Source organism: Phacochoerus africanus, chromosome 8, assembly GCF_016906955.1.
Source record: "Phacochoerus africanus isolate WHEZ1 chromosome 8, ROS_Pafr_v1, whole genome shotgun sequence".
Lineage (NCBI taxonomy): Eukaryota > Metazoa > Chordata > Mammalia > Artiodactyla > Suidae > Phacochoerus > Phacochoerus africanus.
In genome coordinates, this window is record NC_062551.1 from 155315805 (window position 1) to 155459983 (window position 144179).

General features: G+C 45.4%; 1 protein-coding gene across 1 annotated transcript; it reads left to right on the forward strand.

The window, feature by feature from the left end:
* The first annotated feature begins 24718 nt into the window (after positions 1–24718).
* Positions 24719–119231, forward strand: PLPP3 (phospholipid phosphatase 3). The gene is made up of 6 exons (XM_047788910.1): positions 24719–25485; positions 71536–71693; positions 88373–88653; positions 89072–89129; positions 102014–102190; positions 117268–119231. The coding sequence occupies exons 1-6, from the start codon at positions 25347–25349 to the stop codon at positions 117391–117393; spliced, it is 939 nt and encodes a 312-aa protein (XP_047644866.1). The 5' UTR covers positions 24719–25346; the 3' UTR covers positions 117394–119231.
* Positions 119232–144179: the final 24948 nt, after the last annotated feature.

The following is a 144179-nucleotide window of genomic DNA, read 5'->3' on the forward strand; positions in this document are numbered from 1 at the left end:
TTTTTGTATGTATATAATAAGATACATATAACATTGACTTTTTTTTTTCTTTCTTTTTTTTGACTTTTTTTTCTTTCTTTCTTTTCTTTTTTTTTTTGGCTGTACACATGGGCCAGGGATCAAACCTAAGCCATGACAACTACCTGAGCCACTGCAGTGATGCCAGATCCTTAACTCGCTGAGCTACAAGCGAACTCCCTAACACTAACATTTTAAACTCCACACAATACCATAGAAATTATTAAAATGAGATAATATATGTGAGCGTGCTTGCTAAGTAAGCTTTCAAGCACTGTATGAACAATATCCCAGTACAATGACCATGAACCCATATTGTCTCAGACTATACAATGTCACATAAATATACCATTCTCTGTTGACAGCCCTTCCTATGCTAGAAGGCCATCATCAAATCCTCATTCTAATTTTTAGGCTGAATAGCCAACTTGGTTGAAAATTTCCTCCCACAAGTTCTTCCTCAAACTTTCAGTGATTTTTGAATTTTGTAACTTTTCTGTGCTCTCTCTCAGCTGTCCTATTTTTGGTACCCTGATGATCATACAATTGAACCTCACTTTATGAAATGCAGCCAAGTGAAAATAATTTTTTATGATTCGTGTCATTTTACAAATGCACTGAGATGCTAAGAGTTACTTAAAGACCCTCAGTAGAGGGAAAGGGGGAGTTGGGAAAGGGGGAGTTAGATAAAGGCTGGTGTTTACTGAGCACCAGCTCTACTGCTTTTCTGTAACATGACCTTGTCACTTAGCTTCTCCAATCCCTGGTTTCCTCATCTGTCAAGTGGGGACTTGCCGTCAAGCTCCCTACAATGGTTCTCAGTGGTTGGTGTGCTGCGACACATTTCAAAGTAAGTGTGTGGGAGTACTTTAAGTGCTCACAATAACTGGGGGTGGTTATTGCTATTTAGGGAGGGAGTAGGGTTGGGGCGGGGACACAAATATTCCCAAATGCCTGGTGCGTTGCCTTATAACTAGAAATTGTCCTGCCACAACATGCTGGTGGTGCTGTCATTGAGATACTGATGAAGCAACGCATTACAAATTTCCCTCGGATAAATTAGTGAACACTAGGTGGCAGGACAGGGTGCTTTATGATTAAGGGGGAAAAATCAGCCTTCAGAATCTCTAGAACACTTCAGCTCTGTTAAAATAATCCTTTTAAAGTCTTTCCCACATAAGTCCACCCAGAGCAAATCTGAAATCTTCCTACCATGTAGAAAGCATCTTAAAAATCTCTAATCAGCTTACCATGTGGATTAGAGGACTTAGCTATGACTTTAGAAACAGACTAGTTGATTTGCATTTTTGTCTGTGTTTCTAAAGTATTACATGACTTTAGTCAAATCAAGAAAACCATATTCCCAGAGTTCCTGTTGTGGCTCAGTGATTAATGAACCTGACTAGTATCCAAGAGGACAGAGGACATGGGTTCAATCCCTGGCCTTACTCAGTGGGTTAAGGATCTGGTGTTGCCCTGAGTTGTGGTGTAGCTCACAGACAAGGCTTGGATCCCGTGTTGCTGTGGCTGTGACTCCAATTAGACCTCTAGCCTGGGAACCTCCATATGCCTCAGGTGCAGCCCTAAAAAGACAAAGAAAAAAAAAAGCCATATTCCAGAGGGAACCTCCATATGCCTCAGGTACAGCCCTAAAAAGACAAAGAAAAAAAAAAAAAGCCATATTCCAGAGTTCCCAGTGTGGCACAGTGGTTAATGAACCTCAGAGACATCTGAGGTTGTATGGATTCAACCACCTGCCTGGTACAGTGGGTTAAATTATCTGGCATTGCCACAGCTGTGGCATAGGTTGCATCTGTGGCTTGGATTTGATCCCTAGCCTGAGAACTTCCATATGCTGCAGGTGCAATCATTAAAAAAGAAAGAAAGCCACATTCCCAATTGTAAGTTGTATCAGATACTTCTTTGGACATATTTGTCTCTTATTCTAGTTGCTGCACGGCCAGCCAATTCTGCATGGGCTCTGACAAAGTTCAAGTTTCAACAGGCCCCATTTGAAAGTATTTCACCTTCTGGCCCCCCTTGCATCTCTCTCCTCCCATCTCAAGGTTTCCTTTGTGTTATAACCCCTTATGGACCCTACTAGGGGCCGACACCCAGACATATGCAACCTGGAAGCACCGTGGGTGACCCAAGGATTTCAGGGATCAGAATTCCCATTGTGGCGCAGCAGAAATGAATCCGACTAGCATTCATGAGGACGTGAGTTCGATCCCTGGCCTCACTAAGTGGGTTAAAGGATCTGACATGGCCATGAACTGTGGTGTAGGTCATAGACACAGCTTGGATCCCGAGTTGCTGTGGTTGTGGTGTAGGCTGGCAGCCATAGCTCCTATTCAATCCCTAGCCTGGGAACTTCCATATGCCTCAGGTGCAGCCCTCAAAAAAAAAAGGCAAAAAAAGAGGACCCCAGAGATTCTAGCCAGTTGGTAAAAACTTCCTCTCTTCTACCCCATTCTCTTCTAAGTGGGCAGACCTGAGGTATAAGGTGTCCTGATACTTCAGAGGATCCAGTAATCAATCATACTTTGCAATAGTAACATAATATCCTTACTTTGGCTTTCCTGCCTTGCTTGCTCCACTCTCCCTGCCCTTCATACTTCTTTCCTGGGATTGCACTCCTTAATCAAATAAGAGCACATAAGCCCTCTGCTTCACGTTCTGCTTTTGGGAGATCCAGGCTAAGACATAAATAAAGTGGAAAATTGAAACCATCATCTGGCTAATTCAGACCAAACTCTTGCAAAAACAATTTGGATTAATTTTACAAGCCAGGAAGTTAAATACAGAAGAACAGTAATGTTGCCAATTGACAAGTAAAATGAGCTGTCAACACTGCCCAGCCATCAATGTTTGTCTCATAAGCTCATGCTCTTATTCTCTGAGAAAATTATTTCATAGAATCTTTACCTTCAAACTTCCCATCCCCATTGTTATCATCTTCAACTGATGATCTCTCTTCAACTTTAATTGAGAAGATAGAAACCATCAGATGGGCACTCTTTCACAATCTTATCACTAGGTCAACAAACCCATCTGTGCCTGCTCACATCTCCTCCTTCTCTCCTATTTCATCTGATGAAGTGTCCCTTCTCCTGTTGGCTGCCAGTACAGATCTGAATCCCTCTGGCCTTCTCCAGGGCTTGGTTCCTAGTAATTTCTCCCTCCTCCTTGCACTGATCATCTCTCTCACTCTACTGCATTCAGAATGCGCTCCTATCTCTAGAAAAAGGAACCCTCCTACACTGTTGGTGGGAATGTAAAGTGATACAGCCACTGGTGGAGAACAGTATGGAGGTTCCTCAAAAAACTAAAAGTAGAGTTAACATATGATTCTGTCCTCCTACTTCTGGGCGTATAGCGGGAGAAAAATTATAATTTGAAAAGATACATGCGTGACATTGTTCATTGCAGCACTATTTATGATAGTCAAGACATGAAGCAAAACAAGCGTCCATAGACTGATGAATGGATAAAGAAAATGTGGTATAAAAGCAATGGGATATTAGCCACACACACAAAAAAAATGAAATAGTGCCATTTGCAGCAACATGCATGGACCTAGAGATTATCATACTACGTGATATAAGACAGAGAAAGACAAATATCATATGATATCACATATGTGGAATCTTTAAAAATGATATAAATGAACTTTATTTACAAAACAGAAATAGACTACAGACATGGAAAACAAACCTATGTTTACCAAAGGGGAAAGGGCAGGGGAGGGATAAATTCAGTTTGAGATTAAAATACACACAGTACTATATATTAAATAGATAAACAACAAGGATCTCCTGAATAGTGTAGGGAACTACACTCAATATCTTGTAGTAACCTATAATGGAAAAGAATCAAAAAAGAATACACATATACAGCAGAAATTGACAGAACATTGTAAAGCAACTGTAATAGGAAAAATAAGAATATGCATATATAACGGAACCACTTTGCTGCACACCTGAAACTAATGCAACCTTGAAAATCAACAATTATTGCTATTTAAAATTTTTTAAATGCTCTCCCATCTCTAAAAGACCTCTCTTGACTGCACATTGTCCTCTAGCGAATGCCACACTTTTGAACCTCTCTCCCCAGTGTATAGAGAAAGCCGCCGCCTCTAATTTCTCACTTTCTATACACTCCTCAACTCACTTTAATTGGGCTTCCACCTCCACCACTTCACTGGAACTGCCCTTAGAGAAGTTAGTAAGGACTTTTACTTTTGTCTTTTTAGGGCTCCACCCATGGCTTATGGAATTTCCCGGGCTAGGGGTCAAATCTGAGCTGCAGCTGCCAGCCTACACCACAGGCACAGCAACACAGGATCCGAGCTGTGTCTGCAACCTACACTGAAGCTCACAGTGAGTGATAGAATCTGCATCCTCATGGCTTCTAGTTGGGTTCATAACCCAGTCAGCCACAACAGGAACTCCCTGTGAGGACTTCTCTGTTGCTCCTTCTAGTGATCATTTTTTATGGCTTCATTTTAAGCAGCAATCAACTCTAAGCCTTCTTTCCCTTAAGCACTCTCTTTCTCTGGCCTCCCTTTAACCCCACTTAACATGCTGCTATTTTTCTATTACACTCGTGTGCTCCTCCTCTCCTTTCTGGCTATTAATGCTGTTAGTTCTCAAGACTTGGAGTTGACCTCTTCCCTCCTCATTGCATCCTTAGGCATTCTCATATCCACCCATGATTTCAAAATTATGTCATTTGCAGATGACTCACAAGTGTATATCATTAACTGAGACCTTTCCTCTGACCTTTATTTCCATTTTGTGCTTGCTGTCTCTTAGAATCTCAAATGCACTGATGTCCCAGCATATCCAAAATCCAACCCACTATTTCCACCCACCTTCCTCTCTGCCTGACCTGGCTGCCTTTCAGTGTTCCCTTTTTCAGGGATTAGCATTATTGTCCATCAAGCCTTATGAGCAGAAACATGGTTAAGAGGGAAGTACCCTTTAACTAGTCCATCACTAAGCATGTCTATTTGTAGAATTTAAAATTTTTGGAGGGGTGCAACTATGGCATATGGAGGTTCCCAGGTTAGGGGTCGAATTGGAGCTGCAACTACCGGCCTATGCCACAACCACAGCAACGCCAGATCCGAGCCAAGTCTTTGACCTACACCACAGCTCACAGCAGTGCTGGTCCTTAGCCCACTGAGCAAGGCCAATGATCGAACTTGTATCCTCATGGATGCTATTTGAGTTCGTTTCTGCTGAGCCACAACAGGAACCCCTCATATCTTGTACTTGCTCTTCTATCGTAGCTTAATTACGCTTCATATTGAACTTTTCCTTTTCAAATGGTGGTGTGGTTTCTGCCTCTGTATTGGACTGACACTGATGTGAAATGGGAATAGTCCCGGAATTTCAGATTTGGGGATGGAGTCAATCATAGGCTTGAGTGCAGTGCTGAGGGGGTTGCTAATGGGAAAAGGGATACTAGTAACCCATGACACGCAATGGCATCACAATTAATCCAGCTGTGGTTGATTTTGATGAAACGCCAGGTGGAGCATGTGCCTTGGAAACTTGAGTGTCCACTGTGTTTGACCTTTGCGGTCATCGTGATGACTGTAAAGCCTGTGGCACAGGATGGATTCTTTTGAGAGCACTTCCGTACTTACAGAGAAAAAAAACATGACCAACTCTAGCTAACTCTCAACCTCCTTACTCAGAGAAGTAGCTTTCTCCCACACCCTGTGCATGCCAACTGCTTGTGGCTTGTCTAGGCCCCAGAGGGTTGCTTCCTGCTTTCCCAGTAAGTGTGGACCAGCTGTCTTCTGGGAAATCAGAGAATTCTTCATCGTCTAGGGGATCACAGCCACACATTCTCTAGTGAGGTCTGAACTCCTGTGCTTGTTTGTCCCTTCTTGTTTACTCTCCCTCAGCCCCAAGGTATATGTATATCTTATACTTACACTTTTATAATAGCTTGATAATTTTTTATGTTGAACTTCCCTTGTTTAAATGGCAGTGTGGTTTCTATCTTTTGTTTGGACCCAGACCGAAAAAATTGGACTCCAGTTTTGCTGTCTGCCATAGGTCCAGAAGCTGATGAAGAATTCGTCAACTTTTTTTGAGGCTACTCTTTGAGTTTCCTGTTAACCCATATTTGCTTTCTTTTGATTAGAGGCATAAAATGGTATCTTTTTTTTTTTTTTTGGTATTTTTAGAGCTGCACTTGTGGCATATGGAAGGCTAGGGGTTGAATCGGAACTGTAGCCACTGGCCTATGCCACAGCCACAGCAATGTGGAATATGAACCACATCTGTGACCTACACCACAGCTCATGGCAACGAGGGATCCTTAACCCACTGAGTGAGGCCAGAGATCTCACCCGAATCCTCGTGGAGACTAATCAGGTTCATTACTGCTGAGCCGCAACAGGAACTCTAAAATGGGCTCTTTTTTGAACTGCCTATCTATTTTGCCTCCAGGGACATTGTATTCTATTAACCATCTTTACAACTCTGTGGATCAGAATCTGGAATGCCACATCATTTTGCCCATCATTATGATTATAATTAAGCTCTTGGCTTCTCGTAGGTAAGCATGAGCTGTTGGTCTCATCCCCCTTCCTAACAATGAGTAAGTTCTCATACCTCTCCTACTGGCAGACTTGGCCTTTAGAGGAGATCTAAACTTAGTGATACAGGTGCCTTTCTCACTGGTGTATACTGGATGGCCTTGGTAAATTGCACAATCTTTGGAATTTCCATGGAACAAAGTCCTGTTGTTTGTCTTTTAGACTCCCATGATATGTCAACTCCATTGTTGCCATTGCTTGAACTTTGTATCCTCTCTGCCCACCATATGCCACAGAAATCCAAGTATTTCAACTTATCGTGCCATAAGCCATTGCTTTCCTCAGCTACCCTTGCAGTGAGTTTGCACTGTTGCTTGAGTTTCGTGAAAGGATGTTAAATCCAATATCTCAAGAGAGTTGCCGTGAAGTCAACAAACTCTCCCTAATTCGGGCTTATATTCCAGACCCTTCAATAAATTATTTTCAAAATATGGTCCCACAGGAACCCCCTGGCTTTACCTGGAACATGCTAATTCTCACAGAGCATTTGGAGTACCAATCTTAACCTTTCTTATCAGGCTCAACATGGACCCACTAATTATGCTGTTACATTGCCAAGCATGGACTTGGCACCTTGGTTCAGGTGCACTGTCTCTAGAGTGTCTTCCCTCCCGGAGAATGTGTTGGCTCTAAGTGAGGATGGGGAGGCCACTGCTGCAGGCTCTGAGTGTGTAGATCGGTCTGGGGAGTAATAATCATCAGAGGATATGCAGATATCTCTATTCCATGTGTCAGGATCCTAGGGTCTCATAGCCAGGGGGGTGACATTGGTATAATATACCTTCTCTGGTTATGTGTTCAACCACCTTTGAAGCTAGGAACCCTCTTTCATTTTGGGTTTGGGTTGTAATCTCCCCTCAGGTGATGTAGGTCTTTTTCTAAGATACCAAATAGGATCTCTGGACTTGACAATTAATTTTCCATTGTTAACCGCCCTCAACTTTTCATTATCCCTCTGTAGGACAAAGGATCTGTAACTTACAACTTAATGACAACTAGCCAATGCCATTGTCCTTGTATGCGTTGCCTCTCACTCCCATGCCTGAATAAATACACCAAGCAAGGGATCCCTCTTCACCAGAATGTTCTTTTTTTCTTTTTCTTTTTGGTCTTTTTTGCCTTTTCTAGGGCTGTTCCTGCGGCATATGGAGGTTCCCAGGGTAGGGGTCTAATCGGAGCTGTAGCTGCTGGCCTACACCAGAGCCACAGCAACGCGGGATCTGAGCCACATCTGCGACCTACACCACAGCTCACGGCAATGCCGGATCCTTAACCCACTGAGCCAGGCCAGGGATCGAACCCACAACCTCATGGTTCCTAGTCAGATTCGTTAACCACCATGCCATGACGGGAACTTCCAGAATGTTCTTTCAAGGTACCATTTTAGCAATTGTGCCACCACTTTGTATCAGCGATGATGCATGCCTTGATGTCCACTGGTTTGAGTTTCCTTTAGACCCAAGAACTTCCTTTGTTATTTCTTGTAGTGAAGATCTGTTGGCAATACATTTCCTCAGTTCTTGTCTGAATCTATATATTGCCTTCATTGTTAAAGGATTTTTTTTCTGGGTATATAATTCTAGATTGACATCCCTCCCAACCCAAACTTTCAGTATATTGTTAAAATTTCTCTGCCTAGAATTTTTCTGACAATGTCTCCTATGTGTAATGTGTCTGTTTTCCTTTGGCTACATTTAGATGTTTTTTTCACACTGGTGTTGAGTAATTTATTTATGATGTGCCTTGACTTTTTGTGTGTGTTTGTGTGTGTGTGTGTGTGTGTGTGTGTGTGTGTGCTTATTCTGCTTGATATTTGTTTAGCTTATTGGTCCTGTGGGTTTATAGTTTTCATCAAATTTTAAAATTTTTCAACCTTCATTTCTCTTCTCCTCTGGGATTCAAATTATATGTATATTATATGACAAAACAGGTATAATTTAGAGATAGTGTAAATTAAATTCCAGACCACTGCAATAAAGTGAATATCATAATAAAATGAGTCAACAAATTTTTTGGTTTCCCAGCACATATAAAAGTTGTGTTATACTATACTGTAGTCTACTAAGAGTGCAGTAGCCTTATGTCTAAAAACATAATGTATATACCTTAATTAAAAATATTTTATTGCTAAAATTGCCAAAACAATTACAATAGTCATATCAAAGACAACTAATAACAGATCACCATGACAAATTTAATAATGGAAAACTTGAAATATTGGGAGAATTAACAAAATGTGACATAGAGAGACACAAAGTGAAAAAATTCTACTGGGAAAATGGCACCAAAAGATGTGCTTGATGCAGGGTTGCAGCAAACCTTCACTTTGTAGAATATGCATAATCTGTGAAGCACAAAAAAGCTAAGTGCAATAAAGTGTGGTATACCCCTATCATCCCACAGGCCATTTTAACTGTTCATTCTTTTTCACTCTTTTTTTTTAAGATATATTTCAGTTTACGATGTCTTCAAATTCACTCATCTTTTCTTCTGTAGTGACTAAGCTATTAAATCCATTTGATGAATTTTAAAAATTTGAGATACTATTTATTCCAGCTATAGAATTTCCATTTTAGTCCTTTTAAAATCTTTTATTTTCTCTGCATTGTATTTATATTTTCTTTTAATTCTTGAACTCTTTTAAGGTTCCTGACTATATATGTCATTTCTAAGTTGTTTATATGAATTTATTTTTCTCCTGTTATGTGTCCCATGGTCCTGCTTCTTTGCATGTCTAGGTATTTTTCACTGGAAGCTAGACATTGTGATATTGCAGCGCCACGTATTAATTTTTACGTATTTTTGTAAAGAGTGCTAAGTTATTTTGAAATCAGATTGATGCTTTGGAAGGTTTTTATTTAAGTTTTATTAGGGCTGATCCAGAATAGCCTTTATCAGAGCTAATTTTGTTCTACCACTATGGCAAATTTCCTTCCTTAAAAATGATGATTATGAAGACTATATAGCAGTGAGGTGAAAAAAAAACCCAACAAAACAAAATAGAAACTTACATTTGGCCATTCCCACTATGGCACAGTGGGTTAAGAATCCAATTTCAGTAGCTCAGGTCACTGCAGGTTCAATCCCTGGCTTGGTATGGTGGGTTAAGGATCCACAGCAGCTCTGGTGTAGGTCCCAGCTGCAGCTCAGATTCAATCCCAGGCCTGGGAACTTCCATGTGCCAAGAAGCGGTCATCAAAAAAATCAAGTAAATAAGAAACCTACATTTGTATTCATACTATTATAATTGTTTAAACACTCAAATGCATCTGATATAATATTAAAGAAAATATTCTAAAATGTGAAAAGTGACTATACTAGTGTAGTGGGAAATGGGTAATATTTTCCCCCTATTCAATGTTCCAGATATTCTGTACTTTGATAATATAGAAATGCTAAAATGTATATACAATACATACACACAGGCAGGTCTTCCTCTCAGTGCCTTGATTTCCTACTCTGTAAAATGGAAATTTTGATAGTATCTATCATACTGATTTATTGTGTTAATTACATGGGATATAATGTATTTAAGCATTTAGCGGCCTAGGGTCTGGAACATGGTCAGTACATCTTTTTTTCTTTTTCTTTTCTCTTTCCCCCCCAACAAAACCACTGTTGATCTTGTGCAGGTCAATTTAATGTATTGTGCAACACTCCTAAGTCCCACATTTATATGTATGTATATACATAGGATAGATAGATAGATAGATAGATAGATAGATAGATAGATAGATATAGCAATCCCTATTCATAGAGACTACTGAAAAATGTCATCCCCTGTTTCTAAATATCTCTGGTTGAAAACTACATGTAAAAGAACTACAGATTAAGAGGCACAGGAATAGGCTCTTTGAATAAATGTAAAGCTCTTTTATTCCCCCTCTATTTCTTTAATGAAACAGAATCCTTTACATGAATAACAAAACAGGAACAAAAAAATGTGGCATAGGAGTTCCCATCTTGGCTCAGCGGGTTAAGAACACAGAATCTGTGAGAAGGCAGGTTCGATCCCAGCCCTCATTCAGTGGATTAAGGATCCAGCGTTGCCATGAGCTGTGGTGTAGGTCACAGATGTGGCTTGGACCCAGCGTTGTGTTGTAGCTGTGGTGTAGGCCGGCAGCTGCAGCTCTCATTCGACCCCAACCTGGGAACCTCTATATGCTGCGGGTGTGGCCCTAAAAGGACAAACAACAAAAACCAATGTGGTGCAGTGAAAAATGTACAGGACTGGGAATGAGAAGATCTGTGATTTTTTTTAAAAAAAATCAGTTTATTTAAAAAAAAAAAAGTAGGAGTTCCCATCGTGGCTCAGTGGTTAACAAATCCGACTAGGAACCATGAGGTTGTGGGTTCGATCCCTGGCCTGGCTCAGTGGGTTAAGGATCCGGCATTGCCATGGCCTGTGGTGTAGGTTGCAGACGTGGCTTGATCTGGCATTGCTGTGGCTGTGCTGTAGGCTAGTGGCTTCAGCTCTGATTAGACCCCTGGCCTGGGAACCTCTATATGCTGCGGGTGCGGGCCTAGAAAAAGACAAAAAACAAAACAAAACAAAAACACCCCAAAACGAAATGTAAAACAGAACAAAAACAGATCACGGAAAATCTGAGGTCTTGGTCTTTCTCTATTTTAAATAAGTTCCTCAGTCTCTCTAAAATAGCTTCCTTATAAAATGAAGTACAAACAATAAATAAGAGTTCTTCTGGCTCTAAGAGTTGAAGATTTTTATCTATTAAAGAAATAATTCTGCTGCAATACTTTCTTTTTGTGGCAAAGGTGGACACTCAGACCAGCGTTGCAACTTGTAAATTGCAGAGGGGTGGGGTGCAGATTCTAGCACCCTTCCTCCTAGTTAGATGCAATCAAATAAACTAGAGGTCAGATGTCAAAGCCTAGGAAAAATTACAACGGCTTCCCAAGCTTTTTCAAATGAAGATTTGTATTGGTCTACATGAATCCACAGTCTTGTGTTTTGCTCTTTTGCTCTCTTTCTGTCTGGATTAATCTGTTCACCTGGTTTAGAAGCTAAGCTAAGCTTCCCGTGTTTGATCACACATTCTTGAAATTTGAGAGTTTCAGTTAGTTACCAAAGGTGAAGCATTAAACCCTCCATGACAGAATGTAGTTTCCAGGGAGTATTCCCATATATTGTTGAAATATAAAATGCTGTGAATTGGGCATTTTATTTGGGACTTTAGGTACATTCTTCATTTAATCTGCCTAGGAACACGGCAAAGCAGAGCTAGCTCTGCCATTTCACAGAGTTGGAAACTCAGGGACAGGGAGCTGAAGTAACTTGCCCTGTGGTGACATGTGCCAGTAAATGGTTCCACTTGGCTGACTCTGTACTATCATAATATCAAGATTAATCAAATGAATCATTTAGGTAATTCAAGGAAGACATCCACTAGCCTCCAAATTAAAAGAAAGAAATTCAGAAACATGCCTGTTATGTATTTAAAAATCTCCCTCCAATGTTAGTTATAATATTTTCTCCTGTGTTTCCTGTCCTGTTTTAAGAGAGTATCTGTATCAAATCTTGAAAGCTGAGTAGCTACTGATTAGGAGAATGACCTAGAAAGATTACCCAACAAAAGACACAATCTTTTTTTTTTTAGGGCCCCAGTGGTGGCATATGGAGGTTCCCAGGCTAGGGATCAAATCGGAACTACATCTGCCAGCCTACGCCACAACCAGAGTAATGCCAGATCAGAGCCGCATCTGCGACCTACACCACAGCTCATGGCATCGCTGGATCCTTGACCCACTGAGCGAGGCCAGGGATTGAACCCTCAGCCTCATGGTTCCTAGTCAGATTCATTTCCTCTGTGCCATGACGGGAAGTCCAAGACACAAACTTTCATGTGTGATTACCTTGAGGTAGTGAACTTTACCTTTATTCCAATCCATTAGACACAATACTTTGTCCAGATGCAACTGTAAGATAAAATCTTCTATGACCATATTACAAATAGGGTTTAAAAATGGAAAACTTGAATTTAATAATGTTAAAAAAAGACCTTTATTTTTTTAAGGGTAAATAGGCTTATCATTCTTGTAAAAGATTGAGTGACAGTAATGTACCTTTGTGTAAACCCTTTAGTCAGGGTCTTAACCCTCTAAGCCACAACGGGAACTCTGGGCTGTCTGTTATTGACAAGACACTGAACTGAACATTATGAGAACTGTCAAAATATGTATGGCACAATCACTGACCGCAAGAAATGTACAATCTCCTAGAGCACAAATAACTAGAATAGCAGAATGCTACAGATGCTCCTAGAGATGCGAGTACAGTGTTATAAGAAATTAGTAGAGGAAAAGTGGAGGTAACAATTTTAATTTTTGTCCATATAGAATATGTATTACTCTTGGAATAATAATAAAAAGATTCCATGAGTTCCCATTATGGCTCAGTGGGTTAAGGAGTGGATGTTGTCTCTATGAGGATGTGCGTTGAATCCCTGGCCTCACTCAGTGGGTTAAGGCAGTTGCACTGCCGCAAACTGCAAGGCGGTCCTCGCCTGCAGCTCCGATTTAACCCCTAGCCTGGGAACTTCTATATATCACAGGTGTAGCCATAAAAAGATAAAAAGGAGAAAAGCTTCTTTTATTTGTTTTTTAAAGAAGGGATATTGGTAAATTCATGGTAGAGAAACAAAGGTACAGAAGTAGCCATGCAAAGTCAGGAATACATAAACCAACTTCTTTTTCTTTGCCCAGGGAATTAACAGGAGAAGCAAAAGCCACTGCCTTCCCCAGCAAAGTTTCAAAGCAGTGATGTAAACTGGGGAAAACTAGGTTTCAATTAAGATAAGCAAATTAAAGGAATTTTAGGGCTGGAGGACAGAGATATTGACTCTCATCTTGCACACCCATTTTAAAGCTGAGGAAATTGAAGCACAGATAACTGAAGATATTTGTCCAAAGTCATATAACCAGTTGGAACAGCGACAAAACTAATATCCATGTCTCTAGACCCCATGCTTTCCCTGATTCGCGGCGGGTGTGTAGGGTACTGTCAGAGGCATAAAGAGAGTTATATTATCATTATTGGATATCTACAGGTGTGCCTTATACACAATAGGCATTCACTACTTATCCACTAAGTGATGAAAAATTAAATTAGTAATGTGTTATTCAGTGTTGAAAGGACACATAAAATAATACAATTGTCTACTTGATGTCCTAAATATCTAATAGAGATTTCGAATTTTCCATGTCCGATAATGAACCCCTGATCTTCCCTCCCCAGCCCTGCTTCACTCTGTTCTTCTCTCTTCTGTTGATGGCAACTCCATTCTTCTAGTTACTCAGTTGAAAAACCTCCAAGTCATGTCTGACGTCTCTCTTTTTCTCCTCCCACATACCCATTTTATCGATAAATGCTGTTGCTTCTACCTTCAAAGCATCTCCAGAATCTGACCTCTCTCATCACTTTCCTTACCGTCACTGTCCTAAATCGACCCACATGTGTCTTTCTCTTGGATTGCTGCACTAGTCTCTACACCAGGCTCCCTGTTCCTACGTCTGCACACATCCAGTCTACTCTCGAAAGAGAACGATATTCTTTTAAAACTGAAGTCAGATCATCAGTCCTCTAACCCAAGCTCTAAGATAGACTTTCCTCTCACTCTGAGTAAAGGCCAAAGTCCTTCAGTGAAATAAATGCAGCTTTATTCATAATAACCAAGAGGTGGAAACAACCCAAATATCACCAAATGGATGTATAAGTAAAAAATGGGGTGTATCCATATAATGGAATAATACCTGATAGAAAAAAAAATATGCTACAACTTGGATGAAATTTGAAAACATTACCCAAGTAAAAGAAGCCAGTTAGGAGGTCCTGCTGTGGCTCAGCAAGTTAAGGACCCGATATAGTGTCCGTGAGGGTGCAAGTTCAATCCCTGGCATCACTCAGTGGGTTGAGGATCTGGGGTTGCCGTGAGCTGTGGTGTAGGTCACAGACGTGGCTCAGACCCCACATGCCTGTGGCTGTGGTGTATACTGGCAGCAGCAGCTCTGATCCGACCCCTAGCCTGGGAACTTCCATATGCTGCAGGGGCACCCTCTCCCCCCGCCCCCCGCCCCCGCAAAAAATACTATCCTGATGGAGTCTGAACTCTGGTGGGGTTTGATAGGAAAGAAACAAGTAAAATGCATACATTTTCTGAAGAAAAAGAAAGTAATGGCATCAGGAGAGACGTGGACTTGTTGAGTCAAGGGCTGAAGGAGGGGAACATCCAACAGAGGGACTATTCAGAGCAAAGGCCCCGCATCTTCCTGCCTCTACCGTTCTGTATTCCATTTCCCCCTCCTCTAACATTTAAAGAAGGAGAAGTTTCTGCTGGACGGAAGAAAATAATGTACTCAGTAACTCAACGTTTTAGTTTCTTAGGGCCGCTTTAGCAAATTACTACAAATGAGATGGCTTAAAACAACAATAATGGGGAGTTCCCGTCGTGGCGCAGCTGAAACAAATCCTACTAGGAACCTTGAGGTTGCGGCTTGGATTCCTGGCCTTCTTCAATGGGTTAGCGATCCTGAGTTGCCGTGAGCTGTGGTGTAGATCACAGACGCAGCTTGGATCCTGCCTGGCTGTGGTGTAGGCTGGCAGCTACAGCTCTGATTTGGCCCCTAGCCTGGGAACCTCCATATGCCGCAGGTGTGGCCCTCAAAAAAGTAAAAACAAAACAAAACAAAAAAACAATACTGTGTTCTCTAAGTTCTGGAGGCCAGAACGATCCTCTTGGGGCTTTAGGAGAGAAGCCGTTGCTTGCCTCTTCCAGCTTCTGGTGGCTGCCTGAGCATCTTTGGCTGCATCACTGCAACCTCTGCCTCCATCTTCACAGGGTCTTCTCTTTTGTGTGTCCACGTCTTCTCCTCTTCTGTCTTTTGTAAGGATGCTCGTCACTGGATTCAAGTCCCATCGGAGTAACCCAGGATGATTTCATCGAAAGATCAGTAATTTAATTACGTCTACAAAGACTGTTTTTTTTTTTTTTCTTCCCCAAATAAGTTCACATGCATATTTCTGGCAATTAGAATACAAACATAGCTTTTGAGCAGGGACCATTCAATTCACTACACTCAGTAAATGTATTAAAGGTCGACTTTGCCCTTATTATGGACTTCCTCACATTCCCCATCTTTTTTTCCAAGTTGAAAAGTTGTCTTTTAGGAGTATTTTTTTGGGGGGGAGGGGGAACAGAGGCAGCGTGTATGCAGAACTGAGGAAAATGTCCAAGAACTATCTGAAGAAGTACAGATGTCCATATGACCATAACCATTAATGTGGTCCAAGGGCCAGATGGGCTGGCCACTCTTTTAGAGTTGGGACGACTAAACGGGTTAAATTTCCAGAACAATTATTAATTCTCTGCTGGCCAAATATCAAAAAGATAAATTTAATCAGAGTTAACCATCTGGAAAATTGAAAAAGTTCTTCTTTTCTAGCTTTTTTTTTTTTTTTTGGTCTTTTTGTCTTTTTAGGGCCACACCTGCAGCATATGGAGGTTCGCAGGCTAGGGGTTGAATCAGAGCTGTAGCCACCAGACTTACACCAGAGCCACAGCAACACGGGATCTGAGCTGCATCTGTGACCTACACCACAGCTCACGGCAACGCTGGATCCTTAACCCTCTGAGCAAGGCCAGGGATCGAACCCGAATCCTCATGGATGCTAGTTGGATTTGTTAACTGCTGAGCCACGACGGGAGCTCCTCTACTTTTCTGTATCCATTACCTACATAGCTGCTTCCTTCCTTATTCATGTTTAATCCATACTTTTGTTAGCTTTTTATAGTCTGTCTTTATTGTGATATACCTGCAATAAAATATAAAACCTTTACAAGGTTTAAAATATAAAACCTTCACCTACTAATTTCACACTATTAAATTGTACATATGTATCCATGGGAGCACCACCCAAATTAAGTACCCAGAAGGCTTCTTCATGCCTCTGCTCAGTTAATAATCCCTTCCCCAAAGGTGACCACTATTAGAGTTCTATCACCATAAACTAGTTACCAATTTTTAAACTTCTTATAAAACAGTATAGTATGCATTCTTGAGTCAATTTCCTTTTTTTCAATGTTGTGTCTGAGAGGTTCATCCATGTTCTTCTGTGTAGATGCAGGCCATTCTTTTTCACTGCTGCATGGTATTCTACTGTGTAATGTATCCTAATTTACTTAGTCATTTTATTTTTGATAGCATTTGCACTGCTTCCATTTGTAGGGTATCATGAATAAAGCTGCTTTGAAATTTCTTGCACAAGTCTTTTTATGGACATATGCCCTCATCTTTGTTGGGGATAGCCATAGACGTGGAATTGCTGGGCCATAGGATAGACATATACTTAGTTTTAGTAGATACTGCCAAAGAGTTTTCAAAGAAGCTATACCAATTTTCATTCCAGTTGGTCCACATCCTCATCAACACTTGACATTGTCAGGATTTTTTAATTGTAGCCATTATGATAGATATTTAGTGGTTTTAATTTGCATTTCCCTAATGACTAATGATGCTGAGCATCTCGTCCTACACTTATTGGCCATTCGTATATCCTCTTTCGTGAAGTGCCTATTCAAAATTTCCTCCCCCTCCCGCCATCCTTTAAAAAAAAAGTTGGGGGTTGTCTGTGTTTTTGATTGATTTTTAGTTCTTTATACAGTCTGGATATAAGTCCTGTTTGTGAATATATATATTTTCCTAATCCGTCCTAATTGCCTTTTCACTTTCTTACTTGTGTATTTTAGCTGTCAGCAACCTTTTTCTGTAAAGGTCCAGATAGTAAATATTTTAGACTCTGCAGGAATGTGATCTCTGTTGTAATTATTCACCTCTGCTTTTGCAGCACAAAAGCAGCTGTAGAGAGCCATACATTAAATGTTTATACATTTAAGCATGGCTGTGTTCCAATAAAACTTTATTTATGGACACTGAAATTTTGAATTTCATATACATTTCACATATCATGAAATATTATTCTTCTTTAGAGTTTTTTCAACCGTGTGAAAATATAAAAAACATTTGAGCTCACTGGCTGTACAGAGACATATAGTGGGTTGAATTTAGCCTTTAGGCCATAGTTTAACTATCTTGGATCTATTTTATAAACATAAATTCTTATTTTTTAATGAATTCCAATTTGTCTCTCTTCTTTTGTCATTGTTCCTTTTTATTCCCATTTAGGAAATCTTTGTCTACCCCAAGGTCATAAATAGGTTCTCCTTTGTTTTATTCTAAAAGCTGCATCTTATTATCCATGTTTTCAAATTTTTTAAAATTTAACCATTTTTAAAAATTGAAGCAGGAGTTCCCGTCATGGCTCAGTGGTTAACGAATCTGACTAGGAACCATGAGGTTACAGGTTTGATCCCTGGCCTTGCTCAGAGGGTTGAGGATCTGGCATTGCCGTGAGCTGCAGTGTAGGTCACAGACGAGGCTCGGATCTGGCGTTGCTGTGGTTGTGGTGTAGGCTGGTGGCTACAGCTCTGATTAGGCCCCTAGCCTGGGAACTCCACATGCGCAGGTAGGGCCCTAGAAATGACAGAAAGACAAAAAATAAAAATAAAAAATAAAAATTTAAGTATACTTCATTTACGATGTCATGTTAGTTTCAGGTATACAGCAAAGTGATTCGAATATATATAATGATACACATATATATTATTCTTTTTTGATTCTTGTCCATTATAGATTATTACAAGGTATTGAAGACATTGAATATAGTTCCCTATGCTATACAATAAATTCTTGTTGTTTACATATGATAGTAATAGTATATATACAGTATGTCAATCCCATCCTCCTAATTTCTCTCTCTCCCGCTTCCACTTTGGTAACCATAAGTTTGTTTTCTATGTCTGTGGGTCTATTTCTGTTATGTAAATAAGTTCATTTGTATTTTTTTAATTCATATTTATGTCAATGATCCATCTGGGATTAAATTTTGTGAATGGTTTTACACTTTTGTTTCTACGTACTTGAGTTCGTATATACATTTTTCTAGCTTTTTACGCAGCTCTGCCTTATCTACTTTGTGAAACTTTCCCTGATGGCCCTATATGGAACTTACCCAGGGCTAGCTCTTTGGCCCTGCTAGCTTTTTATTCAACAACTACTTTTTGATGATTTATTATGTATCATGCTAGGAACAAAGTTTTGGCTTTTGTCTGACGATTATTGTCTTTTGAAGAAAATAAGTCCTTACAAAAAAATGTGATAAGTGCCAGGACAATATTGCAAGTATGTATGTTTTTCTTGGACTAAAAAGAGTTATTTGAGGAAAGGGGTCATAAGCTTTCATTTGATTATCCCTAGCATCTAGCATGAATTCTAGTAGAGAATAGGTGCTCATGAAAATGTGAGTGATTAAATGAATGAAGAAATACCCATACATATACAGTGAATAAGCACACACATATACGCATATAGTGAATATGGATATGGAATGTGTCTATGTATGAATTCAGTAAATAATTACATCACTGTATTTGTATGTGTACACACACACACACACACACACACACACACACATCTTTACTACTTTTCTTTCCAGACACACACAACTAAAGTATCACTTGTGAAAAACCACTGATCTTGCCCTTGCGTGCCTTAGATAGAGGACAAAGTTAGTCAGTACAGATTAATGATTAAAGTCTCGGTAGCTCCTATGTCTGACTGCCTAGGTTCAAATCCAGGCCCTACCACTTAGTAGCCTCATAATCTTAGAATTTCTTAACTTCTCTTTCCTCCAGTAACTTCATCTGTAAAAATGGGAAAACCTTCCTTAGAGAGCTGTTTAATGAGTTCATACATATAAAATAGAGAACTAAAGGCTCAGTGAGGACAGGAATTCTCATCTGCTTTGTTCATTGCTGTACCCCTAGCTCCTAGAATAGTATCTGGTACCTATCAGGTGCTCAATAAATACACATCATATAAATGACAGGAAAATATCAATAACCCTGGCCTATTATTACTTCGTATATGATATGATATAACAATTCTGAATTTCCATTGCAACCATTCCCCATCCCCCAACCCATCCCCCAAGCCTGACAATTTTCACTTTGGGAGTTATAGCATTTTTCCTCAGTGACACAAGGTGGCAGCATGGGTCTCTGTTTGAGTTATGGAGCACGCTCCAGTTTCACCCACTCGAGACAAATTCTGCCACCTCTTTATTTGTAAGTTCTTTCCCATTCTAGATTTTTTTTTTTAAGATTTAATGAACAACATTAACTGTTTGAATGTTCATAAAGTTAGCTCTTAACTGCTCTAATTTCTAGCTAAAGAAAAGATTATTGCTTGCAGAAAGGTAAAAATATTGACATGAATTGAGGCTGCTTTACAGTAACTCTTCTGTGTTGTGTTCTTCAAGCTCCCTTTTTGTAACAAATAACTGCTTGACAAATCATGAACCTAAATCTTTCTTTTCAGTGACACAAGATGCAACATGCTGGTCTTTTCCAAGTCTGTAAGAAAATACAAAACAGCATAAAACTTCTCCTCCATCTTTTTAATAAAGACGTGAGATTAATTCTGCAGTCCCTCTAAATTACTCTATGAAAACATGGTTGAGAAGTAGAAATTTCTAAGCACCTTTGAGGGTGTAAAGAAAAGAATCTTGGTTTCAAAATTAAGAGATCTGGAATTCTAGTGCTTCAGGAATCTCCTTACCTCCAACTTTAAGCAAATCCCTTATCTTTCAAAAATTCAATACCTTTATGGAGTTCCCGTTGTGGCTCAGTGGTTAGTGGATCTGACTAGCATCTATGAGGATGTAGGTTCAATCCCTGGCCTTGCTCAATGGGTTAAGAATCTGACGTTGCCGTGAGTTGTGGTGGTGTAGGTCGGATGAGGCCCGGATCCTGCGTTGCTGTGGCTGTGGTGTAGGCCAGCAGCTACACCTCCGATTCAACCCCTCGCCTGGGAACCTCCATATGCTGCAAGTGTGGCCCTAAAAAGAAAAAAAAAAAATTCAATGCCTTCATTTCTAAAACAAGATAATCTCTGCCTTACTCATCTGAAACGAGATCGGTGAATGTAAATGCCTTTATAAACTGTAAAGGGCTCTAATTTACACTGCGTGAGCTAATGTTAGAATATTTCCATTTTACCTTCAGGGAAAACCATTTATAGCCAGTTAAATGGGCTTGCCTCAGTTTTCTCATCCATAAATTGGGCTAATGATAGCAACCCCACCTACTTTGAGTTGTAAGAATAAAATGATAGATGTGAAAATGCCTTTAAAATGAAAGTACTCTTTCTTGCACAAGACTATTAGTTTAAGCAAATAGCTTTTTCTAGTTTCACAACCGATCCTGAAGAAAACAATGTATAACTAAATTGTCTAGAAGAAATAAGCATGTTTGATTTACCACCTTCAGAAATCTCAAGAAATTGCACATTCAAAAAGAGATAGAGACGCTGAAGGTGTTATTATATTTAGGGGAAAATGAACAAAATTAAATGGTACATTCAGAGTCAGTACTGGATAAATATTTTTTTTTTTGTCTCTCTGCCATATCTTTATTTTCAACCTAAGCAGTCTGATACAAGAGCTACCAAGACTTTTATCGTTAATCTATACTTATAGGGTAGATAACTAAAAAGGACCTACTGTAACCGGGAGATCTCAATGTTCTATAATAATCTATATAGAAAAAAATCTATATAGAAAGATATATTTTTTATCTATATATAAAACTGATTCACTTTGCTGTGGACCTAAAGCTAATATAACATTGTAAATCGACTATACGCCAATAAATTATAAAAAATTAATCTATACTGAATACATTTTAATGTCTATTTAAAATAGGTATGTTGTAGAAATATTCATTTAAAATATTAACATTCAATTAACATTTGTCAGCTACCTATTGTGTAATAGCTATTTTCAAATGTATTATTTCATTATTAGTTTTGAGTCCCCAGAACCAGAGAAAAATATCAGTCCCATTGCAAAGTGGAAGAACGAAGGTTCAGAGAGCTTGATTAGTGTATCTCAGGTCAAACAGCACAGCCAAGATATTCAGACCTCAAATCCTCAGCTCCTTCCTGCCTTGTCTTAGGAGTATTACGGGGGAGGTCTCTAGTCCTGTGGGAGTACCCATGATATTGAAACCAACACTTGCAGTGGTAAGCCAACAAGTTTTGTTTGGTAAAAACCAGAGGTGGAATGTAATGCTTTTAAAGAACCTGGATAAATGAATACTTGTTAGCCCAAACTTAGGTCTCCTTAAGTGAATTTCAACGGCTTGGGAAATTTGGGCCCTGACCTTTTAACTACACAATTTGAAGTAAAGAAACGCAGTTACTTTTCCTTTAAATATTTCCAGAGCCAATTCATGCGTTTTCAAAAAATTTAAAAAATGATTAATTATTAAATGCGAGGGGTTGAAGAGAGAGAGAAATAAAATTATGAGGTAACAAGAGGTCTTAGAAATGAAGGCCGTTTAAATCTCTTGGGAGGTATCAGTTATTTAAGAATGATGTGCTGTTGTTACCACACATAATAAGTTAATCTTTAAAAGGCATTTATCCCCACTGATGTTATAATAGTTTTTATACAGACTGGCTTAGTGAGTGGGATGTCATTTTCAGATGTGTATTTTGGTAAGCTATGTTTACCAGGAATTTTAACTACTTAATTATTTTGAAATAACACCATTTTAAATCAAGTTTGTTCCATTGCATTTTGCTTGCTAGTTAGACTGTTCAATTTTAGGATTTAAAGCAAAGAGGCCTTCAGATGTATGCATCCTGGGAGGCTGTTTTATTTCCTTTTGTCTAAAGAATGATAGTGACACTGTATTATGACTTGTTCAAGTCAATTTTAATGAATATCTGTAGTGTTCTCTTCCCTTGAAGAGTTATCCAAATGTAATAGTTGTTTGCATCCAACCACATGCATCAATTAACACCGTGATCTTTTTGTTATGAGAAAAATAGTCCACAGAGCCTTGTAAATGGGAATATAAAGCTCTTATTTAAACATCCATTTATTTTCCCTTTTACTGGCTCCTGGAATAACAGATTTTTATCCTTCTTAATAAGTAGCTGAGTTTAATCCAGGGAACCTCAGAGCCAAAAGGGTTCCTAGTATTCAAACTAGTGCCAGCCAAAGTTTACCATCCAGTAACTTTAAAGAGACCCAACAATGATTGCTGAGTTATAATACCATTTAACTACAGTAAAAGTCTGGCTTTTAAAAATGTCTATTCTTAAATTAATAAAAGTCATTTCACAGAGAAGAAAAAGCAGACAGGAAATGTAAAGAGAGGTAACTATAAAATTCAAATAATAGAACAGGGTACCATACAGTGGAATTTAAGTGGCTGTCTGAGGGGCCACCGATGCCCTAGGACTTTTGAAGCTCAAAGGAGGGGAAAGATCAGAGTGGGCTGCTGAAGTTACAGGAACTTGCTCTCAAAGCTGTGGCTTGGCGATTTAGACCTTCAAGGATGATTATCATAACAAAGAGAATTTGGTGGGCCAGGGAAGACCCTTGAATCCGGGAATTCCTTTTAGAATGTCAGTAATAGTGAAATCAGCTTCATATTGTTTCTGCTGTTTTAACATGTCAAGAGAAGGCATTTCTCACTGAAAAGCTGTCTAGGAAATCTGTTCTCTTAGTTTCCCTGGCTTTGACTTGCTGCTATTTGAAAGGAAAATGCTGTGTCTGATGGGCAGCTAGGTACCCTAGCTTCATCCAGAGCTGTCTTAGAGATTCAGTTACTCTTGCTTCCAGAAGACAGCAATTTTGCCTTCCTTTACCAGCCCACTTGTTGCTACGCAGTCTGACTTGAGCTTCATTCAGCAGGCACCAAACTCTGTGTGCGGTACTGGGGAGAGGCTTTGGAGCTGATAATCTATAGAGTGGACTCATCTTTACTAACTATAACACCAAATCAGACTGTAATAGGTGCTACAAGAGTGCTGCAAACCAAGTGCGGAAGGTGAAGTTAATTCTGTCCGGGGATCAAGAAAGGGCCCAGAGAGAAGGTGCTATTTCAGAGGATTCTAAAGCAAGAAAAGCATTTTGGTAGTTAGAGAAGGGATGTATGTGCAGAGGCAGAGGGAGGCAGAGGCCAGGGTGTGGAGTGGGAAAGGACTATTGGAGAAAGGCCAAGTGGCTGGATCTAGGGATACTGAACCCTATAACAAGTCAGTAAAAAAAAAGATCATGATCTAGAACATGATGGAAGATAGAAGGAAAGGTCCTTGCCTTGGAAATGTTTATGCTCTGTCTGGGGGAGAATTAATTCACATAGAAGACTGTGAAAGCATATGACAGCCTCTACTGCAAAGCGTTAGATTGCCCCCCCAAGCTAGAGATATGCTAGCTCTGGGAGAGCTCTCCTGCTTCCCTGGACAGCTGCCCCCCAACACTCAATACTGATACAAGCAGGCTGGGGGCCAGCCGAACTGGCAGGGATTTGGAGGGCTGGGAACTCCAAGGAAAAAGCAAAGGTTAACACCTACACAGCATTTCCTATGTACCTAGCAGGGTTCCAGGAGCGTCTATGGATTAGCTAACGACATCTTCATAATTACTCTATTTAGGAGAAAGTTATTATCTCCAGCTTACAGATGGGGAAACAGAGGCACCGAGCCACAGCCAGGATTCCAAGCCACAGGATCTAGTCCCAGAGCCGGTGCAGTCCTTTTCCTGTTCTGAGCCTCAGAATCTAGCCCAGTATCCAGTGCTGAGTGTTCAGATCTCAAAAAACAAACAAACAAACAAAACAAAACAAAAAAAGCAAAAAAACCCCAACAATTTATTTATTTTCAGGAGGAAACGATTCAAATCAAAACAAAGACTTGAAAGCCCCAAATATGTAAAGGAGGATAAAAGAGGAGAAACGCTTTTTTAGCTGTATAGCCTCAACGTTTGCCTGACCCAAGGCTGTTTCTTTTTATTTACATATTTTTTTTCTCGTTTTGTGACAATTTAGTGTTTTTGAACGCTAGGGGCTCCCGGATTCTCTGGTTTGAAAGTAACTTTTCCTTTTAGGATTTTTTTTTTTTTTTTTTGGAAGGGGGTGGGGGAAAATGTGGCCTTAATTATCCTACGTCTTAGGCTGCTTAAGGAAGGGGCTGTGCTTTCGGAATCCCTTCTGAGCCAAGTAAGGAGGTCCCTCTCTTTGCCTCTCTCTCTTTTTTAAAGGACCTCATGAAATAAAAGTGCCGAAAACAAACCCAGGCGATCACAGCGGCGGCGGCGGCGGCGGCGGCAGCAGCAGCAGCGGCAGCGGCAGCAGCAGCAGCAGCAGCAGCAACAGCAGGAGGAGGAGGAAAGTAGGAGTTGGGGCAGCGCTCCGAGGTGGCTGGGCTCCGCGCAGCTCCCATTCATTAAGCAACCAGCTGCGGAGGAAGGTGGCCGAGCGCCCGCGCTGCCCCCTCGCTGCTTTGCGCACGGACACGCCAGCTCCGCGCGTCCGGAGCAGCGCAGCGCTGCAGAAGTTTCTGCTCGGGAGTTGACTCTCTTCCCCTTGGACTTTCGAACGATTCGGGGTTGAGACAGGAAAAGCGGAGGAGCACCAGGGAGCAGAAAGCACCACCGCCTGCCCTTGGAAGCGGGGCAGCGGGGCCGCACTCTCCCGCCGCGCCCCGAGAAGCCTCGGTCGGGAGGCGACCCCGGCGTCTGGGTGTGTGGCTGCAGTCGTGGGGCGTCTTGGCCAGCGCCATGCAAAACTACAAGTACGACAAGGCTATCGTCGCGGAGAGCAAGAACGGCGGCAGCCCGGCGCTCAATAACAACCCGAGGAAGGGCGGCAGCAAGCGGGTGCTGCTCATCTGCCTGGACCTCTTCTGCCTCTTCATGGGTGAGCCCAGCCCCTCTGTCCCCCCGGCCCTCAGCGCCCGTCCCAGCCCGGCCCGGGGCTGCGCGCGAAGCTCGGCGCTCGCTCCTGGCGCGGGGCCCCGTCTCCCGGCCGCGCCGTGCTGCCCGCCCCAGGGGCCCCGCAGGCTTTTCCCCGCTCCCGGGTTCCCGCCCTCCCCGATCCTGCCGCCTCCCCGGCCTGTAAAGGAGTGTCGGGCGTGCTCTAGGCTTTCGCGGGCCACTTGGACACTCAATCTAAAAAGCTGCCTGCAGTTGGAAACGCAGGCAGAACCCCACGAAAGGTGAGGGCTTGTCCTCTTAGGAGAGGGAGGGGAAGTCGGTGGAAGCAGGAGCCAGAGCCGGCGTAAAGCTGGTTGCCTTCCATGGAGTAAAACGGATCTCCTGGAGCGCCGGGCTCTCCGGAGAGCGCTGCCTTCCTAGGGCCGAACGTAAACATCCAGCCTTTCCGCCGGGCTGCCTCGGCCCAGGACTTGCAAGCCGGCCTTTTCACTTGTTGCTCTCGTGAACGCCCTCCAGGGGTTGGGAGGGTGCTTGATGCAGAGTACCGATTCTGCAGACGCCTACTGTGTGCCAGGTGGTAGTTTTGACTAGCCGTCTCCCCGACTCGGTGCAGGAGGAGCGAGAAAGTTCATTTCACCGATGAGGAAACTGAGGCATTGGGAAAACTAGCCAGGGTCATGCTTCAGGACCACAATTCATTGTACTCCCGGAAAGCTGAGGCGGTAGCCCCGTTTCTGTTTTCCCAGCTAGTTGGAAGCCACTGCTGAAAGAGGTGGGAGTAAAGGGACTGGAGTGGGAGTTGGTAAAGAGGATTTATGAACTCGCCTCCAGGGCGGGGGGTGACTACTGACAGGAATGTACGGGAGCCCCGAGGTTGAAATCAGCGTAGTTTTTTTTTTGTTTTTTGGTTTTTTTTAAGCCAATCATAGTGTCAAGGAAAGCATGCTGGACTTGTCATCACAATACTGCCACTCTGCCACATGCGGGGTGTGCAACCTTACTGCCTCTTTGGCCTCAGTTTCCTCATCAGTTGAGTGAGTGGGCTGAACCAGATGCTCTCCAAGGCCCCTTCCTGCATTAAGAACTCGGATTTGGTCCAGGGGCTGTTCTGCCAACTCTGCTAACTGAAGAAACATCTGTGTTCCCAATTCAGTTCCCTTAAAATAGAACTAACTCCTGCACGGAGGCTCAAGTCCCCTTTGAAATGGATTTGTCCATGCAGCGTAGGCAAAGCCCAGACTTCTGGGGCTGGAGTTAAGCATCCCTGTGTTCAGGACCCTTTCTGCAGTCCTTCCTGAAGTCCATCTGTCCTTGGCTTGACTGTCCATCGTCAATTTTGTGAGTCTGAGAAAGAAGGGACTTAGAATTTAAAAATAAGAATGGCTCCCTTTGGATAAGCAGACAGCCGAAGGTCAAATTGTGCTTTAGGGAAGGGAAGAAAGGTAACCGTGGTTCAGGTGGCAAATCCCATTCCTATCTCTTCATATAAATTCATCATTAAGATGTTATGTAAAGGCATTGTCACTGGGGGGCCTACCATCCTGAAGGCAACTGAAGGCTCATTATGCACAGTGGGAAGATTAGTACTTAAAGTCTCCCTGCCAAGCTATTGAATTTTTAAAAGACCCTCCCTGGTCCTGGGGGAGTACCATGAACACATAAACACATTGAAGCTGTTTGCTGTAAACTTGCCTGGGGCTTCCCAGTATTTACTGGTGTGTTTTGTTGGGGGTAGGGTGAACTCTTTCTACACTGTCTGTTCCATGTACCTTCCTACCTCCTACTTGGTGATTAGGAAAGCAGAGCCAGAACATGCTTGACAGCCTTTGGACAGTTTTATTGTTCTCCCCTCCTCTTTCCCCCCTTGTGATTTCAGAAGGCAGTCCCAAGAGATGGTGTCTCTTATCAAAGGAAAGAGTGTGAAGGAATTCACAAAAAAGACACACCTATATTAGCTATAGTTTAGCCAGGCACACAGAAACCCCAAGACACTTGTTGTGCGTTGATGGTGTAAGTAAGATGTATGTTTGCACGTTTCATCTCCTCATCTGCCCCAGCTCTCCCTGTGTCTTCCCCGAAGCTAATATTCTATACCTAGCTGTTTAAGTTTACTCACTCACTGTTGGTCTGTTCCAGCAAATAATTTTGTTTACTGCAAAAAAGTTAATAAGGTAACAGAACCTTCTATTTTACTGTCAGAAGCATGTAGCTATCTGTGTTCAGGCTATGGGCCTTGCCATTAACATCATGTCAACAAGGTCATTTTCAAAGTGTCTCCCTTATGCATAGGCCAAATTATGGTATCACTCATTCAGTGCCTCTCTACCACCTTTAATGAGAAACACAGTGAGGTAAACATTTACTTGAGAAATTGATGCAGGAGAACTTGATTGGGCTCCCACAAGAAAATTATTAACACAACATGTGATTTTAATATTCCACACATCACAGTCCTAAAAAATTGTTTCTACGTGGTTCTCTTTTGCCTACAACTGTCAGTATGATTTGATTTTTATGTAGTTTATTGATCATATGGTCTGGATTACAAGGCCCTAATCTATGAAAAAGGGAGACACAGTTTTCTGTTTATTCTCTCACAGAGATATACAGCAAGCTTCCTCTCCTTGTGTCTGGAAAAAATAAAAGCTGATGTGCAATATACGTGTTACGTAAGTAGAAGAATGCAAGCAGTTTGACTCCTTTCACATACCTTTTCGGAACGTTAAATTCTTGGTGAATAAAACGGGAGTCCACTGTCCTTGTGAGGACCCAAGGAAGCTGGTGTCCAGAATCGCCAATGGGAGTTTACCTCTCAGTGAATCTTTGCTGATCATTGCTTTCGTAAATACAGTTAGGAATCTTTGCATTGCAGATTTTTCTGAAATGGATTTTGTTTTCCTTTCAATTGCATAATCTGTGTGGCCTCTGGGATTTTTCGGGCACAGTGCTTCTGCTGTACCGTGTTACAAGAGAGCAGCAGAGGATATTCTCAGGCAAGGGCGAAGGCACAGCTACTGTCTATAGCTTGGTTAGGCTCTGTTTCAAAAAAAAAATACATGAGTTCATGTACTTTTCACTACAACCCTTATGAAGAGATTATCTCCATTTTACAGATGAGAAAACTGAGATTCACCATGAGTTCAATCTGAGTTGATCCCTAATCCTCAGTGAGCATGACTGGATTCCATCCTCCTTTTCTCTCCTCCTCTGAAAAATCCTGAAACTCAGATTCTCATTAGAAAATTCTGAAGCTCCGTTTGCAGAAAGTCTTACCCTACTGCCTTTTCCACTTAGTCATTTGCACCAAAGCAAATGAATAAAGGTGGTTCAACTCTTTGATCAGTGATGTGGTCTCGTTGCCCCAAGGCATGGTTTTGACTGGGGGACCAGTTCTAGCACTCAGTAAGTCCCAGATTTCGAGGGTACCCTTTTATCCCATGAGTCAATTTCGAGGGTACCCTTTTATCCCGTGAGTCAGTGTGGTTCCAAGGAAAGCACAGATGACAGCCCATGGCTGGAGCACAAAAGGGTTTGGTAAATCCACGCAGAGCTTCTCTGCTCCCACCCCCCGTTTCTTCCCTGTATTTATTCCTCAGGTGTTTACTGATTCCTTCTCCCAACCCATGTACTTCGATGGGTGGGCAGTGTTAGACAGGTCCAGCTTTTCGGCTTGGGGACTTTGCTCAAGGCCCTTCATCCTGTGAGATCGGTTAGCCCATCTGTGAAATGGTGATCAAAATGGCCACTCCATTATGTTGCTGTTAGGGTCAAAGGAAAGATTGGATATGAAAGTTATTTGTCATCTCACAAGACTTGGGCAGATCCAAAGGATTTCGAATCCAGAGCCCTCGATGAAGGTTTTGTGGTTGTCTTCATTTTTTGTGTCTCAGAATCATAGGTAGACGAGACCATGAAATAAACTCAGTAATGTTGGTATAATGTGAAGACCATAAAGCATCCACTTCCGAGAGGTCACATTGGGCCAGGAAGTTGAAGACAAAGGATTTCCATTCATTATTGATCTAAACTTTAGCTGAGAAGGAGCCCCTAAAATTAAGCAGAATTCTGGAGCCTCTAACCATAACAGTGTACCCTGAGCCTTCTTTAGAGAAAGTTCTTTTGTTGAGAAAGACTGTCTTCATTGGCTTTTGATACTGGAAGGTAGGTGAGCTGAGCTTATGGTGGGGGTGGGAGACATTTGAAGGAGCAGATGCTTGGGCGGGTTTGGCATGAAAGACCTCGCTCCTATGTCATTCCCCACCAGGGAACAGTCAACAAGGCAAAGAGAAAGAAGCTCAAATGGGTGAAAATAGAGGAATGTGGATGGTCAGCAACTATGCTATAAAATTTGGTGGTTCTAGGAGTTCCCGTTCTGGCTCAGTGGCTTAAGAACTGATTAGGATCTATGAGGATGCGGTCTGATCCCTGGCCTTGCTCAGGGGGTTAAGGATCCAGCCAGCCGCTGCATATTGCAGATGCAGCTTGGATCTGGTGTTGCTGTGGCTTCTGTATAGGCCTGTAACCGCAGCTCCTGTTATTATTACTATTATTATTATTATTTGGTTGCCCCTGTGGCATGTGGAAGTTGCCAGGCTAGGGGTCAAATCCGACCTATAGCTGCCAACCTATACCACAATGACAGCAATGCAGGATACAAGCCAAGTATGTGACCTACACTGCAGCTTGCAGCAACACTGGATGCTTCACGCACTGAGCGAGGCCAGGAATCGAACCCGCACCCTCATGGATACTAGTCGGGTTCATAACCCGCCAAGCCACAATGGGAGCTCCATTGGATGCTTCCTGATTTACCGTTAAATGGCTGAGATAAAATTCTAGAACTAATTCCATCTATGGGATACATCAAATCATGATGTATTATTATTAAACTCTTCACTTTTAATAGTGAAAGGGAGGCCATGTGATGTAGTGAAGAGAACGGGAACCTTGGAGCCAGAAGTTCAGGTTCCATGCCAACCAATGCCCCAGCTTCTTGTGTAATTGTGGACAGGGTGGTTGTCTATGGGTCCATATCGGTGAAACGACTGGTGAGGCAGGATGATGTCTAATGTCCAAGGCTGCCACGTGACATTCTGGGACCGATTTCTAATAGAGGAATGACACTTGCATTTTTTTGTTGTTGTTGTTTTGTTTTGTCTTTTTGCCATTTTCTTGGGCCGCTCTGGCGGCATATGGAGGTTCCCAGGCTAGGGGTCGAATCGAAGCTGCAGCCACAGGCCCACGCCAGAGCCACAGCAACGCGGGATCTGAGCTGCGTCTGCAACCTACACCACAGCTCACGCCAACGTGGGATCCTTAACCCACTGAGCAAGGCCAGGGATCGAACCCGGAACCTCATGGTTCCTAGTCGGATTCCTTAACCACTGAGCCATGACGGGAACTCTGACACTCCCATTTGTTGAATGTCTATGTGGTCCTTCCTCTCTGCTTAGCTCTTGATTGTATATTCACTCAGGGAGTCATCCAAGGATGAGGAGTCTGGAAACAGGAGCTCCAAACTTGTACTGAGTGAGGTCAGGAACATTCTCTTGACTTTTGTGGGCCTCGGTTTCTTGATTATCATCACAAAAGAGAGGGACTGTGTCATCTCAGACTCCTTCTAGCGCTCTGATTGAGTTTATGACTCTGCTGGTGGATCCTGTGATGTAGAGCCCAGTCATTGCTTCTTACAGAGTACTTATCAACTGAATTATGTTTTTTATCAAAGAACTATTGCTGACCATTCGCTTAACTTGGTATTCACTCTGGAGGGATAATAAGCACCGCCTCTTCCTAGACTTACTTCACACATGCGGGGAAACTGGCTCCATGTTCCCTGGCCAGATGTGCCCTCTGACCTGCTTCCTCAAATTTCTAGGAATTAAAGCCAACAAGTAAGCAAGCACAACAGGTGACCAACCTTCTTTTGGTTACTCAGTTATTAGCATCACTAAGTATGTCTTTTTAATAACCCACTAGGTTTTGGTAACTTAATCTACCACATGAACCAGAGAATATAGAAACAGATTTTCCTTAAGTTAACTGGTGAACCTCCCTGGGTTGAAATAAAAAGGGAGCTTCTGTTTTGTAGGTAAGCCCTGTTGACGTTTCAGCATGGTCGAAAACCTATATTTCCTCATTGTCCGGATTGGCTAGTTTTTTTTTTGTTGTTTTTTTTTTTTTCCCCTTAGCTCTTTCTTCCCTTTTTCTTGTACGTACTTAAGAGATACATCTCCTTTGTGGAAGACTGCTGAAGCCAGAGTTGGTGGCCTCTTCCACTTTCAGCCCTTTTGATTTCCTGTTGAATTTGGATTCTCTCTTGACCCCTTCGTGTGCAGCTGTTTGGGCTGGCGAGACCAGCTGTTCACAGCATGATGCTAATGAGACCTGAGTTGAGGGCTTCTCTCCCCCGTGCAGGCAGTTATATTTATGGAGACTCCCTACCCTGGGTGTGTCAGTTCAACCTGGCGCGTATTATTTTTGGAATGATCATTTAGGAGACACCTACCATGTCCGTACTTCACAAGCTCAGCAGATAAGGAGACCCGTCAGGTGTCGAATCCAGATTCTCAGGCACCATCCGAGAGATGCCAGTTCAGTAGGCTCTGGACCAGGGCTTAGGATTCCGTGTTTTATAAAAGCTTCTGGTGACTCTTATCAGGGCAATTTGAGCATCACTGTGGTTGTTTAACAGCTGATGTCTTAAGGGCAGTTGAGGAAGGGCAGTTGGTTTATACAGAGGGACTGGATGTTCTGCCTCTTTTTGCATTGTTAGGTTGTCTGTATTTTTTTATTTCTGTGTGTGGCCAGTACACCTGTCTTTTTCAGTAAAGATACTCAAGATGGTTAGAATTCTTTCAAAAGGAAAAAATGACCTCTGGGTGCTGGCCGAAAGGTCTCCTGTGATTTATAGAGTAAGGACTTGGTGGTGTCTCCTCATTACTGAGAGCCTGGGATTTTTATTTATTTCTGGTTTTTAAACTGAGTTTTCTGTAGTGGAAGTTGTTAGCCAAGTGACCACTCACTTTGGATAAACGAGGTGTTAACCCTGTAGATATTTTCTTTTGAGATATTGCAGTTTGAGTTTGAATAAAAAGTGAAATGAATACATCAGATTTCTGAAGAGAGTCTTTAAAAGATCGAAGTTAGCTGGGCAAGATATTGTCGAAACAATACAAGCTTCGGGTTTACCCACATCTGGGTTTGAATCCTGACATAAAGTCATCCATAGGTGTGACTTGGCCAAAAATTGTTGAACCTTTTAGGCCTCGGTTTCCTCATCGGTAAAATAAGCAAGCAAACCTCGTGACACCCTTGTAGGGTGAAGCTCAGGTGAGATCACAAACCTTAAAGCACTTTGAAAAGGTAAAAAGCACTAAAACATCAGGTGTTGTGTTGTTATCATTATTCACAGTAATAGTAGATTTTTCCTTTCCCAGTGTTCTTACTCTGCAATAGTTGTATAAAATCCTTTCATTTTGTGGCAGCAAAGTTGCCTGAAGTATATTTGGGGGACCAATTTTGAGGAGAATCCTAAGGAAGAAAACAGGCAGAGGGAACACAAATGTTTTCCATTAGCCAAAGAGAAAGCAGTGACAGGTTTGGTATAAGTCATAGTGTGGAAACCTCACTAGCTTTTTGGTGGTTACACCCTTCCCTTCTGGAAGGGACCTAAAGGCCATATCATCCTCAGAGGTGTAGCTACACCTTAGGAAGGCTGGGAGGGAATTTGGACAAGTGGTCTGTTTTAGGATCAACTCTTTCTCTTGTTTTTTTAAAGGGGCCTCACTCAGGCATATAGAGGTTCCCAGGCTAGGGGTCGATTCGGAGCTACAGCTGCCAGCCTACCCCACAGGCACAGCAACCTGGGATCCGAGCCTCATCTGTGACTTAAGCCACAGCTCACAGCAATGCCAGATCCTTAACCCACTGAGTGAGGCCAGGGATCAAACCTGCGTCTTCATGAATGCATGCTAGTCGGACTTGTTACTGCTGAGCCACAGTGCAGGCGAACTCTAGGGTCAGCTCTCATGTGTGTCTTTTGACAGCCCGGGGGGGGGGGGGGAATCTAAAAAGAGCAGCTGTGATTGAAAATAATCAAAATACTTATCAAACAAAGCGTGCGGCCTATTTCTTGAGGAAGGGGAAACTGGGCTTCTTAGCATATTTATTATTCATGTGGCATAGATATTAGGTTCCTTTTATAGATGAGTAAACTGAGGTTTAGAGAAGTTAAATAACTTGCACAAGGGTGCCTAGCTAGTAAGTGGTCACTGAATTTTCCAGAGCTCTTGCCAGCTTACCTCGCTGCCCACTTTTCAGTGCAGTTAATGCAGTGAAGACTCTTTTCTATTTATTTCCTTTCATTCCATTTATTTCCATTTTACTGAGTGCGAATATGTACAATACGTTCTGCAGGGTCCTGTGTAGGATACAACATGAGTTTTAACTCAAGGATCTTATTGGGCAGTGGAGGGGACAGAATTTTATATAAATAATTGCAGAACAGCTTGGAGTGTGCTGACCCAGCCTCCCTGTGGACCTAGTAAGAAAATTCCATCTAGACAGTTCTCCAGTGCCTAGATTCATGGACTCTTTAGAATTTGAAAGTATCCTGGGGATTTCATTATCAACAATACCCAGGTCATTTTTTATCTCAGTCAGAAAAATAGGCCTCTTTGAACAGGGGATGGGTGGAGGTCCGAGGGGGAGGCACAGGCTTTATTTAAGAGACAGACAGGTGTACAAATTCCCCTTGCCGCTCAGCGGCAACTAGCCTTACTGGTACCCATGAGGATGCAGATTTGATCCCTGGCCTTGCTCAGTGGGTGAAGGATCTGGCATTGCCATGAGTTGTGATGTAGGACTCAGGCTGCTCGGAGCCGGTATGGCTGTGGTGTAGGCTGGCAGCTGCAGCTTGGATTCAACCCTTAGTCTGGGAACTTCCACATGTAGTGGGTGTGTCCCTAAAAAGTTTAAAAAAAAAGAGAGAGAGAGACATGTGGGCGTTTGCTTATGGTTATTAGGTGAATGTGCTTAGGCAAGGTATGACTGTTTTTGAGGCCTCAGTTTTCTCATTTGTAAAATGGGATCGCATGTTTTGTGAAGTTGTGAGGCCATGCCTGGTATAGCATCTGGCGTGGTATACTCACCAGCTGCTGTGGTCATTGTCACCTCATCCTATTTTGCGCCCTTGGTTCACATAGGAGGAACCGGAGGCTTGGACTGGTTAGTAATTGTCCGGTGATAGTGAAAAAGCAGGACCTAGAACCCAGGTCTTGCCTTTATACCGTTTAGCTTTTCTGGTGTGTACTTGTCCGTTTGAAATTTGATATCATTCATGGGGCAGTTCTCTAGAGAGCTCTCTGCTCTTTTTTCTCTTGCCTGTGTCATTGAAAAGAAAAACAAGGCAAACAGGTTTTGCTTTTATTAATCCAAATCAGGGGATGATACTTGAGTGAGGTCAGAGATCTGAGGGGCAAATTTGAAAGACTAGGCAGATTTGTTTTGTTTTTGGTTTTTTTTTTGCTTTTTAGGGCTGCACCCTTGGCATATGGCATATGGAAGTTCCCGGGCTATGGGTTGAATCAGAGCTGCAGCTGTTCCTACGCCACGGCCACGGCAACACAGGATCCAAGCCATGTCTGTGACCTACACTGCAGCTCAGCAACGCTGGATCCTTAGCCCTCTGATCGAGGCCGGGGATTGAACCCATGTCCTCATGGATACTAGTTGGATTGGTTTCTACTATGCCAAAACAGGAACTCCCAGGACTAGGTATGTCACTTTTCTTCAAACTGGCCTTTCTTCTGGAAAGTGCTTACGACCCAACGATCACAGCCAACTGATTTGAACGGGCACTATCTTGTTCACATGATGTGTCCCAGGAGAGAAGAAATTCAGCCCACGTTTTCCATTTTTTGCTTTTGACTGAGGGGGAAACTGAGTCTCAGACAAAATAATTTTCTCAAAGTCATGTATGAGGTGGTGATTCCAACACTTAAAAGAAGGCTTGGTCAGTTTCTCCAACATCCTTGTGAAACTATTCTTCCCTTAGGTCAGGGTTGAATTATAAATTATGATCTGCCTTAAAATTCCTCAATTTACAACAACGAAACCAAACAACACACATAAGATCCAGTTGGCGACTTATGAAAGGAACTTGCTGATGTCTGGATGCTTTGAAAGTATACATTGCAATCAGAGTATTGGTGGGAAGTGTGTTTTTGAGGTTTGTCACAATTTAACAAAATTATATGCCTAGAGAGTTTTGCAGAGAAATGCAAATCAGTGTAAGCGCCTTGTCATAATCAGCAGTATGCTTTGGTTCCTGTTTATGTGTCCCTAAAGCACATAATACACATGATTATATTGACACGATGGAAGTCATTCTCGTTGTTGTTTCTTTATATCTGGCTCCCACATTAGTTTGTGGCATCAATCAGTGTAATTCTAGAGAGCCTATTTAATTAAGTCTATGTTTGTACCCATCTTTCAAGTGTGTCTTCTGTGGTTGTTTCTTAAGCATCTACTTAGTGCAACTACCCCCACCCCCTTCTTCCCCAGGGTGGGGTTGGGGGTGGGGTTCCTTGCCCTTCAAGAATTCCCAGGCTGGCAAATGGGTAACAGACTTTTGCATAATTTTACATAGGTGCTGCTGATTTGGGAGTCTTAAGGGAGGGGCTATAGTTGCCTGGTGTAGTGCAAAGAGTTTGCCTGAGGGCATGGGGCTGGGTCTTGCTCGAGAAATAACAGCCCACCTTCGACTACATGGGAGCAGTTATTGCAGCTGAAGGAACAATGGAGCTGAGATGTGGCTGAACAGATTTGGGAAGGGTCCGTGTTTGGAGGCTGGAGTGTAAGTCCTGTGAGTTGGAGGGGAAAGAGGATGTCGAGGATGAGGCTGGAAAGATAGTTAGCAGCCAGATTATAAATGGAAAATTTCATGTAGAAACTGAACACAGTTCATACCTAGGAGTGGAATAGCTGGGTCATCTGGTACCTCTATGTTTAACTTCTTAAGGACCTGCCAACCTTTTTCCATAGCAGCTGCACCATTTTGGAAATATCGAAAAGTGTGTTAAAATGTGTAAGGAAAAAAAGTTTAAAAAGTTGAACAGACAGCATTTGGAATTAGCATATTTGTGAACAAGTTTTGAAGAGGGGATTGATTGAATCTGATTTGTGTTTGAGGGGAGGGAAACCGAAGGCCGAGGAGGGAGACCAATTGGGAAGCCGATGAGAGATGAACCTGAGGCAGTGGAGACCGAGAGAAGGATGGATGAGAAGGAGGTTAAAAGCGATTATGGGGTGGCCTGGGGGTTGGGAGCCTCTGAGCGGTGATGGTCCCTGATGCCCTCTTTTCCACAAACCCTTTAAAAGTGGTGTTTGTAGACTTATGAACTAATCTATTATAGGATTAGTAAATGCCTCTTCACAACCTTATTAGAGAGATGAGGCTGTAAGTTTTATAAACACACACACACTCATGATACATATACATGTATACACAACATACACATATATTTGTGTGTATTTTTTGCTCTGGAATTTTTAAATTTCTCAAATGCCTCTTAAAGTAAATGGGAAAGTCCTCTTGGTTTAGAGAAATGGTTTTCCTTAGGTTATAATGGTATTTTTGTTTTTTATTTGTTTAGTTTTTAAATGATTTTTATTTTTTTCCGTTGTAGCTGGTTTACATGTTCTGTCAACTTTCTACTGTACAGCAAGGTGACCCAGTCACACATACACATTCTTTATAATGGTATTTTTGTAATTGTTTTGTTGAGATCTAATCAATATACCATAACATGTATTCATTTCAAGTGTACAATTCACTGGTTTTTCGTATATTCTTGGAGTTGGGCAGCCATCGCCACAATCCCTTTTAGAACATTTTCATCACTGCAGCAACAAAAAAACTGTACCCGTGGCTGTCACTCCACATTTGTCCTTCTCTTCCCCCAATCCCGGGACAACTACTTATCAACTTTCTATTTCTTGGCCTTTCCCTCAGCATAATATTTTTAAGCTTCGTCCGTATTGTAGCATGTTTGTTGGGCATGTTTGTTTAGGATGCATCAGTATTTCATTTACTTTTATTGCCAAGTAATAGTCCATTACATGGACGTACCGCCTTTGGTTTATACATCTGTCAGTTGATGGAGCTCTGGGTTATTTACATTTGGGGATTATTATGAACAGTGCTGCTTTGAACTTTCACATGCAAATTTTTGCTTGGATGTACGTCTTCCATGCTCTGGATACATATACCTTGGAGTGGAAATGCAAGATCATATGGTACCTCTATGTTTAACTTTCTGAAAAACTGTCAAACTCTTTTTCATAGTGACTGCCCCATTTTAGAAGTTATCTCGGAGTTCCCATTGTGGCTCAGCAGTAAGGAACCCACTTAGAATCCACAAGGACTTGGGTTTGATCCCTGGCCTCGCTCAGTGAGTTAAGGATCTGGCGTTGCCATGAGCTGTGGTCTGGGTCGCAGACATGGCTTGGATCCCACGTGGCTGTGGCTGTGGCTGTGGCGTGGGCCAGAGGCTATAGTTCTGATTTGGGAGTCCCCCCCCCAATGGCCTGGGAACTTCCATATGGTACCTGCAACCCTAAAATGCCAAAAAAAAAAAAAAAATTAAGATTAATTAAATACGTGTGGGGGGGGAAATAGAAAAGTTAAAGCTTTGGTTTTACCTAAGACCTTTGGAAATTAACATATTCATGAAACCGCTAGTGTTGCTTTGTTCTTCAGAGAATTTTTCACAAAGAAACAAAGTTTTCTATCAGTTTAGCAGTGTCACTGCATTTAAAATGAGTGGGCAGAGAACAATAAAGCTGCCTGAGGAATCGAGCTGGGTGGTCAGCTAGACCTTCTCACCCGCTGAGTAACGTATTTCCATAAACCAGGGTGGGATAAGCAGATTCCTGCTTCAGCAAAATGAGAAACAGCTTTCAATTTTCAGAGTGCCGTGAAGAGTTAAAAGTACAAATATTAAAATCTTATATTCCTCGGATGTCAGGCAGAATATAAGATTTTAATATTTGTACTCTTGACAGTACTCTTGAGACTATGAAGTAGAACCATTGTACCTGGTACAGTTGATATTTTTTTCCCACCCTTTCCCCTCCTAGAGATATGACTGTATCTCATGATTATTTAAATCACTGTGCATCTTTAGATTCATGTGCTAGAGGCTAGGAGATATTAAAGAGTATCAGACACAAGCACAGATCTTTAGGATTTGGCTGGAGTGTCAAGTTGAAATTACAGTGCAGATTAAGCTATAAGTGCACGAGAAATTAAACCACATATAATACAAAAGGGTGAGTGAGGATAAGGCACTCAGCCTTTAGGACTAGAAGTTTTAGATGATGTCTTACTTAATCTTCCCAATAACAGCATACCATAGATGTCAGTATCCAGTTTTGCAGCTCAAGAGATGGTAAATGATTTGCCCACGTTCACACAGCTAATATGTATTAGGCCTGAAGTTTGGATTCAAGCCTGACTCACTAATGACAGTTGCTAACCTGTATTGAGGGCTAGCTGTGTACCTCCTCGCTGGGCCAAGTGGCATGCATGCATTCTCTTATTTAATCCTCCTACTGAGCCTGTGAAGTCTTTATTCCTATTATCTCCGTTTACAGAATTGAGATTCAGAGCTGTGAAAGATAACTTACCAAGAGCTAGGCAGCAAGTGAGTTTGAGGGTTTGGGGTCAGACCTGAAGAGTCTGTCTCATGAGGCCATTCTCTACCACTAGGCTCTCCTGCTTTTGTTTTGTGTCTGAAGCCCAAGTTTCCCCGCTGCTCTCTGTGGGCTCTCACATCAGTAACACCACGTGACGCATTGTCCAAAATGAGTTAGACTCGTGACGGTTACCCTGAATTCTCTGGACCCGTCAAGGTCCATTAGAGCCATTACAGGGCATCTCACACTCTGCTCTGTACTTCAAAAATATCTGACATGCTCTGTACATTCTTCAATGATTAACTTCCCTAGACTAACTCAGGGCATCCACCTCTCCTGGACGAGTCAGGCACTGGCCCTCTGTGCTTGTGATTTGAATGTGGAATGACACGTGGCCATTTACTCTGGTCTTAGTGGTTATTTCCACTCAATAAGAGATACGATTGGCACCCATGCTTTGATGAACAGAAGTGGAGAAGTGATTTAAGTGTAGTTTACCTGGTAAATAAAGACGTCTTCTGGATGTCACAGAGGGTCAGTAAGGAACTGTGAGGGGTCTTTGGCGGTGACAAGGTTGGACATTCTAGCATGGGCAAACAACTCTGGATTTAGAGGGAAGGCCGCTGGGTCCTGGCAAGACTTCTTAAAGGAAGGGGGGACTTGAACTAGGCCTTTGTCACTCCCATGAGGCAGCAGTAATGGGCCTCTCTGTTGGTGACCCTTTTCGTACCATGGGCTCTGTCTGCTGTCTTTGTGGTTTGGGGTAACCTTTGGGTCACCTTGAGAAATTGTGAGCTGCTCTGGTTAGTGGCTGTGGATGCGGCACCTTTATTAAATGCAGTAAATAGAACTTCCACAAGTAGCCTCTTCCCCACAAATGCCCCACATTGTTATAAAGTTAGCAACCACTGACAGGAATTGGCAGGAGTACTCCCAGCCACATTTCGTTAGACACTGGCCCAAAGTAGCTGTTTTGGTCAATTTGGCTTCGGTAGGGAGGAATGGCCTAATATAGTATTTCTTATCCTTGCATTTGTCCTGCTGTCATCTTGTTATTTTTTTTTTTTTAATTTTTTAGAATTAATTTTTACTTCATATTGGAGGATAGCTGATTTACAATGTTGTGTTAGTTTCAGGTGCTTCAGGTACACAAATGCACCTCTCTATTTTTCAGATTCTTTTCCCATATAGGTTATTGCAGAATGGTCGTTTTGGCCTTCATGGATGGTTTGATTAAACGCCTAGTGTCTTCTTTTGAAGCAGGGAGGAACATCTGGTAGGCTGAGATTTAAAAATATTTCCGAAGACGCCACCGACTTAGAGTAGTGCTCCCTTATCTGCGGGTTCCCTTTCCATGGTTTCAGCTGCCCTTGGTCTGAAAATATTAAATGGGAAATTCCAGAAATGAACACTTCGTAAGTTTTAACTTGCGTGCATTCTGAGCAGTGCGATGAACTCTCTCGCCAGGACCCCCAGCTGTCCACATGGTCTGCTACTGACCTCCGCACTGTCGCAGCCTGATGCTGACCACTCGATGCTGATGGTCCTCCTGGTATCATCAGAAGGTCAGTAGTGGCCTGTGTCGCAGTACCTACGTCATGGCTTCACTTTATCTCTATCTCATCTCTTAGGCCTTTTATCTTCTCACATCATTCCCAAGACAGGTGAGTACAGTACAATCAAATATTCTGAGAGAGAGACCACATTCACATAACTTGTATTACAGTATATTATCATAATTGTTCTATTTTATTATCCGTGACTATTGTTCATCTCTTCCTGCGCCTAATTTAGGAATTAAACTTTGTCATAACATTGTATGTACAGGCAAATTCATTGCACATGTAGGGTTTGTTATCTGCAGTTTCAGGAAGCCCCTGGAGGTCCTGGAAGTAGCCTCTGAATTTAAAAGGGGACTTATGCCCTTGACTCTTTTGTTAGCAGGCTTCTCATTTAAATCTGTTCGGAGAGAGAGATGGGCTCCACTTACCCTAGTAAACCATTGCTTTGGATGGTCAATACTGTAGGCATCGCATGAATGCAGAATTCTTGGGCTGGCTGGGAAATTAAAGTATACTTCTTGGGTCAAAGCATTTCAATACAGGGCTTTCAATCCCAGGGGGAAATAAGCTGTCTTGATTTTAGGTTTAATTTTCCAAAGGCTATTGATGGAGTTGATGAACCCTTAATGGTAATTTCCCTTAAGTTTCTTGCTGGCAGGTGGGGCAGCCTCGGCTGTGAAATCTGAACATTTATTATTAATTAATAATCCCTTTCACTGAATAATTCTGCCCAAGGATAATGTATGCATCTGAGAACTTGAACATAGATCTTCTTTCTTGCCTCAATTCATTTTTCTCATTCTAGCGCTTCAGCTCCCCTACCTGCTAAAGCCCACAAAACAAAACTCCAAAACCACCCTGTCCAGAATGTCATTCTCCAAATGTCAACAGGAAAAAGGCTGGGGAAAAGGACATTTTTGGACCCTTCCATTAGAGTCAGGCACATTCACGTATCTCATCCAGTCAATACAAGACAACTGTGAAGGGGAGGTACCGCCGTTAACGGATTTTACAGATGTGGCAGTCGCCCTTCGGAAAGGTCAGGGATCCTGCATCTGGAAAATGATGGAGCACCTGGGGTAAGAACCACCTACCACCAATGGATGCTCTTTCCCCCCACAGGGAAGCTGTTATTGGAATTTGCACTGGTTGCTATTTTCAATGATAAGCATATGAAACACACAGCCAGCCAGAACTTTTAAAATGATCAGGCCTTGGGAAATGTTCAAGTGTGATTTGGGGTTTTAAAGCCTTTTGCCCATTTTAGCATTACCTGTTTCTTTGTAAACTCCTGGGGAAAGAGATTAGACTCCAAACCTCGGGGCTGGGTGGGGGAAGGGTAGGAACTTTGCTGAACGTCTCTGGCAGGCTGGTCTGCTAGGGGCTTGTTAACCTGCTTGAATTTCACAACAGCCTGTGGTGGGAGGAGGGGGTGGGGTTCTTTTCAATTTTCTTAGAACCTAGTCAGCACTGCCTGTCTCAGCTCTTTTTGGTGGTTGGTGACACACTGTATTAATAATTCAACTAGTTCATCACCAGCAGAGATGGTTTACTAAGATTTCCAGGGGATCGCTTTGCTAGAATCTCCTCAGAGCTGGTCACTTGGGCCGGGCACCCACTTTGATTAAAAATATGTCCAAGAGCATCTGAACTCCAGTTTTGTAGAGCCAGAGAAGAAAAGGGCAGAAGCTGCTAGCGGGAGAAACTTTGCAACGGGAATGACCTTTCTGCGGAGGGATAGCAACTTCGGATTGTATTGTTAATTCTTATCAGTCTTCTCCGAAGGAGGTAGAAAGGCAGGGAGTGCCGCAGCCTACACTTTGGTTGGCGGGGCTGTGGATTTCCCAGGCTATTGTAGGGCTCCTATTCAGCTGGGATTTGAATGGCGGTGTGATTTGCATGAGAGCAAGTGTATAAAGTAGGGTTCTTTCTTCCCCCCTTTCCTCAAAGAAGTTTTGTGGTGTTTCTTTTTCTGACCGAGTTGGCATGAAGCTTTGACAAACACAGACCCATGGAAAAGTTAAACAGGACTTAGAGCAAGCCCATTTTGTACAGATCCCTCACTATTAGAATGCAGAGCAGCTGGCGAGAGGCCCCTCAGATCCTAGGCGTCCTAGGGCGGGCCCTTCCTCCACTGTGGACCTGGGATGAATGGGAAATGCTCACAGGACCAATGGGAACGGGGATCGCTGCCTCTTTACCATTGTCTGCAGTCAGAAAACCAAGGAGGAGAACATTCCTGGGGCTCTGATATCTTATCTATCCCTCAGTATTTATTGAGATAAAATACAAAGAGATAAGAAAGAAATCCTAGAGGCGGATCCAGCCCTCCAGGGGCAGGTGAGAAGATGAGAAGATAGACACACAATCCTTCTTGGAGAAAAGGAGGCCAGGTGTCTTGAGCTGGTCAATAAATGAAATTTTAAAAATAAGAAGTCAAAGAGGCTTTCCTGGGCTGTGTGCCCAACTTTGCTGTGTTCGTCCCTTTATTTAGGGACAATAAAGTGGAGATGATACTTCACTCCTAACCTACCTCCTGGAGCTCCTGAGAACAAGGGTATGGTATCATATATATCGATCAGAAAATGCTTTGAAATTGTAAAGTCGCATGTGTGCGATAAAGGCATACATTTTTTGCCATCTGAAGCTGCTCCCTCTTCTCCCTTCTCCCTACTTCTGTCCCTCTTTTAGGTGGATGCTATCACATACCTGGATCTGAAAACATTCCTTTACAGGTTTTATTTCTAGGGGGATAATCTCTCCTGAATATCATCTATGCCTTAACTATAAGGAATCGTTTCTCAACACTGCAGTTCTGATCACATAGGCCCTCCTTTTCAGGATTTTTTTTTTCTTTTTGTTTTTTAGGGCTGCACCCACAGCATATGGAAGTTCCCAGGCTGGGGGGTCGAATCGGAGCTATAGCTGCTGGCCTACATCACAGCAAGCAACTCCAGATCTGAGCCTCATCTGTGACCTAAACCACACGGCAACACTGGATCCTTAACCCACGGAGCAAAGCCAGGGGTTGAACCTGCATCCTCATGGATCCTAGTTGGGTTCCTTAACCGCTGAGCCATAAGGGAACCCCCTCTTTAGGATTTTTATGACCCCCTCATTGAGACTGCAGAATAAAACTTCTTGGGAGTTCTCTGTTGGCCCAGCAATTAAGGATCCAGTGTTGTCACTGCTATAGCATGGGTTTGGTCCCTGGCCCAGGAACTTCTGAATGCTGTGCACATGGCCAAAAAAAATAAATAAATAAACAAAAACTTCTGAGCATATCTGAGGCCTCTCAGAATCTGGCCCCAGCCAACCCTTTCTGCTTTCCATTCCCTTGCTTCCTGTCCCCCACCCTCCACTCCCCATTTATGCCCTGGTCCAGGCATCTCCCTCCATTCTGTGGCTATTCCCTCCTATAATCAACTCCAGTGCCACCCTCTCTGAGAAGCCCTCTCTGATTTCCTTTGGGTAGAATTAGTCCTTCCTGGGGCTGCCAGAGCACTTTGTATTGACCTTTCTTCTGTCAAAATTTTTGGCTTGGATTAGAGTTTTATCCAGTTCCATCTTAATAGAGTATGACCTCTGTGTCTATAACAGATGCTTGAAAATTTTTATTAAAGTCAAGACATTCAAGAAAATGTCCTGGAAAATTCGTTTTAGTAAATACAAATAGGAAGTAAAAAGAAAAATACAAATTCTGTTGCCTCGACTACCACAGTCCTAAGGCAGCCACTGGCACAAGTATCTCTTCTTGCTGTAAATAGCTGAATTATTATTAAGTATAATTATAAAGCTAAATACTGCATGCTTAATACAGACTTCCTGCAAATTAGTGTGATGAAATGGAAAAAACCTTTGCGTGCTAGAGTTTGTAAGAGCCTATTATAAAGTATTAACTAATCTGAGAGATTGAGAGTAGGTAATTACTTAAAGGCAGTTTGATATTTTACATTCTTTTTTTTTTTTTGTCTTTTCTAGGGCCACACCTGCGGCATATGGAGGTTCCTAGGCTAGGGGTTTAATCAGAGCTGTAGCTGCCAAGTCTACCCCAGAGCCACAGCAATGCCAGATCGGAGCCACGTCTGTGACCTACACCACAGCTCACGGCAACGTCGGATCCTTAACCCACTGAGCAAGGCCAGGGATCGAACCCGCAACCTCATGGTTCTTAGTCGGATTCGCTAACCACTGAGCCACCACGGGAACTCCTTACATTCAGTTTTGCATTCATATAGTGTTTTGAACTTGGTCAACAGACTGAATCTGTACTATGATAGCTTTTATTAAAAACAGACAAACAAAATTTTAACTTACTCTGAGAGCTAGGGCTGTGTTTTAGGATGAGCGATTTTTCTCATCCTAGCTTGCCTTAAGGAGGGGCTCTGAAACCTTCTGTTAGGGAAAGATGCCCAAGCAAGCAGGGGGTTAAGAAATCCGGGTTTCAAAGTTTCTGCTGTGTCAGTGGGTTAAGCATCCCACTGCAGCACCTTGGATTGCTACAGAGGCGCAGGTTCCATCCCTGGACGCGTTAAAGGATCCAGCATTGCTGCAGCTGTGGTGTAGGTCTCAGCTGCAGTTCAGATTCAGTTCCTGTCCTGGGAACTTACATATGCTGCAGGTGCGTCCATTAAAAAAAAAAGAAATGTGGGTTCTTGCTCTTTCTTATGCACTTATTGAGTCACTTTAGCCAAGAAACTTTCCCTCTTTGTGACTGTTGCCTCATCTGTGACATGGGACAGTTAAATCTTCCAGCATGCAGAATTCTCTAGTTGTGTCTTAAGTGCTTCCTCTGAAATCTGTCTTGGTTCCTTAAAAGCTTATGAAGTTCATACTGAAAGAGGAAGGGAAGGATTTTCTCCTTTCAGCTCTTTTCTGTTTGATCATATTATTGGTGTACTTGTTCTTACTTTTATCACTTCAAAAGTATTTGGTTCATTGCTTTTACTCATTGAAAAAACTTTCAAAAACAGTCTCCTAGTATACTGGACACTGCACAATGTATGTTTGTCTTTTTAGATATTTATCTGGCTTAATCTTGCTTCTCACAATTCTGATGGGGCTGAGACTGAAGTTCCAAAATGTCCAATTCACAAGAGAAAGGAACTAGCTCCTAATGTGTCTTCCTCAATCCCTGCCATATCCTTGTGGAATGGGTGCATTACTCCAGTTTTATAGGTGATAAAACTAAGGCATAGGGAGTTCTCATTGTGGCTCAGCAGAAACAATTCCAACTAGTATCTATGAGGATGCAGGTTCGATCCCTGGCCTTGTTCAGTGGGTTAAGGATCTGGTGTTGCTGTGAGCTGTGGTGTAGGTCGCAGAAGTGGCTCAGATCCCGCATTGCTATGGATGTGGTGTAGGCTTCAGCTGCAGCTCCAATTTGAACCCTAGCCTGGGTACTTCCATATGTTGCACGTGTGACCCTAAACAATAACAATAACAACAACAACAAAAATCTGAGGCATAAAGCGGTGGGGTGTTAGGAATTAACCCCTGATCTGTGTATCTTATTTCAAAACTCAGGCTTCAAGATCCTTTAATCAGTCTTCCTGCTTTCAGCTGGATCCAGGGCAATCCCTCTAAACCATTTTTCTTGGTTAGTATCAAGCCTCTGCTTAATAATTCCAGTGATGGTGAAGTTTATTCCTTGGAAGCAGTTCTAATTGTTTAAAAAGTTATGTTAACATAAAATGCAACTTCCTGTAATTTTATCCCAGCATCAGCTAAGTTTCGTACCATGTTGGCAAGTTGTTATTAACATTGATAACAAGGAGTTCCCTGGTGGTTTGGTGGGTTAAGGATCTGGTGTTGTCACTGCTGTGATTTTGGTTATGCTGTGGTGGTGTTTGATCCCTGGCCTGGGAACTTATACTTGCCATGGATACAGCCAAAAACAAACAAACAAACAAACAAACAAAAAAACCCCATATTAATAATAATATTAGTTTTATAATTTAAAGGTCCTGAATAAATGGAGGTGATGCATTATTTCAATAAGTATTCGTTACCTTTTGTGTACCAAGTACTGTGCGAGGTGTGGGGATCTAATGATGGGTCAGATGTGGTCTTTGCACATGAGTCTTCTAGAGCAAACACTGGGCAGCTCAGTTCTAGAAATACAACGTGGACACTACCAGAGGTAGTGTGAATGGAGCTGGGGGGTTAGGGGGCAGAAATGACACACTGTTTGGATGGGCAAATCAGGAAAATTCTTGTTAGGGACCATTGTCAAAGAAAGCATTGCATTGAAGAACCCCCCTGAGCAGAGTGATTCCTCTGCCTCAGCTTTAGCCAGTACTGATCACCATCCATTAGAATAATCTTAGAATGCAGAGAGTGGAGGGGCCTAAGCATCAAGAGTTTCCCCTGCCCACTCTCATTAGATGGGAAAAATGGGTCAGAGTTCCCCTGTGGCTCAGTGGGTTAAGGATCTGGTATTGTCACTGCTGTGGCTCTGGCCCTGGAACTCTGTATGCCTCAGGTACAGCCAAAAAAAAAAAAAGAATATGAGTAAAATCCAGAGGAAATAAAACCCTTACCTTGGGCAGGTTCACGTTTAAATCCAGTGAGTACCACATTTAACGCATCCGTTTACGCTGTGGATTTGGTTATTCTGCAAATCAGATAATGGTCCCAGGTGTCAGTAATCTACAAAGCCTTTTAAACCTTAACATCTCAAAGCACAGTAATATACTCTTAGAGTAAAAAATATTCCAAAAATAGTATGTTCAAAGGGGATAACCCTCTTACCACCTCTGCAGCTCCCCACCAGCCTTACTTGTATAGGTCTCATTGTTTCCTAGACACACCCCACAGATGTCTGCCTTCTGGCCTTGAATCCTGCCTTTGCTCTTCCATGCACTCTCCCCTTCTCTGCCTATGGGAAAGGGTATCCATTCCTTTTTTTTTTTTTTTTTTTTAAAGGCTGCACCTGTGGCATATCGAAGTTCCTCTTGCTAGGGGTCGAATTGGAGCTGCAGCTGCTGGCCTATGCCACAGCCACAGCAAGGCAGGATCTGAGCTGCATCTGCAACCTACACCACAGCTCACAGCAACGCCAGATCCTTTAGCCCACTGAGTGGGGCCAGGGATCGAACCTGCATCCTCATGGATGCTCATCGGATTCTTAACCTGCTGAGCCACAATGGGAACTCCCAGAGTATCCATTCTTCAGGCTGGTTTCTGCTCACCCCATACCCTCATCATACTCCAACGCTGGGGTATTTCCACCTCCTCATTTCCAGTCCTTCCAGCTGTGACACTAGGTAGTGACCCTCAATCACTTATATGCTATTGGTCTTTCTTTCCCTGAATACGGAGACAGTTGAATTAGATGATCTTTAAGCTCTGCTGAAGTCATCAAATATAAAAGACTCCACACTTAGGACAGTGCTACGTAGTTGACTGTGGTGGGTTGCTGAATCATGTCCCGGGGCTGTGACATAAGAAGAGAGATGGAGGGATTCACCCTAAGAAGTTCCCCCAGTTGAAACTGCAGAGCGGTAAAGTTTTAAACTTTAGGAGGCAGTGGAAAGAGGATGTGTCCTGGGGGGCAGTGCTGGTCTCAAATCTTGGCTCTACCATTTGCTCTCTTACAACCTGAGGCAAGGGTTGTAACCTCTCTAACATCAGTTTCCTCATCTGCAAAATGGGGACAACAACTCCTGTCTGACAGATTGTCCCGAGATTGTCCTTACTGCAGACAGCAGGCTCTTCCACATCAATCTCTACCCTCTTTCCTAAAAACTTGCTGTTTGGAAACTGTTATCTGTCATAGTTGGCAAGCTTCGCAGCAAATAAGCCTATGAGAGAGCGTGCTACCTGGATTTATAGCGTGTGTAATATACAAAGTATGGATTAGATGGAGTTTATCTGATCTGTGGAAAGTAACTCTGGAGTCCTTCCAGGGAATCATGGAGCAGCTGCACAGATGCCATTACCTTCCCATCTGCTCTTGCTAAAGGAAGGTGTTTTCCAATTTGAAGAGAACATTTTGGAAATTTGTCTTTCATGCATTCCAGTGTTCTGAGGCAAAGCTTGCCTGAGAGATTGAGCAGAGCGTATTAACCAATATCATTTAAAGCTGATTAAAACTATCATCTTAATTAAATACAAGAGAACAAGAAGTTCTCAGTCTTCTGGTAGCAATTAAAGACGAAAGAGTCAATTTGAAGTTGTTTTTCCAACTCTTAAAATAATACTCCCCCCCCCCCATGAAAAGAGTTCCTTCGCTATAGACATGCCCTCACATTGAGGTTTTTGAAAGCTGTGAGGACCACAAACCTGCTGGCAAAGCCTTCTGCTGCCAAGGCATCGGAGTTCTCAAAAGCAAGAGGGTTCAAGCTCAGGATACGCTGATTTGGAAAGAGAGCCCAGACAAAGGGCCTTTTGAGGCAGGAAGCTGGGTTTTGGCTGGAGCACAGAGCAATGTGGGATTGGAAAAGCGCCCTGGGACTTGCTGAGGAGCAGAAGGACTCAGAGATGGCTGGAGGATGTATAACGTTTCTCCATACGACGAGAGTTTCTTTCAAAACCCTCGAAAGTTGGTTTCAGGAGCTGTTATCTTTCCTCGGTCCGCCTCATCCGCACGCCTGTACAGTGTGGACCTGAAGACACTGTAGGTCTTTGAGCCGAATAGGAAATGATCCATGACGGTCCGCGTTCCCCTTCTCGCAAGGTGCCCGGCCTGAAGACCAGTGGTTTTCTTCCAACACCCAAAGCAACCACACTCGTGAATTCATTCATTCACTCACTCACTTAATTGCAGTATTTACGGATCACCTGCTGCATGCTCGGTTGGGGTAGCTATAAAGCTAAAGGGCGCAATGCTCCCACAAGGAGCTCAGCATCTCATTGACTGAAACTTGAAGTGCTTCCCCCTGTGTTCACACACACGGGACCCTCCTCCCCGCCATCACCCAAACTGTGGGTGACCTGCCCTGACGTGAAACGCCTAATACTCACCTTCACAGATGCTCTACATAGCAGCACCTGACCATCAGGGAGCCCAGCAGGGACCCTTCAGGAAGAGAAGGGCTGCAAGCGTGGGAGAAGGCTCAATGCTGTACCTTAAGGAGAAAATAAATGCTGCTGGATTCTATTCTTCACTCTCCCCCCGCTTTTCTTCATTTTTATATATTGTATAAGTTATATAATATGTAAAATTTATAGATATATATTAAATTTTACCTATCTCGCAAAACCTTCCATGACCAGATAAGACCCATTTCCTGGCAACTGCTTGCTAAGATAGATGGAGGGAGGAAGGTGGAGATAGAACAGTAGGAACCACAGAGGGGAAAAAAGGGGGGTTTTGGTGGAACCATTGGCAAGAGAACTTACAACTGGAGGGGCTGAGCCAACAGAGACCATTTACATTTGGGAAACTGATTTTCCGGAAGGGAGAGGGCTCACGGATGTGCGGAAAAAAGAGATAACCGTTCGTGTTACTGATCTTACGTGTTTGCTCTGGGCACAGTCTTTCGGGCACTAGCCTGCAGTGGACCCCTGTCCCTGGCAAAGCAGTAAAGCTATCTTTTTCTCCTTTACGCCCCCCTGCTTCCCTCCCAAAAAATTTACTCTGTGCCCTAAACACGCATCAGTAATATTGCCCATGCCTGTGTGTCTTACAAGAGTCAAGAATCCGAGCCTACTCAGTCTCTGCCTTGTAGCTTATGTGCCAGTTCACCGCGAATTGCGCCTACACAGTCTCCTGTCTTACAGACCTACGCTTGGTCCACAAACGCAGACATACTTGAACTCAGAGGTGCCGCGGCCTTGCATTGAGTCTGCGCCGGTTGCCCCAGTATCAGTTAGAAGTTATCATGAGAGGTAGGGATGGCTGTTCCCCCTTTTGATTCTCACTGCAGGTGGTGGTTTCCATGACTTAATCAGAAAAGCAACCATGGCTGATGATACCAGCTGTATAACATTCAGAAGAACAGTTCCTGATGTGTTTCTAGCTACCTGGGCCACACAGGTAGCTTTTCTCTTCCTCTTTGAATTAGAGTATTTTTAGGGTAGATAAAGATTTGGGGAAAATACTGTATTCCTATGTGTCTTCAGAGAAGTATAGAAAATAAGTGAGCCTTTATGTGGAATCCGAACAGGGAGATCTGAGGCAGGGACCTCTGTTTTCGACTTTTTTTAGTTCTAGTGTCTAACTCTGGCTAATACGTATGAGTCGTAAAGTAAAAATTGAACCAAATAGAAAAACCCAAGTCATTTTTGACAGTAGCGTACACTTTTAGTCTTTTTTTCTAAAAGGTAAATTAGTCTTTCATCATTGATATTTTAAAACTACCTTACTTAAAATTTGAGGAGAAGGGGGGGAAATCACCCATAATCCACCAGCTGACACAAATATTATTACTATTGGGCATATTCCCTTTTAGTCATTTTTGTTTGATTTTTCTTTCAGTTATTTAGGTACATAGATAGGATTTTCTGTGTTGCTAATCGTCGCCATAATCAAAGTTATTTTGCCTTTGCTTGACCATATGAGCATCTGTAGTCATTCAGGATGAAGCATCACCCTTTAATCACACACAGATTTCTCATTCACTCCCTTTCTCTTCCCTTCACCCCGCTCCCCCACGCAAACTCTCTGGGGTGGGTAATTGTTGCCCCCTTTGGCTTGGATGTCTGTAACAGTGCCACCCACTGGATGGCTTAAACAGCAGGCTCTTGTCTCACAGCTGTGGAGACAGAAGTCTGAGGTCAAGGTGGTGCGAGGGGATTCTTCCTGCAGGCTGTGAGGGAAGGATCTATTCTTGACCTCTCTCCTTGGCTTGAAGACGGCTGTCTTCACGTTCGCACTGCAGTCTCCCTCCACCCCTATATGCCTGTCTCCGTGTCCAGACCCCTTTTCAGCAGGTCACCGTCATTACTGGATCAGAACCCACCCTAGCATCATCTCTGTAACTTGATTACCTCCTTAGAGACCCCATTTCCAAATAAGGTCGGTCATACGTGGAGGTCCTGGGGGTTAGAACTCCAACATATCAATTTAGGGGGAGCACAATCCAGTCCTTAACACCCCCCCACACACCCATTTATATGTGAGGAAATCGAGGTCCAAGCCAAGTAGCTGGAGATTTGAATTTAGGCCCAAGTGACTCTGGAATGATGTGTTATCGTCACATCCTGTTCTCTCCCCATGAATTGAAAATACTCTGAACAAAGGGGAAAAAAAATTCTTTCCTGATATGAATTTGATTAGCATGAGCTAATGCTTGATGGTAATTACCTGCTAAATTTAACTGGGTTTGACCAATCGAAAGCTGTATAAATCATGCTATTTAAAAATAAAAGTTCAGCACACCACGCTTAGTTAGAACGTCTTAGTGCTCTAAAGCACTTGCTCAGCCTGTGCACAGTTTCTTACATTCTTCTGTGAAAGTACCAGGGGATACAGTGAACCTGTAGGCTTTATGGCACCCCAGTAATCCCTGGCAACTGGACCACACGTTGCAGCAAAACCCATCAGTATTGCTGATCAGTCACCAATTTTTATCTTGTTTCTCTATCTATTTTTGTAGATGCCTTTTCGTTTCTCGTTTTCCTTCTCCTGCCTTAGTGATGATGGCAAGCTGCATGCACACACCCCATAGACATACCCCGCCAGTAGGCCCCAGGGCAGGCTAGGACCAGGGTAGCAATGACAAGATAATATAGCCAGTCATGGTGCAGTTGTGCAGGGCATGGATATCTGTGTCCCTTTGTCACTGAGTGCACTCGGACAAGTCACTACTCTTGGTCTTAATTTCTTCACATGAGTTAGGAAAAAAAAAAATGACCTGACCTATCACCATTGCATACCCCCTGTTGCTCTTATGTCTGCTTTGTTCACTATTGGTGCAAAAGAAATAGTTATTGGACAAAAGTGAGTGAAAAGAAAGTAAACACAGAGTCTCCCTAGTGTGACGTGAACCAAGGAAGATCCAAGTGACGCTGCATCCAAATCAGCAGGAAGTGCCCAGAAAACCCTGGATATTTTCCTTTAGCTGAAAGTGATCAAGCATGGAAAAGACATGGGTATTTTAGAAAACGCTGCATAAAAGTTGCCTGCTTTAAAGGAAAGGAAGAGCTCCTACAAGGGGACATAGGGCCACCCAAGTCATCTTTCTTCATTCAGATGTATTTGGTGGGGAAGACCCTGAGCAGGAACAGTAGCTTCAGGAATTGAGTGCACACTGGATATGGTACGGGAACTCCAGACTTCACAGTAACCTCTCAAGATGGGCTCTCCTGGCCCCATTTTTAAAAGTAATTAATTAATTAATTAAACGGCCATACCCATGGCATATGGAAGTTTCTGGGCCAGGGATTGAATCCGAGCCTCAGCTGTGGCAACGTCCTGGCCTCATTTTACAGATGGCCTGGAGAGGTAAGCAACATGCCCCATGTCACAGAACTGAAAACGGGCAGATCCAAGCTTCCAAAGCAAATCTAGTTGACAGCAGAGCCTGTGCTTTTCCTGATGATCCATATTGCCCGTCCCGCACTCCCATCTCCTAACAAAACTAAAGGCTGGGTGGCTTTGGTGATACGTGTTGAGGAACCCCACGTGAAGAACATCATGGACTTCTTTATAGGCCGAGATAAACCGTGTCTGTCTCCTTCTTACAGAGGCCACGCCATCCCATGTTCTTGATGCAGTAACATTTATGGAGCCTCTCTGTTGCATGAAGCATTATATGAAGCGTCGTGGCATGTGGTGTCCTTTTTGTGTCTCATCTCGGAGGGGTTAACTGACATGTTTAAGGTGGACAGAGAACCTGTGGGTCTGACTGCACAATCCACACACGTGGAGATAGACCACGCTGTGCTTTGCCATGGGCTTCAGTGACCCACAGATGGCTTGCCGCCCCCTTGAGCCATGTACTTCTTGTCTACACCTAGTAGTCTATATCTGGTTAAGCGTCCGAATAGTGCTGTGTATTAAGATAACCTGAGAGAGTGTGAGACTAGCAGTGAGTTTCAGAGGGGTGTTGGAAGCCAAGAGGGGAATAGCCCTAGTCTCCTTCCTAGGGAGCAGAGAACGTTTATTTGAGGTGTGCTGCCCAGGACCTGGCTTGGTATTAGGGCTGTGAGACGTTTTAATACATCTTATTCAGGATTGATGGGGATGTGTCTGAAAAATGGAGAAGGGTTTTCCTTGGGAAGGTGCTTGTCAGGCGTCAGTGAGCAGGGAGCTTTAAAGTTCCTGCACTCCAATCCTTCTTCCCCATGGCTGCCAGGGTGCTCTTTCTCAAACACAGTCTGGCCATACTGTCTACCTCACATATATTCCTTAATTTCGAGTCTCTGCTGTGCATCCAGCACTGTGTGGAGAATAAATAAATAAAAACCCCCTCCCTGCTGGCTAGGAAATCAGTCTTGTTTGAAAGCCATATATTCAAAACATAATTTTAGAGCTGTTTAGAGATCACTCAGGCTAGCTTAGAGAGGGCTCTGGAGAACTCTGGTTCTTTTAGGTTGTCCATCTCCCTGCTGAATCTCCAGAGTGAACTTCGAAGGCTCCAGGCAGAAAGGTTCATGCCAAATATGCTTCTGGGTGTGACCGAGTAGGGCAGCCTCCCCTCTTTCTTTAATGACAGGGAGGCTTGGCCAGGAAAAAGAGACTTTGTAAAGTCTTTGAAGAAGCCAACTTTGGGCTCCAGGACCCAGCCCCAGGCTTCGTCCGCTGCCCGGAGGCCTGCTGATGTTACTCCCCACTCTGTTTCTGTCTTCAGACCAGGCAGTCCTAAGGCACATATTTTTTTCCTTGAAATACATATCTTGAAACCATATGTATGTCAGGGTTTTTTTCCCCTTCTGAGATAGGCCTGTGATGTTTGGTGTCTGAAATCCCTCTTTCTTTTTGAGAGCCATCCTGGCAAAGATACCACAAAGCTAGGTTCACAACAAGGCAGAAAAGAAAGTGAGAGAATTGGAGTTCCTGTCATGGCTCAGTGGTCAACAAATCCAACTAGGAACCATGAGGTTGTGGGTTCGATCCCTGGCCTGGCTCAGTGGGTTAAGGATCCAGCATTGCCGTGAGCTGTGGTGCGGGTCGTAGATGCGGCTTGGATCTGGCCTTGCTGTGCGGAGGCTGCAGCTCCGATTCGACCGCTAGCCCGGGAACCTCCATATGCCGTGTGTGCAGCCCTAGAAAAGACAAAAAAAAAAAAAAAGAAAGAAAGAGAATTACAGGTGTGGATTTCACCAGGAACCCTAGTAGGAAAGATGAGTTTTCTTTTTCTTTTTTTGGCCATGCCCATGGTATGTGGAAGTTCCTAGGCCATGGATCAAACCCGAGCCACAGCAGCAACCCGAGCTATTGCAGTGACAACACCGGATCATTAACCCACTGCCCGCAAGGGAACTCTGACAGATGAGTTTTCCTTGGGGATGTTACAGGCCCCCCAGACAGGGAGCTCTTTGAGGGCAGGAGCCCTGCCTTAGTCCTCTCAGCATTTCCCAGCCCTCGCACACAATAGGTGCAATAGGTGCTCAGTAAACACTAGGTATTCAGTAGGCTTTAAACTTTCATTTATTTGGTATATGCATATAAAAATTGCATTGTAAAAGCCCTTGAATTCAAACATGAAATTGTTTTCACATTTTAGAGTAGTGATTTCTAAATCACCTTGGGATAGAATCATTCTCTATTTTTTATTATTATTGTTTTTTGTCTTTTTTTTGGTGGGGGGAAGGCTACACCTGTGGCGTATGGAAGTTCCCAGGCTAGGGACTGAATTGCAGCTATAGCTGCCAACCTACACCACAGCCACAGCAATGCCAGATCTGAGCCACATCTGCGACCTACACCACAGCTCACAGCAATGCCAGATCCTTAACCCACTGAGCAAGGCCAAGGATCGAACCTACGTCTTGAAGGATGCTAGTCAAATTTGTTTCCACTGAGCCATGACGGGAATTCCTCTTTTCTTTCTCTCTCTCTCTCTCTCTTTTTTTTTTTTTTTTGCTTTTAAGGACCTCACCTGTGGCATATGGAAGTTCCCAGGACCTACACTGCAGCTCATGGCAACGCCAGATCCCTAACCCACTGAGCAAGGCCAGGGATCAAACCCACATCCTCATGGATACCAGTCAAGATTCGTAACCCGCTGAGCCATAGCACAACAGGAACTCCCAGAATCATTCTCCTAAAAATAAGAATTCTCAGGCCCTTGTCCCGGGAATTCCAGTTGAGGTCTTGAGTTGGTTCCATGTATTTTTTAAGAGATGCCTCTGATGATTTAGATGGTGGGCCACATATGAGAGGCACTGTCCTGAGGATAATCTTCTTCAGTCCTCCTTGTCACCCTTAGAGACAGACATGAAAATAAGCACCGGCCTTAAGGTCTGGAACCTTAGAACACACACACACACACACACACACACACACAGAGTTGTGTGCAGAGGGATACAGAAAGGATATATGCAGAACAATTGGCCAGTATGCCCTGGGTCAGATGGAGAGGGGCGATGGGCAGAAATGATTTGCAAGCCTAATTAGACCTGCTCCCAGTTCTCAAACCTGCAGCTCTAAGCCTCCTGCTAATTGGCAGTCCCTTAATAGATTAGGACTTGGCATCAGGTTTGCATGTTATTATAAACCACACACAGAAAAACACAGTGGCTGAGGAACTCCTGCCAAACCCAGGCCTGGGTTTTTGTGAGGCTTTTTGAAGTGTACTGGTCTTTCAGGATTTTGTATAGTCAGTGTGCTAAAAGGCAGCACACCATTCCTTTGGATGGAATTTTGAAGGGTGAGTTTGTTGAATAATTAATTCCCCTAGACCCATTCTGTCATCTTGATGGACAGGCAGGAGCCCACAAACGCAGCCCCTGCTCTCTGCGATCCCTGGAGCACAGATAGGAGAGATGATTTCTCATGGGTGGATCCTGTCCTCTGTTTGAGATCTGTCCCCGTCCCCTTGTCCCTTTCGAGCACTTGGTTTGCTGGGGGTGGGGGGCACATCATCAGAGCACATCTGCTGGAGCCACGCTGTGTGACACTCCACAACAGGAAATCCTCACCGCAGCCCTTCCAAATGCCATGACCTGTGTTGCCATGAGCACATGGAGGTCCTGAGAACTCACTATTCCAGGGTCACACCACCACACCTGGGTCTGCTCACTCCAGACTGCCACCAAACCCAACCAAAGCCGGAAGACCCTTTTTCGTTGTTCTCAGTTGATCAATCCAAGCAGCAAAAGGGTTTCCTGCCATTTACATCCTGCGAGGGCATACCTGTTTGCCTCCCTGGATAATTAATCAGTGCCCCCCTCCCCCTGAGATTATATAATAGGGTGCCTGGTCTGAGCTGGGGCTGTCAGTTACAGAGGGCCACTGTGCAGAGGGACAGAGCAGTTCTGCAGAAGGTGGCTCTGAGGGAGGGCAAAAGTTTCTTACCGGCTGCCCAAGGTGCAGCCCAGTGTTCCTGGAGCCTTTGAGCAAGTCCAGGGCCTTGATCTCTGCTCTTGTCCATCCAGTTAGGTTCCAGTTGAGGATCCTTCCATTTTTTCCCCCCCCAAGTCCATTTCTACAAAGGGAGAGCTGTGATGGAGGCTGAGATTTCCATGAAAACCTTCCATTTTTCAGGCAAACATACCAGCCAGCTCTCATGGCAATACCATGGTGAAGGGGAATAATGTTATTTGGCACTTCGCCCTTTTAAGAAAGTGTATGTGTCTGTGTGTGGGGGGTGGTAGGGAGGGTGGGGGGACAGGCAGGGTTGGGGGGGAGGGTAGAGAGAACAGTGGGGGCTTTGTAATTTACTGCAATAGAGGGGTCAGGTGGGCAGGGTCATGAGGAGAGGAGGGGTGCAGAGAAGGCCTGAGCCACCCCACTTTGGGGTTCGGTACCCTCTCCTCCCCCTCTTCCCAATGCATACATTTTCGAGAGTTTGTAAAGGGGACATTGAGGAGTTTTGTGTTTTTATTTGGAAGAAGGACTCTGGACATGAGAGAAGCTGGTTCCCTGCTGCTTTGGAAGGATTAAGGGCCTGGCTTCCAGAACTGTTGAAGAAACATCCCAGGAACTACCACCCTTTTCTCTCAACAGCTGAAAAATGCATGGTGGAGTGGTGGCTTCCTGGAGAGTTTTGGCAAGAAGTTCCCTCTGGAACAGTAGGGTTCCTATGGCACGCCACTTAGGAGTTCTCTGCTGCAGCTGGCTCTCCCACATACATCTGAATGCCCACCTTTTGTTTCCCTGATCCTGGTGGGGAAGGGGCGGGGCTGCCAGAGCCACCAGGGGTGGCCTCAGAGCGAAAGGATTTCTGTCGAAGGAGGGCTGACCAGTTTATGAGAGGCATCCTTTCTGAGGTTCCGTCAGAGGCACCTAAAGGTCGGAGGTGTGATTGATGGCTGCGTGGCACTGTGCAGAGCCAGCCTGCCCCGGTGGTATTCCTGCTCTGCTGCTCTATGACCCTCTTTTTCCTTTTTTTTTTGTCTTTTTTTTTAAGACTGCACCCGCTGCACATGGAGGTTCCCAGGCTAGGGGTCGAATTGAATGAAGCTGTAGCCACCGGCCTACACCTGAGCCACAGCAGCGCCAGATCCAAGCTGCGTCTGCAACCTACACCACAGTCCATGGCAACTCTGGATCCTTAACCCACTGAGCAAGGCCAGGGATCGAACCTGCATCCTCATGGATGCTAGAAAAGCAGATTCGTTTCCGCTGAGCCACAATGGGAACTCGTGACCTTATTTCTCATCTTCAGTGCTGGCCTTTGCAAAATCAAGCTGATACTGCTTACCTGAAAAGGATCATTGGGAAGAATAAATGAGCTCCATCCAGCTCCAAAGTGCCTTCAGTAGTATCCAGTTTGCAGCAGTAACTCCCACTTGCCTCTAACCCACGCTGCAGCGTTGCAGATACCTCCTGCTTTGACTGAGCCAAGAGCTGCCAATCATGAATTTGGCTGATATCTGAAGGTCTACAGATGCAGCGATGTTTTCTGGAGCTGTTCTTTATAAATGAGCTCTGGAGGGCTCTGATTGGCCAGGCTACCTCCACAGACTTAAAAGGAGTGTGCCCCTCAGTTGCCTGAGCCAGGGTAGTGGGCAGGTGGTGATGCCCAGCTCTATGTAAGGATGCCATGGGAACACAGCCTTCAGTTTGTTCAGAAAATGCCCTGCACTCCTTGGATAAAGGTGAAAACTCCAGCAGAACTTCCTGCGTGGTGCAGCGGGTTAAGGATCTGGTATTGCTGCCTCTGTGGTACAGGGTGCAACTGTGGCTCGGGTTTGATTCCTGGCCCAGGAACTTTCACATGCCCCAGGTGTGGCAAAAAATTTTTTTTTTTTTAAGTGAAAAAAAACAACTAAACTTAGGAAGGTCCATAAGACCTGTGGTAAGGCCTTGTTCATTTTGCATGTGAAGAAAGGAGCCCCAGGGAGCGGAAGTGCGATGATATAGTTAGTAGCAGAATTAATACTCATGGATACAACTTTTTTGTTATCAGTTATCATTGGTTAGTATTTGTTTTGTAAGGTGGACTTGGCTAGAGAACTAAACTACCCCAAACTCATTTGTGCTGTCTTCTCCATGCTCTCAGGCCTTACTTCACTGAACACTGGCCTGGAAGTCAGTTTCCTCCCCAGAATCCTGGCGGAGCTGACCCAGCTCAGTCCACAGGCGGCTCTGCTCAGTCGGTGAAACATTGGCTAATTTACTAGAACAAAGTAGAATGACCCCAATATATCTATCTGGGCTACAACTAACTACAATTTATAGCAATCCTAGCGGTGCTTCAGTTAGAAACCCTTTTCCTCTGAGGAAGAAATTTCTTCTGGAATGAATCACTTTTTTAGCTCTGTTCTTCCTTTTTAGCATCTTCTCAGCGTTTGTGTTTTAGGAATTAGATGGTCTCCCTCAAACGGCTTTTCTCATTTTTCCTCAGGAGTAAAAGGTGGGAAGGAGATGAGGGTGGAACACAGAAGCAGTTTTTTTTTAGAGAGGGGCTGCTTTTTGTTTCTGGACTTTTTTTTTTTTTTTTGGTCTTGCCTTAAATACGTCATTGGTATTCAAATGACAGCCAGGAATCATTGAAATGCATTTACTCTGTTAGTCAATCAACTGGTATGGCATCTGCCTCTTGGCTGCCAAGACTTGTGCTAAAGGGCATCCTCTGTGCTCCCTGAACATTTTAGAAATGCCTCCGTGGAAGTTCCTGTCACATGGCATCGAGGGGAATTGTCCCCAGCGTGTGCCTTCTTAGAGAGCAGGGACCACTACGTATTAATTTCTGTAGCTCATAATTCTCTCCGTGAGGAGTTTCTGCCTTCAAAGCAGCCTTTTTCTCCTTCACTTTCTCACCACCCAGTGCAATTTGGAGAACTCTGGTGGGGCGGCGGGGGGGGGGATGCACCAAGCAAGCCTCAGATGTCTGGGAGAGACGTTTGACTTCTGCTTTAATCAGGTGTTCCGTAATGCCACTCACTCCCTGGGTACGGCTAAAATAAAAATACCGCCTCTAAGGACAGCACAGAGAGAGGAAATAAACTACAAATTAAAAAGTGATTAGTGAGTGTTTAGGCAGAAGGTCAAAGGGATTATTTTGGACTTCAAACTTTTCAGCTTTCAGGGCTTGGATTCAGTTACGAAATTACATCCCTGAATTATTTGTGCAGGTGGCAGCTGTCAGATTTGAAGAAGGTTTCTGTGCTTTACAAAAGGAACATTGACAGGGCTGGGAGCGGGGAGCCTGCTCCTGGGGAGAGGGCTGTCTTCTGCACCACGCACTGGAGTGGCTCCAGTCTTGTGCAGGTCGCGTCACCGTCCTTGTCTGAGCTGACACAGCCCTGTCCTGCTTCATCTCGCCACCTTCTTTGAGGAAACCAGTCCAGCCGGTTGATTGGCATCATGTAAACAGGCCAGGGAGTCGATTTTCAGGATTAGGAGTGCAGGGAACTAACCTTTGTTCAATACCTACCCCATGGTATTTCATCCTCTTCAAAGTGGCTGTTGGTGTCCTCTTTTTACAACTGGGACTCAAAAAGTTCAGCAATTTGCTGAAGATCGCTCAGATTGTAAGTGGCAAAACTGGTTTGCACCCCCAGGTCTGAGCTGCTTTCTTGAAATCAGCGCTCTTCTTGTTGGGAATTTTCTTCAGGGCAGCGATTCCCCAGAGGATCACAGCAAATAGATTAGGTGGGGTGGGGGTTGGGGTGGGGGTGCTGCTTGAAAGGGATCCTTAGCCCTTGGGCCTGCAGGGCAGGGTGGCAGTGGCAGCGGAGTCACTGGGCAGCATCCCCTCAGTTTACCCCTTCAGAGTATTTTCTGATAGTTTCATGATGCGAAAAATCTGGGCAGCTGGTGAAGATTAAATGTCCTAAAGATAGATCAACCCGTCCAACCACCACCCATCTGAGACTTGAAGCTGGTTAAGTTCTCCATAAGATATTCCTGATGCAATTGTCTGCTCCGTATGAGGGAATGTGGTCCTGTGTGGCTTTGGGGGATTGTGTTAGATAGGATTTGGGATATGAGAAAGAAGAAATTAAATTCAGAAGTAACAGGGTGGGGGGCAGATCTGGAGTCAAAGAGTGTACTGGGGGAAGAGCCCTATCTTCTGAATTTTAGTCCATTTTCTATACATTTGTTCAATACATGTTTGTTGAGCACCCACTAAGTGTCATGAATTGCTCTTTGTGCTGGTGAATAAAATATATGGATCCTCTTCTGAAGAGACTCTCAGCTAGCAAGGACACTTACCAACAAGGAGTAATTAGAATACTAGGGGGTGTGTGTGTGTGTGGGGGGGGAGTGTCAGCCTTCCTGTCTAGTAAATGGAGTAAATGACACCTAAGATCTCTCCAAAATTTTACCAGCATATTCCTGAAATATGCCTGACTCCACTTAGAGTAAGATTTGTAACACTCACAAATATCCAATGGATTTTATTTTTTGTTTATTTTTTTGGCTGCTCCCAGAGCATACAGAAATTCCCGGGCCAGGGATGGAACCTGTGCCACAGCCGTGACCTGAGCCGCAACAGTGACAATGCCGGATCCTTAACCCACTGAACAAGGCCAGGGATCGGACATGCATCCTCATGGATACAAGTTGGATTCATTTCTGCTGTGCCACAGCAGGAACTCCAATTTGGGGATTTGAAAACATAGATGGGGGCACAGTCTTGGGTTAACATTGAGACATAGTCAAAGACACCATCACATACCGATACACATATGTATACGTATGTCTGATGTGGTCATTACTTATCACAGAAGACATTGCTGAACCAAGAGTTAATTCTTTCTTCCTTTTTTTTTTTTGGTCTTTTTAGGGCTGTGCCTGCAGCATATGGAAGTTCCTAGGCTAGGCGTTGAATTGGACCTGAGCCACAGCGATGCCAGATCCAAGCTAGGTCTGCAGCCTACACCACAGCTCAAGGCAACACCAGATCCTTAACCCACTGAGCGAGGCCAAGGATCAAACCTGCATGCTCATGGATACTAGTCAGATTCTTAACCTGCTGAGACACAGTGGGAACTCCAAGAGTTAATTACTTCTATTTTTATAGGTTCAGCAAGGACTTTTATGTTCTCGAGAACAGGGGTAGAAAAGCCAGGGGCCAGGTAGGTAATGGAAGTGACAGAAGTAGACCAGTATAGGAAGGTTGCCAGTACTAAAGCAGTGGCAGTGGAACTGGTATGCAGCCTTGGTGTCAGAGAGATGGTGGGGAACAGTGGTGCCACCACTGCGTATGTTGCTGACCACACGCTGTAGCGCCGGCTTAAAAAGCCGAAATCTGAATGTTACATGAGACCTCCTATTCACAACTAATGTAAAAAACCTGAAACACTGGGTGGGCCAAACAGAGCATTTCTGCAGGCCAGATTTGGCCATGGGCTGCCAGTTTGTCACCTTTGACCCAGAACTTGGACCGTGCTGTTTGGTGGCTTAGCTTGGCGTGCCCTGGCGGCCTTGGGTTGCCTCCCAGCAGGATTTTGTTCTGCTTCAGCTTTTCATGTTTGGCCCTACATCTGGCTCCAGTCTTGGCTTTTTGACTATCTTGAACTTTGGCCTTCCAGGTGTCTGATGTCCTGCCAGCCCCCAGGTCGTTTACTTTACTGCCACGTGAACCTGGTGTTTTGTGTACACCTGGGCAGCATGGCTTGGACTGGAGCACACTGCTTGACGCATGAACACTTAACTATTGGAAAAATAAGATGAAATGTTCGTTTCCACCCTTAGTATAGACTTAACCTCCCATTCAGCCTCCTGTGATCTTTGAGAATGCGTGGCCGGGTTCCTGCTGTGGTATTTCTTCCCTGTGTCAGGGTGACAGGTCCTGCTAACTACTATCAAAGCCCCTTCTGTTTACATAATCCCAAGAAGTCCCTGGAATTAAAGGATTTTATAAGCATGGTTTTCCCTGGGGATCAGATTGCATTTGGGAAGGGGCTTTTGACAGAACTCTGACCATGTCTTATTCCCTTCCTAAAAGCTTCCTGTCACGTGCAGACGCAGGAACTAACATTAATGGAGCCACACGATGATTGAATATTGTATAAGGTGACTCGGTTAGTCCTCCCAATCCACTCTGTATGTTGGCAACGCTTGCACAGTCACGGACATGGCGTTCAGAGAGGGAAAGTGACTTGCCCAAGGTCATACAGTAAGCATGACAGGTGACAGAAGTGGAATCCTGTCTGCTTGGCTCTGAAATTGCTGATTAAATTGGGAAAAAAGGTAACTCTCCCAGAGTGGGTTACATGGCTAAGTGACTTCTTTGAGAAAAGATATTTAAGTCTTGAAGGGATGAATCAGAGTTTGCCAGTGGTACTTCAACCCAGATGTTACAAACCTTACTTCCCGGAGTTGTCAGGAAGATCCCAGGTGATCCTTTATGTAAGAGCTGTAAATCCTCTGCAGCTGATTCTTGATGCTTCCTAGCTCTGGGCAATGTATCGCAAATGAATATATCTGGGTCATAAAGGCGACTGAGGCAGGAGCGTGGCTGGATCTGTGCAAATCTATCTCAACGTCTGAGACGGAGCCCATCCTTTTTATCATTGTTCAAGATCAACATGCACTTTCCAGAGCTCTGAAACTTTGCAAATAACCGGCATAGGCAGAGTTCATGTGTACCTAGCAAGAGAGGCTAGCTGGCCCCATCTCAGAATGAACTTTCGAGTCAGAGTATCATATTACATACCCGGGTTACACACACACCTTATCAACAGAGTGGACACTGAGGCCAATTATCATTTCTCTGGCCCTCCTTGCTTTGGCTATATATGGATAATTAATTTAGAGCATTGTTTTAAGTGTTAAATCAGTTGATATATCCAGACCTCTTGGCACACAATAGGTGTCCCATGGATGTAATTTTACTCATCCTTATTTTATTTACCTTTTCTTTTTGTCTTTTTTAGGGCTGCACCCGCGACATGTAGAGGTTCTCAGGCTAGGGGTTCAAATGGGAGCTATAGGCACTGGCCTACAGCACAGCCACTGCAAGAGGGGATCTGAGCCACATCTGCGACCTACATGACAGCTCACAGCAACGCCGGATCCTTAATCCACTGAGCAAAGTCAGGGAATGAACCTGCATCCTCATGGATACTAGTCAGGTTGGTTAACCACTGAGCCATGATGGAAACTCCGCTTATCCTTATTTTAAAAGAGGGATCAAAAGAGAGAAAGGAGATCTTGGGAAGTTACCCCGTTTTACTTGGGACAGAGGAAAGTCCTTCTGGCTCTGGTAGTCTTGTAGTACTAGAAAGAAAATATCTCACTTGCGAAATATGTAACAGTAACAAAAGAGGTCTGGAATTCTCTCAATGAAAGGCATGAATCATGGACTGTTGGTCAGTTTGTTTTTTAGTTCTTGATGGATGTTCCTCGAGGCAGCCTTTTAACTGAAAAAACCAAAACTGTTAGGGTTTTGTAAGGTGGCATATTAATTGTTGTACAGAATAAAATGATTTTTTTTTTGGCTGCACCTGCGGTATGCATAACTTCCCAGGCCAAGGATCAACCCCAAACCACAGCAGTGACAACACCAGATCCTTAACTGCGAGGCCACCAGGGAACTCCAGAATAAAATGTTTTTACTTTAAGCACTTTCAAATAGGAAAGGCCATCCAGACACGTATTTTCACACCCACAATTACACTGAAGATAGGTGTCTCTTGGTCATGGAGCCTAAGACTTTCTCTGGAAAGGCCATCCAGACACGTATTTTCACACCCACAATTACACTGAAGATAGGTGTCTCTTGGTCATGGAGCCTGAGACTTTCTGAAGTTGAGGAACCCCAAAATAATGCCCATGGTTGTGTCCCCAGCACCTCATACATCGCCCAGTACCCAGGAACTGTCCACACATACTTGTGGAATCCAACTAAAATCCCAGGACGTGGGCTCAGGAAACCCAAGTGCCAGGACTAGACCTGCCATTCTTTTCTTCATTTCTACCATGTCGTTGCTTTGGATTCCAACAATCTTCTTTTTGTGAAGAAAGGGCCTGAACTTTCCAGTGCTGAAGAATTGAGCATTTGTCAAAGGGAACCTCTAGATCCAGGACATGGCATGTTCACACCCGCCAGTAGCAAGTGTTTTTCATGGCAGCCTCTTTGAAAGGTGGGAAACGCCTTCAGAGTCAACCTAGTTTTGTCTCAGCTGGATTGTGTCCAGTCTAAAAATCTGGACAAATATCGTAAACCAAAGAAAGTTTGCACACTTTGAAGACCAGTAGCAATTAATTACTTTAAATAGAAACCCTGTCACTTACAAGCAACATAAATATTTGTATTTTGAACCTCTAAGTAGCAGTTGGGTTGACCATTCTGGCCTCGAGTGATTAAAAAAAAAAAATCAGTTGGTCATATTTTAACAGGGAATACATTTATAAAGAAAGGGAGGGTCAGGTCATGGAGTAAGAAAACATGAGCCGAAAGAAAGACAGACCTGGGTTCAAATCCCAGTGCCTGGTTGACTCACTTGGGAACCTTGCAGAAGGTACAAAACTTCTGGCTTGTTTTCCATTGGGTACACATGAAAATATTGACCTGTAGCGTTTCCTAGCTGTTGTGGAGTTTAAAATACATTAATTCCTAATTAGACGCTAAGCTCCTTGAAGTCAGAAGCCCACTGTATTTCTAACACCTGGTCCAAATGAGTGCCATTCGCTTGCTTTGACTTCAGATGAGCCGCTTAACCTTTGTAAGCCTTAATTTTTTCATGGATGAAGTGGGTAAAACAGGAAGGTCCGTAGACCTCTACCCTGTAGGTGAGAAGCATGATTTCAGCAACCACATGTGGATTCTTTATCCAGTATTACTGTGTGAGTAGATACGTAGGCTTTCTGCAGATGTTAGCTTAATTATTACTGTCGCAAATGCTGGGCTTGACTTATCTTCAGGTAACGAGCGCGCAGGTGAAGTGGAAAGTTGGACAGCTCTGGAAAGGGCACTGGAGGGACATGGTCTGTGGGAGCGATGGGAAACCTCTCCCCTGTGTTCTGGTTTCAGTCGTGCAAAAGGGCAAACATTTCTCATTTACTCTCCCACCCTCACTCTTTCCCTCCCCTCGCAAGGGCTTTCTAAAGAGCACTTTGAGAGTGGGAGGCTGGGTTTAATTTTGCGCAAACTTGAAGCTGGGGCTGGGTCACTTTGGTAACACTTCCCACATGACTTTATCAATGGGTGGGCCACGGAAACTTATCCCGTGTTTTTATACGCCCCACCCCCAAACCGCCCAACCTGCCCAAGTGTTAGTTTTTCAAAGCCCAAGAACTTTCAAAGGCCTGAACCCAACACAGGGGCCTTTCTTCATGCTTTGATTTTCTGCCCATTAAGTGTTTGTCATTGAGTTCATATTTCGCCTCCTCGGCAGCCTACACATCCCAAGAGGTCCCTGGAGGTTTGGGGAGTTAATTGATCCTTGATTAAAAGAAGGAGAACTGCTTCAGTCTAGGTCTAGCATCTCCAGATGAGGTGTGTTTTGTGTGTGTGTGTGTTTGTGTACATACATTTTGGTTCTGCTTTGCAAAAAGCTTGTAATGTACCTTTTGATTTATCTAGAAAATAGATAAATCTACATTCCAGGATGTTGACTTCAGAGTTTTAATTATATTAGATACCAACATGTGGGGTACATGGTGAATGTTCAGCAAACAGTAGCCCATGCTCTTGCCTTGACTCTTTCCAAACAAAGCGTTTTTTTCTTCCAAGCGCGTGAGGTTTGCTGAGCTTCCGTGACTGCATTAATCCTCAGAGGTGCTTCCTTCCCTCTATTTTAAGTGACTGACTGACTTTAGAAAACACCCAGGTGTCAGATCCTTTGAGCCTGGTCCAGCTCCACCACGGACTGGCCCGGTGACTCTGGTAAGTCACTTTAATCCCTCTGAACCTTAGGGTGACTTAACGTGTTAGTTTTTATGACTGCCTCTCCAAGGCCACTGGAAGACTGGGACTCCAGCTCCAACTCAGTAGCCCCATCCGTGCCGAGAAGAGAGCAGGCAGTGGAGCTCTCAGACTGCCGAGGTTTATGTGGGGGTCCCTGGTGTCTTGTGTCTCTCATCCCCGTCTGTAGCCAAATTTAAAATTGTGTCCTCATTGTGGCAACAGCCCTCAGTTTTTGTGGATGGATTACTGCAATCCTTCAACTACACTGAGTTTTCATGAGTGCATTTAGCCCCTGGACCCCAGAAACTTCCTCCTCATAGAAGGGGCAAAGTAAGCCTCACATCTGGGCTATCTTGTTTTTTTATTTTCTTTTTTGGCCACGCCTCGACACATGGAGTTCCCAGGCCACGGATCAGGTCAGAGTCACAGTTTTGAGTTGTGAGACAGCTGCGGCAACACCGGATCCTTAACCCACTGTGCCAGGCTGGGGATTGAACCCGTGTCCTGGTGCTGCAGCGATGCGGTGCATCCCACTGCACCACAGTGGGAACTACTGGGCTGTCTTTCGTGTCCCTGGTAAAGTGTTCTTTTGTGCCTTTGCTGTACCCTCTACATACATCAGTCTTCGTATGAAAAATATTTTAGTGCACTTGTTTTCACGACTCTCTTATAATACCGTGAACCTCTGGAGGGCAGGAACTTTGATATTCTCACCCCTTGATTTGCCATGGCTAGCACTGGGAGTTTGCTTGAATGGGATATCAGGGGAGTTCCCATCGTGGCTCAGGGCAAATGAATCTGACTAGTATCCATGAGGACACAGGTTTGATCCCTGGCCTCGCTCAGTGGGTTAAGGATCCGGAATTACCGTGAGCTGTGGTGTAGGTTATAGATGTGGCTCAGATTCCTCGTTGCTGTGGCTGTGGTGTAGGCTGGCAGCTGCAGCTCTGATTCAACCCCTAGCCTGGGAACCTCCATATGCCACAGGTATGACCCTCAAAAAAAGAAAAGAAAAGAAATGATCAGGGACTACAGTGGTTGGTAAGAAAGGTGGTGCCAACGTTGGCAGTGGAGATCCTACGTCAGAGCAGGGCAGCCTCTTCTCTGTGTCCTGCAGAGGCAAGGCACAGTGTTACGTCTCTTGAGGAACAGCTGCCCCGTTGGGGGGTCATGTTTATGCCTTTCCCATCAACTAAAGGGACTCTGAGGTTACTGTTCTCCTGGAACCAAGTCAAAATTTGACTGGCATCACCCCCCCAGTCATACCACAAGTTTGCAGGGGAAGACAGAAAAAGCCATTGGGTTTTCTAAATGCTGTCTCCACGCCTTTTAAGAGAATAAACAGTGTATTCAGATCCAACATCTTGTCTGTTTTTGCTCATCATCTACATAACTGGAACTGGAAACCCTCCCCAAGGCTTGGACAAGGAAGGAAGGAAAAGGATTTGGATCGCTCCCAGATTAAGAGCACAAAGGAACTGACCATTCAGATTTCTTCCCTAACCCGTCTCTGCGGGATGGTCCCCGCCTCCTTCCTTTTCACACTGGTTGTGTGTCCATGCTGTGCGCCAGACCCTGTGCTGACACCACCCGTGCTGTGGCCTGGCTTCTTCCAATGAAAGAACAACTTCCTGTCCTGATGTTATTCCATTGTATGTGTCTTCGCTTACTAGATCGGCCGCGTCCTGCGGGCAGGGCTTGTGTCATCTTTGCATGCCCTGTCCTCAGTGTGCATATTTAAGACACAATAAATATTTGCAAAGTAAATGAAGGAGCGAATACATTAATGTATCCCAGCAAACCCAAAGCAAGCCTGCCTTCTTTCCCTTTGCGCAGATGCGGAGGGGGTTTGGGCAGTGGGAAGTTACTTGCGTGAGTGGAGGGAGCTGTGTCGAGATCATTAACTGAGCTGACTCCACCACTCTTTTATGGGTTTTATTGTCCTTAGGAACATATGTTTTACAGGCCTATCATGTGAACTCTATTAAAAATAGACGCTGGGGGGCCAAGAGCCGAGCACAAATGTAAGGAACTCGGGGTCTGTTCCCTTCCTGAGTTTATTAGCAACGCTTTGGCTCCCAGGCACCACAGAGGCTGCGGCTGGGCTCGTGCTTCAGCCTTCAGCACGACGTGTGGAACTTTAAAAGCGGACTATTAATATCATACGGCTGGCCTCGCAGCTACCTTTCATAGCCAACTTGGCCACGCTTCCAAATGTTTCGGCAGTGGAATGAAGATGGTTCAGGCCCCTGTGATCGCTTTCCCCTCCCAGCCCCCAGCCCAAGAAGGTGGGCTCACGGCACTCACCAGGTCTAAGCCAAAATGTATCTTCACTGTCTCCCCTTCCTCCTTTTCTCCATCACCGAGACAGGGTTTCAAGAGCTCACGGTTATTGCCTTCGAGGGCCCTCTCTGTGTTTACTTTAAGAAGGTCAGGCACAATGCTGTGGTGTGTTGCTGGGCTTTCTTTTCAAAGCACCAGTATGAATTTGATAAAGTAAATTGTTGTTCTAGCAGGAAGCAGTTAGGGGTCACAAAATAAATAGCTGTAGAATTCAAATAAATCCAAAGAATAAAGCCAAATAAATCCATGTGTGTATGCACAGTGATACATAAATACACTTTTTAGAAAGTGTGACTTTTTTTTTTGTTTTTTATCGCTGCCGTCTGGACCAAAGTCATTGAAAAACTGGAGTTCATGGTACTTTTTTTTTTTTTTTTTTTAATAAGAGGCAGTCTGGGCCTTCGAGCACCATGACATGAGTTTAATTCTTTTTGAGAAAAAAAAAAATGAAAATGGAATCTTATCGTTAAAACAGTCATTTATCATGGGGTGTTTTCCACTAGTGAAGTTCACAGGACGGAACCAATCTGCGAAGTTAAATTAGGGATTTGGGCCCTTTGGGGTGGACGAAGAGACTCTGAGGGAGCTAAGGATTCTTTCTGGGCCTCTGTTCTCCCCACTTACAGACCATCGATAATAGTGCTTTTAAATGATTTTAAAATGAGCGCTCAGGGTTGTTGGGCAATTCTATGCAAAAATGGATAGAAAAAACCTTACACATTGTTGATGCACATCGATGGCACCTGTTATCATCCTGATGTTTCCCCTGGTCTTTTTCAATCCTAACATTGCAGTTGCTCACAGTTTACTTTAACTTTGTAAGGTGGTGTTAGGGCTTGATATCGAACTTGAATGTACGGGAGGAAGTGCTGTAAAAAAAAAAGAGCATGAACCAAGACAGAGGCTCTGGGTCCTGTTTGGTTGGAGGGTATGTCCAGAAGGTTCAGGTCATGGGAAACTCCCGGAGGTCATACTCAGGGACTTTGTCTTACCCTCTGCAATGGGGAGGGGTAGGAGGCTTGAGCAAGGCAATGAAGAGGCTTGAGCAAGGCAATGACATGCTCATGGCCGTGGTCAGGAAGTAAACCAGTGGATATGTGTGAGAGGCATGGAAGGCCAGAAGGCCACTCTGGAGGCTGCTGCTGTGTCCAAGAGCTATAATGGGCCCTCGTTTTTTTTTTTTTTTGCCTGAGGGTTTTGAGAGCCTTTTCCTGGCAGGTGATGGAATGAATCCATTTTCCATGACCTTTCAGAGAATGGCATCTGAGCTGGCCACTGATAAACTAGTGGCAGCTGCAAGCATGCCTGTGTCCCTAATGCCCCTGGGCTCTGTTCCAGGGTTGTGGGCAGCGGGGCCCAGCTCCGCTCTGCTCAGTCTCGTCAATGACTTTGAATAGTGAAACCAAAGCCCTGAACATGGCATTCACTGAGCAGCTACTAGGTGCCAACACTGTGCTTGAAGTTTTATGTGCTTTGTTCTCCTTCACTCATCACCACAACTCATCTGTGGGGAAACTGAGGCTCAGGAAGATGGAGAGAGAACCGGAGGTCACATTGCTAGGAAGTGGCGGATCTGGGGTTCAAATTCATGTTGTCTGACTCCAGGGTCTTCAGTTTTTCACCCACAGAACCTTGGATGAGCTTCTTGAAGGGGAGATGGTTGGCTTCAGAGAAGAATGTACTTGGAGGCGTCATACGACAGCATGAGACTTAGGGCTGTTTTAGTGGTGATAGCACACTGGGCTTTGAGTTTTAGCAGGTTGTTGTAGAGCAGTAGGGGAAAAAAGCTCCTGCCCCACTGCATCCAGGTCTTCCCTCTGTGCGCTCGATCAGAACAGGAGGATCACCCTACACTCTTCTCAGTGGGGACTAAGGGGGGAAGGGGTGTGTGTAGAGAAAGCTCCCTCTAGGCTATAGCTCACTACAGATGCAAGGGATTTGCTTCACCGTCAGTGCTGCTCTTTGGGGTGGTCTTTGCTGTAGGTCATTCTTCTTCGGCTTCTTTGCACTGATGTGTTCCCCCTTCTCTCTCTCTCCCTTTTTTTTTTTTTCTTTCGGTATATGAAGCGGGCCTGCCCTTCATCATCATCGAGACAAGCACCATCAAGCCTTACCACCGGGGTTTTTATTGCAATGACGAGACCATCAAGTACCCGCTGAAAACCGGGGAGACAATCAATGATGCTGTGCTCTGCGCTGTGGGCATCGTGATCGCCATCCTCGCGGTAAGCATCCAGACCGCCACACTCCATCCGGCTGACTCCCCTGGATCACATCATAAACCATCCGAGCTAGCAGAGGTTTGGAAGAGCAAGTCGAATTTCAGTGGATGAACACTCTTCTCATGCAGTTAATAGTATTACTAGTAGTTTATTTAAAATGCAATATTTTAAAATACTAAATATATATATATATAATGAAAGTAGACTAAGCAACCTCCTAAAATATTCTGCATACATTACCCTTGCAACAAGAAAGTGTAGACATTGTTCTAACATTTCTTCTATAAGTTAAGAAACTGAAGTTCTCGGAGTAAAAGTAATTTGCCCAAGGTGACTCGGTTAATAAGTGGTCAAATTGGGATTTGAACCTAATTGTCCCGAGCCTCAGAGTCTGAGCTCCGAGCCCTCTCTGTTAGATGAGGGAAATGCCTTACCAAATATCTCAAGCATTTTCTGTATTCTTTCCACACGATCACGGTGTAGCTCTGACAGCGATAATGCCACTGGCATTCTCTGGCCTATTGTTGAATTCTCTTGTCCAGAGGCTGTGGTGCCAAAGGGCAAATAAAACGAGACTTGCAATCCAGACACCTAGGTTCGAGACCTGGCCGTCCACCGACAAGCTGTACATCTTTAAAACCAGGGTGATCCTCTTATTTCAAAGCTTTGCAGTGAGGAGTAAAAGAGAGCATTAATATGGAAGGTCTTGGCAAAATCTTACTTGCTGACCAGGTTACTGATACGCAGGCATACAGCCGAGAAATTACATCCAGATCTTCCCCTAGAGGATGAAGTCAAAAATGCAAAAATGTGCTACAGACTTGACAAGATCCAGAATTATTTTGTGCAACAGTAGCCTCATGGGAATCAGTGCATGGTCTACCTGAGCTGCACTTAGAAAGTCACTGCCCTGTTTTAGATGTGTCCATTTAGGGCAGGGGAGGCGGAGAGTAACCGAGGGTGCTCCAGTTGTGATTTGTAGTTCATATACTTGCACAGCCATGCGTTCTGCCCCTCCAGTATTTTCTCAGTTTTTTCCTTGGCCCTGAACCCCAGCCATGTGGACAAAGGGATAGGTATCATGTCCACCGAAGAAAAAGAAAAAAAATCACTCTTCCAGATCCTTGAGTCATCTTTGTGTTAGTCGTAGCCTGGTTATCTTTAGCAAACCCAGAAGGAAGAACGTTAATATGAAGCGTGTGAAGTAGGTGCTGGTATCTCTATCATACAAATGGAAAATCAGAAGCTCAGTGGGGTTAAGTGAAATGCTCAAAGTCTACTGCCAGTGAACAGTTGGAGACTAAGCCTGGCTTATGCTGACACCCTCGATCACATCTTAGACGTGCTCTCCCATTGGAGGTTGGCTGTCCCAGCCGTGCCGAACGGCTCAGTGAGATAGGCGGTTAACTACTCTTGCCTTCTCAGCATCGAATGCAAGCTGCTGATGGTACAGGAAGCACACATTTCATGAAGTTTTTCTTTTGACTTCCCCACTCCAGGGGTTGGTTATAAATGTTGAGACCCCTCTTTGTTTTGTAAGAACATCGTAAACCAGGCACACAATCAACAGTTTGACATTCGGGGAGGGGGCAGGGAGGCGAGCAGAATTCTTTCCAACCTTTAAAAGAAAAACAGTCCATTTGGCAACTGTAGTAGTTTCTTAAAAGTGGACTAAGGATCTTTGTGTTCAGAAGCTGAGAAATATAAATCTGATTTTACTGTTTGCTCCAAATTAACAGTGCGGAGCTGAGTTGTCTGGGGAGAATGGCTTCGCCTAGGGGAAAAAAATGTGACAGAAGGTGAATACCTGATCAGGCTTACTGAGGTTTGAACAGGTGTTTTTGACACTTGGAGGATCAGTTAATTGAAGGCCTGAGAAGCGGCGGCTATCCTGGGAGCAGTAGAGATAAAGACAGCACAGGGGCTGGGATGTCCTGCGATCTTCTCTGTCTTTCCACGCCGTTGTTCGTGGCTGGCTTTGTGGGCAACTCCCAGACACGGTGACGGTCCGGTGGAGAGAAGCGCTCCTCAGAGGCCTGGGTCCCCCTGGCTTTGTGACTTGCTGGTTTCTCTAGGCCTCATGTTCCTCGGCTGTAAAATGAGAGTGGTGTCTGCCTTCGTTCATGGGGGCAGCTGTGGGAAGCCACTTTCCTGGGCATGCGCCTTGCTGCCGTGGGCTCCTTAGATGCAGGATGCTCAAGTTCCCTCTCTGAGGTCTGCGTGTCTCATCCATTCTCCCTTCCCCAAGCCAAATTCCTGGTCAGCAGCTCTTTCCCTGCTGTTTGCCAAGACCAGCCCCTTCTTCCTCACCAGATGCTAGTGTTTCTAAGAAAAAATCTGCTTTGAAGAGATTGGTTGTGACTGACCTCTCTCCCCTGCCCCGTGCCACGTTGATGTTTTAGTTAAAATGCTCCCCAACCTCCCAGGTTTCCTTGAAACAGTCACGTGCTGTGGCCTTGGTTCTAGGATGGGCAACAGCGATGCTTCCCTGTCCTGTATAGTGTCAGCAAAATAGGCTTGAGCGGGGCTTCTTTCCAGTTCTGAGAAAGCCAGGCAAGCAAATGCGGCCATAAGCCGTGTCCTTGGTCAGGTGCTGCGCTTGTGCCATTGAAACCTGGGATGGTGTTCAAGCCTTTCACCCTCGGGGAAAACCACCTCTAGACACAGGGTTTTCTTGTGTCTCAGTTTCGCATGAGGTGAGGGGCCTAAGTTCTGTGATGGCACATGTAGCAAATTAACAAACCTCATTGCACCTCCATCTGTGAAATGGAGATAATATGTCTACTTAGGAAGGTTTTCAGAAATAAATGAGCTGATGTATGTAAAAGAACTCAGTGCCTGACACATGCAGTATACACAATACATGTCCACTGTTTTTATTGTAAGTGAGCAAACAGAGTCGAAAAGTGGTGAAGTGACTTCACCAAGACCTTCTGTCTAGTGAGTGTAGACTCAGGAAAGGAATTCCCGCCTTTAAACTCATCACACCTCCACTCCTTCCTTGTAATTTAGTCCTTAGACCCCGGGTCCCTTGACTCTCCTGCCAAGGCTCTTTGCAAGAAAGCTTTTACCTCCTGACTCAGCTGCCCCTGCATTTCAGCTGGAGGCATGTGTGAGGGGGGCTCCTAATGAGGTCTGCTTGCCCACAAGGACCAGCGTACTCATGAGAAAAAGGAAAAGCAAAGACCTCAGAGGAAAAGTGAATAATTCACTATAATACAGATGATCAATTCTGGAAAAGCTGTGTAACTTGAATTCAACAACAACAACAGCCCCACGTCCCCACTCTCCCACTGTGACTGGTCAGAGAGCCTGGCTGGCTCCTTCCAGAATCTGCTTCTGATCAGAGGGCGTGAACGACAGTCAGGGAGGGTGGAGGGGGACCTGGAGCTGGAAATCTAATCATGCTGCTACTTGCTGCCCTGGCCGCCTCCTGCCGAATGTCAGGTTTATTTAAGACAGCACGAGAGGCCCTGGCCGATTTGGATACCCTTGCTCCTGTCTGAATGGTCCCCACAACAAAGGGATGGCATGCCCGTGGAGTTTAGAGTGTGGTTTAGAGATGCAAATCATCAGAAGTTATAGAGAAAGCAGACACCTTTCTGTGGGAGAGATGTGGAAAAATCCAGTCATTTTGACCTCTTTTTCAGCTGTATCTCGAATTCTGGAATTATAGCATAATAGGAATTCCTTCCAAATCCACAAGGCAGTGGTTCCTATCCCTGCCTTGTCAGGGTTTAATGACTCTAACAGCAGTGAGATGAGGAGTCAAAACAGTAAATATCATCTCCTATCGAGCCTCCTCTCCCTCGGCCTTGCACTGCACTGCGAAGAGAATTGTGGGCAGAGATTTTGATAGGGAAAAAAATGCTCAGTATTCTTTTTGAATAAACTTGGGCTCAGTGCTTGCCTTGGTCAGACCCCGCAAGAGGTTTAATAGAGATTATTAATATCTAGGAGTTGAAGTGTGATGAGTCATGGGTGAGCCTCTTCTCCCTCCAGCCATAAAAATGCTCCTTTCCCTCAGATCCTATTGATGCTGACCCTGTAATGCTATTCGTAACTAGAGAAAAAGCTCAGACTGAGGTTTGTGGCCTAAGTTCTTCTTCTTTTTTTTTTTTAATTTTATTGGAGTACAGTTGACTTCCAAAGTTGTGTTCGTTTCAGATATACAGCAAAGTGAATCAGTTATACATGTACTTATATCCATTTTTTTCCCATATAGGTTACTAAGGAACATTGAGTAGACCTCCGTGTGTTAAACAGTAGGTCCTTGCTAGTTATCTGTCTTATATATAGGAGTGTATGTGTGTTAATCCCATCCTCTGAGTTTATCCCTCCCTACCCTTTGGTAACTACAAGTTTGATTTCAAAATCTGTGAGTTTGTTTCTATTGCATAAATGAGTTTTTTGGTATTATTTTTATTAGATTGCACGTATAGGTGATATTATATGATATCTGTCTTCTCTGACTTCACTTAGTCTGATAATCTTTAGGTCTATCCATGTTGCTGCAATGGCCCTATTTTGTTCTTTTTTATGGCTGAGTAATACTCCATTGGGTATATGTACCACATCTTCTTGATCCACTCCTCTGTTGATGGACATTTAGGTTGCTTCCATGTCTTGCCTATTGTGAATAGTCCTGTGATGAACATTGGGGTGTATGCATCTCTTCAGATAATGGTTTTCTTGTGGCCTCACTTCTGCGCTTATTCATTCTGTGACTTATCCTTCAAGCTCTGGCAAAGCCACTGACCCCTATGGAAAAGAGCTATACCTACCTTTCCTGTAAATTAATGACAGTATTTTACCAACTCCACAGGTTCGTGCTGGGGGTTGACTTAAGGGACGTTCCGTGTGTCATCAGTGAGAGTCCTCCTCTTCTTTCCTCTAGTGTCATACAGTTGACAGAGTGACCTTGATGTGGGCATTTTCTTCTTTGCACCTGGTTGTGATCCTGGGGGTGGATTGGTACAGCTGAGGCACCTGGGGTTCAAGATATGAAATGACTTTCTTGTAACTAATTAATGGCAGGGACAGACCAGAAGTCTTCTGATTCTAAGGCAAGGCTTTTTTTTTTTTTTTTTTTTTTAACATATAACACGCCTGCTGCCTTCTAAAGCCAGCCTCCCTTCCACATTACTTATCAAGCACCCAGGGCGTGGGAGGTGCTGGGGATCCAGTGTTGTACCTCACCGCAACAAGTTGCATGTTGTCTTTTGTCACTAAACAGCCAGAGGCTGCCCCATCTCAAGCAGACAAATAATAGCACCTTGAATACACATTGCTTTGTAACGTGATTCGTGTCCACATCTTGTCTCCCCAGCTAGATAATAGGTTCCTGCAAAGCAGAGATCAGGTCCTTTCCTTTTGCACGTGGTAGGTACTAAATAAACACCAAGCAAACATCTCCTCCTGGAAGCATTCCTTGGCTGCCTCCTCCCCTGCCTTCCAAAGGTTGCAGAGATCCCTGGGCTCATCTCTGTCTTTGCAGTCACTGTACTGAGCTGTCATGTCTGTGTACTTGTCTATTTCCTGGTTATCCTGACAGCTGCATCAGGGCAGAGACTGGTCTGATTTGATTTTGGTGGGGGTTTTTTTGTTTGGTTTTTGTTTCTTTGTTTGCTTTTCAAACAAACAAAGGTTCACTAGTACCTTTGGCATATAAAAGTTCCCAGGCTAGGAGTCAAATCAGAGCTACAGCTGAATCAGAGCTATAGCTGCTGGCCTACGCCACAAACCATGGCAACACTGGATCCTTAACCCCACTGAGTGAGGCCAGGGATCTAACCTGCATCCTCATGGATACTAGTTGGGTTTGTAATCCACTGAACCACAACAAGAACTCCCTGATTTGATTTTGTAATGCTAGCGCAAGTCACAGACTTGGATGCTCAGTACACGTGAAAATCACAGAGGAGGCTACACATTTTGGGCAGAAACTCAAAAGCCTCAGACCAAGAGATGTCAGAGAGCCTAGGGAGCAGGGACAGTGTCCTATTTGTTTCTCTAAAATCTTAACGATGGTCCATGATGCATATGGGGCCTGCTCTGTATCACATGCACATTTCGGGCTGGAGAGACAAGAAGAAGAGCTTATACCTCCAAGACTTGTTTATTCAGGATCAGGCTTCAGTTGCCCCACATCTGGACTTCATTACTTCCTCCCTCCCCACCCCCCCCATCTCCCTTTATCTCAGAGAGCTCTGCCAAGAAAACAAGGTTCCCCAAGACCGCCTCCTCATTAAAGGTTAGTTGAGTTGAAGTCGGGCTGGCCCGGCGGTGCCTTGGTGGGGGCCCCAGTCCCCCCGTTTACAATGCACACGACATCTGTGCAGTTACCAGGACCACCCACGGAGAGTGGCCGTGTTAATCCTTCAACTGTGTCATCCCTGATCAGAAGGCTTCGGAGTTCTCCTGAGACCTTACCCCTGGGGGTGGGGGTGGGGCGCTGTTTGCGACCTTGAGATTAGGATTTAGGTTGTTGCCTTTCTCCTTCACCCCCACCCCCACTCTCTGCAGCAATTCTGCCTTAGTTTCTGTCCCTCTTAGGGGTTAAGGGCATATTGGGAAATGTATCTAATAGGAAGGTGATAATATTCTTCATTTAGGTGATAATGCTGAGGAGGCTAGGACATCTGTGTGAGTCAGTGTTAGGGGGTTGGGGAGAGAATCAGATACCATTGGCAAGCTATCTAGTGGGCTGGAAACTAATAGGCCTTATCTTAAACCCTCTTTAGCAGCTACAGGGGGTAGGTATTATTTACCCCGTTTTGCAAATGAAGGAGGGTCCTGAGGCTTAAGGGGGAATGTGGCTAGAGGGGGATGACTCAGTTTGGTGAATGGGGAGCAGGAATGGAAACCTAGGTCTGCCTGGCTTCAAAGCCCAGCATGTGGACTCTGACATCGAAGACCCACTCCGTGCTAGCGGCTATGCAGAATGCCCTTTATTTTGTGGGCGAGAAGAACTTGAGTTCCTGGGTGTGGAGAGCCCAAGGTATGGAGGAAGACAAAACATCTAGACCACTGGGCAGGTGACCCCCTGAGATGCACAGGGTGAGGCATTGTGATGGGCCCCTTGGCCTCGAGGTGGATGCCCACAGATAACTGTCCTCGGAGCTTAAGGTCTAAAGGGGGAGCAGGGCAGGTGCAAGACTGACTGTAGCGTCAGACCCTCAAGGAGGCTAAAGGATTGGTCAGAGAATTAGAAGAGTCAGGGCAGTGCAGAGTGGTGGGCCCCGCAGAGGTGAGAGCTTCAAGGACAAACTGGGCAAATGCTGTAGATGGGCTAAGGTGTAAGAAAAGTGCTACGGGAGTTGAGCGAAGGTCACCGAAGGTTGTTTTCATTGGTGAAGGCTTCAGCATCACCATCATTCATGCAGCACTTGTCCCATTTAACCATCACAATCGGACTTCCCGTGTGGCTCACAACATGGTAACTATCACAACCACCCTGAGCCCTTGGTGCTGTCACCGTATCATCCCCTTTTGGACACAGGAGGAGACCGAGCGTTCTAGAGCTCAGACTCTTGAGTAGAGGAGCTCAAACTCTACCCCAGTGTGCTAGTTGGCACTTGAGCTCTACTTGGAAGGGGAGGTGGAACTTGCATCAGAAATCCTGATCTTCCAGGCAGAGGGGATTGCCTCACTGAGACGGAAACAATAGGGTGTTTTCGAGAAATGTAAAGCAGACCTGTTTGGCTGGAGAAATAGAGTGTAAGGGAGTGGACAAAGATAAAGTGGGAAGGGATTGCTGCAAGATTGTGAAACTCATTGAGTGTTAAGGAGTTTTTACTGCAGTTAATTGGCTAGAGGTTGATGAAAGTATTCTCAGCTTACTTGGCCAATTTTCTAGCCAAGATAAGGATGCGGCCTGGACCACAGAGGTGGTAATGCAAGAGGAAGGGAGGGAAGGGGATGGTGTGAGACACCTTGCATAGGTGGGATGAACAGAATTTGAAGACAGCAGGGTAAAGAAGAGGGAGGGGTCTAAGATTTCCTGTCCTTGCAGTTATAGGCTTGGTGGCATCTTGGCAGAAATAGAGGAAAGAGAAGTGAGGTTTGGGGCAGAGGTTGGAACGAGGGTGACTAGGTTGACACGACATGGCTTTGATAACTGCTTGGAAGATTTGGCAGAAGACTGGAACAAGAATGAAGGGATAAAGGATAAGCTGAAACTAGAGAACGAGGGAGCTCCCGTCATGGCACAGCAGAAACAAATCAGACTAGTATCCATGAGGATGCGGGTTCGATCCTTAGTCTTGCCCAGTGGGTGGGGGATGGGGATCTGGCTTTGCTGTGGGCTGTGGTGTAGGCCAGCAGCTGTAGCTCCGATTGGACCCCTAGCCTGGGAATTTCCATGTGCTGTGGGTGTGGCCCTAAAAAGAAAAAACAAAAACAAAAAACTGGAGAAAAAGATGCCTTTTGGAAGTCATCTTCACAGAGGTCATAATTGAAACTATTGGAACAGCTGAGATCTCAGTGGAGCGGCAAGGATACAACCCAAGGAAGGCCCACATTTATCTGGTAGAACGCAGAAGTGAATGACTGGAAAGAGAGAGGTGTTTGAGAAACACCAAGAAAAGCATAGTGGCAAAATTAGGGATGCTAGGAAATTCAAGGTCAGAGGAGAGAGGGGGAGGCAGTAGGTGATGCTCCAGAATAATCAGGAGACTCTTGCATGGATAGGCAGAGCTGGTCAGCTAAAAGACACGAAGCTTTGGGTCCCTGACTTTGGAAAATATGATGCTTCATGCTTCAGACTGCCTTCTTAAAGCTTGTGGGCTTAGGGCGGCCACTGCTGATTTCAACCATAAATAGCTTCTGTGACCTCTCCCTGGCTTCTTTGCTGTCCATATTCTAGATTTTGGAGTTTCGACCTACCCACAAAGCCCAGAAACTCCGCTGGTGGCCTTGGACAGATCTAGGTCCCCAGTGCCCTTTCCGGTCTGTGAGGCGCTGATCTCCTGCCAAGAGGCTGAAGACAACTGAGTGGGAGAAGAACGGGAAATTAAATTCCTCTTCAGTTATTTCTAGTCATTACAGATACTGCGTTTCCTTTGTCGTAGATGGAGCATTCAGCTCAAACAAAATACAGTTACACTTCTGTCTCCATCCTTAGAAGCAGGACCCATTTTTCCTTTCCCTTGGGACTGAGAAATAAAGTGAGAAAAATGATCCTCCTTTCATTATTCTCCATCATCCAATGTTTGTTGAATGAATGAATCTCTTCTAGGCTGAAGGAAGTTCATTGATTCTCAGCACTGAGATGTGAAGGGGGAGCTTGGTGCTTCGTGGCTGGCAAGGTTAACCTGACCTTCCCAGGTGCTCTGTGAACCTCTGACTCACTGGAGAGGTCCATCCTGCCACCTGCCAGGGCTTCTGAGAGAAAATAGCTAGCTTGATGCCATCGGATAGCGTAGGAGGGCCAGTCTGAGGCCATAGCCTGCCACTGCCCATGCCTTATCCCCAAGGGTGATTCAGTGGCCCCTCCGGCCTTCACTATACTCACTTAGAAAGTGTAGATAATAGCTTAGTAATTCATAGGATGTTGTGAGAAGCAGATACCAATGTAAAGGAAAATGACTTGTAAGCTGTAACACGCTATGCAAATGTTATCATTCGAGCGGATCAGAATATAGGGAAGTTTGCCCTTCAAACTCAGCAGGGGAAGAAGATGAGTTCTCAGTCTCTGAGACGGTTGGGACACTGTGCAAAAGTCTTCCTTTCCTTTTCTTTTCTTTGGCCGTGCCCATGGTATGTGAAAGTTTCTGGGTCAGGGGTCAAACCTGTGCCATTGCAGTGACCCACGCTGCTGCAGTGACAAGGCTGGGTCCTTAACCTGCTGGGCCGCAAGGGGACTCATTTTTTTTCTCCTTCTTTTTTGGCCACCCAGTGGCATGTGGAGTTCTGGGATCAGATCTGAGCATGCCTCAATGCCGGATCCTTTAACCCACTGTGCCGGGCCAGAAATCGAACCTGTGCCCTGGCATCTGCAGAGATGCTGCCGATCCCATTGCACCACAGTGGGAACGCCTCTTTTTTTTTTTTTTTTGTCTTTTTGCCTTTTCTAGGGCCGCACCCACGGCATATGGAGGTTCCCAGGCTAGGGGCCTACGCCAGAGGCACAGCGACGCAGGATCTGAGCTGTGTCTGCAACCTACACCACAGCTCATGCCAATGCCAGGTCCTTAACCCACTGAGCAAGGCCAGGGACCAAACCCTCAAGCTCATGGTTCCTGGTCGGATTCGTTAACCACTGCGCCACAACGGGAACTCCGGGAACTCCTTTTTTATTTATTTATTTACTTTAAGTCTTTAAGTCTTTTCTTGGGATAATCTATAGAGTGGATTGTTAAGACACAAACAATGCAGTAGGTGTTGCCCCTGCTCTCTGGGATTGAGGTGTCCCTTCTGCTTTGTTCCCCTGAAAAAGACGTCCTGGATAAGATGGTCAAAACCATCATACTCATGCCCCGTATTTTCTGGTTCTGCAGGGGTGGTACTTCCAAACATCAGTGTGTTTTCCAAGGAGCTCTTGGAACGCTCTTGGAAAAGAAGTTTTACATAAGCACAAGCATTTCTTGGAGATACTGTGGGTTTGGTTCCAGATCACTGTAATGAAGCCAATGTTGCAATACAGCGAGTCACACAGAATTTTGGTTTCCCAGTGCATATACGTTATGTTTATACTGAGCGGTGGTCTATTAAGCATGCAGCCTCCTTATGTCGAAAGCCAGTGTACATTCCTGAATTAAAAAATACTTCATTGCTAAACAGTGCTGACCACCATCTGAGGCTTCAGCAGATTGTAACCATTTTGCAGTGGTAACAATAAAGACCACTGACCACAGATCACAATAACAAATGTAATAATAATGTAAGATTTTGAAGTATTGCATGAGTATTACCAAAACGTAATACACAGAGACGTGAAGTGAGCAAATGCTGTTGAAAATTGGTGCCAATAGACTTGCTCCACAGGGGGTTGCCACAAATCTTTAATTTGTATTTTTTTTTAAAAGAAAGTATCTTCAAAGCACAATGAAATGAAGTTCAATAAAATGAGGTATGCTTGTATGTGTTAATTTTCGTTTGTTTCCTTTTTCTGAGAGAAGGAGAAACATCATGAATGTTTTCAGGGCTTTTCTGGTAGGTGCCAGGCACTTGACACATCAGCTTCTTAAATCTCTGGCAATAAGATTAGACATTACTAATCTTATTTCACAGACAAGGAGACCTAAGCCCAGAGAGGTGAAGCCCCTTGTCTAAGGTAAGAGACAGGCTGCAGACAGAGCTTTCCTGGCTGCAGAGTCAGTGCTGCTTTTACCACCATGGACTCTCTCCTTTCCAAAATGTCTCTCTTATGAGTGTTTTTCCGAATTTCCTCTCCGGAACAGTTCAGTGGTTGTGGCTATGCGGGCAGTTGAGCCCCTGTTCACCAGAAAAGATGAGACTGGGAGCTGTCTTCGACTTGGAGACATCTTTCCAAACAGCCATTCTCGGGCAAGGACCGATGGACTGATCCCTTTCTGTCCCCTCACCGCTTAATTGCAGTGCTTTCCCACTTGATTAGTTCCCGGACTCCGTGCCAAGTGCTTTAAAAGGCAGGTAGGGGAGACTTCTCCTCTGTTCCCCTGGCAGCCTGCCATCACCCGCAGAATCTGCTGCTTGCTGTTTCAGAAAGGGATCCACACTGAAGGCATTTTTTCTCAGCCGTGAAATTTACATATCACACAACCTTGCTGACGGAAGCAGAAATGAGGACTCCAGGGGCTGAGTCTGGGAGTGGGGACAGAACCTTTGGAGGGGGAGAGAGAGACGGGGAGGGAAGAGCTTATTTTATTACCCAGAAATAAAAACATTGTGAGTAATGAATAAGGTCCGAAAGCAGTAAATCTGGAACTCCAGAGGTAGGTGTGTAACGTGTTGAAGAACAATCTAAGCCCTCGCCTCTTCTGCAGAGATGAGGTATTGGGGCTGCTTTTCACAGCCCGAATTTCATTAAATGGTCTTTTAAGGGTTAGGATTACAAGAAGTCAAGTCCGACTGGTTCATAATGATGATTTATGGCTGTGTTGTCGACTCCCCCGACCCTTCTGTACAAGGGGATGGAGAAAATACATAATTTGTTGCTCATTAACTCCAAGATCTGTCAGGGCTGCCTCAGAAGCCATGTGGTCCTGGAGTCATGTGTCTGCTAAATGGCTTCAGCCTGGTTCTGTCCTTGAAAATATGTAGTCGTTATTCTACAGTGGAAATCTTTTTTTGAATAACAAGAGAAATAATAAAAATGAACTCAATGTAGTCAGCTGTGGGTCTTTGAACTTGAGAGTCAGAATATCTGGTCTCTACTTTTAATTGGGTCAGCCTCCTAGCCTCAAATCCTTCTGATGAGTCACTCTTTCTCAGTGCCTTAGTATTCCCACCTGTAGACTGGGTATATTGTCTTCACAGAGTTGCAGATTAAATGAAACTGAATTATGAAAAAAAAAATAAAAGATTGCTGCTATTATTAACATTGTTATTGGGAACTTGAGGGGCCATCAGATGTTCTCTTTATAATCCTCCCATGAGAGGAAGTGCCTTTTTTTTTTTTTTTTTGGCAGCACTCACGGCATGTGGAAGTTCCTGGGCCAGGATTGAACCCACACCACAGCAGTGACCCAAGATGCTGCAGTGACAATGCTGGATCCTTAACCTACTGTGCCACAAGAGAACTTTGAGGAAACATTTTATTTATTTATTTATTTTTTAATTATTTTTATTTTCCATGGCACATGGAGTTCCCAGACCAGAGATCAGATCCAAGTTGCCAGTTGTGGCAATGCTGGATCCTTAACCCACTGTGCCAGCCCTGGGGTAGAACCTGTGTCCAAGAGCTCCAGAGTTGCTGCCAATCTGTTGCACCACAGCAGGAACTTCTGGATGAAACATTTTAATTAGCAGCTTGCTATATGCAAGATGGTGGCATTGAAAACTGAAGTTTTACTTATTTTTTTGTCTTTTTAGGGCTGCACGTGTGGCATATGGAGGTTCCCAGGTTAGGGGTCGAATTGGAGCTGTAGCCACTGGCCTACACCACAGCCACAGCAACACCAGATCCAAGCTGTGTCTGCGACCTATACCACAGCTTGCAGCACCGCCAGATCCTTAACTTGCTGAGTGAGGCCAGGGATCGAACCTGCGTCCTCATGGATACTAGTCAGATTCATTTCCGCTGAGCCATGATGGGAACTCTGAAAACTGAAATATTAGAATGAGGGAATGTTAGAGCTGAAAAGAGTCCTTGAGCTGTCATCAGACACTTTCTCCCTAAGATGACTGAAGCAGAGAGGTGATTTCCCTGAGATAATCCGTAAGTTCATGTACGAGATGCTGATTTGCAGTGGAAACTCACATGTTCTTTTGTTCTGTCTGATGCTGATAGCACACTGAAGCCAAGCCAGTTTAGAAACAGTTTCTTAATCTGAGGCAGGGATGGTGCACGGGGTCTTGGTTCTGCTCCCTGCCTGTGGTGTCATCCACAGGAGGGGCCTTTCCTCTGCTACCGCTTACTGCCTTTGCTTGGTTGGAAAACTACCGGTGGAGGTAGCACAGGAGAACTAGGAATAAACGTCATTGCACTTATGAAGTAATAAATCATGTTGTCCAGCACCCTCTTTCTGCAAGTGGAGAAACTAACTTATCCTAAATCACTCAGTGACTAGAGACTCGAACCCTGGCCCCTTGACTCCTGGTTTCGTGTTTGTCCCCCCTGTGTCTAAAGTCATGTGAGCATGATTTATAAATAAAGAAGAATAGGAAAGAGAGAACCCCGTGGTGGTGATAAAACATCTGGAATGTGTTAGCCAGTAAAGGTTACATAGGGTAAAAGTATAAACAGGTTCAAAAGGGGAATTAGACCAGGAATGGTAGGAAAGAATGCTGGGTAGAGTCAGAACACCTGGGTCTAATCTTTAGATGTGAGTTAATTTGGACCTCAGTTTCTTCCATATATAATGGATCCTTTCATTTCTGACTGGCTAGGCTTTTCCGATTTTACTCTCTGCAGCATGTTGTCAGAGGACGCTTGGTGCTGTTTAGAGGACGTTTCCAGTTTTGCAATAAAGCAACTGTGAGGACCACCATCCCGCTCCCTTTCATCCATTTGTTCTCTCAGCTGATTGTCCTGCTCTCTCAGGAAAGGATTAAGCCAGGATGTCAGACCGGACTGACCTCTGACCATCTCTCTCTAACACAGAATCGTATGGTCTAGGAGACTCAGTACGATCTAGGAAACCCAAGGGGAGCCCTTAAATCAAGCGCTTATAGACACAGAATCTCTGTATAAACGTTAGCAGTGCTAGGAGCGCTTCTCACCACTGCACCTGCTCGCCTCTGAGCCCAGCTGGCATTGCATGGCCATGTTCCCTGAAGATGGGAGCCCTGGACCTGGATCAGACCCTTTCCCTCAACGCCTTCCCCAGCTGCAAAAGAATAACTGGAGGCTTTGAAAAGGAGTGCCCGGATACGTCAGTCTATTGCTTCCCTTGCGGTTGTGAACGTGCTCTCTGATCCCTGAAAGGGCAAGTGTGGCTCATCAGCCTTCCTTTGGAGGAAGTGTGAAAGGGACTCTGTGGTGAGGGATGAGTTGAGCCCTGGACTGTGGTTGCCACCAGGAAGTGGCCGGGGCTGTGCTGTGGAGTTAAGACAAAGGCAGCCAGGCACAGGATGGGTAGTGGTGCGTCACCAATGCAGAATCAGTCCTCTGCTGTGTAGGCCTCATCATGGGCATTTGAGTCAGCTACCTGAACGCCCCCCCCCCCTTTTTTTCCGCTTTTTAGGGTTGAACCCATGGCATATGGAAGTTCCCAGGCTAGGGGTCAAATCGGAGCTATAGCTGCGAGCCTACACCACAGCCACAGCAAGGTGGGATCTGAGCCGCATCTGCGACCTACACTACAGCCCATGGTAACGCTGGATCCTCAACCCACCGAGTGAGGCCAGGGATTGAACCCGCATCCTCATGGATACTAGTTGAATTTGTTTCTGCTGTGCCACAACAGGAACTCCCCACCCCCCCATTCTTAATGTAAAGCCGGCTAGTTTGGGTTGTGGTGTGTCCCCTCTTGGAATCTCTATCTGTCTCCTAGCATTGTGAGGATTTCATAAAATAAAGTATATAAAAAAGCAATATGTGGAGGCAGGAGGTGATCAATGGTTGGTGATTCTTTTCTTCTTAGTAGTGGTAGGTCTCTCTCCTAAGCATTAAGGAGATGGCACAGTGGGATGGAGGAAGGGCGTGAAAACCCTGAACCCAAACTCCCTCCCTGTCCTTCAGGATGGAGGAGACAACGCAGACTGCCGTGGGATTTCACAAACTCTGAAGGGCCTTGTATGAAAGGTCCTTGGTTTGTAGGCTTATGTTCTTCTCATCATGCCACACTTCTAAAAGGGAAAATGAAAGAATCACTTTCCATGACCCAGAGCATGGCCTGGTCATGTTACCTCCATTCTGTCAGTGACCCTACAGAGTTGAAGTTACTTTTGAAGGACACGAGGTAGCTGGCAGAGACTGGATTCAAACCTGGGACTGGATCTGGGAGCAAACACCCTTTCCTACAGAAATCTCTGCCATGGCTCAGCATGGCACAGGCTGAGGCCCTGTGTAGGGTTAGATCATTGTTGGTGACCCTTTACTGCAAATCCCAGAATCCAGAGATCTGCTCAGACCCTCTGATATCCTGGCCATCCTTAACCATGTCCTCGATTCTTTCTGTTTGTCTTTTTAGGGCCACTCCTGCAGCAGAGGGAGGTTCCCAGGCTAGAGGTCAAATTGGCACAGCAGTTGCTGTCCTACATTGCAGCCACAGCAATGCCAGACCCAAGGCACGTCTGCAACCTACATTGCAGCTCATGGGAATGCCGGATTCTTAGCCCACTGAGCGAGATCAGGGATGGAACCTGTGCCCCACAGATCCTAGTCCGGTTCATTACCCCTGAGTCACAACAGGAACTCCCTCCTTGATTCCTCATTTACTTTTTTCCTATAACTAAATATTTAATTATCTCTCTCTGATTAAAACAAATATATATATACCTATGTATACATATTGTATGTGCGTGTATGTATAGTACATTTACATATTATATGGTTTGTATGTGATATATTTACATATAAATATATTTGATTGCATATTTTTCTTGTTACAAAGGTACTGTATGGCCATGTAAGCCTTTTTTTAAAAACGGAAAAAACTGACCTTGTTTGCACTTTGATCTTTTCTCTCATGCATATTTGTTTATATTCGTTGTTTCTGTTGTTTTTACTCTTTAAAAAATTTTATTATTTTTTAAATTTTATCGGAGTTGACTTACAAGGTTGTATTAGCTTCAGGTGTACAGCAAAGTGAATCAGTCATCCATAAATATATATCCATTCTTTTTTCCCATATAGGTTATTGCAGAATATTGCCTAGATTTCCCTGTGCTATACAGTAGGTTCTTGTTAGCTATCTTTTCCCATGCATATTTGTGTCTGTATACTTAAAACATAGAAAATAGACAACTGGAATTTCCTGGCCTATGACCTGCAGTTACATACTGAGCATCGTCTTATGCCATTGAATATCCTTCACAGCCTCACTGTTGATGACGGGTCTCAATATTGTCTAACTTCCCTGTGGGTTGCCTTTCAGATCATCACGGGGGAATTCTACCGCATCTATTACCTGAAGGAGAAGTCCCGGTCGACAATCCAGAATCCCTATGTGGCAGCCCTCTATAAGCAAGTGGGCTGCTTCCTCTTCGGCTGTGCCATCAGCCAGTCCTTCACGGACATTGCCAAGGTCTCTATAGGGCGCCTGCGTCCTCACTTCTTGAGCGTCTGCAACCCCGATTTCAGCCAGATCAACTGCTCCGAAGGCTACATCCAAAACTACAAGTGTAGAGGCGAGGACAGCAAAGTCCAGGAAGCCAGGTGAGACTCCACCTCGTGAGGCACCGTCACGTTCACACCTTTGCTGCAGGCAGTTCAGTAAACACCTACTCCGTAAAATGACAGGCTCAGTGCTGGGCCTGGGTGTAGATGGTGAATAATGCAGAGTCCCATTGTTCAGGAACTCACACTCAAATGGTTGAGACAGCTAGTAAATAGACAGTTACAAGAGAGCCTCACTAAGTCCCTCCAGTCATGTATTCATTCTTTCATTTATTCATGCATTCACGGATATATCTGCTAGGTTCCAGGCGGTGTGTCCAAAGCGTGACCAAGGATGCAAAAATGGACAAGGCAGTGCCGCTCTTGGGGGTTCACAGTCTAGGGAGGAGAGACAGATGGACAAACGTGTCTCGAGGATATGAATACGGCCCTTACCCACCCTCTCTTGCTCTTGCAGGAAGTCCTTCTTCTCTGGCCATGCCTCCTTCTCCATGTACACTATGCTGTATCTGATGGTAAGTACTCTGCCTCTGATTCCGATGGAGTCTAGCCCCAGCTTAAATCCTTTCTCCACGGAGAGCCCTCACATGTTTAGGGACAGACCTCACTGGGAGATCCTTAGAAAAGAGGTTCGCTCGAAGAATTAGCTTCTATTCTGAGCTCTGCCCCTGTGTTAGCAGCAGTTGTCTTACTTTCCAGGCTTTTCCCATTTTCAAATAAAAATGCTCTTTGCGGTGGCTGCTGGAGAAGGGTTGAGCACCCACTTTGGGATTAAGTGATAAAGGCACCGGTATAACATTTTATGGTAACAAGCACTGTTTCCTGAAAATCCATTAACTCAGCCGATCCTTTCAAGAACCTCATAAGTAGTTTCATCTTTATTGTGGGCAAGGATCACTAAGTAAGGCTCAGAGATGTCAACTGAGCTGCCAGAATTTACACGGACACCAGAACGAATGCTCAAATCCATGCCTTCTGATCAAATTCCTCGTGGTGTTTGCCGTGCCAGTCCTCCGCAGTCCTCTACTGATGGGAAGGCTTGAAAAAATCGTAATCCGGGAGTTCTCGGTGTAGTTCAGTGATAATGAAACCAACTGGTATCCATGAGGATGCCAGTTTGATCTCTGGCCTTGCTTTGTGGGTTAAGGATCCGGTGTTACCGTGAGCTGTAGTGTAGGTCACAGACGAGGCTTGGATCCCACGTTGCTGTGACTGTGGTGTAGGCAGACCCTTAGCCTGGGAACTTCATATGCCACAGGTGTGGCCCTAAAAAAAGCAAAAAAAAAAAAATCATTATCTGGCTCCAGAGTGATTTTTGACTTTTCCAGACCCTTTCTGCATCCTTGGACACACGTGACTATGACTTCAGAATAACCCAGTGCAATAAGAAATCCTTAGCCCTATTGCTTGGGTTCAAAGACCAAGGCCCAGAGAGGATATGCAGCGTGTTATGGGGCCTTCCGCTAGTGGTGGAGCCAGGATCTGCCCTGGTCGCCAGGATGCCCTGGCCGTGGCCGAGGTCCTGCCCTGACTTCCTGGATACTCCAGGACAGTGCAGGTGAAGCGCCCTGCTCCCCTCCAGCTGCCACGCAGACAGGGCTGGTCTGTTTCCCTTTGTCAGTTAAATGTGGTCCCCCTGCCTTTCCTCTCCCCTTGAATGAGGTCCCTGTGCCAAGGCACTTCCTGCTTTCAGCTGCTCTGGTGGGGTTCAGAGCGGGAAGGCGCTGAGAGGTCGGTTGTCGCTCAGAGGAGCATAAGCTGTTTGGAAAAAGAGCGTTTTGATGCCGACTCATTTAAAAAACATAATTAGGAGGTGGAAAAAACAGCAGAGAGTTGTTTTGTTTCCCCAGTCCTTACCAAGTCTGGAGGCCTCCGGGCTTCCCGTTACCTAGGCTGCAGAGCTGAGAAGTGGGCCCCAGCCTCTCTAAAAACATGAAATGTAGATTTTATTGCTTCATGTATAACCCTTCTCACCCTTCTTCATTTCCTTGTTGTTGTTTTTGTTTTTTGCTTTGCTTTTGGAAAGGGCAGTTTAGCAAGGATAGTTCAGTTCCTTTTCCATTTTTATATTTTACCCAGGGCTGGAAGCAATTTTACAAATGTGATTTCAGTGTTTTCTAAAGTAGAAGTGCTGACAGGTTTCTGGTGCCCTCTCTGTGCCAGGCACTGTGTTGAGCTCATGCTGTAACTTATAAATTCTCTCAGTAACTGAAATGAGATGTGTTTTGGTTACACTGCTTTCAGTTTTAAACAAACAAATCTGAATCTAAGGGGCAGGAAAAGCCTTTGAAGGCTGATCTTTATGACTCCAGCATGGTTGTATGTTCTTCTCTTTGTGCTGCGCAACAGAAAATAAAACCAAGCAAATCTCTGCAAGGTAAACTTAAAGAATATAAGCTCCAGGAGTTCCCTGGTGGCTCAGTGGGTTAAGGACCTGGTGTTGTCCTGGCTGTGGCTCTGGTTACAGCTGTGGCATGGATCCCATCCCTGACCTGGGAACTTCGGCAGGTGTGGCCAAAAAAAAAGAATAAAGCTCCAACCCCAATTTCAGATTTCACTTGAAGGCGACCTACCTTTTTTCAGATCTGCTTTAATGGGTGAGAAGAAGCCCTCATACCCCTACCGCTCGTTGCCTCCTACCAGCTATGATTATGGCACGAGCTGTCTCTGGGGCTGATGGGTGAGTAGTGGGTTGTGATGAGATGTTTATTTGCATCTCTGAGGAAGGAAAAAAATTATAGTGCCTTTATATTCCAGGAAGGAAGGGAGAGAGGAAAGGAAGAGTGGGAGAAGGAGAGAAGTCTCCTTAATCCTTCATCTCCGAAGTGTATTTTTACACACAGTCCCCCGTGTGCACACCACACACTCTTAGAAGCTCTTGCAAATATACACACATTCAGCGTCCATATCTCAAAGACGCCTACAGGTACACTGCAAACACAGGGCTCTCTATTTCTTTCTTTATTTTATTTTTTTGTCTTTTTTTTTTTGCTATTTCTTGGGCCGCTCCCGCGGCAGATGGAGGTTCCCAGGCTAGGGGTCCAATCGGAGCTGTAGCCACCGGCCTATGCCAGAGCCACAGCAACGCGGGATCCGAGCCGCGTCTGCAACCTACACCACAGCTCACGGCAACGCCGGATCCTTAACCTACTGAGCAAGGGCAGGGATCGAACCCGCAACCTCATGGTTCTTAGTCGGATTCCTTAACCACTGCGCCACGACGGGAACTCCCAGGGCTCTCTATTTCACTCGAAGATAATCTTGTCCTGAAACATCCTTTGAAGGTAAGGGCTAAACAAGTAAAGAGGACATTGCTCTTCACCTGGGCTCCTTTTTATGAGATATACACAGAAATCTCAGCCCTTTGGAAGTCCAAGTTGCAAAGTTTCTATAAAGGAAGTTTGAAGAACACCAATGCCACCTGTTTGGGGGAATGGGAAATCCTGAAGCCCATCAGAGAAGCCCCTAGACCCTCCCATGATGCTTTCATGTTGGGCAGCAGGAAGTGCCCGAGTTGGACGCATGAGAGTCTGGCCTCCTCCGGGTCCTGCAGCTTCTGTTAAGGTAGCCTGTGATCTGCAGCTTCCTTGCACCCTTGAGGAGAATCCCATTGGAACCAGCTGGCTGTGGCATTGACAGCATTTGCCTTTAGAGTTGGGCAGACCTAGGTGATTCTGGCTGTGCCACTTACTATTGGTGGAACCGTGAGTTGGTTGCTTAGGTTTCGAACCTCACTGCACTCATCTGTCAAGTGGGGACAAGTGTGTCTGTTTTGGTAGAGTTGTGGCCCTGCTCTCCCCATCTGTTACATATAAGAGGGAAAACACGGTGTCTGCTGATGTCTCAATCTCTGTGGTTCTATTTGAGGTTCAGGCCACCCTTGGTGCCGAGAGGGAAGATGGGAAGCCATCAGATACTAGCTTAGGCCCACATTCCTGTGGAGTTCAGAGAGTGGCAGACCAGAAGCACCGGCCATGCCTTCTCCAGAGCTTTTGGCACCAGCCGCCATCTAGAACCGCCCATGGCTTTGGAGGGTGCTCCATGTTGGGTTTTGATTTGTGAATTGGATAGCTTGCAAAAACCATGCCCCAAACACCAAATTATCTCTGGGCATGGAAGCTTAAGGGTGAGGTTAAGCCTTGGTAGAGATTAATGCAAATCTTAATCAGAGAAATCCACAGTGTATATTAACCATAAACGGTGCTTCCTACCCTCAAGCCCTGGTCTAAACTCCAGAGGACCACATCTGGATTGGCCCGGCACCTACATGGTCAGGGATTGAGGTTGACCTGGCTGTCTGGATAAAATGCCAACACTGGAGCAGGCACCGATTCACGTAGCATACCTGGAGTTACCTCTGTTGTACCAGGCACCCTGCCACCTCCTCGAGCTACTAGATGAATCAGACCTGGGCCCTGCCCTCAAGAAACTCACTTGTGCTTTCAACATTCATCATTCAGCACATATTTAGCAAGGGACTATTATGCACCAAGACCTGTGCTAGGGGTGGGAATATAGCAATTGGCAAGGCATGGAGATGGCCCTTGGGGAGTTCATTCTAGAGGAGCAGGTAGACAATGATAGTCTGGTCCATGGTGCAGGAGGGGACGAGGGTGTATAGGCTATTATGGAAGCTCAGAATTGCGGCACCCTTGCTAAGCTGGAATGGAAGGTGGGAGCCAGGAAGGGCTTCCCATGTGGTAGTCCTGTGAAAGTGAAAGGGTTGGAAGAACTACCTGCGCACAGGTGGAAGGAGGATGGTGGTGAAAATCTGCAGCTTTGATGGCCGGTAGGAAGCAGGGCGTGGAGGGCATGCTGAGAGCTGAGAAGACTCCTGGAGTCATCAGTCCCAGCTCCTCCTTTTACAGCTTAGAGCAGGATCAGCAGCAAATTTGCATGAGGCCTTTCCCAGCCTGGAAATCTGCATGTGGCTCCTCTCCTTCCTCAGGCCACTTTGTCAGAGAAGCCTTCCCTGGCCGCCTGCTCCTGTACTCCCGAACTCCCTTTGCAGCCTTATTTATTTATCCCCGAATTTCTCACCATTTGGTATTCTCTGTATCTCCACCAGGGAAACTACAAACTTCATGGAGGAGAGGTTTTTGCCTCTTGATTCACTGCTGTATCTCACTTCCCCAAACAGTATCTAACACTTAGTTAGGTATACAATGCATTTTTTTTTTTTTTTGGTCTTTTTGTCTTTTTAGGGCCGCACTGGCGGCATATGGAGGTTCCCAGGCTAGGGGTTGAATCGGAGCTGTAGCCACCGGCCTATGCCAAAGCCACTGCAACGTGGGATCTGAGCCGTATCTGCGACCTACACCACAGCTCACGGCAACGCCAGATGCTTAACCCACTGAGCGAGGCCAGGGATGGAACCCGAGTCCTTGTGGATTCTAGGTGGGTTCGTTAACCACTGAGCCATGACGGGAACTCCCAGTGCATGTTTGAGGAATGAGTGAATGAATGGATGGATGGATGGATGGATGGATCCATCCTGGGTCTTCTGATACTCCCAGGCTGTGCTCCTTTCCATTCCAGTCAGTGTTCTCTTCATCTCCTCATCACTGATGCGATAGATCACAAAGGGCCTGTGTGATGTAGGGAAGGTCTTTGCTGCCTCTTGGCTGAGCTGTTTACCCCTTGACTCCTTACATGGTGCCGTGAGAAATGTGGATGTGTCCAGGGGGTGTCGGGTACCAAGGAAACCGGGAAGTGGCTGGGTTCTGACAGCCATGTTCCCCGGCCTGTGGTTGTTAGTCATTGAGGTTTTGTTCACAGTGTTTAGAATCCCAGACCAGTGGGGTCTGGTACGCCCACGAGACATGCCCGCAGATCCTGGGAGTGTCTGGTGAAACCCCTTCCAGGAACAAGATTGTTGTTTACAAGGGGGAGTAAGCCACTGTACCAGATGTTTTTCCTCTTCTTCAGCTCTGCCTCACCCATCCACCCACCCACCCACCCATCCACCCATCCACCCACCCATCCATCCATCCACCCACCCATCCATCCATCCACCCACCCATCCATCCATCCACCCATCCATCCACCCACCCATCCATCCATCCACCCATCCATCCATCCATCCATCCACCCACCCACCCATCCATCCATCCATCCACCCACCCACCCATCCATCCATCCACCCACCCACCCACCCATCCATCCACCCACCCACCCACCCATCCATCCATCCATCCATCCACCCACCCACCCACCCATCCATCCACCCACCCACCCATCCATCCATCCACCCACCCACCCACCCATCCATCCATTCACCCACCCACCCACCCATCCATCCATCCAGCCAGCCAGCCAGCCAGCCACCCACCCATCCATCCATCCATCCACCCACCCATCCACCCATCCATCCATCCACCCACCCACCCACCCATCCATCCATCCATCCATCCACCCACCCATCCATCCATCCATCCATCCACCCATCCACCCATCCACCCATCCATCCATCCATCCATCCATCCACCCACCCACCCCACCCATCCACCCATCCACCCATCCACCCATCCATCCACCCATCCACCCATCCATCCATCCACCCATCCATCCACCCATCCATCCACCCATCCATCCATCCATCCATCCATCCATCCATCCATCCATCTATCCATCTATCCATCCATCTAGCAGTTTCTGAGTACCCGTTCTGTGTCAGACCCTGTGTGAGCACCTGGAGACACCAAGAGAGCTCACATTTTGTGAAGAAAGGCTGGAAAGTAGATAGCTGCAAAGCAGTCAGTTTGCATGCTCTCCTGAGCTTGAGATCAGGTCACAGACTCTTCTCTAACTCTTCCCAAAGCTGTACACCTGTATTTCTGACATGGGTATTGTCAAAGTGTGTGACAGATGAGTTAGAGGAGGCCATCATTCCAAATGTCCCATTCAGGTTGCCCTTTAGTCCATGGCAGTGTGTAGTCCCCTCAAATTGCTTCTTTTCTCCAGAGACAAAAGTCCAATGTGAAAGACCAATAGCTGGCACTAATTCCTTACGGAAGCCAGTTGATTTCTGTGGTTAGAACATGGACTTTAAAAAGGCAAATCTGGGAGTTCCTGTTGTGCCTCAGTGGGTTAAGAACCCAACATAGTGTCCACGAGGGTGCAGGGTCGATCCCTGGCCTTGCTTAGTGGGTTAGAGAGCCAGCGTTGCCTCAAGCTGCAGCATATGTCATAGATGTGGCTCGGATCTGGCACTGCTGTGGCTGTGGCATAGGTCAGCAGCTGCAGCTCGGATTTGACCCCTAGCCCGGGAACTTCCATGTGCAGCTGGTGCAGCCATAACAAGAAAAAAAATAATAATAAATAAATAAAAGGCAAATTTTACTCAATGTAGATCATGGCCCGTTGTTACCTTAAGCAGGGAGCATGGCCTCTTTTGTCCTTGATCTCCATCTGTAAAATAAGCAGGATGGTTGTGACAATTGCAGATGATGTATTTTCAGGCACCTTGCTCGGTGTCTTAATGCTCAGCAAACCAGCCATTCTTTTTCTCCCCTGATAGTGACAGAAAACAAGACCCGATTCCTTTTAAAGGAGAAAAATCAACTCAAGACTCCTCTTGGTCCCTAAAGTAGTGGAATAACTTCCCAGTGTCAAGTCAGTCACCAGGCATGTGAACCAGAGCCAAGTGTGAACCATGGAGGAGATGGGAGAAGGGAGAAAGTTTCTCCTGGTGGGTATCAGCGATCTGGATAGACTTCCAGGAGGAGAGCAGGCGGGGACAGAGGAAGGACAAAAGCCTCCTTCTCAGTCTTAGCCCAGAGCTCCCAAGAGCAATGGAAATGAAGCCAGAGGACAGTACAGACCTGTTTCACCAGTATGCAAATCGTGTAATGAAGCCCAAATGACTTAGCTAGAACCAGGGAGGCTCACCCCCGTCTGACCTGCTGGTTCAGCCCCGAGGGGGAGGGGGAGGAGGACGAGGAGGACGAGGAGGAGGAGCCAACTGGAACTCAGACCTTTCTAAGGAGGTTTTGTTGAAATCCCATAGGACCCCAGTTTTGAAGCTCAGACCAGGAAGGAGAAAGGGACTCCTCACTGGAGTGAATTCTGAGTGCCAGGGACTTTCACCCCCATGGGGGTGGGGAACAGACACACACCCTTCTAGTATAATCTCCATGTCTGCCACCCAGCAGTTCTAGTTAGCAATTGGAAGAAAAACTTAGTCCCAGAAAGGGACTGAAAGATTATTCTTTTCTGGTGAAGGAACTTATTTTCTCCATGCCTGTGTCTTTCATTCAGTTTTGAACAGAATGGATGCTCACAGCAAGTTTTTTTTGTTTTTTTGTTTTGTCTTTTTAGGGCTGCATCTACAGCATATAGAGGCTCCCAGACTAGGGGTCTAATTGGAGCTGTAGCTGCCAGCCTACGCCACAGTCACAGCCACAGCAACGTGGGATCTGAGCCGTGTCTGCGACCTACACCACAGCTCACGGCAGCGCTGCATCCTCAACCTACTGAGTGAGGCCAGGGATCGAACCTGCGACCCCATGGATGCTAGTCAGATTTGTTTCTGCTGAGTCACAGCAGGAACTCCCACTTTTTTTTTTTTTTTTTTTAAGTGAACGAATCTGCTTATGCGATAGACGAGAAAGCAGAAACTCAGAGAAGCAGAGTGCCTTGGCCAGGTTCAGACAGCTAGTGTGTAACAGAGAGAAGATTCCAACCCAGTTTCCCTGATGGCAAGTTAGACACTTTCTACAGCAGCATCACATGATGCTTAGGAAGTGGATTCTCTGGGCCCAGAGGCCTTCATACTGATGGGGAGGTAAGACCCAAAGAGGACAGGAGCTCAGGGCTGCTGACCCCCTTGAGAGGTCGGCGTGGTTGAGGCTTTCTGATTTTGTCCAGCTCTGCTCACCCCTTTCTGTGTGTGTGTGTGTGTGTGTGTGTGTGTGTGTGTGTGTGTGTGTGTGTGTTTTGTCTTTTTAGGGTTGAACCGGCAGCATATGGAGGCTCCCAAGCTAGGGGTCAAATCGGAGCTGTAGCTGCCGGCCTACACCACAGCCACAGCAATGCTGGATCCAAGCCACCCACAGCTCACAGCAACACTGGATCCTTAACCCACTGAGCAATACCAGGGATCCAACCTGAAACCTCATGGTTACTAGTCGGGTTCGTTAACCACTGAGTCATGACAGGAACTCCTGCTCGCCCTTTTTTAACCACGCTTTTCAGAGTACCTGGGGCTTTGGTGAAGCCCCTGCAGGAGTTTTGATTCTGGGAAAGATTCCTTCCTGTTTGTTCTAGGACAGCACATTGCATCCTTGGGGGCAGGAGGTTTGACTCTCTCTCCTGACCCCAGAGCATCCCCAGGGGAGCAGGGCGTTCCAGGAGCTCCTGACCCATCCTGGTGATGCCCTGGCCTCTGGCCTGGAGAGAGCAGCTCATGTGAGCTGGGCTACAAACTGGCAAAATCCCCTCCTTTCGGTGGTCAAGACTGGAGTGAGGTGGAGAATGTTGTTATCACACCCTTTGATCAACCTCAAAGCCGGTTGCCCTCTGCTGACTCCTCAGATCAGAAGTAGTCACTGGGTGAAAGGTCATTGTGCCGTGTCTTTAGTAATTTACTTGTGGTGAAATCAACCACCGTCATGGAGTAAATCACCTTTCGAGGTGAAAGGGTGACACAGATTTTTGAAGAGTGCCTTGGGTGCCTGTCTAATGCCAGGCAGGGTGCTGTGGTGTCTCTTTCGTTTGTTTGGTTGGTTTTTTTGGGGGTTTTTGTTTGTTTGTTTGTTTTAAATTATAGTTGCTTTACAGTGTTGTGCCAGTTTCTGCTGTACAGCGTAGTGACTCAGTCATACATATATATACACACTCTCTTTCTCATTATCCTCCATCATGTTCTCTCCCAGGAGACTGGATGGAGTTCCCTAGGCTCATTGCTTATCCATCCTAAATGTCATAGTTTGCAGCTACTAACTCCAAACTCCCAGTCCATCCTGCCCACTCCCCCCTTGGCAGCCACACGTCTGTTCTGTCTGTGAGCCTGTGTCTGTTCTGTAGGCAGGTTCATTTGTGCCCTATTTTGGATTTGTTTGATCCTGGCCACCCCTTGAAGGAGAGGTACTGTCCTGTCTGTTTCACAGATAAGAAGACTGAGGCTTAGAGAAGTTAGTCAGTGGTGGGGCGGGCACTGGAATCGGGGCTGTCTCAGATACCCTCTCAAATTCACTTTTCCCTGGAGCCCCGCTGCAGACACCACGGATCGATCCTGAGATCTTGAGACATCTCTCGATAAATGTGTTAGTTACGGATGGATTGGGGGGAGCAAGCTTCCACCTGCCCCCTGAAATTCCCTGTCTGCCTGCTTCGCAAAGGGATTCGTGCCCCACGATGGCCCCCTGCTCCTTTCTCATTCATAAGCACTCCCTTCCTGAAGCTATTCTGATGACAAGCCTCTTCCTCCCTCCTCAAGTCCCTCTCCTATATTTATTTTTTTCTTGTATTAAGCTCCCGCCGTAAGCATCTGAGTCAGTGGGAGGGGAGATGTGTGCCTCGTCCGGTTGGGAAACCCACCCTTCCTCTGCCTGGAGATCTCCAGGGCTGGTGACCTAAAGTCTACATGGAGGGGGCGGGGAGGGATGGAAGATTTTTTTGAACAATCATTGTCTGAGGATCTGCAGATGTTTAAATTGAGAGAAATGAGAAAATCTCAAAAGATGCCAGGTTCAAGTTAAGGAAAGTGGTTAGGGAATAAAATCACCTGTTTTTTATTTGATCTACGTTGTCACCAGTCTGTGCTACAGCCTGTAAGATAGTGCTTGTTCTACTTATTTGATATGTGTCTCAGATAGGAAACTGAGGCTAAGTGAGGTTTTTTCTGATGAAAAATCTTACTCTTTCTGTTAACCGCTCTACCCCTGTCCATCCACTGCCAGGAGTGACTGGTAGCGACCGCACTGCAAATGCCGTCGTTCTTGTTGCCTGAACTTGCCGTTGTCCTAAAGACCATGATGAGTTGGAACCGCCAACACCATCCTCATACTCACTCTCAGAAGGAAGAGGTTTTTTTTTTCTTTTCCTTTGTATAGCTGCGCTTGTGGCCTATGGACGTTCCCAGGCCAGAGGTCAAATCAGAGCTGCAGCGGATGGCCACAGCCATAGCAAAACCGGATCTGAGCTGCATCTGCGACCTACATGGCAGCTTGCAGCAATGCCAGATCCTGAACCCACTGAGCAAGGCCAGGGGTTGAATCTGCATCCTCATGGACACTGTGTCAGGGTCTTAACCCACTGAGTCACAACGGGAACTCCTAGTTTTTTTTAATTTTTTTTTAAATTTTGTCTTTTTGCTATTTCTTTGGGCCACTCCCGCGGCATATGGAGGTTCCCAGGCTAGGGGTCCAATCGGAGCTGTAGCCACTGGCCTACGCCAGAGCCACAGCAACGCGGGATCCGAGCCGCGTCTGCAAACTACACCACAGCTCACGGCAACGCCGGATCGTTAACCCACTGAGCAAGGGCAGGGATCGAACCCGCAACCTCATGGTTCCTAGTCGGATTCGTTAACCACTGCGCCATGACGGGAACTCCATTAATTGGTTATTTTTTATATGAAAAACCATTGGTTTTTCTAACTTGTTTAGCATCCAGTAACATCAGTGCATTCTTTATTTTATTTTACTTTATTTGCTTTTTAGGGCTGCACCTGCAGCATATGTAAGTTCTCAGGCTAGGGGTTGAATTGGAGCTATAGCCACCAGCCCACACCACAGCTCACGGCAACGCCAGATCCTTAGCCCACTAAGCGAGGCCAGTGGTCAAACCTGCATCATCATGGATACTAGTTGGGTTTGTTTCCGTTACGCCACGATGGGAACTCCACTTTATTATTATTATTTTTTTATTTGTTATTCTTCCATTTCCAAGAAGACATTCATATAATTTCATAATGATTCCAAAGTTGCCTGCTAATTTCCAGGTCTGAACTTTTCAACATTGCCTTCCAAGTAGTTGAGGATTCAGTATGAGACACTTTTCCTAGGCGGGCAACAGTGACTCTGGAATCTTCCACCCTTCTGTCCCCGCAGGTCCGGCTGCTGGCTTACTCTTCCCTGGCCACCCAAAGGAAGGTGTCCATTTGTCTCAGGAAGGGCAGGGTCCCTCCCTCGCCACTGTCCCGGGCCTATCTTTAGGCCGTCCGCCCCTCCCCTCCGCTCTCTTCCCCTTTCTCTGGTCTCTCCCAGTGCCTTGCTTTGATTTGTAGTCGGAAGTTCCTCCTTGTCCCGTTGCCTCTTCCCCTTCATTTCCCAAGTTCCCACAGGAACCTGAGAAGGAGGTTGGGCCCAGAGGTTAGAACGGAAACTGCAGCAAGATAACTCTGAGGGACAATGCCCAGTTGACGTCATTTCAGCTTCTTTGCCTCGGCTAGAGGTGCCTTGCCTTTTTTTTTTTTTTCCCTTTTTTCTTCAGGTTACTCTTCTACCCCACCCAGTCCATTATCTGTCAAGTTCTCCGGCATCGTCTGGTTGGTTTATGTGTTTCCTCATACCCTTGTGCCAAATCCATAGTTCCAAGCGGTGACTTAGGAACGTGTCCTTTGATAGAATTGCTTTCTTTTGCAGCAGACACATCCATCCCCTTGTGACTGTCATAATAGCCTCCCCCGCTCATCATGCATGAATTTCGATGACAGGGCTGAGAGGCAGGTAGCCTAGGGATTGCATAGCCGTAACCTCCAGGAAGACACACAACTGCATCGGATGAGTTGTCATCGGTTGTAACAAAAAGGAGCTTTGACTAACCCTGGCTACTGTTCTTTAATTGGTTTCAATCAAGAAGATGATAAGAGGAAACTAACTTGAAGTGTCTAGTATGAGCCAGGCAGCAGGCTAAGGCCATTCTCATGAAATATTTTCCTCAGCTCTCTTTAGCTTATCTCCCTAAAGAGACTCTATTTTTCCTTCCTTTTTTTTTTTTTTTCTGGTGGGGGTGGGGGCTGCACTTGCAGCACATGCAAGTTCTCAGGCGAAGGGTCGAATTGGAGCTGTGGCTGCTGGCCTACACCACAAACATAGCAACACTGGATCCTTGACCCACTGAGTGGGGCCAGGGATCAAACCCATATCCTCATGGATACTAGTTGGGTCGTAACCTCCTGCTGAGCCACAACAGCAACTCTCTCTCTCTCTCTCTCTCTCTCTTTTTTTTTTTCTTTCAGTAAAAGAACTAAAGTTAAAAAAAATGGACTTGGGGTCAGGTCCAAGTTGAATGCTCTTTCTGTAGTGAGCAACCCAAGGTCCGGGTGGTTCCACATAGTAAGAGTGTCCTATGTGTCAACCTCACATTAAGATGCAGGTGGGAACAACAACAACAAAAAAGATGCAGGTGAGTGGCCAGCCTCTTAGTGTCTCTTCTTTTTGCCTCCTCCCTCCAGCTGTACCTGCAGGCCCGCTTCACTTGGCGAGGTGCCCGGCTGCTCCGGCCGCTCCTGCAGTTCACCCTGATCATGATGGCCTTTTACACAGGACTGTCCCGCGTGTCTGATCACAAGCACCACCCCAGCGATGTCCTGGCTGGATTTGCTCAAGGAGCCCTGGTAGCCTGCTGCATAGTAAGTAGCCCCTTGTCTCAGCACCACGCAGGGCCCCGGACAGCTTGCTTGTTAAATGTTTCCAGCTCAGTGACCAAAGCCGGGGGCGGGGGCTCTCAATTCCTCTGCTTGGTGTCTGAGGAGCCACCCTGCCCAGGACTCCTTGGATGAAATGAGGATGCTCCTGCTGTCCCACCAGCCTGGGAGTGTTAACCCAACAGACCCTGTGAATCCTGTTCTCCATAAACATGGAAGGTTTGGGCTCCGAGCTGCAGCTGTGAGAGATCTGAAATACGGTCCGACTCAGTCACTCTATCCATGAGGGCCTTTAGGGTTCAAGAGGGAAGAAACTTTTCCCAGGTCACATGTTAAGGGTCTGAGTCCCTGACTCATGGGCCTCACATGCTGCCTCGGTGGTCACTTACTTTCAGAAACACTTCCCAGCTTCTTGGAAAACATCTGCCCTTCCCACTGTGACCTTTGCAAGACATGGTCAGACCCTAACCTGGGTGTTGGCTGGGGAAGAAGGAATTTGGTGAAGGCAAGGCCCTCTCCTTGCCTCAGGGCTTTGTACCTCAAGCGACAGCTTCCTGGAGCATGGCCTTGGGATGGACCACATTCTGATTTGCCCCAAATGCCGGGGTTACTCTTCACGCTCTCCCTGTCTGACCCCTAGTGAGGGTGAGATGAGAGACCTCTCTGAGACTTCATCTCTTCTGGAATCTCTGCTTTTCTTGCCTGTTAGAAGTTTGGTTGGTTTTTTTGGTTATTTTTGCTTTTTAGGGCTGCACCTGCAGCATATGGAAGTTCCCAGGCTAGGGGTTGAGTCGGAGCTATCGCTACCGGCCTACACCACACAGCTCATGGCAGCGCCAGATCCTTAACCCCCCACTGAGCGGCCAGGGATCAAACCCACATCCTCATGGATCCTAGTTGGGTTCGTTACCTGCTGAGCCACGAAGGCAACGGCTGGTTTTTTTTTTTTTAAAGACTCATAAAGGTAAACTTTTTTTTCTTTTTTTAATCTGTACAACATTAGATTTTCATGCTCAAACTTTTGAAGGGCTTATTCAGCAAACAGTCATGTTTGCTGCTCTGACTGTGCTTTCCTGGGTCCTACTTGGGGCACTCAGCCTGGTCCACTGGGGATCCTAGAATACAGTAATGACTGGGTGTTTGAGCATCACCCATGCAAATGGCATCGTTGTTGGTTTAACCCTTGCTCATTCACAGAAAGAGTCACCGCACAGATCTAGACCAGCCCATTAGCCTTTCTTTGTTTCTCAGTCCAGCTGCAGCCCTGTGTCTCTGCAGCCACCTCTCTGCTCTCCTGCCTCTGTCACCCTGTGTTGAAACTGTGAATGTGTGTCTCCCTTTAGACTCTTCTTGGGGGACAGGGACCCCAATGTTTTTCTCCCTGTGTCGCCAAGGCCTCTGTGGAATTCTAGGTCAGAATAAGTAAATGTATGCTAATCAGCCCAAAGCTAGAATCCATGAGTTAATCTGCCCTTTCTTGAGAGCATTCTCTTGAAGGCAGAGGGATGGATAAGGCCCAGCCTTTGTTTTCAAGGAGCTCCCAGTCTGGTTGCACACAGCCAGGCCGAGCACAGGAGCTACAATGCAACATGGGTGTGTCACGGGACACGCCAGTGCCCTTCAGCAGGCAGGGGAGGCCTGGCTCTGTGCAATGGGCAAGAAGGGGCAGCAAGTTGGGGTGATCTGAGTGGGCACCACAAGGAAAGTAGCATCTGAGCTGCCTGCCAGCCTTGGCCTGGGAACCCTCGCCTAGAGAATGGCTGTTTCGAGGGCTTTACTCATTAGTTTCTTCCCTCCTTCCTTCCTTCCTTCCTTCCTTCCTTCCTTCCTTCCTTCCTTTCTTTCTTTCTTTCTTCCTCTCTCTCTCTCTCTCTTTCTTCCTTCCTTGTCAAGGCCAGAAGGGAGAGAAATTAGGAGAGCAAACTATTAATGAGAGCAGCTGTCACTGCCCAGCTTGTTCTCTGAAGCTTGGCCCTTTAATGTGAAGTGACAGTGGGGGATGGGTGTTGCAGCCAGGGTAACCCTTTGCTGACTGTGCCCTCTGAGCTTTTGCTCTAGGCAGGAGGTCGGCTCCCAGGGGCTTGCTGTGGTCTTTCCTTCTCGGCGCCACTGCCCTAATTAAAGTCTCCTGCACCCCCAATTAAAAAAATTGAAAGGTGGGAGGGAGTCCTTCATAGCCTTCCTCTCTTTTACAGAGCGCTCTCTACCCACAACGAGACAAAGAGTCCAGGAGAACCAGGGTTTGTTTCTGAGAAGGGAAATGAGGGATCTGACTTTTATCCTGTTTGCTCTGGTGGATGGTAGCACTGGATAGGAATTTGGTCCTGGCGCTTGTAAAGCACCTACTCACTGCTGGCTGTGTTCTAGATCTTGACCTACGGGCTCCTTTTAGGCACACGGACCCACTGTATATTATAGCCATTTTACAGATGAGGTAACTGAGGCTCAGAGAGATGGCTGAAGTCACCCCAGGTCAGAGCTAGTAACAGCTGCTGCTGGGATATTCACTGACTCCAAAGCTTTGCCCTCTGCGCTTGGCTAAGAGGCAGGGTCACTGGAGCAGAGGTGGCCAGAGTTACTTACTCAAAGCAGAAGCAGCGTAGACAGCTGCTTACAGAGCAGAATTTTTAAGGGTGTCAGGGTCCTCCCTGGCTCTTTGGGCTGATCCAGTCACTGCTTTGACTTTTGAAAGCCTGTTTTATAGGGTAAAGATGTCTAGAGAAGAGGGATAAACATCTTGCCCTGTCTTTTGCCCACTTGGCCCCTAAACACATGAGGGTAGGAACCTGGTCTCATCTACCATTTTTTCCCCAGTGCTGAACTCCCAGCCTGGTCCTCAGGAGCTCAGGGTGCTTACTGGCTTGGAATCCTAGCATTTGAGTGAGCCATTTCATTTAAGCCATGCAAGAGGCCAGGCAAGATGCTGGAGTCAGCCTCAGAGCTGGAAAATGCTCAGTGAGTCACTTCCCATCGTAAGATCTGTCATCCTGGTGTTGAGTGTGAGGAAGACAGAAGCAAAACTCAAGACCCTGGGTTGAGCCAGAGATGGGTTTTGGGAATCAAAAAGCCATGTGAGGACACAGCGTGCCAGGAGAGGAGACTGTGAGGCAGATAAATGGAAGGCGTCTGCCTCGCTGGATTTGCAGCTTTATCGGGTGCTTTCCCAGAGTTGTATCGTGTCACTTGCAGCCTAGAGGAGCCTGTGGTTTCTGCTCTGCTGTGTCTTTCAGCAGAACTTTCCCGTAAGAATCAAGGCTCTCCTGGAAAATCCCAAGCAAAGCCAAGTTCCTTCTCACCCATGAATGTGGCTGTTTTCAATGGATCTGAACACAGGGGCATCACCTGAGGTTGGTTAAGAGGACCCAAAAGAGGGAGCCAGGAAAGGACAAGGCCACCACACAGGGAGCCAAGAAACCTGGAATCCGCTTCCCACTCTGCCTGATAACCTCCTCGCCAAGCTTCAGTGGACTCCCCATCCGCAAGGGGAATAACATTTACTCGCATGCATTGAGAGCTCGTGTGCGAGCTACTGTGTTAGTAAGCACTTTACATCGATCACCTCCAGGCCCTGGAAAGTCCTAAGTTGAACCTGACACCCATCATTGTCCTCACTAAAGAGATAAACAAGAGACGAAGAAGGATGATATAACCTCGAGGGATGGTAGAGGGTAGGGGGTCAGCTCCAGTCCATCCAGCACAGACCCAGCTCTGAAGACCCAAGCGTGTGTGTGCGTGTCTGTGTCTGTCTGTCTGTCTTTGAAGGGCTGCACCCACAGCAGATGGAGGTCTCCAGACTAGGGGTTGAATGGGAGCTGTAGCTGCTGGCCTACGCCACAGTCACAGCAACGTGGGATCTGAGCCGCGTCTGCAATCTACACCACAGCTCATGGCAACACTGGATCCTTAACCCACTGAGTGAGGCCAGGGATCGAACCCACAACCTCAGGGTTCCTAGTTGGGTTCATTAACCACTGAGCCACTAGGGGAGCTCCCCAAACCTCTTTTAAGGCCTCGCCTCCTGCTCCTCTCATACCCCCTCACCTCCATGAAAACAAACCTTCTCCAGATTTTCCATCACCCAAGCTCTTCTCTTAAACAGCTGTCCCCTTTTATGGGAGCCCAGTTCCAGTTTCACCCCATCTCTGACGAAACCTTCTGTCTTAGTTTCCCATGTTGCTGCTGTAACAAATTACCAAACGTAGTAGCCTAAAACAACGCAAATTTATTTTCTCACACTTCTTGAGTTCTCAATTTCAAACGGGTCTCACTGGGGTAAAATCGAGGTGCTGGCAGGGCTGCATTCCATCTGGAGGCTCTATGAAGAATGTTTCCTGAAGTCTCCAGCTTCCAGAGCCTGCCCACATTCCTTGGCTGGCGTACCCTCCCACCATGTTCAAAGCCAGCCACGTGGCACCTCCATCTCTCTTTCCGTCCCTCTGGCCGCTGCTTCCATCGTCGCATCTACTTCGGTGATTGTGACTCTCCTGCCTTCCTCCTGTGGGGACCTTTGTGATGACACTGGACTCACCTGGATAATCCTGGCCCATCTCCCCATCTCACGGTCTTGCTTCATCACATCTGCAGAGTCCATTTGGCTACATAAGGGAACAGATTCTCAGGTCCTGAGGGTTAGGACGTGGGCATCTTGGGGGGGGCCATTGTTCAGTCTTCTGACCATGTCTTTCTCTGTCTTTTCTAAAGTCAATTAGAAGATTGGGTTTCTGCTCAGTGGGTTAAGGATCTGGGGTTGCGGTGAGCTGTGGTGTAGGTCGCAGGTGCGGCTCAGATCTGGTGTGGCTGTGGCTGTGGTGTAGGCCAGCAGCTACAGCTCTGATTCAACCCCTAGCCTGGGAATCTCCATATGCTGCAAGTGCGGCCCTAAAAAGACAAAAAAAAAAAAAAAGAGAGAGAGAGAGAGAGAGTTTCTTGTAATGCTCCCATGGCTCTTTGCCTGTTTTACCTACTGTGACAGTCAAAATTGCCTGTTCAAATGTCTGTCTCCACAACTAGACTGGGTGCCTTGATGGCAGCATCCATAGCTGAACCCTCTGGTTCTTCATTCTTGGTGCCTGGTACAGTAGCTGACACACAATAGGTGCTTGATAAGCATCAGTTAAAGAATGAGTGATGAATTAGCTTGTGACCTGCCCTGGAGCCTAGCTTCCTCATCTGTGAACTGATCTTGGAGGCCCCGTGGCTGCGTGACCTTCTTCCCCAGAGATTCCGCAGCCCTGCCAACTTTGCTGTAGCTGAGCTGGCTCTGCCTTGTCAGCCTGCATTGCCCATGTAGGTGGCACCTTTGGGGGGGGTTAATGACAATTCTTCAGATCCCAATGGGGGGTACAGTGCATCATTCTAGAAAGTGGGCTCAACCACTGCAAAGCCTTGGGCCACAGCCATGATAGCCAAGCACTTTTACTTGAATCTGTGGAGAGTCAGTCCTGGCTCAGCAAGCAGATGTTTCTAGACAAAAACCACATGCTAATCTGGAGCGGATTTGGTTCCTTCCCGTACTGCTTAGTAGTTGAACCCTTGTCAGGGAAGAGAGGCAGTGGCACCCAACACAGACAAAAGCCCTACACGGCGTCATGGATGCCACATGGAGACACAGGCATGCAGGGTCCTGTAGGCCTGCACACTGATGTGTCCCTTCGCACATGCGGGCAGAGCGAATAGGACGGAGGCAGAGAAACCCAGAGGCACAGGGACAGACCCAGTCGTACCCAGACACAGACACGCATCCTCTTTCTGTCCCCAGCACTCAGAACCACAGATACAGACAGGCCAAGGCAAACACAGACACATTCTAACCCTGCAGTCCCCCTGCTGTGTGTGCACACACACACACACACACACACACAGAGTCACCCCTCCCAAGATGTGAACTCTACAACTGGGCTCACCATCCCCACCCCTGGAGCAACCCGGGACCCGGAAGGAGTGACAGACATGGGTTCATTTCCTGTCTGGTGACAACTTGCCTATGTGGCCACCTCCTCTCTGACCCCCCAACAGATGGCAAATTATGGGGCCCTGGGAGGGGTCAGGGCAGGGCCAGGCCGCCATCGCTGTGGGTGCAGCAGAGGAAGCAGCTGCTCGTGAGTTTCATAAACACGTAGTGGAGCTTTTCCTGGTTTTCCTCCTGCGGGGGGTGTGGTGCAGACAGCACTCGCTCTTTTGTGCCGCTGTCTTCCTCCAGGATGTAGGGAAGGGCGAGGGTGTTCTTTATCTCTGCCCCAGTGAAGTGACCTTGGGAGAAGAGATGGGCTAGAATGTGAATGGAAGGAAGGTTCAGGGATGACAGTTCCCCACAAGGGAAACTGAGGCACAGAGAGAGGCTGGGACACACCCAGAGACATGCAGTGGCAGCGTACAAACCAGATCCGGGCTCCCTTGATCCCGTCTCAAAGACTAAACTAGTGAACCCCAAACATGTGTGGTCCATGCCATGCATTTGTGAGATCTCCTTCTCCAACAGGAGAGCCCCATTCTTCCCCTTGGAGTCGCCCCACTGCTGCCTGGGCACAGGGGGATGGATGAAATGACCTCCCGAGTCCCTTCTGGCCCTGCGGAAGCCTAATTCTGCCCAGGAGCCTGGAGGCTGACCTTGCCACCCTGGCTGCCATTCTCAGGTGGGTGGGGGGTGCCAGGAATGTGGGTGTGGGAGCAAGAAGGAAGCAGAGGCAGAGCTAAACTTTGCTCCCAGTAGATAAGGACAGTTGGCAGAGTTCTAACATCTCCTGTCTCATTCCCCTGCTGAGGCGAAGCGGGTGGATGATGAGGCTGGGACTCAGAAGTGGGGGGTGTTTTCCTGCCAGGTAGGCATACCAGGCAGGTCACTTCCCCTCAGGTGCCTTTCCCCATCCCATGATGTGGGGATGATCGGTCCTAACACGATCTGATCTTTGAATTGAAGATTCAATGAATTAAAGATGCACCCAGGAGTTCCTCTTGTGGTGCAGCGGAGACGAGTCCAACTAGGAACCATGAGGTTGTGAGTTCAATCCCTGGCCTTGCTCAGTGGGTTAAGGATCCTGCATTGCCGTGGGCTGTGGTGTAGGTCACAGACTCAGCTTGGATCCCGCGTGGCTATGGCTGTGGCTTAGGCTGGCGGCTACAGCTCCAATTTGACCCCTAGCCTGGGAACCTCCATATGTCACGGGTATGGCCCTAAAAAGCAAAAAAAAAAAAAAAAAAAAAAGATGCACCTAGCTTGGCACCTGCAGCCCATTGATTGAATGTGTATTATACGTTAAGTACTATTCATTGTTTTAAAGATTCAAAGCTGAAAAGAGTTGGTCCTTGAGGAGCTTATAGTGCATTAGCTTCCCAACTTGACCACCATCTATAATAAGAAATACATCTCACAGCATAACCCAACAGAGGCACACACACCTAACAAAATATTTCACGAGACAAGACTTATGCTTACTACGTGTGATCCATGCTAAAATTTTTTACTTAAACTTTACAAATGTTAGTGGCAGAGTTCCCTGGTGGCAAAGCAGGTTAAGGACCTGGCATTGTCACTGCTGTGGCATGGGTCCCATTCCTGGCCTAGGAACTTTTGAATGCTGTGGGTGCAGCCAAATTAAAAAAAAAGAAAGAAAGAAAAGAAAAAAGAAATGCTAGTAGTGACCACCCAGTACATTGCTTTTAGAACTTACTGATGACTTGTGACATGCAGTGTGAGAAACCCTGCTCTAGTGGGGGCAGCCGTGGAAACACCCAAGTGCAGTCGAAGGGCACTGCTGTTGGGATGGGATCCTGTCCTGGGAGTGGTGGGGCTGGGGCAGAAGGGAGAGCTCATTCTTGACGGCGTTGGAAGGCTAGAGAGAATTCCTGCAGAATTCCTTGAGAGGTGAATGGATCTTTTCCATGAGATATGAAAGGTAAGGAAGGGTATTTCATGCAGAAGGAATAACACAAAGACATGGAGATGGATGGGAACATGTCCTGTCTTGTGACCCTACGAGTTCAGAATGACAGAACTTATAGGATAATTGGGGAGAGTCAATAATAGTAGCTCCCCTTACCTCTTCAGCTTTACAAAGTGGAGTGTCTGGAAGTGGGTCCTTGCCTTCCTCCAGCCTCTGTTATCTTTGGGTACCACATTCCTGATGGTAACTGGCGGAGGATTTGAAGAACCTTTCATGGGTCGAAAGCATGTTTGCATGTATTCGTCCACTTCAGCCTTATAGAAACTGTGGGGAGGTAAATTTTGAAAGAACATTAGCACATAAATGCAGGCAGACCCATCATCAGAAACCATAAGCCTCTTCCTTTTGCATAAATGACTAGCCCGGGTCACTCAGTAGCAGCAGTCTGAGGACCAGATCCTGCTCCTGACTTCTTGTGTGACACTCTACCTCATCAAGTTCCCTCTCAGATATGCCAGGAAATTACTCAACCCAGACGCTGGCCAAGTTCCCAGTGCCGAAAAGTCACTGAAAGCCCTTTAGTGAGGTCAAAAAGTATTGCAATCAAGTAACTCCTATTTGTGTCAAAAGACAAAGCTGTCAAAGATGGCTGTTCTTTAGACAGCACTTATTATACTTAGGGCATGAGGATGAGCAAAACCCAAGGCAAAGAACCAATGAGATTGTTTGTTACGGTGGAGCAAGATGCCCAAAAGATATCCCGAGGCCAAGGCACGGGAGTGTAGGCAACAGGGTAGCATGCGGTTTCCATCCCCAAAGGCGAGTGGACTAGACGTATTGAGTGCTGTGCTTGCTGGGCTCTGAACAGAGGTCATTCCGTCGAGTAGCTCATTGTCTCAAGAGGAAACCATGACATAGCATTTAAAGCATTATGTATGCACTAAAGGGAGGCCTCGTGCTAAGACGGAAGGTCATCCAAAGTTCAGTGTGGGTACCAAAGAGCAGCTCAAGAAACGGCTTGTGAAGCCCACTGTCCAGGTAAAGGAGCTGCTCTCTGAGACGCACAGCCACCGAGAGGGAGAAGGAGGGTTTGAGCCCATCTCTCATCCCCATGGACTGTCCACCACAAATGGCTCTCCCTCCTTTGTCTATATAACAAACAAGAGTGTTTGTTCAGTGCAGATTCCAGGCCACACTTTTAGGAGGACTGGGCAGGCCCAGGAATTTGCTTTCTCAAGAAGCACCCTGATGATTCTGAAAGAGATGCACTTTGGGAAATACCACAATAGACAACTCTGTTTTCTTCTGGTTCTGAAATTCCAAAATACTTCCGCTTATATTTATTAGCTCTGTGCTCGCATCTAAGCTTGATGGGGGCTTATAAAGATCTCGACATCTAAGGATGATTTCTATTGCAAGGCATTCTCTTATATACTCAGGGACTCTAGAAACATTTAAGGGACAATTTTGTTGTCATCATCTGCACTTCACAAAATGACCAAGATTTGCTGACTCAGTAATTTGCAGCAATGGGAGTGGAAACCTGGCTGCTGACCAGGCTTTTTATTTTTGGCCAGCTTGGTTCTTGGTGGGTTCCAGGCAGGCAGCACCCCAGCAGAGCTGGGCTGTGTGTGCCCTGGGCCCTGGCATCTCCGGAACTGGTGAATGCCAGCAACAAGACATTGGAAGCATCTTCCTTTTTGGTTGTGCTGACTCAGTCCCCAGAATAGCCCCAGAAATTATTGGACTTGGAGAGCAGATCCTATCCTGTGGAAAACTCCCATCTCATGTGGCCTGGCTTGATCTCTGTAGGCTTTCACCTATTCCTAGTCTTAATTGTTTCTATTTCCCCCCTTGAATTTTCCTTTTTTCTAGTGCCTTCTCTTATTCCTTTTCTTTCCACCCAAGGGGTAGGGGAAGAGAAGTGACTTGATGTAGGTTGACTCCAAACACACAAGCCAGCGATCATGGCTCTGTTTATTAACAAGCCACACCTGTGCCCTTTGGGACACCACATAATCCTTAGCGTAAACCGCCGAGGTGGGTATTGTATCCCTCATGCTGCTGAAAGTGGCAAGACGTGGATGTGAAGACAAGTCTGTCCTACTCCCAAGAGCAAAGGTTGTCACCAGTGCTGCATATGCCAGGTGAAGAGTGGCAGATGGTGACCCTACAGCACAGTAACAAGCATCGCCATTTATAAGGCGACTCCTGAACATTTCTTATCTAGTCATCACCTCGAATGGGATTCCTCCAGTCTGGAGTTGCCTTGTTCCTGTGTCATCTTGTTCTTGATAGAAGGGCCGCATTGTCCTGAGTGCTTGGGTGAATCAGATCACTGTATCCTCAGATCACAGAATAGCCTTCCTGACCCAGGGGAAGGTCAGAACCACTTCCCCAAGCCAGTTTCAGAGGGAAACGGAGTATTAGGAGGCAGAGGAAAGCAGAGCTCTAATTTTTTTCCCTAGGATGGCTACGCAAACTTTTAAGAGTTTTGATTAGGAAGAAGTGCAAGATTTCTAGAGTTGAGAGAAAACTAGAAAGAAAAGCATTACTTTCCCTTGCACACCTATCTCCCGGCACACATACACATCAGCTCGATCAACCACAGTTGTGTTTTAGAAATCCATCTCTTCCTTGTCCTCTCTGTGTGGTGGCTGTACAGGACTCATCTTCTAGATTCTGCAACAGTGTCCTGACCGGTACCCCTGCCTTCAGCTCTCTGCTCCCTTCCGAACACCTTCTTCTTCTAAATGATCGTGATCTTAGTGCAAGTTTTCCCTCTGTGCTGCTTCCCTGCTTCAGCCTTGACAGTGGCTTCTAGGGCTATACATTCTGTAAGGTATCATTGGGGGCTTCACCTAGGGCTGTGAATTCTGTAACGTATCAGTGGGGGCTTCTCCCGTTCTGGCTCCCCCTCCAGCCTTGATGACTGCTTGGCTCTCCCCATACTGAGCTTCCCCAGGCTCCTGAACCTTGCTGGACCCCCTTTGCTTAGAACAACATCCCTGGCATTCACCACCTGCTTCAAGCCTACCTATCCTTCAAAGCTCAATTACACTTCCTTTGGGGGAAACCTTCTAAAGCCCTCTCCCCTGCCCTCCAGTCAGGGTTATACGCCTCTTTGTAACCCTCAAACACTGTATTGGACTGCTCTATATACCCGGATCTCTTCCCTCATTGCCCTGTGAGCTCTTGGAGGGCAAAGAACTCCGTCTTGGGTATATTTGTCATCTCAGGGCTTGGCACAGAGCAGATGTTCAGCAAGGGTCTACTGATTGCACGTCTCAAAAAAGCAATTAATGAAATGCAAAGAATGGGAGGAGTGGAATTGAAAGCCTGCGCTCAGGGTAAGATAACTTAGAACTCTTACTGGCGCTTTGCGCGTGGATTTCCTAGTTGCCGAGACTGGCTGATGAATAAATACATCATTCCCTTTCCAGCCGCAGGGAAAGTCTGTGCAGTGGGTGGGGCTGCGGGCGCTAGTGGGTTTGCCCAGCAGACCTGGACTCGCTACCTAACTTCCCAACCTGGTGCTCTGGGTTTTCTCTCCGAGTGGAAATCATTTTCTGCCGGAAGTAGAACTGCTGCGAGCCAAGGTTTCGCTTTTCCAAGTCCCTTTTGTGTTCTGCTATTCAAGCGCGAAGAAGACAGAGCCCTGTTGGAATCCTGGCGGGATCGTCTTTTATAATCCCCCCAAAAGTGTTTGCATAACCTCGAGCCACGCTGAAAGTGAAATCCAGCTGAAGGGGCTCCTGCTGGACCGCGCTCAACTTTTCATCTTGCCGCTGGGCTGTGTGCACCCCGTGTGTGAGGATATACATCCCCTGAAGTCCGTGGGAGTTCTGTGTGCCGATAAGATGCAAGGCCAGAGGGCTTGCTTCCAGTAGAGAGAAGTGTAGAAATCCCACAACAAACATTGCCTAAGCCCCTGGTGTGTGCGGGGCTCCATGCGGAGTGTTGTGGGTGATGTTGGAGGATTAAGGCTGGGCTCCATCGTTAGGGAGCTTCCCCTTTAGGAAGAAGGGCTGAGAAGCAAAAGTTTAGGAAGCAGGAGAGGGTGTAACTTGCCTGTGGCTCAGTCACTTCCTTGATGCCCAGAGCATGAGGGAAAGAACAACCTTTATTGAACTAAGTGCCAGATACGGGTTTAGTTCCTGTCAAGTACGCTCTTATCTTTAACCTTCATTTCATTCCTATCTTGCCATTAGGAAGTGGAAACCCTGATATGTAGTGGATATGAGCTCAGGAAATTAAATTGGGAAATAAGCCAGTAGATGGAGGTGGTGTCGGAATCTTGAGGGAGGGATGTTTGTGTGGGGGTGTCCCCTGCCGTATTTGTCCCCGGCAGATAGGATGTAGGCGGGGAGAAAAATCTCTTGAAACAAGGTCAGTTAATAGCTTATCTTTGGTGGCACTAGCTGCTAGGCTGGGGCAAGTGGAGTTGAGAGCCAGCCATGGAAGAATTGAAGCCTCTTCCTTGGTGACAAAGCAAAGGAGGAAGGGGAAGTAATTTCTAGGTAAAGATGAGGATGTTGGCTCTGCACCTGTCAGAAGAGGGTTGAAAATGTAATGATCTCCACATTTAAATTTAACCAAGTTCCTTGGTATTTCCTTACACCGGGGGCACCTGAAAGCCCCTTTCCTTCTGTTTGTAAATGATTCCTGGGCAGGGGAGCATAGGGCCTCCTGGCAGGAGGGGGTACAAATCTTCTCTCTCCTGGATTTCAAGTTTGCCCAACCTTTCTCTGCCACTGTTCTCACTGTTCACAGGCCCTTAGAAAAGAAAGGGGCTACAGGCTTTTTTCCTTTGCAATGTGGTACATTCAGTAGCACTCCCATTGTCAATGTATGAAAGCATTCCATTTCTTGGCTAATATTTCACTTTTTTGTCATAGTGTAGAAATCACCTAGCCTTCTTTTCTTCATTTTTTTTTTAATTGGCAGCAACATGCAGTTGCTCGATGTGGGACTGTAGTTCCTAGACCAGGGATTGAACCCAGGTCTCAATGGTGAAAGTGCTGAGTCCTAACCACTAGACCACCAGGGAATTCCCTTTTCTTTATTTTTTTGTTTGTTTGTTTTTTAGGGCTGTACCTGCGGCACATGGAGATTCCCAGGCTAGGGGTCTAGTCGGAGCTACCGCTGCCGGCCTACGCCACAGCCACAGCCACTTGGGATCTGAGCCATGTCTGCAACCTACACCACAGCTGACAGCAACACCAGATCCACTGAGCAAGGCCAGGGATCAAACCCGAAACCTCATGGTTCCTAGACAGATTCGTTTCTGCTGTGCCGCAACGGGAAGGCCTTAATTTTTTTTTTTTTATTTCATAAAAAAAAGTAATGAAATGTTTGAGCAGGTTATATGTTTAATGGGAACAAACGGTTTTATGGTGGCCAGAAAAAGCCTCTGCTTCCCTTTTGCCTTTTTTTTTTTTTTTTTTTTGGTCTTTTTGCTATTTCTTGGGCCGCTCCCGCGGCATATGGAGATTCCCAGGCTAGGGGTCTAATCGGAGCTGTAGCCACCGGCCTACGCCAGAGCCACAGCAGCGCGGGATCCGAGCCACGTCTGCAACGTACACCACAGCTCACGGCAACGCCGGATCGTTAACCCACTGAGCAAGGGCAGGGACCGAACCCGCAACCTCATGGTTCCTAGTCGGATTCGTTAACCACTGCGCCACGACGGGAACTCCCCTTTTGCCTTCTAATCACCCCATTCACCTGGGGTAACCAGCATCACCAGTATCTGGCTGTTATTTTTTTGGTTGCACTGTACTGATTGCTTTATCACTGCAGAAGGAATATTGTGGAAATTGGCTCATGAAAGGATCCAAGCCCCTTCTGTGGCCAGGCCCTGGCTGCTAGAGCCTTGGAATCGGTGCAGTCTTGTTAAGAACTCATTTTTTTGCCTATAATATGTCAAGAATGAAGTCACAGGGCCACTGTTGTTAGTGAGCACATTGCATCTGCAGGACAAAGATTCTTCCATCCAGAAAGCTCTTAGACATAGGCACTTTGAAGTGTTTTGGTCCCCATTGCGAAACACAGCCATGTGGTTCCCATTAAATTACGTGATTGACAGCTGCCCCTTTTGGGTTACTTCATACAAACTCCTGTTGCTAAATGGCTCAGGTGGATGTTTGATGTATTTCTTTTGCCACCTAATACAAAGCATACATTTTTCTTACTCATAGTAACTCATCAGGTTCTTGAATCTTTCATTATCAATGAATTGAGACAGGAACCGTGCCGGAGCCGTCCTTACACCCTTCCGAGTGGGTGTTCACTAAGCATTTCTCAATGCTTCTAAGAACGGCTGGGTGAGGTCACATGCTCAGGAGAAGGAAGGAGGTTGGGAATGAGCGATAGGAGCGTTTTCATTGACCTTTTCTCCGGGTTAGTTGCTGACTCCTTCAGCCAAGGGACCCTGGCTTCTTGACCCCCATCAACTGTTGACATCACTGGGCTTTCAGGAAAAAGTGGTCACGGCCACTTCCTTGCTCCAGCCCCTGCTCATAGGAATTCATATGAGCTGATCTCTTTTGGTTACACCCTAGATTCCTTTGTGAGGAAAGAGAAAGTATCACGGACTAATGATGGTGACTAATTATGACTGGCTTCCTTTGTTTGAGAACTTATCTTTTACTGCTATTCATTTGCCTTGAGAAATAAGGAAGTGGGGCTAGCAGATAGGGAGCACTGGACCGAGAGCCCCCCATGGCTGTGCATCCTGGGCCACGTCACTGCCCTTCTCTGGGCCTCTGTCCCTCTCGGTGCAATAAGAATCAGACTCTGGGGGGGTTCCCTTTGTGGTGCAACAGAAGAAAATGAATCCTGCTAGGATCCACGAGGTTGAGGGTTCGATCCCTGGCCTTGCTCTGTGGGTAGGGGATCCAGCGTTGCCATGAGCTGTGGTGGCAGACGAGGCTTGCATCCCAGCTTGCTGTGGTGTAGGCTGGCTGCAGCTCCAATTTGACCCCTAGGCTGGGAACTTCCAAAAAAAAAAAAAAAAAAAGGGATCGGACTCTGTGGTCACCGTGGGCCCTCCCTATTCAGAGATCTGCAGTTTGGGAGCCCGTTTTCCTAAGATCTGTGCTCCTGCAATCTTCCCTTTGTCTCTGTCCCCAAGGCCCAGAGGTCAGCGACTGAGTGGGATCTCTGCTTTTGTGCTTCTAGGTTTTCTTCGTGTCTGACCTCTTCAAGACCAAGACGACTCTGTCCCTGCCTCCCTCTGCCATCAGGAAGGACATCCTCTCACCTGTGGACATTATCGACAGGAACAATCACCACAACATGGTGTAGGCGCCGCCCAGCTCCTGAGCTGTTTTTGTGAAATGACTGCTGACAGCAAGTGTTTGCTGCTCTCCAATCTCATCAGACAGTAGAATGTAGGGAAAAACTTTTTGCCCAACTGATTTTTTTTTTTTAAAAAGGAAAAAAAAAAAAAAAAAAGTCTTACTTTGTGGCCTTCCCAGATAGGTAGCGTTCACCTATGTGGAAACATCAGCAGACTAACAGCCAGTGGGGGGATCCTGGATGTGCACTCGGTTTACGTGTTCATGTTCTAGTGAACACGGGCTTGTTCTGGAACAAACACAAATGATTTTGAGTAGAGTCTGCGGGTCACCTGACCTCTGTGACCTGAGGGATCCCAGGCCTGTGAGAACAGCTCAGATTCACATGGTAGCACACAGGACGCCGGTAATAGCACTGAATCAAGAAAAAAATTAGCCATGGGGGGCTCCCCTCTTGGGTCTTTCTGTCCACACCACTCGATTCTCTACTGTGACTTGGGTTCAGGAAACTTGTTTCGTGTGTTCATTCGTTTTCGATTGTTTTCAGCAGAAGGAAAGAGCACGTTTTCCAGTGATGGGATCCTGAATCCAAACTCACAGTCGGGAGGCCTTATCACTCACTTCCTCAGCCCGCAGGCCAGCAACCACAGCCCCTCACGCTAGTGATTAGGAGACTCTTTGTGGATGAGTGAATTTCACAAACAGCACAATTTCAGAAGAGCTCGAGGGTGCAGGCCCTCCTGCGTCTTCTTTTCGACGCACCCTCCTGTGATGCTGAAATGTCGATTGCAGGATGCTGGCGTTGTGTACAGCCGCTGCCCGGGCGCTGGCACACTCGTAGTGACGGTCAGCTTCGGGTCCGGCTTTCTCCCTTGAAACCCTTGCGGGGTGCCCACCCGGATTGCCTGTGAGGGTCCAGAGACGAGCAAAGACGTGGTCTGCCATCAGCTGATGGAAAGCAGCCTTCCGTGTAAGAGACGGAGGGGTGAAGGGGGCTGAAAAGTGGAGCAACCCTTTGGCTACTCAGAAGTCGGAATGAGCCAGAGTAGCAGACGGTCTCACGTCCCAGAGGCTGCCCTTCCAGATGACGGAGCCGATCCTCTGTGGGAGCCGCTCGTGCTGAGCTGTGTAAAGCACTATTGTCTTGGGGTTGATCTCTAGGGCAGTTCTTGGTAGGTTCTGCTGGGCAGAACACGTGGGTTAAATCTCCGTAGAGTTTCCTCGTCTTCTATCCCTAAGTGTCCTTCTAAGCAAGGTCCCTCTCGAGGCAGCAGACAGGGACCACTTCTACTGAACCTTTGAGGAAAGAAGGAAGGAAGAAATGCTTTCAGATCTCGGATGCAAACCTTTCAAAGGGCTGCCTGTAACCACATGGGTCAACCACATGCACATCCTTAATACAGAAGCCGTCCTTTCATTTCAACCTATAGCAAGCTATGATTTTTATATATAAATATTATATAAATAATGTATAAAACATTAAAAGTTAACTATGTAAAATATTATTTCTGAAACAATTTTAGCTGTATCCACTATGATTATAAACTGTGTCTCGACCTGTGTTATTTACATTAGCTGCTTAAAAAAGCATTGAGTTAATTTTTTTTAATATCAACTAAAAATATCGTAGTTCTGTGGTAGACATTGTTTTTACAATGAAAGAAATAACTGCAACTAGAGAAAACTGTATAAAAACATTAAATTGTCAGTATTTTTGTAAGGTTCCCTTTTGTAAAGAGAATAATATTCAAAGACTTTTGTGGCACATACAAAGTGAAAACTTGTATCTGCGAAACTATACTTGTATTAAATGTGCTTTTTAAATAAAAGCTCACAAGGACTAAGGAGGGAGTCAGAAGCCTGGAATGTTTGAAGGGGTTTGTTTCGGGTGTGGGGAGGGGATGGAGGGCTGTACTCCTCCCGTGGGCTCGCGTCCCCTGGAAATAGGGTAGCCGTGGTGTAGATAGTGGCTCAGCTCTTTCATCTCTGAGAGCCTGTTTGCGGAGGGAGGCCCTGGCCCTACTCTCTTCGCAGGCTCTTCTAAAGCACGTTTGTATTCTAAAAGGGGGTTTCCATGGGGAGGGAGGAGCTGTGGGTCCCCCAAAGATAGATAAGGTGCAGGCCCTAGATAAGGCGTGCTTGGGGAGGTCACTCAGGGCGTCTCCACGGCCAGCAACACCAAAGGAAGGAGGGTGCAAGGCTGAGCATGGCAGTTGGTTCCTGCTTTCCTTTCCTGCCCCCACCTGGAAGAAGAGGGGAAGCTGGACAGGCCCATTTTGTGAGAGCCTGCGTGCCAGGCACTTTGGCCTAGTTGTCACTTTTTAAATTAAAAAAAAAAAAAAATTTTTGGCTGCACCTGCAGCGTGCAGAAGTTCCCACAGGCCTGGGATCGAACCCTCGCCATAGCAGTGACAATGCTGGGTCCTTGACCACGAGGCCATCAGGGAACTCCCTGTTTGTCATGTTTGATCATTTCAGCGGTTCTTATTCTGAGAAATGAGGAATACTAAGGAAAGCAACCATGAAATGGTTTGTCTAAGATCCTAGAGGAGTAAGCTGCAGGCCAGAACTTGGATTCATTTCCTAGGGCTGCTGTAACAAATGAGCACAAATTTGTGGCTTAAAACAACACAAATGTATCATCTTACAGTTCTGGAGGTTTCAGGGGCCTCCTTTTCCTGGCCTTTTCCAACTCCTAGAGGCCACTAGCTTTCTTTAGTTTGTGGTCCTCTTCCTCCCTCTTCAAAGCCAGCAGTGTTGGGCTGAGTCCTCATCCTGCCATCTCTCTGGTTCTCCTCTTCTGCAACCCCTTCCACATTTAAGACCGTGATGGTGATATTAGATCTACTCAGTCCAGAATATTCTATCTATAGTACTGTTAGTTGATTAGCAAACAATTCCACCTGCTACCTTAATCCTTTAATTCCCCTTTTGCCTGTCCCATAACATAGTGACTAACAGGTTCCAGGGCTTAGGACATAGACTTTTTTTTTTGAGGGCTGCACCTGCAGCATATGGAAGTTGCCGGGCTAGGGGCTAAATCAGAGCTGCAGCTGCTAGCCTACACTTCAGCTAGTGGTAATGCTGGACCCTTAGCCTGAGGCCAGGGATTGAACCTGAATCCTCGTGGAGACTATGCTGGGTTCTTAATCCGCTGAGCCAGAATTGGAACTCCAGGATGTGCACATCTTTGAAGGAACCATTATTCTGCCTACCACAGTTCACTCTCTGGCCCCCAAGGATTTACATCCATGCTGTGTGCAAAATACGTTCACCCGCTCTCAACTTTCCCCAGTCTCAACACATTACAGCATCAACTCAAAAATCCCAAATCTCAACGTCCAAACTGCAGCATCTAAATAAGGTAAGGATGCAATTCTGGGTGTAATCCATCCTGAGGCACCATTGCTCTCCTGTAAGTCCCTGAAACCCCAGAAATAAGTGATCTGCTCCTAAAATTCAGTGATGGGACAGGCATAGAATAACAGTTACAGACATTCCTAATCAAAAGGGGACATGGAAGCAGAGAAGAAGTCATCGATCTCAAGCAATTTCAAAATCCAGCCAGGCAAACTCCATTTGGTTTCAGGGCCTGGGAATAAACCCTTGTGAGTTGCGGCTTCCTTTCCTGCCACCAAGGTCAGCCTGTTCTTTGCTGCTAGACAAGCCCCACTCAGGTCCCTGTATATTCAGCATTTTCCTGTAATTAGAGTTGTAAATTTGGACCCTGGGATGCAGCGAGGGAGACTCTTAAGGCCGGAGTCCAAAGTTTTCCCTTCACATCTGGGAGAGCAAAGGTCCAGATCGATAAAATAGGTTGCTGGCAGGAGAAGGGGGGATACACAGCAAGTTAGTGGAGGAGATGGGGAGACCAAGCGAAATCATCCCATACTACGAATCTCCCAGTCTTCCCACTATATTTTCCAATAGCCCTTGATGAACCAAATTAGTCCCAAGAAGTAACCTCATATCATGGGTACTTAAGGAAAGATGGAGATATCCCATATTATGGGGCAGCTCTGGGAGGCAGATTTGAATTATTTTAGTTTGTTGACGCATTAAGTACCATGTACCAGGCACTGGCAAACACACAGAGGCAGGACAGTGTATAAAAAGGATGGGATCTCCTGCTGTATAGCACTGGGAAACATATCTAGTCACTTGTGATGGAGCATGATGGATAATGTGAGAAAAAGACTGTGTGTGTGTGGGTGTGTGCGCGCGCGTGTGTGAGACTGGGTCACTTTGCTGTACAGTTGAAATTTGACAGAACACTGCAAACCAATAATGGAAAAAATAAAAATCATTTAAAAAAAAGGATGGGATCTCAACTTCAAGGGTCCTATGGGCTAGAGAGGAATGCAAAAAAGCAAATAATCACATAAATAGGTAATTAAGAACAAGGATGAGAGTTGTGAAGAAAGCATTCAGGAGTTATGGGAGATGTTAGCAGGAGGACTTATCCTAGCTGACGGTGGCCTTCCTGAGATCTACCAAGGGCCAGATCTACAAGTTCACACCACTTGTCGGCACTAATAAAATGCATGAGAAGCACTCTGCCAAATATAGATCTAGGAGAAGAGACAAGTGAGTACACGTATAATGATGGCAGTGTGATAAGGGAGGGAGGGGCCCACAAGGAGTGCTGCGGGGCATAGATGGAAGGTGTTGGACTTTGAAGTCCGTCCCCCGTGAGGACCCTCTCCCCGCCTCTCATAAGCATCCCTTCTTGAACATCCAACTCTGAAAAAAATGCCAGCTTCTGCATGAACCCTTCCAACGATGATAATTTTGCCTTTAACAGCCCTTTGCAGTTTTGGGAAAACTTGAGTGCGCTCATCACATTTGGATTTTCTTCATCTCCTTCGAAGAGGAGATGAGGCACGAATGGTCCCAGATATCAGAGATGAATGTTAGGCTCAGGGAGGCTTTGGCCATTTTCTTTTGATACCAAAACAGTGTGTAAATAGTAATGAATGAGAAAAAGAGAGACAACCCACTTTTAAAACATTCTGACAGAGGATATACAGATGTTAGATAAACATAGAAGCACGCTCGGGTTTATCAGTCACGGGGAAATGCAAATGAAAGTCGCAATGAGTTATTGCTACATACTGTGATATGGTTATTTCGTTAAAGAAAAACGATATTGGTGTAGAGGTGAAAGAAGCAATTGGAATTCTAATTCACAGATGGGGATGTAAATTGGTATAGCCACTTTGGAAAATTTTGACAGTATCTACGAAAGCTAATAATATGCATACCCCATGGTCCAGAAATTCCACTCCTAAATATATAGCCAACAGAGGGATGTATGTATTCTCACCGAAACACTCAAACTGGAAACAACACAAATCCCCAGCAACAACTGAGTACATAATTAACTAGTGGAATTAAATATTCATATGAGGAATACCATTTAGCAATAAAAATGAACAAGCCCCTGCAATGCATAGCAATATGAGTGAATTTCACAGAAAGTATATTGAGTGAATGGAACCACGCAAAACAGAATACATACTGTGTTGTTTATTATTATTATTATTATTATTATTTTGGTGGCAACTGTAGCATGTGGAATTTCCTGGGCCAGGGATCAAACCAGTGCCACCACAGTGACAATGCCAGATCCTTAACCCCCTGAGCCACATAGGAACTCCATGTGTGAGTTCATTTTTATGAAATGCAGAGCAGGCAAACTCAGCGCAAAAGAAATAATCAACACTAAAAAGAAATATATGTATATGTGTGGCTGACTCATTTTGCTGTACGCCTAAAAGTAGTGCAGCATTGTAAGTCACTTATACTCCAATAAAATTTGTTTTTTAAAAAAGAAACAATTGGAGTTCCCATCGTAGCGCAGTGGTTAACGAATCCGACTAGGAACCATGAGGTTGTGGGTTCGATCCCTGCCCTTGCTCAGTGGGTTAACGATCCAGCGTTGCTGTGAGCTGTGGTGTAGTTTGCAGACGTGGCTCAGATACTGCATTGCTGTGCCTCTGGCATAGGTCAGTGGCTACAGCTCCGATTGGACCCCTAGCCTGGGAACCTCCATATGCCATGGGAGCGGCCCAAGAAATGCCAAAAAAAAAAAAAAAAGAAACAATTAACACAATGAAAAGATAACCTACTGAACGGAGGAAATATTTGCATACCTTATATATCACATAAGGAGTTAATAGTCCGAAAATATAAAGAACTCATACAACTCAACAGCAAGAAATAAATAATCCAGGAGTTCCCATCGTGGCGCAGTGGTTAATGAATCCGACTAGGAACCATGAGGTTGCGGGTTCGGTCCCTGCCCTTGCTCAGTGGGTTAAGGATCCGGCGTTGCAGTGAGCTGCGGTGTAGGTTGCAGACGCGGCTCGGATCCCGTGTTGCTGTGGCTCTGGCGCAGGCCGGTGGCTACAGCTCCAGTTGGACCCCTAGCCTGGGAACCTCCATATGCCGTGGGAGCGGCCCAAGAAATAGCAAAAAGACCAAAAAAAAAAAAATTAATTAATTAATTAAAAAAATAAAATAAAAAAAGAAATAAATAATCCAATTTAAAAATGGACAGTAGACCTGAATAGACATTTTTCCAAAGAAGGTATGTGAATGGCCAACAGGTACATGAAAAGATGCTCAGCATCGCCAGTTACTAGGGGATTGCAAATGAAAACCACAATGAGGTGCCACCCCTCAATTGCTGGCGAGCATGTGAGGTAAAGGACAGCCTTGTGTACTGTTGGTGGGGTGGTAAAGTGATGTAGCCACTATGGAAAACAGTATGGAGGTTCCTCAAAAAACTAAAAGTAGAACGATTATATCATCCAGCAATTCCACCTCTGGGTACTTACCTGAAGGAAATGAAAACACTATAGATAAGTTCCCTCTGCACCCCAATGCTCACAGTAGCACGATTTACAATAGCTAACCCATGGAAACAACCTAAGTGCCCATCAACAGATGAATGGACAAAGAAGTTGTGGAATTATATATACAATGGAATTCTAGTCCACTTTAAAAAAAAAAGAGGAAATTCTGACATTTGTGACAACTTGGATGGAACTTAAGGGCATTATGCTAAGTGAAATAAGTCAGACAGACAAAGACAAACACTCTGTGGTCTCACTTATGTAGGAAATGTATTCATATAGTCAAAGAAAAAGAAAAATCAAATTCATTTTGAAAGAGATCAGATCTGTGGTTACCAGAGGCGGGGGATGAGGGCAGGTGGGATTGGATGAAGGTTGGGAATAGGTGCAGACTTCCAGTCACCAGGTTAAATAAGGACTAAGGGTGTAATGCACAACCTGACTGTAGTTAACACCGCTGTGTGGTGTATTTGAAAGTTAAGAGAGTCAATCCTTAGAGTTCTTATCATACGGAAAATGTAATTTTCCTTATCTTTTTTTTTTTGGTTGGTATTACAAGAGATGATAATTTTTTGGATGTTAAGCAAATTTACTACTGTGGTGACCATTTCACAGTATACATGTCGAACCATTATACTCTACCCCTTAAACTTATACAGCGCCGATATATCAATTATATCTCAATAAAACTGAAAGAAAAAAGAAAAAGGAAAAAAAAAAACCCAGACAAGCAAGCAAAAACAATACACGTCAAGTAAGAACAGAAAATTCCAGACCAATGATTATACCTTAGAAAAATACACTTGAACCAAAATAAATATTTGTCCTACTTAATTCCTAGCATTGAATTGGCCTGGTGAGAAACCAAGGAAATTATTTGACTGTCATAATGCTGCCCAATCTTCTTCTCCTTTACCCATTTTCCATCACAGATTCTGAAAAAAGGGGATCACTGTCTTTCCCAGCCTCCATGCAGCTGATCCTGTTCTACGGACTTAAGAAAACAGGAAAGCACTTGAGATGTCTCGTTAGCCTGGTAATTGCTGCTTCCTTCCTTCCTTCGATATTGTCTTTGTGGCTGTGAGGTTTGGGGCCATGGCAGCCACCTTGCCAGACAGAAGGAAAAGACCAGAACCTTACAGAACAGTTGACCCAGTGCCCCGAAGGGATCAGGTCTAGCACCACCTGCACCTGAAAAAAAAGGGAAAATGGGGAAGTGTATAATAAAACAAGTTCAATACTAAAGGAATAAGAAAATGATGGTTTGACAATATATTGGCAATTTTTACTTCCTGAATAGCACTTAAACTCATTCCTTCCCTTTGTTCCCTTTATTTACATGAAGCCTCATTAACTCGTTCTTAACCAACTGCAATAGCCTCTTTACCAGCTATCATTGCCTCCCTGTCTACCTTTTGGTAAGAAGTCCTCCACACAAGGGCCAAAGGGAGCTTTCCAAACACACATCAGACCACGTCACTCACTTGCTCAGGGAATAAAATCCTTCACGTAGTATTTATTCCTCTTCTTCAATGTGAATTTATTTCAAAAATGTAATAAAATACAGAGAATCACATGAGAGACATGTGTTTACCACTCAGCTGTAAGAGATCAGTGTCCTTATTCGTTCCAAATATTGCCATTAAAAAATAAGGAGTTCCCGTCGTGGCGCAGTGGTTAACGAATCCGACTAGGAACCATGAGGTAGCGGGTTCGGTCCCTGCCCTTGCTCAGTGGGTTAACGATCCGGCGTTGCTGTGAGCTGTGGTGTGGGTTGCAGACGCGGCTCGGATCCCGCGTTGCTGTGGCTCTGGTGTAGGCCGGTGGCTACAGCTCCGGTTCAACCCCTGGCCTGGGAACCTCCATATGCCGCGGGAGTGGCCCAAGAAATAGCAACAACAACAACAACAAAAAAGACAAAAAGACCGAAAAAAAAAAAGCTGTTAAGACACAATTTAAGGCCATGTCCTTCCATTCCACATAGTATCTCCCCACCCCACCACCACCACCCCCCCCCGGCCCCGGTAACTGTGACCCTGAATTTGAGGGGTATCCTCTCAAATCAGGTGTTCTTACTTGACCCAACATATGTATGCATCCATGAGCTCTAGTTTTATGAGTTTTAAATATGTCTATATGCAAATAGGATCGAAGTAGTGTGTTTTTTTATAATCTGCTCTAATTACTCGACATTGTGATTTTGTGATTTCAATATGATGGCACACAGCTCAACAACGTTCATTTAACACTCGGTAAGAACACTACATGGGTAAATCATATCTTATTAATTCATTATAAAGTTGATGGACATTTAGTTTGTTTTCAGTCTTTTGTTGTTACAGGCAAGGCAGACATGGACTCCTTCATGTATTTCTCCTTTCAGTGTCAATATACAAAGAATTGGACTCGCTAGATGATAGAGAATAAACACGTCCACTTTAATAGATATTATTGCCAAAATGCTCTCAGAAGTATTAGGATCAAATGTGTGCTATTATTATTAGCAGCATAGGAGATTTCCAATTGATTTCCATCCTGAACAATTGGTATTGTTAGACTTTTACGTTTTAGCAATCTGGTAAATATGAATAAGTAAAATCCCTTTGAATTTTAATTTTCATTTTGTGTAGTAAATAGGCTGAACTTGTGTGGTTTATAAGTTTTTATTGTGAGCTTATCTATAGCAGAGTTTGTGTTTTCTGTGGGAGTCCCATGCACCCTGGTCTCTAAAAAGCAGCTTTGTGTTCACTTCTACCAAGAAGGAACCCCAGGGGTCCATAGGTCCCAGCCTATGCAAATCTAATTATGTTATTCTCTGTTTCAACTCTCTAAGGAAGGATTTCAGAAGAGAGTTCAGTCTTATTAGATGGATATACAAGACTGTGATTTTGCCTCTACATACCTCTCCAAGTTCAACTTCAGCCAGAAGGTATTACCTTTGTTTTATAATTTCCTTTAATTTTGGATACATGGTGCTCCTTTTTTTAAAAAAAACTAAAATGTAGTTGGTTTACCATGTTGTGCCAATTTCTGCTGAAAGTAAAGTGACCCGGTCATACATATACACACATTTTTTTTCTCATATTATCTTCTACCATGTTCTATCTCAAGAGCTTGGATATAGTTCCCTGTGCTATATGGTAGGACCTCATTGCTTATCCATTTTATTTTATTTTAAAAACATTTTTACTATAGTTTATTTACAAATTCTGTCAGTTTCTGCTGTACAAAAAAGTGACCCAGTTATACATATATATATATATACATATACATTGTTTTTCTCATATTATCCTCCATCACGTTCCATCACAAGTGAATGGATATAGTTTCCTGTGCTATACGGCAGGAATTCATTGCTTATCCACTCCAAATGCAATGGTTTACATCTACTAACCCCAAACTCCCAGTCCAACCCACTCCTTCCCCTTCCCCCTTGGCAACCACAAGTCTGTTCTCCATGTCCTTGAGTTTGTTTCTTTTCTGTAGATAGGTTCATTTGTGCCATGTTTTAGATTCCACATATAAGTGAAATCATACTGTATTTGTCTTTCTCTTTCTGACTTGCTTCACTTAGTATTACACTATCTAGTTCCAACTGTACTGCTGTAAATGGCATTATTTTGTTCTTTTTTATGGCTGAGTAGTATTCCATCATATATATGTACCACTTCTTCTTAATCCATTCATCTGTTAATGGACACTTAGGTTGTTTCCATAGCTTGACTCTTGTGAATAGTGCTGCAATGAACATGCGGGGGCATGTATCTTTGGAATGCCTTTTGATTTGGTCCATGTCCAAATGGGGGAAAGGGAGCTGTATTCAGATCAGGGAGCTGTTACATTTTCTTCAGTATTTCTGTGTTTTTTCTGGAGGAGTTAGTTCTTCATTAATGAAGTCTGCTATGTTGCTAGATTTGGAATTTCATCATGGGATTCCTTTCACAATTTGCAATTTCCCTATCCATTTACCCCTATTTCTTTTGATACACCTACCTTTCCTCTTGTCCTCTAAAATCCAGCTATGCTGAACTGCTTAAAATTATTGCAAACTCATATCACTTTGCTTTTCAGATGTAGCTACTTCTTCCTAGTCATTGCCAAGGGTCAAATCTGTCTTACGTTCTCTAGGAAAACTCTGAGCCCAGAGGTTATGTTGGATGGCTTAGCTAGCCTTCTGCTGTTTTCTTGCTCTGCAATTGACTAGATGTCTATCTTGTCTATTCTCTGTGGACTCTTTGTAGGCAATGACAATGACTTATCCCTCATTTTGTCCTTAGGATGGAGTACAGTGGCTAGCACAGAGTAAGTACTTGATAAATTTTTATTTTTTTGGCCTCATCCAAGGTATGTGGAAGTTCCCAGGCCAGGGATCAAACCCATACCACAGCTATAACCAGAGCCCCAGCAATGACACCACCATATCCTTAACCCACTGAACCACAAGGGAACTCTTGCGATAAGTATTTTTGATTGAATAGGTGACTAGACTAGTTCCTCCTTTAGTATATGTATGTGGAAATGTGTGTGTGTGTGTTAATTATATACACAAGTATGTATATGTATTTGCAAATATATGATTGTGTATCTCTGGATATGCATTCAAATGTGTGTGTTTGTGTGGGTGAGGGCTGGAGGGGTCCAAGTATATTCATGTACACACATGTTTGCTCTGCCTCTTCTGAGTGGGTGACACATACTGTTAGGTGGCATTTGTGGGGATGCTATGATGTTTGCGGTGACAGTGGAGAGGGGAAATAAAGGATAATTGCCACTTTGGTGACCAAACTGTGGAATATGTGGTCCAAGCGGCTCTCAGAAACTCGCCCTACAGAAGGTGTCTGCCCCGGGGGTGGAATCCATTGTGCGCAAGTAAACACCATGCTGCGCTTGGGTTCAGCGTGTTGGGGAGGAGGTGGGATGAGTTTTTACATCAGTGGACAGCCTCCGTGGTTAGTGATTCCTGTGGACCTGATGGCTTTAATCCCAACCGAAGCTATGGGCCAAGTTTTCACTTTTCATTTGCATTTTTAATCCTTTAAGGCCAGTTCCTGCCTCACCCAGGGGCCTCTTTCCATCCCATTAAGGCTCTGCCTTCTATTTCTGTGTTTCCTTTCCTCTCATTACTCTGGCATGTGTGGACAAACAGAAACTCCCTACCAGCATGCCCACTCTACATCTTTCTCTTTCTGCTCGATTCACGGGAGGCTGTCTGGGGGTCCACCTTTACTGGCAGAGGAGGTGCATGACCACGACGTCATCTCTGCTCAGTTGGAGGACCCCAGCATGAATCAAGACATCCGAGGAAATGAGTGCTGATCCCCCGAGGAGACAAGCTCATAAAGTCATCATCAGTGACAGCAAAGAAAATTAAGGAAAACTGAGGTCAGAGTGGTAAGAGGACAAACAGTGTTTGTTTATTCATTCCGCTTTCATCCAGTGATTATTCACGGAGCTCCTACACTGTGAATTAGACGTAGTTCCTGCCCTCAAGGCATTTACAGTCTAATGAGAGAGACTTGCGTGTGGACAGACAGAAAGACAAAGGTAGGCCCAGAATACTACGGAAAGCCACAAAAGAGGACTCTAAATGACAGGAAGAGCAGAGAGGAAGCAAATTATACATATATTAATAAAGAACCTGGCTCAAAGTCAGATAGACTTGGCTTTAAATCTCCATTCTGCCATCTAAGCCCCTCATTTAAGGAGCCCGTTTCTTCAGTTGGCTGTTGGAGATAACATATTTATGCAAAATGGTTGTGATGATTAATGAAATGAGTTTTTATCATAGAGCCTGATTCACTGCAAGCATTTAAATGGAAGTTATTTGCTACCTTTTTTTTTTTTGTTTTTATGGCTGTGCCTGCCTCATGTGGAAGTTCCCAGGCCATAGATCAAACCTGAGTCACAGCGGCTGCTGCTGTGACAATGCCGGATTCTTAACCTGCTGCACCACAAGAGAACTCTGATATCTTCTATTTTATAAAGATGACGCTTAAGGCTAAATTTTGAAGCAATATGTAGGAGGTGGTAGATGAGATGGTTCAATGAAAGGGGTCATTTGAGGAAGCAATGGCAGATGAAGTCAGAGGCCAAATCAAGTAGCCTTTTTTTTTTTTTTTTTTTTTTTTTTTGCTTTTTAGGGATGCAGCTGCAGCATATGGAGGTTCCCAGGCTAGGGGTAGAATAGGAGCTACCGCTGCCGGCCTATGCCACAGCCACAGCAACTCGGGAAATTAGCTGTGTCTGCAACCTACACCACAGCTCATGGCAACGCTGGATCCTTAACCCACTGAGCAAGGCCAGGGATCAAACCGGCAACCTCATGGTTCCTAGTCGGATTTGTTAACCACTGAGCCACAACGGGAACTCCTTAAATCAAGTAGTCTTGAATACCTACTTAAGAAGACTGACCTAGCTAGCATCTGAGCTCCATCTTCCGAGATTTTCAGAACAGAATAAATAAAATGATGAGATTTGCATTTTGTAAAAGTTTATCTGAGGCAACTTGACAAAAGTGCTAAGAGTCTGAAGCACAGCCATATAATTTGATCTAATAATTTACTTCTAGGAATTTATCATAAGGAAATAATCAGAAATAAAGACAAAAATTCACATGCAGGGATATGCTGTTTTATAATAATGCAATTGGAAACAATCTAAATGTTGAATAACTGGAACATGATTAAATAAACTATGATACATCAAATAGATGAAATATTTTAAAGCATTAAAATACATTTGACAATATTTCAAAGTATAGGAAGGCATTCGTAATAAAACACCAACCCAAAAATAAGAATTCAAAGCTTAAATACAATGATTCTGGTTTTGATTTAAAATAAACAAATGGATGAATAAATAAATATGTGCACAGCAAAACTATGGGGAGGAGCTGTACCCAAACCCAAAATAACTATAGTTATCTCCATGTAGTAGAATTATTGGTGATTTCTGTTCTCTTTTTCAAGTTTTTGCATATCTTTAGAATGAATATGTAGCTTTTACATATTTTTAAATATTTTTTTAATTATCAGAATTTGATATACATACAAAACACGGGTTTATATAGGAGAGACAGCACGAAATGGGACAATTAGTTGACTATTGAAATAATCCAGGAGAGAAGTGATAAAATTTTAGCCAAGGCATTCCCAGAAGGGATGTAGAAGCAGGGCCTGAGTCTAGAAATATAAAAAGTTAGAACTGAGGAGACTTCATTAATTATTAGATATAGATGAAAGCAGAGAGGAGAAATCATACATGGTGCTCAGGTTTCTGCCTTGGGCAATCAAATGAGTGTGTACTGATCTCAGAGAGAGAAGAAAATAGGGAAAGGACATTTGGAGGAGAATAGTGGAGATGAGAGCTGTTTGGCATATGCTGAACTTCAGGTGTTTGTGCGATGTCGAGATGGACGTGTCAGTAAATAGTTGGATAAATAGAGCTGCAGTTCATTTGGTCATTCATTCATTCAGCAAAAGTTTACTGAGCACCACTCTGTGCCAGACAATTCTTTGGTTTGGACCGCAATGTGCAAAACAAAGTAGAGCTTGCATTTCAGCTGGGGGCTAGGAGCCCTAGCTCAGAATAGACAAGGCTGGAGTCAGATTTTGAGGAGTCAACGACTTAGACGTGGCCGATGGAGGTGGAGAGAGACACGAGAAATGGATGAGATAGATGGCCAATGGGGGAGCATGGAATGAGAAGTGTGGCCTTATTTTGGATCAAGTTCAGTCACGCTGTCTTTTCTATGGCTTAGAGGCTTTCCTAAATGCCTGCAAACCTCTTAAATATGATAACCTTCTGACTGTGCTTAACTCCCAGTCTAGCTGCCACTTCTGTGAGAGGTGGACAAATCATTGTATCTCTCTTTAATTTGGTGGTCTTATCTCTAAGCTAAGAATAATATGGGTTTAACCCGCATCAGTAGAAATTTCCTGCCTCAGGACCACCGCAGCCTCTGTTCCTTCAGCCTACAAGGCTCTTCCTGCTGACCTTCCCCTGCTGGGCTCCTTCTTGTCATTCAGCTCTCTGCTCCACTAACACTCCTGCAGAGAGGTCTTCCCTGACCCTCCAGGATAAATCAGTATACACCCAGGCTCTTGATACTCCAGCACTCTATTTTAACTGCTTTCTGCTGTTTTCTTTTACAGTTTTTTACTTCCTGTCAGTTCCCTCACACACTAACCAGAATGTATCGTGAGAGTATGGACCAAGCTAGCCTTGTTGTTTATGATAGTCTCATCTCCTAGAACAGAGCCTGAAATATAGTACACAAGCAGTAATTTTTGAATTATTTTGAATTTGAATTATTCGAATAATTTTGAATAAAGGATTTCCCGGCTTTAGGAGTAACAATTAAAAAACAGCTACTGAAGATTTCTGTGTGCCAGGTACCTTGTTAAAGTGCTGGGGATGCAGAATTAAATCTTAACTTGCTTCTTCGCAAACAGGTTTACAATCTCATGGGAGATACAGACGTGGCAGGCTTGAGGGAGGGCAGAGAGACTGGGCGAAGGGCAAGCGCAGAAATCCATGTTTGGGAGGGGTGGTGGCCGGAGGACATTTGGCTCTGATTGAGATTATTTCCTCAATAAAATCGGAGCATGATTAGCAGCTGTGAGGAAGCGGAGGTGTTCGGGCTGACAGGAGAGAAGACGGTCATTTAGAGGAGTGGCATGGAATTCACTTGAGAAGTGTAGCAGGACTAGGGCTTGGTTTCAGGAATTTGTTGAAGGAGCCCCCCCGCCCCCAGGGGTGTGCTCCTGCCGCCTCGTGCCGCCGGGTGGGCGCAGGTGAGGGCGGGCAGCAAAATTGCATTCAACCAGCTTGGGGGTTAGGCGGGGGCGCATGCGGATGGGCGCGGGTGCAACGGGGTTGAGGCGGAGCGACTAAAATGATGGAGCCTAGAATGAAGGTGCGGAAGGAGGGCAGGGACGGCACGAGGTAAGGTTGATGGAATCAAAGAATTATTAAATCCCTCGGGTGTGTGTGTGTGTGGGGGGGGTGACTTTCTTTTTAAAATTTCAGCCGGCATATTTATTTTTTCAAAGTGCCCTTCTTTATCTCCGATTCTCCTCCTGTTCTTTCCTTCTGCCGTCGTTTTCACTGGTGGAATATCTTCTAACTTCTCAGAGGAAGTCAGTTACGGCTTCTTTCACCGCTGCTCGTGTTGCCCGCGTGCTCCGCTTTGTGCCTTTCCTTGGAATTCTCCCGTTTGTTTTGGTCCCAGGCTTTCCTCCAGAGTCTGCGGGTCCCTGCGGTCCCTTCAGGGTCTGGGGGAGAAGGAAGCGCTGATTGGTTGGCCCGCGAGCGGGGGCGGGGCCTGTCGCGGGTGGTGAAGGGCTCGGAGGGCTGGCGGACCGCAGCTCCAGGCCGAACGCGCTCGCGTCCTTCACTTGTTCCCGGGTCTGCGAGGCGGGCGTCCGGGTCGGGACTGTGGGGAGCCCCAGCCAGATGCTTTAGCATACAGTGCAGATGCTTTGGTAGCTCGGCATTTATCTGGGAGGGTGTTTGCGGTGAGATCACAGCAAAAGGTTTTGTTTGGCTTTTTTCTCTCCCTCCACCCCCGCGACTTCCTCGGGTGGGATGGCCTGGCAGGCACGCGCCCAATGGGAGCAGCCCAGGGCCTCCAGCCAGTCCTCATTTTGAAAGGCACGGGGTCGGATGGGTGGTTGAACATGACTCTGTGATGGCGGTTTATCCATCATGGAGGCCTTGAGGCTGGAAAGTTTGGATTTCCAAGCAGCTCTATCGTCCACCAACACTTTATCTCATGCTTCCTTTGTGCCCCACCCTGGGGACGTTTCCGAGAAAGACAACTTCCAGACCTTTGCAGCGACTGCCTCTAATTCTCACGTTGCAGCTTTTGGCTGTTGAATTGAACATGGAACCTTCACAACCAATGTCGACCTTTGTCTCCCATTTTTTAGGTAAGGCAGTTGAGTCTTGGAGAGTTGAAGGGACTTGCCAGCATCACCTGAATAGGCTGAACAGGCTTCCTTGGGCCCGGATCTGCTTTCCAAGCCCAGGTTCAATCTATTACTCCCCCTGGAGCCATGCCCTCCAGGGGTACTGGGTTTGCTGGGTGGGGAGAACTAGGTGAAGCTAGAAGTGTTGAGTCCAGGTGACTGCTTTTAGCGCCAAGGCTTATTGTTTGTTGGCTTGTTTCTGTATCATTCCAGGAAGTATCCCCAGGGGAAGTTCATTTAACCTGGCCCTCCAGGGTGAGCAGGGAGTCCTCCAGGCAGACATAGACTTTTCAGGACCGGGGAGCTGAAGGTTCAAAGGGGCAGAGATTCTGACACTCAGAGTGTAATGAGGAAAGGCCCTTAGGGAGCCCCTGCCCCTTCCTTTTAATGAGGAAATAAATGGAGGCCCCAGAGAGGGTATTTAATTCTTTAAGATCGCAAGAGTGACAAAACTGGGGCTGGAAGCTGGGTACTTTGCCCTTTAATCTGTGGTCTATCTTTATTAGTCAGACATAATGTAAGAGTGGTACACACTGGCCCAGCACTTACTCAGCAAGTACTTTATATACATTCCCGTCTGTTAGTCCTTGGGACAACTCCAGGAGATAGATAGTATTTTACAAAGGAGAAAATTGAAATCAAGAGAAGGAACTTAATGAGAATCACACTGCAAATCCATGCCTGGAGCCCAGGCTCTTTCCTCTGGGTTCTAGCAATGATAAGCAGATAAGAAAAGAAGGGTGTGTCCAAAACAGCCCTTTCAACATATATATTTTTGCCTCCCTTATTCAGATGAGGAAACTGAGGCTCAGAGACATTCAGTGACTTGCCCAAAGTCACAGAGCAGTAAAGTGGTGGAAGCAGTGTTGGAGACCATGCCTGGGTTCTCTCTAGTTCTGGCACAGCAAAGCAATCAAAGGCCCTCACATCTTGATCATTTTTCATACCTTCCAGACTGCTCTGCCTTGGGAATTTTGTCCTCTCCAGGCAAAGCGGTTCAAGTCCTTTTGTCAAATCTCACTTTTCCATCGAGGAATCAGCTATCTGAACAGGATGAACAGGGCAGGGTCTTCCATTTCCCGGCTGCCAATGTGTTGGTTTTTTGGATTCCTCCTCATTTTCTCCTGCACAGCTTTGTCATCAGGAGGTCCGGATCACATTATCCCTAAAAGTCCAAAGTGTGAGATGCTTTTAGTGCTGAGGCCCTTTGGAGAAGCCACTTGATCAAGCCCCTTTGGTTTAGGTTTGTTTGCAGGAGAGGCATCCAGGGGCAAAGCCTGGTCAGGACGGCCAGCGCTTGGAGGCCTGGGGTCTGCTTGAACTGAGTTAGCACCTCTTAAATCTGGATGAAGAATGATGAGTAGGCAGAATTATGAATTGGAGGGTGGAAGAATGAGTCTCCCCAAATATTTTTGTTCACCAGTAACCCCTCACAAACGGAGAGAATAAGATACATGAGAGTGCTCAAAATTAATTAGATTCATCTGGCTTGTCTTCACTGCTAAATAAGGTGTCTCTGAGGGCTTGGCTTCCAGAAGCAATGTTTGGAAGGAGGGTTTCCACCTCAGAAGGAAGCTCTGGAGCAGATCCCAGGAGGTCTGGGGATGGGGGTGGGGGGCTTGAGCCGGCTCTGCCAGTGACTGGCTGTGTGATCCGGGAAAAGGCAGTTCATTTCTCTCAGCCCATCATTATTCATTCACTTATTCGGTCATCCAGTACACATTCCTTGAAGCGCTACTGTGGCCCTGGCACTGTTTTCACGGTTGAGGCCCCTTCTAACAACACAGCCCCTGCAGTGGGAGACCTCATAGCCTCTCAGGGGAAATGGCCAAGGTCAGCGATTGTCATTGGATTCTAAGCTGCTCTAGGGTATGGGAAAGGCCCCTGGAGAAACTGAGGGCAAAGGGACGCAGCCCTTACAGAAGAAGCTGTGTGAAAATTTGCAAAAGGTGCCCCCTTTTTTGGACAAACACAGGGTGCGCAGCTTGGCAAGCAGAGTCTAGGCAGTTCTCCGTGCCCCCAGGCACCTCCTGGGCTGATCCGTCTTGCCTGGTGAACTGCTTCCTTCTCTGAAGGCAGCAGCCCTGAGTATCAAGACTGAGATAGAAAGGTCTGGTCGAAGGGGAGGTGGCAGAGGCCGTTTCAGGCTGAGGAAGGAGCATGTGTCAACCCTGCAGGCTTGAGAGAGTGGCCTCCGCTGGAGGACCTGCCTGTGGTTCAGTGTGACTGAATGGGAGAGTGGATGGTGTATTCATAGGGGGGAATTGGAGAAAGAGCGGGTTGGGAAGCTTGGCAGAGGCTGCCTCTCCACTTACGAGGCAAAGAGTGGACCTCAGTCTGAGCATAGTGTTGTAAAGACAAGGGAAATAGGAAACAAATCAACCCAGTCCTTTGCCCTGGAGGAAGATCACATGCTGGTGAGATCCTGGTGGGAATTCCGGCGTCTATGATGGCATCCCGAGGCCATATTGATTTCTCTTCCAGCTCCCCTCTTGTGGTGTGTAAAAGGCCTTTGAGAACTGGGAACTTCTGGATCATTTCAGTGAATAATCACTTTTATGTCTTCATCTGAAGGACTAACACTGCTGCCCAGGAATTTGGGGGCCTGCTTCGGATACCAAGTACCTACCTGATCCTACCTTCTGGGAAGAAGGGACCTTTCGTCATGATGGTGATGCTACAGGAAACGTGATGCTTCCCTTTCTCTGCTCTCCAGGCCCATCCTGACCAGGGAAAATCCAGCCCTCTCTGGTCAGCTGGGTAGGCTGTGGCCTGTATAGGAATTCAGTGTGGCTCATCCTCAGCCCACGAGTACCTGCTGTGGCCACGTTCCTTCCTCTTCTGGCTGAAGTGCCAATGCAGATGAGAGAGTCGCCTAATTATCCCAAACAAGAGGGAAGCTCTGTCTCTGGGTTAAGAGAGGCTTGTGCCCAGGCTGGAAGCTGTGTCTGGCCTAACTAGTAAATAGATCAGATTTGGTGAAAAAGGCTGATTTCCTAGGCCTTGGGACCCTGTCCTCTCTCTCACTGTGTGCTCTAGGCAGGTCAATTCCCTTTTCTGGGTACTAGTTCCTTCCTCTGTTTTCAGGAAGTTGGGCTTATTCAAACATGAATGACAGAGTCATTTGAACTCTTTGGTATTTCATCTCGGTGTGTGAAGCAGAGGTGCTACGGTTGAGGTCAGTGTGGGGTCTGGAGATCTGCTGATCTTGACCTCACCTTGTCCCACCTCATCCTCCTTGTATTTGCACTGCTACCAGATATTGCCCTGGAATCATAGTGGAATTTGGCTTGAAAATAGTTGGATTCCATCATTTTTCCTTTAATAGGGCTCCTCTGGCCCCTGGGCTCAGGGTAGGGGTGAAGGCAATTGAAGTTTTGTGATAATGTTTACAATTTTATGCATACATTGAAATGGTTATCCAACCCTCTCCCCAGTATATAAACATAATCTGGATTCCTAGATGGCCCTCCCCCCACCTCCATTTCCATGTATAGATAGGGGATTTCAAGAGCCTTGTTTGACTTTCTATTTGTGACTGTGGCAGCTCCATGAACATGTCTAAAAGTGTTTCCCATTTCATGTCCATGTGATGTGTTTCCCAAATTGGACAAATCTGTGATTTTTTTTTCTTTAAAAGGGATGTATTTGTTAGAAGATAGTATCATAAACAAGATAGGAATTGACTTCTCTGTCATATATGAAGTCCAGGTAGGTGGTCCAGGACTAGAATAATGTCTCTTTGAGCATCAGGACCCCAGCTGTTTCCATCATGTTGCTCTATGGCCCTCGACTTATGCCGTCCATCCTGTGATCCAATGACAGCCCCGGAGTTCCCGTCGTAGCTCAGTGGTTAGCGAATCCGACTAGGAACCATGAGGTTGTGGGTTCGATCCCTGCCCTTGCTCAGTGGGTTAAAGGATCCGGTGTTGCCGTGAGCTGTGGTGTAGGTTGCAGATGCAGCTTGGATCCTGTGTTGCTGTGGCTCTGGCGTAAGCCGGCAGCTACAGCTCTGATTAGACCCCTAGCCTGGGAACCTCCATATGCCGCAGGAGCGGCCCAAGAAATGGCAAAAAAAGACAAAAAAAAAATGACAGCCCCATTTCCTGCCATCAAGTGTGCATTCCATCCAACAGGAAGGAGGAAAGGGGAGAGCCTACCTCTTTTTTTTTTTTTTCTTTTAAGGATAGACATTGCACACATTACTTTTTTTTCACCTCCCACTGCCTGTAATTTTATCATATGGCCTACCTTCAAGGGAGGCCAAGAAATCTCTTTAGCTGGGCAGTCTTGTGAACAACTAAAAATTCTATCATTGTGCAAAAGGAGACTACAGATAGATGGGCCACATGGAAATCTCTGCCAAGAGCCTAACCATTTCTCAAATTTGAGACACATTTTTACTGTTTTTGTCTAGGTGTGAAGTTCTGTGATATGAGTAGAATCTTAAAAACTTCAACCTGAAGGACCTCAAGACTTTACTAAATCCAGTTTCTTTCATTAAATGATGAAGATGTTATGATGTTATGGACCCATTTTACAGATAAGGGAATGATGGGCTCCGGGGTAGGGTGGTAGAAGGTGGGGGGGGTGGTGTGTGTGGAGAGGTTAGGTGACCCACTCAAGGTTAATTTGATCAGTAGCACAGGGGGAGGTTAATCTTATGAAGATGACCACAGGAGTGGTGGGATTTACAGGGCACCGGAAAGAGCTCTTTTCTTTTCAGAGATGTGCTTTTTTTTTTTTTTTTTTTTGTCTTTTTCAGGGCCATACCTGTGGCACGTGGAGGTTCCCAGGCTAGGGGTCTAATTGGAGACGTAGCCACCGGCCTACACCACAGCCACAGCAACACAGGATCCGAGCCGCATCTGCGACCTACACCACAGCTCATGGCAACGCTGGGTCCTTAATCCCCTGATCGAGGCCAGGGATCGAACCTGCAACCTCATGGTTCCTAGTCGGATTCGTTAACCACTGCGCCACGATGGGAACTCCTCGATGTGCTTTTTATTCCTAGTCTCATGACATCCTGGCCCTTCATACCTAACCACTTAGACTATCCTTTGGAAGGCGAAGTGGCCTCTGACCCGGGGACTGGGCTGTCCTAAAGGAGACTGAGCTGTGCAGTCATACACAGCTGGCTTTCAGTCCTGGTTCTGCTTCTTGTGACTGTTTGTTGCTTTGGGCAAGGCATTGTCTCTTGACCTTAGTTTCCTCTTGTTTAAAAGAAGATAATATCTGTCTTCCTAGTTCCAGAAGGAACTTCCATCCTCCCCACCTCCCTTTTTTTTTTTTTTCCTCACTCCTAGAATGAATCAGTAAAGAGACCTGGTCTACAACGTGGTACTTAGAAGTGAAAACCAACGATTTTTTCCTTTCTTCTTTCTTCTTCTTTCATTTTCTTTCTCTTGTTTCAGTTTCTTTTAGACTTTTTTTCCCACCACGTTCAAGAATCACAGGACCCAGAGGACTGAAGAAAAAAATGTAGCAGTGGGTACACACTAGATTCTCTTCAGAACATGTGGTGCCCAGAAATAGTTGCCCTGACTGGTGAACTTCTACTTCCCTTTAACATTTTTTTTTGACTTTTTTTTTTTTTTAAATCTAACAAGGAGAACTACAGTACCTCTTGGGTTTCCCCTTCTGACACCTTATCGCTGGACCCTGAAGGGGCTGTTTTCTGCCTTCCTCTGCATGACTTCTGAATGCTTGACAATGTTTATATATAATTTATGCTTCGTTCGGGGCTTTCTCCACCTTGTTTTTAACTCTGGTTTCCTGTGAGCTCCTTGAGGACCCGGTAGGGACACCTGTGTACCTCTGCAGCTTGGCCTAGGACCTGGCCGCAGGAAGGTTCTGGGCAATGTGTCCTGACTACATACAGACTTAAGCCCGTCAGAGGAATGTGGATCTGGGGACTCCACCTCTTCCCATGTTAGAGCAGAGAAAACTGGAGGCTGATTAGAAATGAATTTCCTCTGAGCAAGGCCTCTGTGTTACACTTCTTTGCCTTCGTCGTGGCACCTATGAAGGACAAAGGAAGGAAGGAGGAGTGGAGGGAAGGAGAAGGAAGGCAGGGGATGGGGAGGAAGGGAAAAGGGGGAGTGAAGTATAAAAAATACCAGCTTTGAAGAAAAGGCTGTCTCCCTTAATCGTGACAGCACGCCTATGAGACAGATGTGGTTACCCCATCCTGTGGAGGATGAGATGAGACCCAGAAAGGTGTAGTCACCTGTCCAAGTTCCCACAGTGCATACGAAGCAGAATGAGAAACGGAAACAAGGGCTGTGAGGCCAAGGTCAGACACTTATTCTTGAACCACGAGTCAGAGTTTCTGACATGGTCAAGTGTGGGAGTTCAATGGACTGGGTAAGAAGCTAGGCCCATCTCAGGGATTCTTTTACGATGCTATGTGACCTTGACAAAGTCACTGGCTGTCTCTGAGTCACTCAGCTTCCCCATCTGTAACAAAGGGGGCCCTCTCTGAGTGTGAGGGCCCCTCTTGGGTCTCAAGGCTGGGATTCAGTCTCTGTCCCCAAATTCCTCAACCATCAGGGTGAGCCATTTAACAATGATAGATTCTTCTAGGAGGAGCTGTATCTCTTTAGCGAGGTCAGGCCAACCAAACTTATTTGGGGTTTTTGATGGGACTTCTCTTAATTGATTGGGGTGAGGAGTTCAGAGCTAAGTTGCAGGACTGGCTTTTCAGTTCCAAGCTGGAAGAGACGGGGGCCTGGCATGATTTGAGGTTGTCTGATGATGGCTGTGCCTGTCCCCTCTGATTGGAGAGAATTCTGCACCCAGCAACACTCTTTACTCCCTGGAGAGTGTGAAGGAAGCTGCTGAGCAATGAATAAATAAGCTGTCATGGTCATGGAAGAAACAATGTCAAATTTCTGGGGCTTTCCTATTTTGACTCTCCGTATTGTCTGGATGGTTTTTTTGCAGTTTTTTTTTTTTTGTCTGTCTCTGTCTTTCTCTTTTTCTTTTTCTTCCTTCTTCTCCTCCTCCCTCCTTCTCTCCCTTCCTTTCTCCCCTCTTTCCTACCAGATATTTTCTTATTCTAGGTTTAAAAACATTTAGGACAATAAGAGATTTTAAACGATGATGCTCTCCAGAATCCAGCTCTCCATGATTTTTACGTTGTCTGATCATGGGTATTTTCTGCCTCTTCCTTATTCTTTTAACTAATGTTCATTAACAGTAGCAAAAGTTCCAACTGAGAGAACTTCCTCAGTGGTGGGTACCAAGCACTATTCTTTCAGGGACTACAAGGCACGACATTCTTTCAATCAGTACATGTTTATGGAGCCTCCTACCATTTCCAGGCACCATCATGGAAGAGATTCGGTCTTGACCAAAGCAGAGTCTCCTTTCCTCATGGAACTGATGCTGTAGTTGGAAACACAGACAGGGAGGATTAAACAAATATTTTAACGTATTTTCAGGTTATTTAACTCCGTCTTCTTTTGTTTTTGTTTTTGTTTTTGTTTTTAGGGCCACACCCGAGGCATATGGAAGTTGCCAGGCTAGGGGTCCAATCAGAGTTACAGCTGCCTGCCTATACCACAGCCACAGCAATGCAGGATCCGAGCCTTGTCTGCGACCTACACCACAGCTCACAAGCAACACTGGATCCCCAACTCACTGAGCAAGATTGGGGATCAAACCTGCATCCTCATGGATACTAGTCAGATTTGTTTCCTCTGAACCACGATAGTAACTCCTTGACTAAGTCTTCAAAACCACCTCATGGCAATTTATGATAAGCCCATTTTTCATATGCAGAAACACAGGTGCGAAAGTTACCTACCCGAAGTTAAATAAGAAGTTGGAATGCATCCCGGCCCATGGTCTTTGTAGGACCCAATGAAGCTTTTTACTATGATCCCAGAGGCTATAAACCGTGACGCTATGCGGCTGCAGCTTCAGAGCACCCCCCCACCACCCTGGCTTGCATGGGCCCTTTCTCAAGTCACTTCAGACCTAATTTTTTGTCCTTTTCCTTCGTGAGGGCCCACCATATTTTGTAAACCTTAGTCTTCACACAACCCAAAACAGTCCTCACTGCCATAAGGATTCAGAAACAATTCAGAGTTTCCCCAAGAACAGGAGCCAATGGAGGAGAATGACATGAAAGTAAATCATCCTACTACACAGAGATACGTGCTATAATGGAAGCATTATGGACTAAATTGCGTCCCCATCCCCCCAATTTATATATTGAAGCTTTAACCCTCAATGTGATTGAGGGCCTTTAGGGAGACAATTGGGGTTAATTGAGGTCATGAGGGTGGGGCCCTGATCCCATAGGATTGGTGTCTTGGGATCAGACACCAATTGGAGAAAGAGAGCTCTCTCTCCCTCTCTGCTCTCTCTCTCATTGCACGCACAGAGCAAAGGCCGTGTGAGGACACAGAGAGAAGGCTGGAAGAAAGCTCACGCCAGAAACTGAGTTTGCTGGCATCTTGATCATGAACATTTAGCCTCCAAAACTGTGAGGAAGTAAATGTTTGTTGTTTACGCCACCCGGTCTGTGGTATTTTGTTGTGGTATCCTGAGCAGATGTGTATAGGAGGGCTGTACAAGGCAGATGGATTTGAGGATGGGGGAAGCATTCGGCATAGGAAACAGCCCGAGTAAAGGTGTGGAGGCCTGAGGTAGCGCCACATACCTGTTGAATTGTGGATAATAATTGTGCACTCTGGTGGGGCACCCTGGCAGTGATAAACAGTGGCAGGTGGGTGGGGGAAAGATCACAGACTTGTGGGATGCTATGCTAATAGCCCAGGTGAGAATGGGTGTGGTCCGTAGGGTTGGAGACAGGGACCTGTTTTGAAACTGGAAGGAGAGACTGGGAGAGAGAGGAGGTGCTAGAATCATACTCATTTGTGTGCCTGGGCGAATGGTGCTTGGAATATTTTGGCCATGTCTAAAGTGACTCAAATATATATATAGACTTAAGTTACTTAGGAGGAGAAGGGTTTGGAATTCTTGTATTTCAAAGAAACATCAGGTGGAGGTGTGCTATGGTCCTAGAGCTGTAGGTTTGATCAGTTGGATGCTCTGTGGTTTGGGAGCCTGCAAGGTGGGAACAGGTGGCCAAGAAGCATGGGGAGCAGATCTGCCGGCAGCAGCCTTCATTAGCAACATAATGCTTCTTAATAAGATGCTGGTTTTGCTTCTTGGTTTTGTTTGTTTGTTTGTTTGTTTTTTTAAATAAACCTGAAACTTGGAGCAGAGAGGTTTATAATGTCTTGGAAGGAGTCAGGGTCAAACTTAGTAACTACTTGGCTTGAGGCAAAGAATACTTCCATCTGACCTGAGTCTTGGTCCTGACCCAAACTGCCATGTGCCTTTGGGGTGGATCATTTACTGTCTCTGGGCCTCAGTCTCATTTTCTCCAAATTGAACCACTGGGGTTAACTGATGTTTAAATTCCCCTTTAGTGCTCATGTTCTATGTATCAATGTTTAATCAACATTATGTAAAAAAATGCACAGAAATCAAGAGTTCAGGGAGGAGTAAAGTCTTACTTCCAAGGACAATGTCTAAGTCAATGTCTAAGTCAGACAAGCTTTAACGCCTATGTCGTTTCATCTCAGCATGGACTCATAGACTCAGAGAGGAGTCTAGGGAGAAGAGATTATCTGGATACCATCCAGTTTAGTTTCTTTATTTCACCCTTGATGAGAACGAGAAACAAGGAAGCGCATCATCACCCAAGGTCATACAGCTGGTTAATAGAGAAGAGTCAGGCATTGAACCCCAGTCTCCTGACCAGGGCCATGAGGGACATATGACCACCAGGTTATGCACTGTATGACTCCGTAGACTCTGATGTGAGTAGTGGTTCCCCTGGAATTAGGGAAGCAGAGGTCCTGTTCTTGACCACTACTCGAGCATTCCTCTCATACCACGTTTCCAATCGTTTAAAGTGCCTCTCCCTCCCTCCTGGATAC

Bases quoted from the DNA above. Each gene is read 5' to 3' on its own strand.
- PLPP3 (XM_047788910.1), top strand. From the start codon at position 25,347: ATGCAAAACTACAAGTACGACAAGGCTATCGTCGCGGAGAGCAAGAAC. The intron at 25,486-71,535 runs GTGAGCCCAGCC...CGGTATATGAAG, and splicing joins CCTCTTCTGCCTCTTCATGG to CGGGCCTGCCCTTCATCATC. The intron at 88,654-89,071 runs GTGAGACTCCAC...TTGCTCTTGCAG, and splicing joins AGCAAAGTCCAGGAAGCCAG to GAAGTCCTTCTTCTCTGGCC.